At 36.0% G+C, this 121,327-nt stretch overlaps 5 protein-coding genes across 12 annotated transcripts in view; 3 read left to right on the plus strand and 2 right to left on the minus strand.

The window, feature by feature from the left end:
* LOC149844930 (laccase-15-like) overlaps nucleotides 1-783 on the plus strand; it is a 9,972-nt gene extending 9,189 nt beyond the window's left edge. The window contains exon 9 of the mRNA XM_089986541.1: nucleotides 505-783. Within this exon, the coding sequence (XP_089842667.1) occupies nucleotides 505-635 (131 nt within the window). The 3' untranslated portion in view covers nucleotides 636-783. The remainder of the gene's footprint in view (nucleotides 1-504) is intronic.
* A 30,396-nt stretch (nucleotides 784-31,179) lies between these two features.
* LOC149844931 (pumilio homolog 1-like) lies at nucleotides 31,180-57,620 on the plus strand. Of its 4 annotated transcripts, none has more exons than XR_016430153.1 (12): nucleotides 31,180-31,485; nucleotides 31,610-32,208; nucleotides 32,962-33,565; nucleotides 33,647-33,778; nucleotides 33,870-34,419; nucleotides 34,503-34,662; nucleotides 34,749-34,856; nucleotides 48,115-48,327; nucleotides 48,409-48,519; nucleotides 56,001-56,200; nucleotides 56,888-57,062; nucleotides 57,143-57,620. XR_016430153.1 is itself a non-coding variant. In XM_089995381.1 (12 exons), the coding sequence occupies exons 2-12, from the start codon at nucleotides 31,621-31,623 to the stop codon at nucleotides 57,178-57,180; spliced, it is 2,874 nt and encodes a 957-aa protein (XP_089851507.1). In that variant the 5' UTR covers nucleotides 31,180-31,485; nucleotides 31,610-31,620; the 3' UTR covers nucleotides 57,181-57,620. The 4 variants fall into 4 exon arrangements, 2 of the variants coding, with proteins under 2 accessions (XP_089851507.1, XP_089851508.1); XR_016430154.1 differs by having other exon boundaries at nucleotides 34,521-34,662; XM_089995381.1 differs by having other exon boundaries at nucleotides 56,001-56,195.
* Nucleotides 57,621-61,174: 3,554 nt separating this feature from the next.
* LOC149844932 (ruBisCO large subunit-binding protein subunit alpha) lies at nucleotides 61,175-65,626 on the minus strand. Its single transcript, XM_089995383.1, has 8 exons — nucleotides 65,362-65,626; nucleotides 65,009-65,192; nucleotides 64,244-64,365; nucleotides 63,806-64,013; nucleotides 63,581-63,726; nucleotides 63,155-63,461; nucleotides 61,727-62,178; nucleotides 61,175-61,644 (listed from the first exon to the last, which is right to left on the minus strand). Exons 1-8 carry the CDS (start codon nucleotides 65,413-65,415, stop codon nucleotides 61,357-61,359), a joined length of 1,761 nt encoding a protein of 586 aa, XP_089851509.1. The 5' UTR covers nucleotides 65,416-65,626; the 3' UTR covers nucleotides 61,175-61,356.
* Nucleotides 65,627-85,518: 19,892 nt separating this feature from the next.
* LOC149844933 (uncharacterized) lies at nucleotides 85,519-86,285 on the plus strand. Its single transcript, XM_089997390.1, has one exon. The coding sequence runs from the start codon at nucleotides 85,665-85,667 to the stop codon at nucleotides 86,259-86,261; it is 597 nt and encodes a 198-aa protein (XP_089853516.1). The 5' UTR covers nucleotides 85,519-85,664; the 3' UTR covers nucleotides 86,262-86,285.
* Nucleotides 86,286-89,280: 2,995 nt separating this feature from the next.
* LOC149844934 (OVARIAN TUMOR DOMAIN-containing deubiquitinating enzyme 9-like) lies at nucleotides 89,281-107,890 on the minus strand. Of its 5 annotated transcripts, none has more exons than XM_089995385.1 (11): nucleotides 107,734-107,890; nucleotides 105,481-105,792; nucleotides 105,207-105,370; nucleotides 103,331-103,404; nucleotides 102,567-102,621; nucleotides 96,506-96,580; nucleotides 96,265-96,338; nucleotides 96,106-96,154; nucleotides 91,382-91,466; nucleotides 89,890-89,946; nucleotides 89,281-89,761 (listed from the first exon to the last, which is right to left on the minus strand). In XM_089995385.1, the coding sequence occupies exons 2-11, from the start codon at nucleotides 105,782-105,784 to the stop codon at nucleotides 89,751-89,753; spliced, it is 948 nt and encodes a 315-aa protein (XP_089851511.1). In that variant the 5' UTR covers nucleotides 105,785-105,792; nucleotides 107,734-107,890; the 3' UTR covers nucleotides 89,281-89,750. The 5 variants fall into 5 exon arrangements, with proteins under 5 accessions (XP_089851511.1, XP_089851510.1, XP_089851514.1 ...); XM_089995384.1 differs by having other exon boundaries at nucleotides 105,454-105,792; XM_089995388.1 differs by having other exon boundaries at nucleotides 105,454-105,702; nucleotides 107,734-107,868.
* Between the last annotated feature and the right edge of the window lie 13,437 nt (nucleotides 107,891-121,327).

The following is a 121,327-nucleotide window of genomic DNA, read 5'->3' on the forward strand; positions in this document are numbered from 1 at the left end:
GGCAAACAATACCATGTATCAGGATTCGAAGCAAAATCATCCCGGATCCAACCATATTGATCCATCAGACAACAATAGAAGGGTTTTGGTCTATTCTGGAATGTCAACCACAGTTCTGGCATTGTTTTTGCAGAACTATAAGACCATTTTTATCATGTCTGTGTCTGGACATATGGAATCTAACATGGGATGTTTTTACCCGAGCCAACTCGTGTTCGGCTAGCCGAGCTTGAGCTTGGCTCGGCTAGACACGAACATGAGCCAAGCCACGAGCTCAATCCACTGGTAAATGAGCCGAGTCTGAACATGCCCTGTTCGGTTTGTTTGGCTCATTTTCCAGCCCTAACTATAAGAACGTTCCTATCATGTCTGCATCTGGACATATGGGATCCAACTGGATCTGCATCTGTTTTTATTACTTCTCTCTATAGATTCAGCTGGATCCTGCCTATTTATAGACCCAGATCCATGTAGGCTAACTTAACTGATTTTGGATCTCCTCAGGTGTGTGGTACATGCATTGCCACTTGGAACGTCACCTAACTTGGGGAATGGATACGGTTTTCATTGTAAGAAATGGTGCAAGCCCTAATGAGTGCCTTCTGCCTCGTCCACCATACATGCCGAAATGCTGAACAGAGCAAAAATCATCCTCATGCATGCAAATGCTTGCCTTCGTGATCTAGACAACCTTTGGATATTGCTATGCAGAATAAAGTGGTTTGGATTGTATTATCGATCATCGATCGTTAATGTGATCGAATTAAACATTACTTTTTATAATTTTCGCTCTTGATTTTCCGGCATTAATGAAACTGTGTTCTATCATACAATTTGATTTACTAGCAAATACTGCGTTTACAAATTGGATATCTAACTTTATGACTTGTTCACCTAGATCAGCAAATCAAGCTCAGTGCACACACAGGTGTGGAAAGAGTATGAACTTGATGAGCATTCCATGGTAGTATAAACACCCCAATTTTGGCCAATCAAAGTTGAATGATAAGCTAAGAAAGATGATCTATCTTCTTATGGCATCCCTCAAAGTTATCAAGGTATCTCTATAGCTAAAGTCATCTCATGATAAATGTTTCATAAATTTAAACGTCAAATGCATGAAAATCAAGATAAATTGTCCCGATGACACAAAATCAGGTTCATTTCACAATGAATAATCAAGATAGCTTGAAGTCTCTAACTCTTTATCTCTTGAAACCCTAATTTACAATCAAATATCTCATTTGAAAGCCAGTTAAGTTTGTAATTTATAGCTTTTTTGCAAAACTTAAATGTGATCTATCAATCTCATGTTATTAGAAAATCATGCAAAGTTGAAAGAAATGTAGTAGTCTTTTGGTCAAAAATCAATTTTGTTCAAGTGATATCTTCATGTCAAAATCTGTCAATTTATGTATCTCGTTGAAAAGTTCTTAGTTGAGAATCCAAGTCATTTTAAAATCTTCATTCTGGCTTCAGACTTTAAAGTTACGGCCAAGTTATTATAACAAAAAAACTTTCCCTAAAAATAGATCATTATAATCAAAAGATGCTTATGCTAATTTAAGTTGGTGTTTCTAATCCTAGCATCTGAGTTACATATTTTGAAACAATAACAAACGTAAATCAAGCCTAACATTTCTGTAAACAACAACTACGCCTTCATCCCAAAACAATTGGGGTCGGCGATATGAACCAACAAAGAAAATCATTATGGGTCTTCCACATGAATCCTTATCCTCCATTCATTTCTATCCAATGCCATGTCCTCGGTGAGGTTCAAAGCATTCATATCCTTTCTTATCACCTCCATCCATGTCTTCCTAGGCCTACCCCGACCTCTTTTAACTAATATATTTTCCCATTTCTCCATCCTTCTAACTGGAGCATCATTAGGCCTTCGTCGAATATGTCCAAACCACCGTAAACGATTCTCTCTCATCTTATTTTCAATGGGTACAACGCCTACCTTCTTAGGTATCTCCTCGTTCCGAATCTTAGCTTTTATTGTATTTCCATACATCCATCTCAGCATACGCATCTCAGCTACACTCATTTTTTGAATATGATGTCTCTTGGCAGCCCAACATTTCGTACTATATAGTAAAGCGGGCCTAATAGTCGTCCTATAAAACTTTCCCTTCAACCGCAATGGCATTCTATGATCGCACAACACTCCAGTTGCACTCTTCCATTTCATCCACCCAACCTTTATCCTATGATTTACATCTCCATCAATTTCTCCATACTTTTGAATGATAGATCCCAAATATTTGAAAGAATCATCCACCGGTATTTCGTGCTCAACAAGCTTCACTACACTCCCATCACTACTTCGTTGCTTACTAAATCGACATTCCATGTATTCTGTCTTACTCTTACTCAACTTAAAACCTCTCGAATAAGCCTAACATTTATGTATTAAAAAAAAAAAGAAAACATTTTTTAATAAGCTAGCATTTCAACAATTAAAAGAAATATTCTGAAGCAACTCGAAATTTTTATAATTAAAAGAAATTTTTTTTAAGCAATTTAGCATTTCTACATAAAAATGGTAACCAACTAGATATTTCTAGTTGAGCGTAGAGCTGGTTATAAATGACCAAGCAGCTTGGGGCTTGGCTCAGATCGGCTTATTAAGAGCTTGTTCAAACTTAACAAGCAGATTCATCACAAGCCGAGCCATGAGCTGGCTCATTTAGGTTACGGAGCCAAGAACAAACAAGGGGTGGTTGGCCCATGTAGGTGAGGTAGAAATTGAGCCAACTGTGAAAGGTACAGGAATTGCTTAATGTACCTGGCTTTCAAAGCGGACATTAAATCCTACTGTTAATATAAAAATTAACAATTAAAAAAAATTGTAAACAAGCTTAGCTTAAGCTCCGATCATCTGACTCGCTCGTTAAGAACTTAGGCTCAGTATGGCCCACCATGAGCTGAAGCCTATTTCGAGCTGAGGTTTAAGCCTAAACGAGCCAGGCTCGAATAAGCCTAAATTTGACAAGTTCCATCGCATAGAATCCTATAAGTAGAGTTCAAACCTGTCTTTTTGACATATTCAGTGACATCATAAATTCATAACAATCTTTGGAAGAATCAAAGTAGTTTTGAGAAGCTTTTGAAATAAGGAGTGAAAACGCTCTGTATCCTCTACCCAGGCATTTTGTAATAGCTTGATTGCATCTTTAAAATGACTGCACATGCAGACATCCATCTTCTTGTTAGGGGTGTAAATATCTTGACCATGGTTCAGATTCAGGTTAGTCTAGGTCCGAAAAGTCTTTCTATTTGGTCAAAATATGATAGGATATGGATCTGACTCGAAATAAATCTAGTTCTTTCATAAGTTGACATGTAAGGCTGGCCATGGATCAGGTTGGGTTGGGTTTGGTTCAGTGCAACCCAATGGGACTTGGGTCATATATAAGGTCAACCTGCTGGATCACGGGTCAGGTTGAAAATATAGGAGATAAGTTTGGGTTAGCCCTGTTATGGCTTTCCCCATTTCCTAACTTTCACTTTCTTTCATGTGTGGCCATTTTTTGCTGTTTTCTAACCTTTTTCTTCATGTGTTGATGCTTTGGCTCTTTTTTAAATCTTAGACCATTGTCACCTGAACTTATGACCAGGTGATATCCTCCACAAAAGTCATCAATCTTAGGGGTATAATAATGTCTTTTCTCACATTTCACACATATGATCCTTTTTTACTCTTTTCACCTCTCAGTTTGGTTTGGCTATTGGTGAAGTTCACCAAGGCTGATGATTCGGGATTTCTTGAGACCATCTATAGACACCCCAATTTTAACCAATTATTGCCTCATGAATTTTAGTCAAATGTTTGTTTTTTCAAAACACTTATTGCTTGCCAAAACCTATTTGATCTTCTTCAAATATATTTTTGGCATATAAAATGATATTTTCAAGTTTTTATTTAAAAGAATAATTGAAGAGGAAACTAAAACTCACCTCAAAGAGACATTAGTATCAAAAGTTATCACTAAAACAAGGGTTTTAGCCAGTTTGGATATGGTTTTGGATCTAGCTCCATTCTAGGTTGTCACCCAAGCCCAATTGTCGTTCATACATTATCATGTAATTATTTGGATTTGGATCTTACTTTTTGTTTCAAGTTTGGATATGTACCCAAATTACCATTTGAACTAAATGGATATGGATTAGATCCAATCAGAGTTGGTGCATGTGCAGTCTAAGTTGTCGCTCAAGGTGTGGATCCAGATTTAATCCAAACACATTTTGTTCAAACAACAACATGGCTTAAACGACAAGTTAGGTTGTTGCCTAAGCAACCAAAGTGGCACCCAAGCTAGAACTTGCTATTTTGGGCCTAGTTGTCACTTGAAAGTAAATTTTGACCCAAAAACTTGTCAAAAACCTTAAAAACTAGTTTAATACCTTCCTAAATTTTACAACTTAGCCTATAAAACTTAAAAAATCTGATTTCTTAGCTCTTAAGCTAGATCAACATTCAATAGAAGTTTGTCACATCATTCTTCTAGCCGATTAGATTGAAGCTTCCTGGATCGATTGGCATAGGTCCCCTAGACCTAGTCTAGGATCTAGTCTTACACCTATAAATAGGTGACCTAAGCCCTAGTATTGCATCTATAATCTTTAGGTCTTTGACACCCACACTTTGTTAAATCCATCCTATCTCAGTGCACTCGTGCTTGGAGCTTGGACCCATAACCCCTTAGTTCTTGATCCCTTTTTCACATGTCGCTGAAACCTCTAGCTAGCCAAAGCTCTGCTTGTTTGTCATTGTGCTCATCATCATTATAGAAAGGGTTACCTAAGCCTGAGGTGAGACTCATATCCACATATTTTCTTTTATTTATTTTCTATTTTATTCAAAAATCGCAAATAGAACATATATATTGTTTACTAAAAGAGTGTGTTGTGTATACTCTAAATAAATAAACAAGTTGTCACTAACTTGCTTTGCAATTGTGATTTTTAAGTAATCATAACAACAAACTTGATAGTTAATAATGACTTGTGCCATCATTAAAGTACAACAAAACTGCCACTATAGCCTAAAGTGATGGCTTAAAATTCAAAGCAAAGAAGATGGTTCCTTGGACTAGCGAAATATGAAAAAGATTTATGCATTGTATGCTGCTCTCTTCTTTAGATGAGTTGGATTTGCCACACAAGATTGGGAAAGGTTCACTCGGTTTCACTTGCTTTACTTATGTGATATTTTTTTGTTTATGTGAGTTTATTTTACAAAACATCTCAGCCATTAGCTTCTCTTTAAATCTTAATTGAGCATTAACCCATAAACTAATACATAATCACAAACACAAATTCGTACTATACAAAAACTTCTTAACAATTGGCAAATAAGTAATGAAAGTTTTGCCAAGAACATATATATGAAAGGGAGACCGTCCAACCAAAGGGAGGTCCAAAATCTACAGTCGATGATAATCAATGACATTCCTTCTTTAACGATCTAGTTTGTCATCGATTGGACACTACATATTGGATTTTTATCATTCATTTAATGAGTGACATGTTTTGGATTATGAATTTTCGATGTTTAGATGCATTTTGGAAGCGGTAAAAATCAACAGCCCACAATACTTTGTATTATAAAATTTCAAATGTATTGTGAGCTGTTGATTTTTCATGTTTCAAAAACCATGTTTATATGTAGTAAAGTCTTCATCTAAGCATTTTTGTTACTAAATAAATTATAAAGAACAAATATATGAGGTCCAATAGATGAGATGCTCAAACATTGGAGAAGGGGAATTGTCTAATCATTGTTAGTTGTAGATATTGGACGTTCCTATGGTTGGACGGTTTCCCTTCCTTTTATATATATATATATATATATATATATATATATATATATATATATATATATATATATTTGCAGTTTTTTGTAAATACATATAGAAAAAGTGGTATATCGCAACCCTTAGGTGCACAGCTACCAGCTCAAATAGCAGAGCCATCTATAGCAGCCTTGATGGATGACCTGTGAAAAAACGTGCAAAATCTTTTTGCTTTTAGCACAATTTTTGACCGCCGCTAAAGGTCCCAGCGAAAATTGGGACCTTTAGTGATGGCCAAAAATATATCATTAAAGGCCCTAGTTTCCACTGGAGCCTTTATAATGATAGATGTTTGACCGCCGCTAAAGGTCCTAGTTTCTTCTATGACCTTTAGCGGCAGTCAAAAACTGCCGCTAATTGTAAAAAGGTGAAAAAATGTGCATTTTTTGCTTCTTTTTTGTGGTCGTCCATCACACTTGCAATGGACGGCCAAACGAGTTCCACTCGTAGCTGCACAGCTATGCATCACTCAATACATATATACACATGTTGGAAACTTATAAATTTAAATAAATTAAACAAATCATAGACAAGTAATCTCATCTCTCATTAAATTCTAACTCTGGGTGGCAATAAAATTTATGTAATAAATATCTATTTCCATATTCAGGAAAAAAATAAATTTATTTTAATATTTATGTTAACAAAATAGCCTTCAACTAGTCTTGAACCCTCTCTCCAATTTCTACACAAAAATGCCACACAAATGTTAAATTAAAAGTTTAACACAATCCACTTATAAAACTTACAAAAAATTGAGAACCAAACCAGGAGATGGACGCAATGGAATCACCTTTTGTATCTTTACTAGAATTTTGGGATCCTCTTGTTAATAAGGATTCTTTTTGCCTATCTCATCATCTCTCTTATATTGCTTTATTGTTCAATAAAATAACCTTTATGATCAGTATGTTTGCCATATGTTTACGAGGTTGTGAACAAGAAAAAATTTGAGACCAAATCACAAAACAACTTTATGAATAACACGATAGTCAGTAAAATATTTCCTCTTTTTTTGAAAAACCAGGAAAAAAAAACTCATTAAATATGTGAAAAATTAAGCATATAGGGATCTAAGACAAGGTGGTGAAAAATCACCTTATTTGGGCAAAAAGAAAAGTAAACAGTGAACAAACTGAGAACTTGTCCAAATTTAAAAAATTCGCCCAAAGATTGGCTATGTTCATATCATTAAAATTCCTTCAGCTATAATATTTTCAAAGAAATCAGTGACATATTTACTAATCACTATCTAAGGAATTTCATATTTATGTAGGCTAAGAGAAAATTATTCAATGTAATTATGACCTGACATCTGCCCTTAAAAGGAAAAAATGTTCTTATGAGATACCAAGATGGGCCTTGAAGACAAAATTCTCATAAACTTTATTGGTATATTTTAAAATATAAATCCTAATTATTAAATACCTATAATATATTTAGATCTTACAAAATGAATAGAGAGTGAATGAACACCGTACTAAATTAACAACAAAAAAAAGTTGAACTTTCCAATTTAGGTAATATTAAATATACAATGTATTCACAATGCCATGATAAAATCAAGCACCGAAAAGTATGTCAACAATATTGTCCAACTTCTAATTAGGCACATATAGAGGGTGGAGCCTTTGATTTCTTCCTTAAACTACCTCATAAGACCAAAGATATATCACAATATGACAATTATCTATTAGTGCTTGAATCATAACTCTTATAATTCAAAGTTAATATGTAAACTTATATTATGATATTGTAAAAAGTACAAATAAGATTAAAAGTGACCTACTTTCAAAGTACAAAAGCCCAACCTAAGTATGGTTTTGAATAAATTATATATTGCATGACTACATCATATAAATATATTTTGAGTATCTTTTATTTTGCGTAGCATAAGCCTATTGTTGCTTAGATTGAACAAATTATATGCCAATATTATTTCCTTTATGCAATGACTCGATATTTCTCAGGCCAACATATTTCATTTTATTGATAATGCTTAATTGGTTTCTTTCTTATGTGAAATGTAATGTAGTTGTGGTTGTCAACTCTTTCCAAAAAATATTAATTATCTTTGACATGATTTGTTACCTTGGTGATGAAAAAAGATGTTTTAGAAAAGTGGGCAGGAGACCTCATGTCATTTGAAAATTTCTTACTCTGCCCAGTGTTTTTTTTTTATTTAGTACATTGTTTCTCCTAAAAAAAAGTGGGCAAGAGTTTGCTACTCATATATATACACGTTTCCCGATCTTTTATATATGCATGTGGTAATTTGATAAAATATACTTGAAATGTTCTTTGATGTTAGTACTTGAGTAAATTAATGTTCAATTATGAGATGATTTTCATAGAGCAGCTTATAATTAATGGTGTATCATCACTAATTCATGTAGACATTGGTATGAAACTTTATTTAATATAAAAGACATTTCTGATTTTCATGGCTAGTTTTTATTTATCAAAAGTATCAAGCATGTAAACTTATATTTACATAATAAGGGTAAATATTAAAGTTCTTGTCTTAGAATCACTTTGTTATGCTTAATTCTTCTTATATTAATAAATTTTCTCTAAAAAAGGAGTATAGCCAAACTCATTTTACTTTTTTCAACAAAAAGATCATTATATCTTTTATATATTCTGAATTTATTGAACTCAAGATGTTTCAAATCATATACAAATGTGACTACTGTGAAAAAGAAATCCAAATACTAAAAATTAATGTTATGAAGTTAAAAACAGAGCTAGGAATAGAGAGTAGCAATATGCATCTATTTTCTCGCATAAAAATAGGTCACAATGAAAACATGTGCAAAAACAATTTTTTATAAAATTCAAATGATAGATTTGTTAGTATGTTTGATCATGTCTCATGTGATTCCAAATCACAAGGTAGAATATGTGTATAACACATGTGAATTTTGTTGATTTAATTTTTTGAGAATTTTTCATAATATTTTGATAAATAAAGATGAAAATTGATCTCAAATGTGGTTTGAATTTTAAATTGTATTTGAATTTTTACTTGGGATTTAAATTCAAATTTTGGTTTGAATTCCCATTTGGAATTAATTTGGATCAAGTGGGACCCATGTGTGGGATGCCTCAATTGGATTTGGATTTTTGATCCACTTGAAATGAGAATCCAAGTGGGGATGGACTTAAGTGGGAAGTCATGGGAAGTGGGACCCACTCCTAGGGCAACCCTAAAAGGTTGGAGGTGGATCTTGCATGAAAGCATCATTCTCCCTCTCTAGCTGCCCCTCTCAATCTCTCCCACTCTTTCATGTCCCACTCTCTATTTATCTACCACTCTCTACCTCTCTCTCATTCTCTCTTTCACGACCTTGGAGGAGACACCATTGATGTCTTGGAGGTGCAAACCTGGAAGAGAGATCTACTCCAACGTTTTAGAGAGAGCTCTATTCCAACATTTTTTTGAGGGAAATCTATTTGAACATTTTTAAGTTGCTTGATTTCAATGATTTTTGTGGAGATAGGGTACACTCTAACCTTGAGTGTAAGTATAGTTCTAGGACACCCAAATCTGGTTTCATAATGTGCTTGTGCTTGGATTTGGGATTTACGTAAAATCTGAAAATGTGTTTGTACTTGGACTTGGGATTTACGTAAATCTGAAAATGTGTTTGTGCTTGGATTTGAGATATATGTAAATTTGAATTTGTCATTGTGTTGGAATTAGGTTCGTAAATCTGGAATTTATGTTTATGATGGAGTTGGTGTAATATCTCATATTTTTTCATGATTTTTAAAGTTGAAAAATATAACTTTTTTAAATTTTATATTTTTATTTAATTAATAAAATCATGGGAAAATAACTAGATTAAAGGTGATGTTAGTAGGGTTTGGGCATAGCCTAGAACCCACTGACAAGAGCTATTCGAGTTAGTTATAATTTAAAAAAATAATAATTTTTAACCTTTAAATTCAAGCAAATTTTAGGTTAAATTCATGCAAAATTTGAAAGAAATTTAGGTATGGCCACTGTTAGATCCACCTCAGAGTGTAGATTTCGTAGGAGATCTGTCTTTTTGAAATTGGATTACGGTTGGCCTAGAAAATGCATTTTTCAAAAGTGATCGGCCTCTATTTTGAAACTTTTTTTGGATTGGATCTGCATTGTTTGATCCAAGTTAATATGGATCTAGATCCAGTTCAAGATCCATATTGACTAGAATCTAGTCTAGAATGGATCCATTTGGATTTGGATCTTGAATTCAAATCTAGATTCATAATCCATCTATGGTAATTTTAAAACTGAATTGAATTTAAAGTTTTAAATTTAATAAACTTTTAAATTAAAGTAAGGATGAGGTAGAGTTCTACCTGGAGTAGAACACTACCCGATGAGGATTTTCAAAGGGGGCATCCCCTATTGGAATATTCTTTTGAAATATTAATTATAAAATAAAATAAAATAATAAATAAATAAATTTTAGAAGATAAGGGAGTAGAGTTCTACATTTAGTAGAACTCTGCCCACTTAGAAGGACCATCTAAGGGGGGATGTCACCCCCTCTCTAGAAAGTTTAGACAATATATAAAAGGGCCTTAAGCCTCTCCCTCTCTAGAACTCGTGTTTTAGAGAGATAAAGAGAGAGAGAAGAGTTGAGAAAAAGTGAAACCCGTGTGAGAGGAAAAAAGGAAAAAAAGGAAAAAGAAAAGAGAGAAGGAAGGAAAAAAAAAGGAAAAGGCAAAGAGGAAAAGAAAAATAATCCAACATCCATCAATTTTCTAGTTTTCTTTCAATTTATGAATCAAGGTATGGGTTTCTCTCTTAATTCGCTCAAAAAAGAGAATTATATAAATCGATCATGAGTTTAGTGGGGAAAAGGGAAAATCTGATTATATATATTCAATTTTGCTGATTTTCCTTTCTGTTCATACAATCTGAATATATACACATATATATTTCAGGTTTGAAGAGTTTCCTTGCTCGTGTATCTGAATATATATATGTATATATATTACTGGTTGGTTAATTTTTTTTATAAATTTCAATACATTTTTCTTGTTTTAGACTTGTCGAGCTTGACATCCATGCATCTGAATATATTTTTTTTGTTTCAGACTTGTTGAGCTTGACATCCATGCATCTGAATATATTTTTGTTTTAGATTTATCGAGTTAGTACTCATGCACCTAAATAAAAAATTTGTGTTTTAGATTTATCATGTTTGGTACTCATGCATCTGAATAATATGTTGTGTATGGTATTCATGCATATGTGTTTCTAAATTTGTTGATTTCATGATCATGCGTGTGAATCTGAATTCTCGATTTCATATTCATATGTGTTTTGATTTATTTATTTATTTAGTTTAATGCTCCAAGAATATGCATATGAACATTCAGTTTTTTATCATAATAATTCCAGCATGTTGTATATGTATTTATACAGGTCTAGCTGACCCATGTACGTGATTATGATCATGTACATGGATCAGCCAGCATGTTGTATATGCGTGTGTACAGGTTTGGCTAACCCATGTATATGATTATGATCATGTACATAGATCAGCCAGTATGTTGTATATATGTGTGTACTGGTCTGGCCGACCCATGTACATGATTATGATCATATACAAGGATCAGCCAGCAGGTTGGCGCATGTTTATTTTTTGTCTGGTCAACCCATGCATATGATTTTGATCATGTACATTAATCAGCCAACACGTTGTTACGTGTTTATGTTATGTTTGTTTGACTTATGTACATAAATATAATCATGTACATGGATCAGACCAACTATTATTAAGTCATGCCTAGCTGATCCATGTACATGAACTTGTTCATGTACATGAATTAGCCCAAATGAAGATATTTGTGGTTGGTTGATACATTTATATGATTCTGATCATGTATATGATTCTGATCATGTATATGAATCGGACCAGCTGTGAATGGTTTTTGTGATGGTTGATACATATACATGAAGATGAACATGTACATGAATCGGACCAGCACAATGATATTTTCTGTTTTACAGCTTTGTGTATATGATTTGAGTATGTACATAAATATGATCGGCACTTGAAAATTTTTTGCATAGATAATTTGCGTACATGAAGAAGGTCATGTACATGATTATGATTGGAATATATATTTTCTGAGTTGATTTATCTGCAATTGTGCATATCATACGCATATATCTAAAAATAATTTGATGTTTGCATGACTATGATCATATGCATGTTTGGTTAATCATATGCATAAAATTGATCATGAATGGTGTGGTCTACAAGCATTCATTTTCATGCGTATGTACTTGGCTTAATGTGCATTCATGTTGTGTTTTGAATGTACATTGTTAACATGTTTGAAAACTACGTGTGTTGCATGTTCACTGAAATTTTGTAATTTTGCATAAATCACTTTTGAGATATGTTAGTGGTCAGATGTGAACCACTACAGGCTATGTAGGCCAGAAGTATGTGTTGCTCTAAATGTTATTGATTTTATTTATGCATTGCAAAATATATTTTTAAAAATTTATTGATTTTATAAATTTAATTAAATTGTTAAATCGTGAGGGCTAGGGTCTGAAATTGTTTGTTTTGCATGTGGATTTGCAAAATGGTTCTTGCATAAAAAACTTGATATTGTTTTGAAATGGTAAAAGAGACTGAATAGTGTAATTATTTTTTTTATTGATGTTCCTTTTACAGTGTGAGAATCTTGGATGGCAATCATAGGGAACAATGAGGATACTAAAACTCTGTGTATGATTATTTCTCAGAACTTCATATGGTAGTTCATCTTTCGGCCATAGTTTTAAGGAGATTCAACCACTTTGATCAGGTATGGTGTTGTTGACTTAGTTGTAGTATACTAAGAAAGCAACGTCAATGGTTGAAGATTTTTATTGATGTCCCAACATTAGGTGAGGATTCTTAATATTCTTATGGAAGGTTAGGATTCTTTATATCGGTCGAGAAACAAGTGTGGAACCCAGTAATAAAATATAAATTGTGTGTTAAGCTACAATTGGAAACTTAACTTGAATTTCAGGAATTATGTCTGCTTTGACTATTCATGGGTTTTAGAAAAAGTGAAAATTAAATTTGTGTACATTTAAATAGGGATATGCATTCAAAAGCAACTCTAATAAATAACTTAATAAGTTATTCGTGCATGTACATTGAATCATGCATATTTTATTGTTCAGCATTAGTTCATGCATTTATGCATATTTGATTTTATATAATATTTGGTTTTATATGATATTTGGTTAAATGCTTAAATGATAAAGTATTTGTGGTAAATGATTGCTTATGATATTCCTCTGAAATTTATGCATGAATTTGTTTATAATATTTTCTTTACTATTTAGATTTTTAGAGGAATTCGTACGAGGACTTTGGTTCTTACCTGTTTTTTTAAAACTATTTTACAGGCACAGATGCTCAGTGATGTCTTGAACTGGCTAGCTAGAGACTGCGAGACTTATGACTGGTGTCTGAGTTTTGACAGATAGCATGGATTATGATATAGTCGACTTTGATATTCTAGATTTTTTTGACTTTTAATAAATTGATAAAGTTTGATTTATTATTTCTAGTTGATTCAATGCATAGAATGGTTTGTGGTTTGGTATATTAAATTTGTGATGTGCCCTTGATTCTTGGAAGAGTTTTTGCAAATACTTTAAAAATAAAATAAAATAAAATCTTTACTATTTTTATGAGGGTCATTTGAGGTTATTACAGTTGGGTTTACTCATATCTAGAATGTGTTTTGGTGAGGGGTCCTTGTGCATAGAAAATATGTTTTGGTGGTATATTTATGTGCACAAGAAATATATTTTTATAATGTGTTTTGGTAATGGGTTCTTATGCACAGAAAATTTGTTTTGGTAGTATATCTATGTGCACAAAAAATATGTTTTTATCATGTGTTTTTGTCGTGTATTTTTTTGCACAAAAGACCTGTTTTTGTGGTGTATTTATGTGTACAAAAAAAATGTTTTTATCATGTGTTTTGGTGATGGGTTTGGTGTAAGTTTTATGAAATAGTTTTTTAAAAGATAATTTTGATGCAAATGTTTTATGCAAGCCAGACACCAAATAATAAAAACTGGCTCGCACGAGTGGTGGAGTCTAGGTCGATATCAGGGAACAGGATAAGTACTTTTGTACCCCACAGAGAACTACTTTTATTGCCTTGAAAAGAAAAAATAATTAACTAAATAAAAGAATGAGTGTTGCCCTATGCGAAGGACTTACAAAGAATAATTAATGGTTTTATTACAGACCCAATGAATTAAATAAAGAAAATAAAATAAATCCTAAGCTAAAAAAATAAAAGAAAATGTTTTCGGTGCTCTGAGCTTTTAGTCCCTTTCTTGCATTTGGTTTTTAGTCTTTTGGGGTTGTTTGAGGGGCTCTCTGAGGGTGTGAGAGGCCTTTTGAGTGAACCTTTTTGGGGCCTCGGAGGGCTCTTCAGAGGTACTTTCGAGGGTTCACCACACATCTGAACGTTTTCTTGCAACAAAACACAAAAAAAAAACTCACAAAAATTTAATGTTAGTTTTAGCCAAAAATCACAAAAACATGAAATAAACTATCATGAAACAACTCATAACATGTAACTATCCACTACACTAAAAGACAAAATAGTAAAACTAACTATTAACAAGAAACTAAGTAACTAAAGATCAAGAAAGTAATTAAACTAATATGAATAACTAATCACTAATCTAACATGAATAACTATAACTAACTACTTAGAAACTAATCAATGTAACAAACTACAACTAACTAATTCTTGAAACAGACTAAAATCGTGGATCTAAATTAGCTAAATTAACACTTAATTAAATCTAATTGAATATGCAATAAAATACACAAAGTGCTAATTTTAATTCAAGAAAACATTGAGTATGACATTAACTACTTTCTACGATCTAATGAAATCTATGTAATTATAACTCAACTAAGTTAATTTTGCATAAACAAAAACATTCATTAATTAGCATGAAGTCTTAATCTAACTATCTTGCAATGAAAACAACTAATTGATCTTAGAACAAGAACTGTGTGAAATTTAAAAAAAAAAATCTGTAGAACACGCTAGTTAATCTACCATGAACTCACTGATTAACGTCTAAACTACTAAACAGGTTGCAGTAAAATTAAACTATAAACTAGATAAAGACCTATCCTAACTAATTAATTAAAATTCCCTATTATAACCTAGACTAAGCAGGACTTGAAACTAACTAACAAGAATCAATGTCAATCACGTTGTTTGCATGTTTGCATGTTTGATGTTGATTACCCAATGTAAACACTGTCTAACACTATTTTTGACTAATGTGTGATATGCTAAAAAAAAATAGAACAATGGCTGGTGATCGTGCATCCCACAACTCGTGATGTAGGGAGGTTGATATGAACTTTTTGGGTTTGCACCAAAACAGTTGTGCTAAGAATAAAAAAGAATACAACTTTGTTGTAAAATAGGATTGTGTGACCAACAAATCACGCAGCTCCATTGTCTTGGCTACCGACGTGATTTCACGACCACACTGGTTTTGAAATCATGTCTTCGTGGTTGATGCTATGCTAGAACTCCCAATAATAAGCTATGAAATGTGTGATCACAACAATTTGTTTGATTGAAGAAATCACACAGCTTTCGTTTGGTTGGGGGCAACAAAAATTAACACTAAAAAAACTAATTTAACTATGCAGCTACTTCTATAAAAGATTAAGATTAACTAGAGTATCTTCGATGCAATATGTGCCTAATCTAATATGCTGAAAATAAAACAAAAATCACACTATCCTAAATGTGAATGCAGAAAATAAAATATTATGTATGCAATGATCCTAAATACTATGAAACAAAAGGGAGAAGAGGTTTACCTGAATGGCTCGCCTCCGACGGAGGGGTTGAGAAGAAGAAACAGCTTCTCCATTGTGATCATACGTACCTTCAATCTCTCCAACGATGAAGGCAAGAAGAACCAGCGACGACAAGGTTTAGAAGCAAGAACGAGAAAGAAGAACATGGAAGAAAATCGGTTTAAGAAGAGAAAAGAGAAAACAAGGAGGAAGAAGAGGTAGAGAGGAGAGAGAGAGAGGGGGGCACAGATTCCAAGAGAGAAAAATGCCCCCTCTAACCTCAAAAATCATTTTTATATTAAAAGTTCAGGTCTAATTAGGTTTTTGGATAATTTTTCAAAAAGAGTCTATAAAATTTTTTGATATTTCAAGACTTTTCTTTCTCAAAATTATTTTCTAAAAACCTAATTATTCTCCCCAAAATACTCCAAAGAGGCTCAATTTGCTCAAATTACACTTTGATGAAAAAACTATGAAAACCTTCGCAGACAAGCATTTTTAAACATTTATCGCACTTGATCATGCATAAAAATGTATAAAATTATGCATGATTAGGGTTCTTGTACACAAAAAATATGTTTTGATGGTATGTCTTTTTATATAGAAAATCTATTTTGGTAGTGTATTTATGTGCACAGAAAATCTTAATTTTATCATGGTATTTGTGAAAAGATTGTGTTCACAAAAAATCTGATTATATACATGTGTGTGCTATATTTTTGTGTATAAAATTATTGATTTTTTTTATATATATATATATATATATATATATATATATATATATATATATATATATGTGTGTGTGTGTGTGTGTGTGTGTGTGTGTGTGTGTGTGTTTGTGATGGGTTTTTGTGCACAAAAAAATGTAATTTTAGCTATGTGTTTGTGATGAGCTTTGTGCACAAAAAAATTTTGTTTTTAGCAATATGTTTGTGTTGAGTTTTTGTGCACAGAAAATCTGTTTTCAGCAATGTGTTTGTGTTGAGTTTTTGTGCACAGAAAATTTGTATTCATAAATGTGTTTGTGCTGAATTTAATATGCACAGAAAATCTGTTTTGGTGATAGGATTTTGTGCACAGAAAATCAGGTTATATACATGTGTTTCTACTATATTTTTGTGCACAAAAAATCTAATTTTAGCTATCTACTTTTTATGGTTTTTTGTGCACAGAAAATCTAATTTTAGCAAGATGTATGTGTAGAGATTATGTGTATAAAAAACTATTTTAAATATTATGTTTGTGCTGAATTTATGTGCATAGAAAATTTATTTTAAATATCATGTCTATGATGAATTAATGTGAAGTATGATGTTAATATCTTGTCATGATAATAAAATGCTTTCATGATATTAAGCATGGATTTGATATGTTGTCATGATGTTAATATACAACATGATGTTGATATGCAACATGATGATATAGAATGCAACAACATGTTATGAGATGTGACTTGTGTTTAAAATACCAATAAGAAGTATGTCATGTGTTATGGTGGTGCACAAATCATGATAAACATAATTGTATATAAACATGCTCATAAGAAAATAATTGAGTAACCAATTCAAAAAGAAAATCATGGAGATACTAAATTGAATAAGTTATTTATGTAAATATGCTATGTAACTACCAAGAATGGGTGGTTTGTTGATCTTGCCGAGGGAGACAAATGTTGGAGAGCTACCTTCGAAGGGGGTACTTGAGCTATGTGGCCATAAAAGGTCGATTGGTAAATGACACATGAATAAGCTAATTTGACCTATTATCCTTAATAAAGATAATGTTGATTTGTGGATTCTGGGTCTACCTTGGAAGGGTAGATGTTACCGGAATCCTTGGATTATGGGTCTATCATGGAAGATTGGATGTTACCGGATCTTTGGTCTACCTTAGAGAGTGAAGATGATACAAGCCCCGAGTGACCACGTTATATGTTTTTATTAGAGTGAGGCGTTTCACTTGGTCTTCAATCTTCGAGAGATAGGAGGTTCGGACTACCAATTAGTCCTAGGTGGTAGGTCTCACGACTTCTACAGTAGTCTAGGATGCATCGTATTTTTTAAGTTTTGGATATGATTCAGTAAGACACTCAAGTTATTAAAACATATAGCATAATAAACCCCCGAGTGGTCTCCTTTGTCTCGTTATCATATCCTGCGAGTACTCGATAGTATTTATAAGCAAGAGAAACAAAGACCTTATACTTGAGCAGATTTATTTTGTGTTAAACGTGTATTGAAAACACACCTTAATAATGCAAACACCCTATCATGAATATGTGCAAGTTTTGAAAGATATTGTATGATATTAAATGAAAATATAAAATTACTGAGAAAGCCACATGTGAGATTATGGACAAACTTTGATTAAAATTTGTCATAGTATGCATCTATATTGCACTTATATTTTGAAAGCATGCTATTGACGATTTGTATGCTTAATCATGGATATGTTTTTATTTTGCAAACTGATGCATAAATTATCTGTTATAATTGCTCAACTAATGCATTATGATTATTATCTTTATATGCATATGTTGTGAATGAAAGTATTATTACTTGCATTCTTAGTTTTATACAACCATGCAATGTTATTTTATTCATACTGAGACTCGATGAGTCTGATACCTATATTATAAATATATAGGTACAAAGTAAACAAGCTGGAGCTATGGCAGGATGCTACAGGCGGTGCCAAGAACCAATCATTTTTTGTTCCTAGGATTTGTTTTAGAAATTAGCTACATTATTAAGACTGACAATTTTATTTTGAAGATGTTGTAGGCTTTTGAGTCTAATGTTTTTATACAGTTATACTTGCTTAATGAATGGTTTAAAATATAGTTCATGAACTGTATGATATCTTTATGTTTTGGATTCATATTCTTAATTTGAAATCAAATTACAAATTGGACTTGGATCCAAGTTCAAAACATGATTCGGATCTAGTTTCATGTTATGTTTAAATACCTGTAACCTGCCCAAAATTTCTAACCAAACCAAAATAAATGTTTCTGTTGTATTTTAGTTTTCTTTGATAAAATAGTTATTATCCTTAGTTGTCTCTTTCTCGAACTTAGTTATACTAGGATATTAAATGATAGCACTTATGCACAAGCTAACCCCTTAATGTTTAATTGGGTTAGAGAAATGTCATAGATAAGGCCTTGCATAAAAAAATATTTTAAGTATTTTCAAGTTATGATTTTGAGGCATTACAATATGATTTGAAATCAAGAGTATATTCACCCCATTGTTTCTCATGGCTCATTTTTTTATGTTTGGTTAGTCTTACAAATGAGATTCATTCTCTTATTTGCTTGAAAGTTTGTATCACATCAGATGTTACCATACTTAGCGTACATTTGGTTGTGTTTTTGAAATGTGAAAATATTGTTCAAAAGAGATTAACTTTCAAAATCTCATGAGACCTTGTGAGAAAGTAAATCTCACACAAATGAGATTCACTTTCTAAATCTCACTTTTAAGTTATGTGCTAACTCACTTTTTATTAGGCTTATTTTGTAGAGTTTCTATGCCAAAAAAGTTTTATGTTTGATTGCTTTTGAGGTATTGTTCAAATGAGATTTACTTTATAAAGTTTATTAGGAAGTGAATCTCATGTGATCGAACCAAATGTATCCTTAGTATCCTTAAATCATCCCAATCTTAGGAACAATTCTCTCATTCATTTTCATAAGAACAAATTGACACTTTTTTGCTTTGATAAAAAAGTAAAAAATTTTAGATAATAAAAAATAGAGGAATGAAAACATGCCAAACCTAACCTCTAAAACATGGACAATCCAATCATTTATGATCAGATGATCTAGCCTCTTCCTCTCTCTCTTTTTCTTATTGTCTCTCTCACCCCTCCCTCTCTCTTTCCCTGTCCCTCTCCTTGCGTCGGAGGGAGGGGGCGGGGTGCTGCTTTGACGATGGTGTCAGAAATCAGGCAATGGGCACCGACCAGAGCAAGGCCATTAGATACCCTCCTACGTCCGGCCAGTATCTTCAGGGATACCCACCACCTCAGGTGAGATCGAGGACATATTTTAAAGGGTTAAAGGACCCTCTGACACGCCCACCTCCTCTTCCTCCAAGCCTCGCAATGGCTGCCTTGCCAAATCTGCCTCCAATTTTGTCCCACAACAGATGCCGCCATCATCCAACTTTGGCCCAAGCCCCCTACAAATCCTCTAGCCCCCTGCTCGGGCTCTGACTCTCTGGTCCTCCACACGACTGACCTCATCATCTCTTGCCCAATCTCCTCTGGTTATAGAGATAGGAGATTGCAGTTGTGAGGCTCCTCCACCGGCACAACGTCATTGATGTCGGCTCTGTCATCGACAACCCCACTTTGGCCCCCACCGCCTGAGTTTCGGTGCCACGATCGAAGCTGGTGAATGAAAAAGCCCCCTAGCTCTGACACAAAGAGAGGGACGAGGAGAGAGAGGGAGGGGCGAGAAAGAAGAAGAGAGAGGGAGGGAGGACAATCTAATCATAATTTGAATACTTTAAGAACATATTTCTCCACATCTTAGAGAGGATGGAAAAAAATACTATAGAACCCAAAATTGGTGCACACTTTACTTGAGTTGGTTTCCATCAGCCCAAACATTGTTTGAGTTAACATTTTACCATTCCAAACCCACATATCTGAGTTTGGTTTAAGTCAAGCATTCAACAAATACCAACTCATAGGGGCACATAGAAATGCAAATAGGTTGCATTAGGATAATCATGATGTTCACCCTCCTTGCCTCCTTGGGTCCATGTGAAAAAAGGATCAAAGTCAAGTTTGTCTCTGATGGAACATCTTCTAATCAAACCTCATCGAGAAAAAAATTTCTAAACCGAGTTATGTTTTTATCGTAAAGTTAAGCATATGGCTCAACCTTGAGTCCAAGTAACAATGTAGTTACATTTCATAATCACAACTTATCACCAAGCCCAACTCCAATATGTATTTGGGTTTAGTCTATATCACAGGGACACACCATTTTGGTGGCGTGTCCCTACTCCTTAGTGACACAAGCAGACATTCTTGGACATGTGAACACTTACATGTATAGACAATATTTAAATATTATTTTAATGTTTGGAGGTATTATTTCAAATAAAATTTATATTTTTAACATTAAAAGTATCAAAATTTAGTTATTTATTTATTTAAAATTATAAATTTTGTATCATATTTTCTAAAAAAATTGAACTTGCAAGTTGAATTTGCATCACACATCCTCATGTCCATGTGTCTTTGTAACATAGGGCTTGGTGAGCTTATTGAACATGAAGAATGGTTGAGTTCAATGGGGTATCCGACCCAAATGGCAAGCATTTTACATTCCTAATGTGACCAAGAGCATCTTGCTCAAGCAAGGGTGTAATGCCTCAAGTTTTTTAACCTTTGAAAAACTTATGAAAACTAAAAAAAATCTTTTATTAAATAATCACCAGCGAAAACCTTTTTAAACTTGAGTTCAAAACCTCAGGCGGGTTACGTTTCACACAAAAATGGTTATACTGAATTCAAATGCAAATAACATGACTCATTTAAGGTAAGAGTATTACAAATCCAAAACAATAGTACTATGTATCTGAATTCAGTGCCCGAGAAAGAAAAATAATTGGTTCATTGACGTCATTGCAACATCCTTCATCCGCTCCACAGCTAAACTTGTAATCATCTATATGCCCATAAAATAGGTCAGACTCATGAAAGCTTGATAATACGTGGTGAGTGTACAATGCTAATACAAGTAGCATGTTAATGATAATATAATTCATTCAATTAGATATCCATGATACACTTCAATCGTGATACATATGTGTGATATATATCCATTAGGAGAATATAGTGCATTCATTCGCAAAGTAACTAAGTAGGTGTGATGTGTCATTTACTAACATGTTCAATCATGATCGCATGTCATTCGACACTATCAGTGCAATTCACCAAGGCATGATACATTTCAATATGAGATATCATAGTTCATCAAGGCATGGTACATTTCAATATGAGATGTCATAGTTCATCAAGGCATGATAGAATTCCAATATAGTTTCTCAAGGCATGATACAATTTAGAAAATAGTTTAATAAGAACAATACAATATGTTTCAGAGTCATCAACTATGAAGAAACATGCAACTTTATTCAAAATATAATTATGTAGTATTAGGCTATATTTTTATTTCAAAATTATGTAAGTAAGAAGGTCTTTATTTCTCTTGATTACAGCCCCCTTGTGTACGCAAGGGAACAATCACCTTAAATAGTCACAATATTCTAGGGATATATTATTCATCAGTTATATTTTATATGAGTGTCAAACTAAGCAGGACCCAAAGCAGGCAGACTGTGACCAGTAGAAATGTGTGATGATATATACACGAAATATGATGCATTATGAATTAATTGTAGTAGTTTAGAATCTATCACCTAGGACACATTGATAGCTCTGATCTCTTATCTGCTGAGTGACTAGAGACCATTTGGGATGCCTTGCTCCTATAAAAATAATAGTCACTCGAGGTTTGTATCACTTACCACCTTCGGTAGTCCATAAATCTGAATGGGTGACAGGGTTCTTATTAGGAGATCTTGTCATTTCATATGTCTCACATCATTAGACAATTGAGGGTTCAGTAACCCAGTAGCTTTTTAAGGTAATCATGATTCATTCGTAGGTACCCAATCCATTCAGATATTGCATGGGCACTTTTAGCCCATATGTGTGCTTCACCTGTGAAGGCGAACCAACCAATTAAGTGTGTGTATGCATGTATCATTCATAGTACAGTGCATCTTTTGCACTTCCTGGGTTTATATCGACCCCAAACTTGTATACGAACAATAACAAGTAAACTCATACTTTTTATGTTTTACAGTACAACATAGTTCACATGCCATACACACCATTGTGCTTAATTGGCACCACAAGGGTTCCTTGAACCACATGTTATGATATGAGCCATCATTCATGTAAATCATGTTGTCATTTCATGTGGTGTAACAAAAAAACCATATAAGAATATGCTCCACATGTCCAGACAGGTTTCATGAACCCTAAGTTGCATCATGAGCCATAAACAGTTATCACATGCATCATATATTATTTTAACATCACATATATCACATGCTATACACACCACATGCCCAATGACACTATACAAGTTTTGTAAATCCTTGACTCCAACATGAGCCAACATATGTGCAAATCATGCATAATTATTGTGTCAAAAAGAAAAGACATAAATTCATGTTTTACTTGTCCTGACGAGTTTCATGAACCCCGAGCTCTATCAAGAGCCATGCATATATCAAACAACACAATTATTCAAAAAGTACATTCTCACGTGTATTGCAATATAGTTGTTCAACATTTCAACATGCGAGCATAGCTAATAAGACTCTCTGACCCATAACTCCAATATTTGAGTTTGAACACATGGCATTTCAAAAAGTATATTATCACATGTATTGTAATACAATTATTTAACACTAAAACATGCGAGCATAACTAACAAGACTTTGTGACCCATAGTTCTAATATTTGAGTTTGAACATTTATTGCATGCATATATGAACACGTGACATTTCAAAAAGTACATTATCATATGCATTAACATTATAGTCTTTCTTATAGAATGACGTGTGATTCCAGTCATAAAAAATATTATGCATGCATCATTAACACTCGTAAACATGTAAAAGTTTATAGACATAAGAAAGTTCATAATTATGCTAGAGAACGTAAATATGCGAAAAACTCAAAATCATTCAAAGAGCTCATAAAAAGCTAATAAATATTTCAAAGCTCATAACTATTTCAAAAGCTCGTAATTATTTCAAAAGGTCGTAACTATTTTTAAACTTTATGATTATTTTCAAAGCTCATAAAAATTTCAAAAGCTTTTAACATTTCAAAAGCTCATAAATATTTCTAAGGTTCATGAGTATTTTCAAAACTCGTAAAAAGCTCATAACTATTTCCAAAGTTCATAATTATTTCCAAAGTTCATAATTATTTCAAAGCTCATAAACATTTGAAGTGCTCATAAACATTTCCAAAGTTTGTGATTATGCAATAGTTCATAAATATTTCAAAAGCTCATAAATATTTCTTCAAAACATGAAAAAGTTTGTGAACATTTCAAAAGCTTGTAAAAGCTCATAATTTATTCAAAAAGCTCATAAATACATCTTCAAAATTTGCAAAAGTTCATAAACATTTCAAAAGCTTGTAAAAGCTCATAATTTATTCGAAAAACTCGTAAAAGCTCATAAATGTTTACTCCTTGTATTTTTTTAATAAAATAAACATATATATTTTCATAAATATACATACATATATTACTATATAAATATTGGTATGTACACACATGAAAATTGAATATAATTATATATTATATATTTATTCGAGAAGACCGGTGTATGGACCGTACACTTGCATGCATTAGAAACGAACAAACACCCCTATATTGAAATATGTGAAGCTCCATGATGTATAGTGCATGTCAATGCTCCTAATGTGGCAAAGACGTGCCAAGCAAAAAGTGATGATGATGCATGACGTAAGGCAATGTTTACGGTTCCTAAGGTGTGCACAGTGCATGAGGCATTGTATAATTCCCAAGATGTACAAATTTTGAGGTGTGTATATCCCAAGGACAATGCATTATGAGGTGTACGAATCCCGAGGGATGATCCACACCGCGGGCAGACTCAGCCCGATGGCAACAACATGGTGGACATGACTGCGGGGCCCACCAGACTCGATCGCAGTGGCGGTTCGCAGGTTGCCCAAACTCCCTCTTTTTTCTTTTCTTTCTTTCTTTCTATTCTTTTTTATTTGTCTTCTTTCTTCTTTCTTCTTTCTTCTTTCTTCTTTCTTCTTTCTTCTTTCTTCCTTTTCTTTCTTCTTTTTCTTCTTAATTCCTTTTCTTTTTCTTTTTTTTCTTCCTTTCTTTCTTTTCTTTTCTTGTTTTTCTTCTTTGTTCCTTTTCTTTTTGCTTCACCACACAGCAAGAGGTGTTGACCCTTCCATGGGGAGTTGACCCCGTATAGTGGTCCTCTGACCATCAGCATAGAGGAAGAGGGTACAAGAGAAGGGGATGCAGACGGAGGCTACAAGCACGCTTGCCTCCTGGCTGGCCAAAAAACATGAGGAAGGAGAAGAAGAATAGAAAGAGGGTGGAACCCTCTTTCGTCCAGCAAGGGTGAAAAGATTGGGTGGTCGTCCGGCCCCCTGGTCTAGGTAGAGAGCGGCGCAATAGTTGAAAGGGAGGTGGTTAGGCAAACCTTGCGAGTCAGGCTGGAGGGTAGGGCCTGTGGTGGTGATGATGGCGGTGATGTGTGCAGCTCGCAAGGAGGGTGTTGACGGGGAGTGTAATATTGTGTGTTTTCCTTCATGTTAAATTTTAAAATTTATGAAAATTTGGCTAAGTAATTTGTAAAGTTGTTAAAAACTTCAATTTTAGGTGGTGTTAGCTAAGTCTGGACGTGGCCCATGACCCATTGACAAGACCTAAATGAGGTAGATAAGATTTGGTAAAACTTTTTATTTTTTATCTTTAAAATCGAGCAAATTTTGGGTTAAATTCAGACAAAATTTAAATGCAAAAATCAGGTAATATATCATTAGATACATCTCAAAATTCAGAAAACATTGATATTTTGTTTTTCTGAATTCGGGTTTAATCCAAGTTGACATGGATCCAGACTCAGTCCAAAACTCATATTAATTAAGATTTGGTTCGGGCTGAGATCCATATGAATAATTAGATATGGATTTGGATCTTAGATCCAGATTCAAATATGAAATCCAAGTCCCACCAATTTAAAGTTTTAAATTCAATATAAAAGTTAAATTGAGTGAAATTCCATGTTAAAAAGACTCTCAGACGGAGGAGATACCCTATGGAACATTCTAAAAATTTATAATTTAATAAATAATTAATAATTAATAAATTATAAAATTTAATTATCTGGATAAGGGAAAAATTCCACATTTGATAGAACTTTACCTAGATAGGAGTTTTAGATAGATCCCAAATTAGTTAAAAAATAAATAAAATAAAATAAGAGATAAGAAAAAGATAAATAGTACTTAGAGAGAGATAGAGTTCTACATTTTGTAGAACTCTATCTTCTATAAAATGACTCTAGAAGGGACGTCACTCACTCTTTCTCTAGAAGACAAAAAAAATTATAAAAGGGTCTAACTCGCCCCTCTCTCTAGATTTTGTTTTCTAGAGAGAGAGAGAAGGAAGAAGGGAAAAGAAAGAAAAGAAAGAAGGAGAAAAAAAGAGAAATGAGGAAAAGGAAAGGAAATAATAAAAAGAAGAAGGAGAAGATGGAAAAGAGGATCCCTTTCCGTTCTGATCGTGCGACGAACACTTTTCTAGTTTTTTTCATCTTTAATCAAAGGTATGGGTTCCTCTATTGATTCAAATGGGGAGAAATAGCCTAGATCAAGTTTATATAATATTTTAGTGTTGAAAAAAAGAGAGAGATTTGATTTTATGTATATGTATAAATAGAAATACATGATTTCAAATATATATATATATATATATATATATGCAAATTTACTCTTTTATAACGATTTTCATCATATACCAAAAACTTGATTTATGCCTGTTAATCTCTTGAATTCATGTATTGATCATGTATAGTCTATTTCATGTTCAGATTTGATGAGTGTTAACCCAAGAATGGGCATGTCGATTTTTTGTTTTCTTGTATATACATAGCAAAAATATAAATAGATGCAATAAAATCAGATTTAGTGATCTTATTATTGTTCATGCCATGAAACATATATATATATATATATATATATATATGTATATATATATATATATTCAGTTCTGTCAACTTCCTTTTTATTCTCAAATCTGGACAAATCTGCCTACTTTCACAGGTAGACAGATCTACCACGTGTATGTGTGGGTAGATCTGGACAGATGAGCCGACTATACATGTGGACAGATCTGCTGAGTACATAAGCATGCATATCTGGTCCAGATTTGTTGATTTGTTTATGCATGCAAATCTGAACAAACTTGCTAATTTTACATACATGCAGACCTGGCCGGATTAGCCACGTTTAGGCACACCAATTCGAATCGAATCTACCGAGTGTATGAACTAGGCAGATCTAGTCTAGATCTATCAAATATATCATTTTTTCTAGATCTATTGATTTGTTTGTGCATGCAAATCTGACCAGACCTGCTAATTTTACATACATGCAGACCTGGCCAGATTAGCCATGTTTAGGCACACCAATTCGAATCAAATCTACCGAGTGTATGAACTAGGCAGATCTAGGTTGTGTTTTTATATGTGCAGAAAATCAGTGATTGTTAAAAATGATTTCAGAAATAACTATGTTTGAATAACTACATGTATGTATGTTATTTCTTCGCATAGATATACAAGAGCCATGTATTTTCCAGCATGATGTGCTCTGCATAATCATGCATCAGTAATGTATTTTCAGCATGTTGTTTCTTTATATAAATATGCATCAGTAATGTATTTTCTAGCATTTTGTTTTTCCTAATAATGCAGCCATGACATGCTGATGACAACATGTCGATGGACGTGATTTTACAGTTGTTTAAAGACCAGATTCACTACTTGTTACACATGTGCAATGAGGACCAGATTTGCCTCTTGTTACACATGTGAAATTGGAACCAGAATTTGCCAACGATTGCTTGTGTGCAAACCGATAATATTTTGTCATGGTACAAGATGATGCATGTATTGAATATTAATTGGGCATGGCATACATTTCATTGGTACATGGTGAATGTTATGTCATACGTATTGGAAACTCAAAAATATAATTCAATGTATGCATAAAAATGTTCATGTGCATATTTGACAGTTTATGTATAAAATGAATTATGAAATAATGCATATTGTAAGCATTTGTTCGTATGCATATGAAATTTATCTTGTATGTATATTCTTGTTGTGTATGAATGAATGTGCATTGTGGACATGTTTTAATAATTATGTGTTTGCATGTTCACTGACGATTTTGTATATGATGCATTAGTGCTTAGATGTGAACCATTGTAGGCTAAGTGGGCTAGGAGCATGTGTTGCTTCAAGATTTATGTTTATGCATTGCAAAATTCACTTTTTAAATGATTGGCTTTCTAATTTAATTGCATTGTTAAAATTATAGCAGGCCAATCCCGTGTTGGGTTTTGCATGTTGATTTGCAAAACAATTCCTGTGTAAAGAACTTGGCATTTATTAAAAAGATAAAAGAGATAAACACTCTAATTAATTTTCTTTATGGATGTCATTTCCATAGTGTAGAAATCCTGGATGGCGGTTTTAAGGAAACTGTGAGGATAGTAAAACTCTGTGTATGTTTGTGCTCCTGAACCCGATATGATAGTTCACCTCTCGATCACAGTTTTAGGAAGATTTTAACCACTTTGCCTAGGGGTGGTGTTGTGTCACCGTTGTTATTATTGATATACCAAGAAAGAGACATCACTGGATATTGATTTCCCTAGTGTCCCGACATTAGATGTTGATTTCTAATGTTTCAATAGATAGTGTTAATTCTTTATATCAGTCGATAAACAAGTGTAAAACCTAGTAATAAAATACAAATTATGTGTTAAGCTACAACTGGGAACTTATCTTGGACTTCAGAAATGTTGTGCCCGTTTTGAGTATTTGCGGGTTTAATGAAAAATAAAACTAAACTTGTGTGCATTCAATAGGGATATGTATGCAAAATAGAACTTTGATAATAACTTAATAAATTGTTTATTCATGTACATTGAATCATGCATCTTTATTGTTCAACACTAGTTTATGTATTCTTACTCGTTTTGTTTCATGTGAGATAATGTTATTGCATGATATTTGCTTTTATATGCTTAAATGGTAAACAAATGATGAGATTGTTATTCTTATATTCCTCTGAATGTCATGCATGAAATTGATTTATGCTCTTTCTTGCTTATTTGGATTTTTAAAGGAATTCATACAAAGATTTTTTTATTCTTACCCAGTATTTTTAATGTTTTTCTTAGGATTTGGATCTCAGTGATGGGAATGACTGTCATAGGGAGCCTCCGAGATCGTGTGACTTACTTCTGTTTTTTCTGGATAGTATGACTATGTGATTTCATACATTAATTTAATTCTATTCTCAGACATTGATTTATTGATTAATAAAGTTAGCTATTTGATTGGTTGGTTCAATGTAAAGATCACTTGTGGTTTGGAAGTTGTTAATTCCATGAAGCCTCAGGTCATTGGGTTTTGGTTTTCACAATTATTTTTTTTTTAATTCACTTTTCACAGGGATGAGTTGGGGTCATTACAGGGAGGCAAGAGACCTTTCTGGCAAGCCTCAGGCAGTGGTGAGGCATGCTGTGAGTGTGGTGATGTTGGCTGGGTATGGTGGTGACAGCGGTGGAGGTGGCTGCCGTGAACCACCATACGAGAGAGAGAGAGATAGAGAGATAGAGAGAGAGAGAGAGAGAGAGAGAGAGAGAGAGAGAGCTCTTTGAGCTCTCGTAAAAACAAGAGGAGGTTTGAGATAAATAACGAGAGGGGGGGTATAAAGTTTTAAATGAAAAACTTAGGGGAGTGGGTGAGTGATATGGGGTGTGATTTAAGGAAGGAGGGGACTTGCGGGTGTGGGGGAATGAGGTTTGGTGTGATGGGTGTGGATCTTTGGGTTTTGGGTTGGACCCGAATGAGATCCAATCCCAACCCATCCGTGTGAAATGATTGGATTTTGATTTTGGTGAGATCCAAAATCCAAATTCAATCTATTATCTATCTATCTATCTATCTATCTATCTATCTATATATATATATATATATATATATATATATATATATATATATATATATTCTATTAGGTTTATTTGGGTCCAAGTGGACCCAAATCTTATTTATTTAAGTAGGATTCATTTGGGTTTCTCAATAGGTCCACAAATTCTTCTATCCTTAATGGGATCCATTTGGGTTTCAAATGGATCCAAACCTAATTTACTTAATGGGATCTAATTAGGTCTTTGGTGGATCCAGACAAATTTTATAATACTAGTGAGATCTATTTGGATCTCAAGTGAATCCAAATCATATTTTCTTAAGTAGGATCTATTTGGGTCCCAAAATAGATCCAAAAATATATTTTACTTAGTAGGATCTAATTGGGTTTCCAAGTGGATCTAATATCTTGTTTTGCTTAGTAGGATCCATTTAAGTTTTCAAATGGATCCAAATTACCTTTTTTATTTTGTGAGATCCATTTGGATTTCTAAATGGATCTAAAACACTCCTTATTTATCAGGATCCATTTGGTTTTTTAAATGGATCTGAAAATACATTTTATTCAGTGAGATCTATTTTAGTTTTTAAATGGATCCAAAATGCTATCCACTTGGGTCTTGCACATGGATACAAATCTCTCTTTGGTCTACTTTAAACCCCGATATGGGTCTAAACCTTACCCAAATCTAATTGTGTTGACCCAACTAATTTGAATATCCAAATAGTGCATATCAGAGTCTTATAAACCAATACCGATATGTTTGAGTTCAAATCTTATCCATGGATCCAAAATATCTTTTTTATTTAGCGGGATCCATCTAGGTCTTCTAAACAAATCCTAAATTTATTCTATATGGTGAGATCCATTTGGGTTTCAAATGCATCCAAAACCCTTCAATGCCGGGTTTAAACCTTAATATGGGTCTAAACATTACCTAGACTCATTTAGGTTGATCTGAATCATACAAAGATCCACTCACAAAGGATTTGTTTGAGTTCGGATCCTTTCCCAGATCCAAACTCAATAATTCAACTTCAAATTGGATTCACCAACTAGATCCAATTTTGAACACTAGGGTCGATCAAAAGATCAAGATCCTAATACTTCATTCAAAATCTCTTGAATTTTCTAATTAAATGTTTAAATTGACATACTTGCCAAATATTTTAAATTCAATGTTTTCAATCAAATTAATGATCAAATAATTTTAATTAAATACTGAGACATTATCGATAATTATTCACCAATTAATTATCCAGAAAATACTCAAATAATTCTGGTTAAAATCTAAAAAAATTTGCAGGTATAACAAAGAGCTCGGGGTTTTAGAGACCGAGGTGGGTCCGAGTCATCACTAACCTTCCCCAAGAAACCAGATCGGTCGTTGGCTGACCATCTTGACTTTGACTTGGTTTCGATGGTCGGCCCCGTCCTTCTCACCAAGAAAGAAAGAAAAGACACTTTCCGGAAAAACATAAAAATCGCTCGTTCGCATTTAACAATTTATAACCGTCCGATTTCGATCGGACGGACAGGTCTGCTCGTCATTCCCTCCCCCCGATTGGACCGTCCAGGCACTTAAAAAACTTTGACGTTTAATTTTTGTTGAGATATTTTTGTTACCGTTTCTCTCTCTCTCTCTAAAAAAGAGGAACGGTTCGGTCATTATTCTGAACCCTCGAGACTCGAGAGGCTTCTCTCTCTCTGTGATCTCACCGTCTATTGACTCCTTCTTCTCCTTCGTCGAGGGATATTCTTCATTTCTAGAGACAGAAAGAGCGAGGTAACGAAAAAACGCGTTCTTTCTTGTCAGATATTCGGATTTCGACGCAAATCTTGGAAAATTTCGTGATTTGTTGAATGGATCTAAGGAACTGATGCCAGACGACGTAGATCTGTAAATATTTTCCAAGGTGGGTCTCATCTGCTCATAAAAATCTTGTTTTTTCTTTCTTTCGTTCTTTACTTCTTTGCGTTGCTTCAATTTATGGGGTGTTTCTTTCGGTGTTGATGGTGATATGGATGGATTCTCGTTAGGGTTTGGTCAAATGTTGACGGATCTGGGAATAAAACCGAATCGGGTGAACGTGGACGATGAATTGGGGAAGGAGCTCGATCTCATCTTACGAAACCATCACGAGATCGGCAATCGGGACTGGGATCGGGATTTGCTGCCTTACCGGAGTGGCAGTGCCCCGCCGACGGTCGAGGGTTCGTTTTCGGCGATCGATGGCCTCCTGGGCAATGCCAATTCCAGCGAAGATGGACTGCGGATGGATCCGGCGTATCTCTCGTACTATTACTCGAATGGAATTTTGAATCCGAGGCTCCCGCATCCCACGCTCTCGAAGGAGGATTGGCGTGTGGCACAGCGGTTTCAGGCAGGGAGCTCGTCCTTAGGCCGGATTGGGGATAGGAGGAAGGTGGGGGTGGTAGGTGAAGGGGGGAGCAAGTCATTATTTTCATTGCAGCCAGGGACGGCGGCACAGAAGGGGGATGAAAGCGCCAAGCTTGCACACAGGAGTCTGGCACGGCAACCTTCGGCAGAGTGGCTCGAGAGAGGAGCAGATGGTCTGATTGGGTTGTCGAGTGTGGGGCTGGGAGCTAGGAGGAAAAGCCTCGCTGATATCGTTCAGGTAATTTTTAGCTTTCCCTCGATCAATGGCTGCGTCGAAATTGTTTTCATCTTTGGATTATTTAAATGGTCATCTTCTCTTTCTTGTCGATTTAGTTGGTGTTGATGATTTTACTTTCTAATTAACTAGTGTTTTTTTTTATCAATTTCTGTTTAATTTCTTGTTATTTTTCCTCCATGATCATCTCAGACGCGGACACATTAAGTGGACCAATGATGACTAACTTTTCCCTCCTTGCTGTTTGACTGTTATATCGGCCTGGGACTAGGCTCAATAAGTGGTGAATTCTAAGGTTGGATGCAATACAATTGTTTCCAAGATCATCCATCCTGATAGTTGGACTCAATGGTGTCTGGTAATCCGAATATTCAGATGCTCAACATTAGCAACAAAGGCTGTGATTCATTTCTTCAAATAGGAATTGCACAATCCATATTTTAGGATGAAAATAAGGAAGCACTCTCCGGTAATGGTGCGCAAGGACCAAATTTATCTTGCACTGTGAAAAAAGGGCTGTATAAAAATCGTGTGGCACCTTTTGTTAGAATGACAGCTAGTTCTGTTGTGGTGCTAATGGTGGTTCTTATCGACATGTACTATTTGTAATTGTCATCTACTTTTTGCGTTGCATGTCCATCTTTATTTCTACTTTAGGAAGGTGCCTTTTATTGTCTTCTGACTTCTGAATGTTCTCATTTTTCTTTAAAAGGTGAATAAGTATGCCTGCTAAATGATGTTAAACCCAAATTGCAGGAGGAATTTTGCCAATCACCTTCTCTGTCTGGGCACATTTCTCGTCCTGTTAGACGCAACAGCTTTGATGATGGTGTGGATCATGCTGTTCTAACAGGAGGTCAACTTGCAAATGTACATAATGGTTTGGATAGTGTTGCTGGTCTCCATTCTGGAACAAATAACTTATGCCTGCCAAGAGTTCAGACCATGGGTTCATCCATTTCTCATTCATTTGCTTCTGCTGTGGGTTCCTCTCTGTCAAGAAGTACGACCCCTGATCCTCAGTTGATGGCCAGGGTTCCAAGCCCAGGTCTTCCGCCAGTGGGGGCAAGAGCTTCTTTGGATAAAAAGGTTCTGATGAGCTCAAACTCTTTCAATACTATTCCTTCATGTATGGATGAGCAAGCAGAGGTTACAGCATCTTTCTCTGGCCTAAATTTATCCAAGAATGGAGTAATTGATCAGCGAAGTAGTTTACATTCTCAGCTGCAACAGGAACTTTCTGATCATTGTACTTTTCTTCATGATCTGCCAAATGGTCACAATGAGTTTTTGCATCAGCAGCATACAAATAGATCTGATGCTGAAATGCTGCATATGTCCTCTCTGTCTAAGACAATCGGTAATGATTTGCTTAACAAAGATGATGTTATTGCTGACCTCAATTTTCTTAAGAGGGCTTCTGATAAATTACCCTCCTTAGGTGCTCCTGGAAATTCTGAAAGATCTAATGCTCATTATCAAGATGCAAATGCTTGCTTTCCAGGATTTGATTTGAACTTAAGCCCAAATCAAATGTTGCCTTCAATGATAAACAATAATCAATTTGGTGCAGGTGATTTGCTCCTTTGTGCTACTAGATCTGTGTTACAACATTTATGGATCTTTGTTTCTACTAAGTGTTTTAACGTGATTAACTTTGACAGGTACCAAAGATGTGCAAGATTTTAGATGTGGGAACCAAGTGGTAAATGGTCTTGAGAGGTCTGTGATGGACCAAATGCATCTGCAGTACCTGCAAAGCACTGCTGAATATGCAGCTCAGGCTGCTGCAAGTATGAGTGACCCTTCATTGAGAAGGAATTATGTAGATGCATATTTACTTGAGCTTCAGAAATCTTACTTTGAGACATTGCTTGCTCAGCAGAAATCACAGTATGGTATGACTTCATTAGGGAAGGCTGGAAACTTGAATCATGGGTATTATGGAAGTCCTGCTTTCGGTCGTGGCCTGCCATGCCCTGGAAGTCCATTGTCTGGTTCATTGAACCCTGCAAGTCCTAACAGGCAGATTGATAGAAATCCACACTTTCTTTCTTCGATGAGGGGCTCAAATGGGCTTATGGGATCTTGGCATTCTGAAAATGATGGAAATATGGAGGGCAATTTTGGATCCTCATTATTGGAAGAGTTCAAGAGTAACAAGACCAGATGTTTTGAACTTTCAGAGATTACAAATCATGTAGTTGAATTTAGGTACTTAGTGGGCACTTTCACCTTTGTCTTGTTATCTTTGATTCTTTATTGTATCCATATAACTTGATTAGTGTTTGACATAGGGTTTTGTCAATATGCAGTGCAGATCAGTATGGGAGTCGATTCATTCAACAGAAACTGGAAACGGCTACTGATGAAGAGAAAAACATGGTTTTCCATGAGATCATTCCTCATGCCCGTTCTCTGATGACTGATGTTTTTGGAAATTATGTCATTCAGAAGGTAATCATTCATTCCTTATTAGGCAATAGAATTTCTTTTTAAGCTTTTTGAACTTGTTGGTGACAAGTTCTAACATGTTTATGCAGTTTTTTGAACATGGTACTGAAAGCCAAAGGAAGAAACTTGCTGATCATCTTTCTGGGCATGTGCTGCCCCTCAGTCTACAAATGTATGGCTGTAGGGTTATCCAGAAGGTGCTTATTTTCTAACATTTTGCCCGTCATTGTTTATTTTTTCACTATAGTCTATCCCACAGGAACTGTTCATATTATTTATTCTTTTTTTAAAGGTTTTTAGCCCTACTCTTGATGCTATTTCTATGAAAGATTCTTTTACTTTCGTAGTGCTCTTTCTCAAAACTTGTTATATTCATGAATCATGATCCTTGGCTGGTTTGGCTGACTCAATCCAATTTGCCAAAATGAAGTCATATATGTTGTGGCGCGGGCTATGTCACAGGGGCTCGGCCAATAGACCGCCGCACCGGCATCGACGTGATGCGATGCAACGCGGGTGCGGGTGCCACACCAGGTGCGGTAAAAAACTCCTGGGTGTGGTCAACCTGCACCAAGGGTCATTTTTATTCCAAAAAAAAAATCAACCCATTTTTTTTCTTTGTTATGTCGGTGAAAGGCCGAAAGGAGGAGAAGAGAGAGAGAGAGAGAGAGAGAGAGAGAGAGAGAGAGAGAGAGAGAGAGAGAGAGAGAGAGGCATACCCGTATTATTCTTCTTTTTCTCGTAGAGAGAAAGTGAGAGAGAGGGAGGGGGGGTACCCCGTCTTCTTCTTTTTCTCTTACTTGTAGAGAGAGAGAGAGGAGTTTGGGTCTGCATTTATGTATTTATATATATAATATAGATAAAAAGTTGACTTGATTAGGGTTAACTGAATCTACTTTTGGATAGAAATGGACATCGGTGTGGTTGACTTCACCTAATACAAAGGAAGTTGTGTCCAAGTGTCGCACCTGCCTGGGTGCGACGCCGGTGCGGTGCCCTGTTAGAAGAGTCCGTGTGACATAGATTGACATACTAAATACACCCCCATGTTCAATTCAATCAACACCATCTGGATTTGAAGGCCACTGTAAGTTTTCATCAATATGATGCTGGAAATGCTTTTAGGGTACAAACCTCCCCTGTGTAATCACTACCTTCACCTCATCCCTCACTCCCACTGAAAAGCTCATCTTTCATATCCAACTGAACCATTTACTTAAAGACTATACTACAGAGGACACTCATCCTCCTTTTCTCATCATATGTGATGATTTTTCAGTTGTCCAGCGCAGCCATATTCTTGATGAGCTAACTGGCCTGTCAAAAGTCCAAGCTGGGCCAATGACATAAAAACCTAGCCAAAGTCCAACTTACATGGGCCAGGCTGCCTACCCCAATACAATGGATAATGACCTGGGTAGCCCCGTCTTTCAGCAGGGAGGACCTAAGGCCAGTTGGGGCTGGGTTGGAGCTCAAAATATCAGACTAGGCCAGGGGGCTTCTCTATTGATGCCCAGCCCTGTGATTATATGCCATCATTCTGGTTGGCTGCATCCTTATGGCATTCAGGTGCTTTTATCCCCTGTCCTCACATGTGTATTTCTATTCTTTCTACGGCTGGACCAATTTTCAACGATTCTTCATGTGGCTGAATGACATTTCAATCTATGACTAGATTTTATGGGTAGTTTCTTCCTATAGCTGATCCACCGATCTGTACTGCCTTTTTTTGCTTTGTCAATGCATGATCCACCGATCTGTACTGCCTTTTTTTGCTTTGTCAATGCATGATCCAGTACAAAAACTATTGTGCTGGCCACCTCACATTGTTTGGTTTCCTTTTCTATGTTTTGTGTGTGTGTGTGTCGGGGGGGGGTGTACATTCTTTGCACTTGTCATAATGATGCTGTAGCTGCTATGAATTTTCCATTAATCAGCTTCCCATGCTTGATCTTTACACTGTGCTCATTTATATTGTGTAAAATTTTTAACTCATATAACCATAATTTCACACATAATCATACTCATAAAGTTTTTTAAGTTTTTGTTTGCCCCAAAATGATAAAGAACATTAAATTATTATGATAAAATAAGCTCTAGAATAAAAATATCACACAGAATATGTGATATTGTTGCAATATTATCATGATATTTTGAAGTCATTGAGTTTGGATTTTTCTGAAAAATTTAAACTCCAGTATTTTACTTATTTTTTAAAATCCTGAGATTTTGGTAAAATAACACATAGATGGTGACTATGAAAAGCATCATAATTTCTCTGAAAAAAAAAGCAATCATTCTTGATAATGGAAAGCCTGGGCCAAGGTATGCTATTGTGACAATCTTGGAGCCTAAACTTTGGCATAATATTGCTAACACTATCCTGATCCACCAATCAAGTTCATACAAGAGTAGAAGAAGCATGTTGAGACCATAACATGCGACTAAGTTGGACTTCCTCTGCCCCAATCATGCATTTGTGTTGACCCAAGGTTTTCAAATGTGTGACATGCATTTTGAAAAAATGTAAACGAGGCATAATCCTTGGCACAAAGTTTTAAAATACTAAAAGTTTCTAACTGGAAAAAAGAATGTTTTTCTATCCTAAAACAATAAATTTACTTGTAAAACATAAATAAACTATAATAATTGGAAACAATCAGACGGACAACATTAGGCTTCTGTTTTGTTAATATTTTGGAAAATCAAATACTAGTAGGAAATTAGATTGCTTGCACTTGTCATATCAACATAATGATTGAATACCTGAAAATATTATTATTCTGAGAATTTTTCTACATGGAACTCTAACCCAAAATAGTGGATTCTTGTATGCTGTATAAAGGCATTTATGTGAGAATGAGATTAACACTGCAAGGGCTTGGAGGAAACCATAGTTGACAAACCCAGCGAGTTGACTTGCGAATTGCCCGAGTTAACCCGAATAAGACCCCAACTAGGTCACTGATTCAATGCACATGCCTCTTATGTGTTTTTTGTTATGCATATTTGTGGTTTCAATGCATAATGCACATAAGGATACTTGTCATAAAGAGTCATATGTTTTTAAATCATAAATATTAACAATTATGTATAGTTGAATACCTATATAGCTTAGTCATTGATGTCATGTGCTAAATTTAGTGATTATACAGTATGGAGTTTGATTTTTTCCATATCTTAACACTGGAAAATGCATAGTCGTAGCTCGTCTGAGTTACTGAGTTGACCCGCTGACTCGTGAGTCAAGGGTGAAGCGATCCGAATCCGAGTCATGAGTTTCCCAACTATGGCGGAAACTTGTTATTTATCATTTGTACACCTTTTGCATTTACTTAATCTCATCTTTCTTATTTGTTGTTCTGTAAATATTATTTCTTTATCTTTTTAACCTATGAGGGTATAAAGCTACATGGCTAATGGTGAAAATGCCGGGGGATTGTCTTTTGCCACTTGACAATACTTGATATGAAGTTGGTTATTGTTAGGACTATCTTTGATTATTTCCTTGTTCAATGTAGTTAGACATTGTAGTTGTGTAGCCTATTTTCTTACACAATGAGAGTTATCAGTGGTTGCAAGAGTTATCTATTCAAATGCAATGTAATCTAGCTTCCTTATTTTAGCTTAAATGTGTGAATCTCTTTTTTGTCCTCTTATATTTGCACTTAAAACAAAGTTGTTTATTTTCTTGTCCGACTTTATTTTCCCTTGAAAAGTAAACTTTGAAATTTCATAGATTACACCATGACTGCAAAAAGGAACACATTTGTGAAAGACTTAAGCCTTTTCATAGAGGCTTAAACCCAGAGTTACCGAAAGCTTCTTAGATAGATGGGAAGCCCACTTCCTGGAAACTCGCTTCGGAAGCGCGATACTCCTTGCTTCCAAAACTTGATGAGAATCTCGATTCTCCCATGCTTCTATGCTTTCCACATGCTTCATCTATTCCTTTTATATGTTTTCTCACTCTACTTCTCATGTTTTTATGTGTTTTCTCTCACACTTCACATTCACTTCCATGTGCTTTCTCTAAATTGGCAGTCATCTTTTTTAGATTTTGTTAAAAATTTAATTCTTACACTAAAAAATCATGAAATTTAAGAATAGTCAATTTTATTTTAGTTTTTATTTGCATTCCATTTTGATTCCCATTCAATGATTATATTGTTTTTTATTTCTCGCTTCCCGCTTCCTACACATTTTAAAATGTGTCGCTTCTCGCTTTCGCTTCGGGTATCGTTTTCCTCTTCCACTTCCTAGTTTGGCAACCTTGCTTAAATCCCGCATAGAGACTTAGGGCTCTTTACCTACCAAAGACACTTATGCCTCTAGGGCAGCTAGATCTATATGGAGCTAAAGGCTATAAGCCTTTAAAGCCCGAAGTATAGCTTTTTCGCTCACCACATCTTTTTCTTTTTCCCCTTTTTTGTTTAACGGGGTTGTCTGGAAGAGAACCAATCATTAATACAATATGAGAGAGCTTTCCTCCTCCATGGACTCCTGCTACTTCTCATTTGTTACCAGTGGTTGTTGATCCAAAAATGAGAGAGCTTTCCTCCGTATACTCTTGTTGCTTCTCATTTGTTACCAGTGGTTGTTGATCCATTGGCAAAGTATTTTTTGCGAGTTTTATATTTTGTCTTTGTGTCTCCATTACAGTTGGGATGGAAAATACAACTGGTAGTTAAAGGCGATGAAGCACCCTAAATGTTTATTCTCTAATATCGTTAGGATCATAGTCACAGATATCACCGATATTTTGAAAATATTGCGATAATTTGAAAATATTGCGATGGCAAAGTATTTTTTGCGAGTTTTATGTTTTGTCTTTGTGTCTCCATTACAGTTGGGATGGAAAATACAACTGGTAGTTAAAGGCGATGAAGCACCCTAAATGTTTATTCTCTAATATCGTTAGGATCATAGTCACATATATCACCGATATTTTGAAAATATTGCGATATTAATGCAGTACAATGGCAAAACAATATTAAAGGTAAAATATCGCAATAGTTTCAAATTATCGAGAATTTATATATATCGCGATATTATCGTGATAATATCGCAATAATATCATGATCGCAACACAACAATGGTGTTTTTTTAAATAGTTGTTGTAAGGGTATTTTTAGGAATTTTTAAAAATAAGGGATACATATGTCTTTCCTAAGTTTCGTAATAGGTTAGTTTGAGTATAAAGTTTATACCTTTTCGACTTTTGTGAGGGTTATGTACTTCCTGTCACCTTTTAAAAAAGAAAGAGACAAAAATAAATATAGAAAAAGAAAGCTGCGTTGTCTCCTTGTGTTCCAGTCTCCTCGAGTTCCATCCTGCTTCATCTCCTTGAGTTCTAGCCTCCTTTGTCGCCTCGAGTTCCAGCCTCCTCGAGTTCTAGTCAACGTGAACAGGGAAAGAAAGAAAGAAGAGAAAGAGGAAGGGAAGAAAGAAAGGAAGAGGAAGGGAGAGAAGAAAGAAAGAGGAAGGGAATGAAGAAAGGAAACAAGAAAGAAAAAATTATGTCATATTATAGCTCATGTGCTTTACATTTATTTTTTCTTATTTTTTCTTTTTTTTTTCAATTTTTTTCCCAAGATTTTCCCGAGATTTATTAGAAAACCGATAATATCTTGATATTATACCTCACCGAGATATAGCAGATACCGATGTCTGTGACTATGGTTAGGATGAATAAAATAACTACCAATTAAAGGTTAAAGGAGAAGCTTCCTAAATGTTTGCTGCCCATGGTTTTTTTGTATTTCTTTCACTTTCTTGATCTTTTTTAGTGTTTTAAATATTCATGTGCTGCTAAACTTTGGCTAAGGCCAGCTAGAGTGGTAAGAAGAAAAAGGATAGAGACTCTATGAGAATCTCCATTTTTCAAACTAACTAGACTTTTACCTTTAATGGGAATATGTCAAAAAAAGGAAATTCAAACTAGAGGAAATCCTTTTTTCTCCCTACTATTGAAAATCTTAGTTGTGTTCTATTCTCACATAGAAGGCTTTCCCACTGTATTTGTACTTTTAGGGTATGGTTGGTTGAACTACATGAGATTTGGATTCTCATTTGAATGAGAATCTAAATCTCATTTGACCCGGTAGCCAAACAAAAAAAATAATGATGTGATTTTGAATCGCACGATTTGAAATCACACCCCATGGCTGTCAAAAAGTAGATGTTGGGGCTGTGTGTGTTTTTTAGGGGTGTTACAGTGCAATGGAAGGCAGAGGAGGCTCTCTAGAGTAAGACCGACTTGCAACTTACCAGAAGAAATCGAGGTAGCGAGAAAATAAACCCCTACACTGGGCAGAGAAGGGGAGATGCATCATGAAACTCACTGAAAAGACAAGTTGGTTTTTTTTTTCTGCAATTGACAACGATGGGGGGAGGGTAGTTTCGTTCGGCGTTTGGTGAGCCCCCCCTGCCACACATAATGGTCGGTTGCAGACAAAAAAAGAGAGCAGAAAACCCATGTTTGGGTTTTGGATGACGGGCCCATCATTGTCGGTTATAGACATAGAAAACAAAAAAAAAACCCAAATAGGGGCTCTCCAATGAAGATCCCCTGTTTGGGTTTTGGATGAGTGGGGGGGGGGGGGGGGGGAGTTCGCTGGACGTCCGATGAGCTCCACCGTCCCTCATCCAAAACCCAAATAGGGGATCTCCGTCGAAGAGCCTTGTTTGGGGCATTTTCCTCTTTTTCTTGTCTACAATGAGCGATGATGGGGGGAGGAGGGGGGATTCTCACCGGGCGTCTTACAAGCTCCACCGTTCCTCATTTCAGACTCAAGTAGTGGCTGCCCTTGTTTGGAAATTTTCAGCTTTTTTTTACTGCAATTGGTGATGATCGTGAATCGATGTATATGCTTTAGTGAGCCACTTATGGGCAAGAGAACACTTTGATAATGTGACCTCTTAAGGATCAATACAAGAATACACCAGGATAAGCCACTTATGGGCTGAAACACATAAAAAAGGATATTGGGAAAATTTCCTTGAGAAAAGAATTCATGGAGAAGGGGGATCACCCCTAATATATACACCTTGAGAGGTCTCTATAGAGTCATTGGGACCTACCCAAAAGCTAAAAATATAGCCGTTGGGTAGGGTCCAATTACTCTATTAAGTATTCCCAAAAAGCCCTTGAGGCTTGGAATATTTACAAAACTCTATTGAGTATTCCCAAAAAGCCCTTGAGGCTTGGAATATTTACAAAAATAAATTAAAGAAAAATAAAAAGGAAAAATTAAAAAATACACTTATTGTGTTGTACATATAAAAAGACCAAAATATCCCTAAACTATAAATATACAAGGAATGTAAAAAAATGAATATGTAAACATATATATACATATATGTTTACATTTATTACATTTAACACTCCCTCTCAAACTGACGGTAGAATCACCAGAAGTTTGTTTAATATGAAATGAAACCTTGGAAAAGGCAATGATTTTGTAAAGAAGTCTGCAAGCTGATATTCTGAAGTCACATACAACAGTGAAATAGTCTTCTTAAAAAATTCTTCACGAATATAATGGCAGTCCTTCTCAATATGTTTAGTTTGCTCATTAAAAGTGTGATTTTTAGGAATGTAGATGACACTTATGTTATCACAACATAGTCTTGATGGCCTTGTCACAATTACTCCCATATCCTTCAGAAGACGCATCAACCATATAATTTCATTCATGGTAGTTGCCATGACTCTATATTCGGCTTATGTGGAGGATAAAAATACTTTTTGTTCCTTAATTGAATCTTATATAAAAACACAAAAACCATTTGGCTGAAAATAATCCTTTAGAAGCAGAATTTTTTAAATATCTAATAATACGCATCATAACACTTATGTGCACAGAGGTAGGAGAGTGTTGAAATTGATTGGTCGTATGAACTGTCTGGTCTGATAATAGTCAATTATGCAATGCTCCAATCATATGTCGCTATGGAGTAGGATCATTCAAAGGTTTTCCATTATCAACTTTCATCTTTGCATTTATCACTTTAGAGGTATCCACACTTTTGTCGTCAGTAATGCCAGACCTGTCAATAATTTCTGTTGCAAATTTGGATTGAGCCAATAAATATCCTTTAGGAGAATATGCAACCTCAATCCCTAAGAAAAATCTGAGAAAACCAAGGTCAGTCATTTCAAAACTTTGCTTAAGAATAAATTTAATTTGATCTACTCCCTGTTTGTCTGCTCTAGTAATGATCATATCATCAACATGAAGTAAAATAACAATACTTGCAGCAGAATTCTTAATAAAAAAAGCAGTGTTAGTATAATAGAAAATATATCCAAGCTTATACATAACAGAACTAAAACGATCATACTTGTTTAAGACCATACAAAGCTTTCTTAAGGCGCAAAACTTTGCTCTTAGGAACATTATATTCAGGGAGTGGATCGATATATACTTCTTTTTTCAAAACACCATTTAAAAAAGCATTTTTAACATCTATTTGATAAATTGGTCACTTCCTAATAGAGGCTATGGCTATGAGAATTCGAACAATAGTCATTCGTGCTACAAGGGCAAAGGTTTTATCATAATCAATTTCATATTCTTGTGCATATCCTTTGATGACTAACCTCGCTTTATGTCTTTCTAGAGACCCATCACTTTTAGTTTTAACTTTAAATACCCACCTACAACCTATTGATTTTTTATTGGTTGGTATGTTAGATAATTCCCAAGTTTGAGATTTCTTTAAGGCTCTAATTTCTTCATTCATAGCATTTTTCCATTAAGAATAGTCTTATGTAGTGTTATAAAAAATGCGCCTTGAGGCACAAAAGGCTTGCCTCGCCTTGAGGGGCGGCCCTCTGTGCCTCAAGGCGTAAGCCTGAGGCACAAAAAAAACATATATATATATATATATTTTACAAGACTTCTGAGACATAATAAAAAAAATTTGTGTAGGTTAATCTCATATATTTTCCAGTTATTTCAGTTATGTAATAAGTTTCTTAGTATATTACTATATTTTAACTTTTGTTGGTTAATCTCGTGTATTTTTCAGTTATTTCAGTCATGCAATTAGTTCTTAATATATTTTAACTTTTGTTGGTTAATTTCATATATTTTTCAGTTATGTAATCAGTTTTTTAGTTACTTTTATATGTTAATCTCATATTTTTTAGAATAATCTCATATATTTTAACTTTTGTTGGTTAATCTCATATATTTTCCAGTTACGTAAACATTTTCTTAGTATATTTTTTCTTTTATTGGTTAATCTCATATATTTTTCCAGTTATGTAATCATTTTTTTAGTTACTTTTATATGTTAATCTCATATATTTTAACTTTTGCAGGTTAATCTCATATATTTTCCAGTTATTTCAGTTATGTAATAAGTTTCTTAGTATATTTTAACTTTTTTTTGGTTAATCTCATATGTTTTCCAATTATATAATCAGTTTTTAGTTACTTTTATATGTTAATCTCATATTTTTTAGTACTTATTTGAGATTTTCTATTTCTTATTGGTTGTTATTTCATCATTAAAACATTTCTTTATTTATTTGTATTTTTAGATATTTTTTTATAATTTTTTAAAAGTTTTCAAAAAAAAAATTGAGGCTTACGCCTCGCCTCGGTTTTTGGTGGAGCGCCTCGCTATGCCTCAACGCTTTTCACAATACTGGTCTTATGCTTGATTATATATTGAAGGTTCAAAGTATGATTTTTTTTTGCTAAACAAGCTCTATAATGAGGTTCAAATGATTCATACATCCCAAATCTATCTAGAATTCTACGTGGTCTTTTCGAGTGCCTAGTTCTATTGTTTTTTTGTTCTTCTATGTTTGAATATTTTTCCAAAGCACTTAGTTGTTCATTATCTTTTCTTCTTTGATATTGAATAGCATTTGGATGATCTTGGGATTCATTATATTGAATATCATATTGAGATTCATTGCAAGTTATCGCATTAATGTCTTCAATTTGTGTGACATTATTTTTGAGGAAAATTTCTAAAAAAATGTATTCATTTTCATCTTTTGGTGTGGTAATGTCAACATTTTCTTGTTCTAACAATGTGACATTCTTAGAAATATATAACTTATTATTTTTAATATCATAACACCTAAACCCCTTTTGACTTTCTTTGTATCCTAAACATATACATGGGATAACTTTAGGAGATAATTTATCATTCTTATGGGTGAGTACAAAGCATCTGCAACCAAAGACCCTTAGTTTAGGATAATCAGGTGGGACATTATAATCTTTTTCATATGGTGAAAGATTTTTTATTTTTGAGGAGGGTAACCTATTTCTAAGGTATTTGCAGTAAGAGTTGTTTTTGCCTAGAAATATTTGGGAACACTCTTAGATATTAAAAGGGTTCTAGTGGTCTCTGATGCTTTCTTTTGGCTAAACTATTTTGTTGTGGTTTTTTAGCACATGACCTTTGATGAAGTATTTCATTTTCTCTTAGTCATTAGATATGTATTGTCCCCCTTAATAAGAACGAAAAGTAAATATATTGGTTTTCAAAAGATTTGTCACTAACTAATGAAAATTTTTAAAATTCTCAAATACTTCATATTTATGTTTGAGAAAATATATCCAAGTATGATTGGAGTAATCATCTACAAAAATAACATAATAAGTTTATCCTCCTTAAGAGGCAACAGGGGGGGGCATGATCCCAAACATCAAAATGGACTAATTCAAGAGGTTTAGAAGCAGAAACAGACCTCTCTTGATATGGAATAAATTCCATCTTAGGAAGAATACAATCAATACATGAATTTGTTCATTACAAAAAGTCATAGAATGCCTTAGTCTTGGATGCCACAAAATTTTATTCAATTTTTATAATACAAGTCTCATTTTCTATACCCTTCCTCAATTTGCTTCTTGGACTTGGATATCTTGTATTGAGCATTCGTTATAAGTGAAGGAGACTCTACATCCATGATCAATGATTTGAGAAACAAAAAACAAATTTAAATTTAGTTTTGGAACAAATCTTATTTGTGAATTATTAAAAGTAGGACATTTTTCAAAATTTCCAATTCCACCAATATTAAGAGAGGTTTCATTAACAGTAAAAACATTTATTTTACTAGTGGAGTTACTATATTTGGAAAGTACAAATTCATCATATGTCATATGAAATGACGCACCAGAGTCTAAAAGCCAAGGAGCCATATTTGGAGGAGAAGAGAAAGAGACGACGGCATCGGTCACGGATTGTCCTTTGAGAAGAGGTTGCAATGACATCACGAGTTGAGAAAGAGACGTGTTCGGAATTGATTTGCTTGACGAGTCTTGGTCAACTTGTGAAGTACCAACTGAATCAACATTTTTTTCATTTTTGTTCTTAAATTCTGAACAAATGTTTAATATATCCCGGTTCTCTGCAAAATACCTCCTCTTTTCCTTCCACCCCCTTTTCCCTCATACAAACGATTATTTCTATAGTTATTCTTATAAAAGTGTGGGGGTTTGTATGTATGAGTATTGACTCTTGGTTTTGAAACGGCCATACATTGTTCTTACTTTCTCTTGCTTCATTTTGAGACCTTAGTCTAGTTTCTTCCATGCAAACTTGAGCTAAAACCTCTTGGATAAGAGGAAACTCATCTTGTCTTCTATGAATAATATTGCTTCTCATTTGTTTAAACTTGAGCCTCAAACCTCTCATGAATTGAAAAAATTGTTCGTTATTTATTTTGCTTCTTTCTAAGTTGAGCATCATTGGGAGTTTCCCAAATGAGCTCTAACTTAGCCATGATCCTACAACTTCTTTAGTGAGCCAAAATACTCTCTAACACTCTTGTCCCCTTCTTTACAATTGTGAATCTTATCTTGAAGCTCCCGTCTAACTGCAATATCACATTGAGTATATGTTTGTTTAATAAAGAGCCATGCTTACTGTTTCAAATTTCAAAATAGTCTCACATGTATATTCATTCATGCTTCCCATGAATAGGGAAAGTACCTAAGCATGAGCAATTTTCCACTCTTTCAAGGCTTTCTTGTAACCCACAAGAGCCTTTTCTTTTTCTTCTCCTTTGAGAACTTCTTCTTTAATGGTTCATTCCTTTTCTTTAATGGATTTTGTGAGTGAGTTGTGGTTCAATTGCGGAACCATCAACATACTCCCACAATCCTTTTCTAACAAGAATTCTTTTAATGGTGGTAGCTCATAAATTGTACTTCTTTCCATCAAATTTGATTGGAACTACCATCACCACTTCTTTTTCGGCCATGGAACAAAAAAATATAAAGAGAGAAGAGAGAGGAAAAAGAAACATTCAATTCTTTTTGAAGCACCAATGTCTCTATGCATTCATGTGAAGTACAATCTTCAAGAACGTTGGTAGTCACACTTTTCAAGAAAACACCCAATCTTCAAAAATGCTTGTGAAGGAGTTGAATATCATCAAAGAGTCAGACCTTCCTCTGATACCATGTCACAAACCTCTTGAGAATGTGACCTCTTATGGGTCAATACAAGAACACACAAGGATAAACCACTTATGTGCCGAAACACACAAAAAAAGGATCTTGTACTGGGGAAATTCTCTTGAGAAAAGAATACATGGAGATGGGGAATCACCCCCTATATGTACACCTTGAGAGAGGGCTCTATAGAGCCATTGTGACCTACCCAATAGCTAGAAATATAGCCGTTGAGTAGGGTTCAACGACTCTATGGAGTATTCCCAAAAAGCCCTTGAGGCTGGGAATATTTACAAAGACAAATTAAAAAATAAGAAGAAAAAATATAAAATGCACTTATTGTGTTGTACATGTGAAAATACTAAAATACCCCTGAACTATAAATATACAGAAAATGTACAGAAATGAATATGTAAACATATATACATATGTGTTTACATTTATTACATTTAACATATGGGAGGGGGAAAGGCGAGAGCTTGTCGGATGTCCGATGAGCTTTTGAATCCTTTCCTCATAATAAACAAACATGAGAATTGGAATCACATGAGATTTCAAATCACATAATGTTAAATCTCATGTGATTCCATTTCACTTTTGTAAAACACAACCAAACATACCCTTAGTCTCTCTCCTCTCATGTTTTTTAGGCAAATGCAATATTTTGCAATTACTGTTTTACTAGGTGCATTTTTTTTTGTTTCTCTCATAAGGTGCAATTTAATGGAGTCTTGCTAAGTCTTACCTGGTTTTTCTGGTTTACTGCCTTATATGTAATTCTGTTGAGGTAATAAAATGTAGATTAGTTGCAAATTGTTTCTCATTTCTTTTGATTCACAGCCAGTGAATGGAATTATCTCAATACAAAGAAGACAGTTGAAACATAATAGTCATCCATAAAGTGTTCACCTTGATTTATTGTGCAGCGTATGTGCAGTCATATTTGAATCAGAAATTTCTGTTTGGATAGTTAGTCAACTTAGTTGTTTAATGTATTCTCTCTTTGACTTGGATCTTACAGGCTTTAGAGGTGGTGGATGTGGAGTACCAGACTCAAATGGTTTTAGAACTAGATGGTCATGTTATGCAATGTGTTCGTGATCAGAATGGCAACCATGTCGTCCAGAAGTGTATTGAGTGTGTCCCTCAAGAAAGGATTCAATTTATTATCTCATCCTTCTATGGGCAGGTTGTGACATTGTCCACTCACCCTTATGGTTGCCGGGTTATTCAGGTGCTGGAGCAGTCTTTTCCTATCCATTTTTCTACTCCTATACCGAGCTCTTCATTAACTTCAGTTTTTTTTTACTAACAGAGGGTTTTGGAACACTGTGATGATTCAAAAACTCAACAAGTAATGATGGAAGAAATCCTGCAATCTGTATGTACTTTAGCACAAGACCAATATGGAAATTATGTTGTACAGGTTTGTATTTTCCATTCTAAGATTTCCTGTATTATTGTTCTCCAGCTCAATATAAATATTTTGGCTCGTTTGGATACTCTCCACAAAGTTTGGCTGATTCTGTCCATTGTTTGGGTCTGAAGCAGATTATGGTTGAACCTATGCTGCTCTGATGAACACACTACTAGTTTTGTAATGATCATATGTCTTGAACCAAATCAATATGAATATATATGGTAGAATATGAATCCGTGAAGCAGCATTTTCTTTTGCCAAAAAAGAAAAAAAATCTTTGGTTTAAATTCTGGTTTTCTAATGCAACATTACCTGGTGACGCTATGTAAATAACTAAATATAAATGTATCATAATATTCTGATCTGATCATCAAGTTTTGTACTGCAGTCGGATCATAGGTCTTTAACATATATATGGTAGAATGTGAACCCGTGGATCAGCATTTTCTTGTGCCAAAAAAGACGAAAGAGTGCTTTGGTTGAAGTTCTGGTTTTCTAATGCAGTGAATAATCTGTACTGCAATATACATTGATTTAAATATGTATGTTCTGATGATGAAAACTCACTTAAATATTTTTGTTAGTCCTAAAATATCATGCACAGAAATGTGTCATTTCCTGCATTTTACGGACACTTAGACTGTCTGTCCTCCATCAACATGATGTGCCATTGGTATCATGTGTCCTGCATCAACATGGCATGAAACAGACACACCATGACACCTTGTGGACATGGTAAAACCTGTGTTGGACATGGTCAGCACCATATCTCACTTCGGCTTTTTTTTTTCCTCCTAAATGATCTTGGTTATTTATTTCACCCTTGCACATTTTCTTTTTAAGTCTTTCATTATTGACACGTTTCATTTTTAACCTGGATTTATTATTAATATTTATTACTACAATGGCTTAGAATTTCTGTTTAAAAATTTGCATTTAAGATGATGGTCATGATTTACCACTTTAGAGTAATTTGAACGCATCGTGTGTGTCCTGTCATGTAATGACCCCAACTGACCCTCGTAAAAATACTGTTTTTTTTTTTAAACAATTACGAAAACAAACCCAAGGATCCGGGGTCTCACAAATTTAATATACCAAACCACAAACTAAACTGTGCATTGAATCAAAAGAAGAATAACTCAAACTTTATTAATCAATAAATAAATGTCAAGTAGAATCAGAACAAAAATCATCTATCACATAAGAGCCATCCTGTCATAACACAGAAATCAGTCATAGGGCTCGCAGTCTTCATCCAGCAAGTCAAGACATCACTGAGCATCCATACCTGTAAAACAATTTTATAAAAACGTGTAATAACCAAAGTCCTTTGTACGAATTCCTCTAAAAATTCAAACAGTAAAGGAAATAGCATAAACTAAATCATGCTTAAATTTTAGAAAAATATCACAATAACAATCTACCATAGCCAACTTACCATTCAAGCTTTTAACAAAATGTTATGCAATAGCAAATAGCATGTGAAACTAGAGTTACCAGTCAAGGAAGCGGGAGCGGGAAGCGATACGGGAAGCGGGAGCGGGAAGCGAGGTACTTTCAAAAATTTAGGAAGCGGAGAAGCGTGGGACCACTTAGAAGAAAATTACGAACCGTCTCGGAAGCGACCTAGGAAGCGAACCAGAAGCGAGGGGGAAGCGAAAAAATGGGGAAGCGTGGGGGAAGCGTGCTTCCCATAAAAGGGAAGCGCGCTTTCCATAAAAGGGAAACACGCTTCCCATAAAAAGGAGACGCTTCCCCACACGTTTCGGAAGCGCGACGTTTCGCGCTTCCCCTTTTACCTAGGCGCTTCCGGTAACTCTATGCGAAATAAAATAAGCATGAACTAATGTAGAATAATAAATATGCATGATTAAATTCACATGCATGAATAACTTATTAAGTTATTTATCAGAGTTACTTTTGCATGCATGTCCTTATTAAATGCATACAAATTTAATTTTTATTTTTTCTTAAACTTGCGGATATTCAAAACGGGCACAAATTGTCGAAGTTCAAGTTAGGTTCTTGATTGTAACTTAACACACAATTTGTATTTTATTACTGGGTTCCACACTTACTCGTTCTTCATTCGATATCAGGAATCAACACCATCTATCAAAATATTAGAAATCAACATCTAATGTCGAGACATTATCAATAATTACAACTGAGTCAACAACAACACCCCCAGTCAAAGTGATTGAATCTTCCTAAAACCGTGGTCGGGAGGTAAACCACATATCGGGTTAAGGGGCACAATCGCACACGGAGTTTTATTATCCTCACGGTTTCTCAAAACCGTCATCTAAGATTTTCACACTGTGGAATAGATATCAAGGAAGAGATTAATTACATTGTTTGGTTTCTTTTACCTTTTTAAATACTTTCAAGTTCTTTACACAAGAACCGTTTTGCAAATAACATGCAAAACTAATTTTAGGCCCTGGCCCGTAAAATGTAACAGTGCAATTAATTTTGAAAAACCATTAACTTTCAAGAAATAAATTTTGCAATGCATAAATAAAATCAACAAATAGAACAACACATGCGCTTGGCCTACACGGCCCAGAGTGGTTTATATCTGACCACCAAAGCATCTCAAAAGTGATTTATGCATCTTTTGCAAAATTTTAGTGAACAACTGAACATACAACACACACCTTGTTTCAGAACATTGTTCACAATGCACATTCAAACACACAACATGAATGCACATAAAACCCAACGCATACGCTTGCAACATATATTATCATGAACAATTCCATGCATAAACACCCAAATATGCACATGATCATAGTTATGCAAACATCAGAATAAACTTCAGATTTCATGCGTATGATATGTAGAATTGGCATATGGTATTCGAATGCATAAGCATACATAACCAAATCAGAACATATAATCGGATACATAATCCTGTAGCCAACATGAATGTGAGCCTAAACATGGCAAAACTATTCAAGATTTACATGCCCACGAATCTCAGCAAATCATGTCAGCTTACATATATTTAGGATTTAGCAACCCTGCAAGTCTGATCAGATTGCATACACACAGTTCATTGGCAAATCTGATCAACTTGCTCACACAGCATACTAGCAAATTTAATCAGATTACAAACATAAAACACATTGGCAACTCTGATCAGATTGCACATAGACACACATTAGCAAATCTGATCAGATTGCTTACTCACAACACAGTGACAAATCTGATCAAATTGCAAGCATACTCTATCAATCTGATCAAATTGCTCACACAAGCAATTTGATCATATCGCGCATGCACAACATATCGGCAGACTGATCAGATTGCACATGCACATGTCTGCAGTCTGATGAGATTGCACATGCACACGTACATCGGCAGTTTGATCAGATTGCACATGCATAACACATTGACCGATCTCATTAGATTGCAGACACTCAACACAGTGACAAAACTTATCAGATTACACACACAAAATATAGTGGCAGACTTAATCAGAAGCACACACACAACTCAGTAGCAGATATGATCAGATTGCAAACACGCAACATCTTGAAAAGTCTAATTAGACTGCTCTCAAAAGTATATCGGCAGGTCTGATCATCCTGATCACAACATGATATCGACATATCTGATCAGACTACAAAAAACACAACATAATGACAGATCTGATTAGGTTTGCCTATATGCTGAAATCGGCAAAGCTGATTGGGTTGCACGTGCAAGAACATCGGCAAGCCTTATCAGATTTGCTTATACTCAGAAATCGGCAAATATGATCAGATCAAATATGATCCAATCAATATTTTTTCTAGAACATAAAAAAAAATCATCAAATACCAAGGTCGACAGGGGTATATATATTCAATATGAATGGTCAAAACAAAGGGAAATCGAAAAGCAAGTATATTTAGCTATATGAATACCAAATTCAACAGTCTAAAATTTCATGCATATTTTAAATACATCAACAATAAACCAACTAAATCTATGGCATGCATGAACACATTCTTGATGCATAAATCCTGAACATAGTAATATGCATGTACACCAATCAACAAAATCAATGGTCTGAATATATATTTTCAAACACATGGAGTAGGTAAAATCGACATCTATGCAAATACATGCACACATGCCTAAAAATCGACATTACATATATTTATATATATTATTTTGGAATCCGATTTCTATTTTCCTTCTTCCCTCTAATACCTATACATGAACCAGATTTAAACATATTTCTTCACGTAAGAATCTAGAGAGAAACCCGTACATTAATCGCAGCGTAGAAAAGATTTGAAAATCGACGGATGTATGGTTAAAACAGATTTTTTTTTTCTTTCTTTTTCCTTTCTTTCCTCTCTTCTCTTCTCTTTTCTCTCTTTTTTTCTCTCTTTCTTTCTTTTCCCTTTTTCCTTCTCTCTCTCTCTCCCCACACAAGTTTGGGTTCTCTCTCTCTAACTCTCTCCCTCTCTCTAGAATATGATTTTCTGGAGAGAGGGGGAGACTATCCCCTTTTATATTAGTTTATCCCTTTATTTTATTATTATATCATTTATTTATTTTTATTGGATTTATCTAGAGGGTGACGTCCCTTCTAGAGAAGACTTTGGAGAGTAGAGTTCTACTCAATGTAAAACTCTACCTCTTCTAGATAATTTTTCTTTTTATTTATTTTATTTAATATAATATTATGAGAATATTCCAGAGGGTGTCGCTCTCCTATGGAAGTCTCCCTAGAGTAGAGTTCTACCTCTACCTACTCTATTTAAATTTTAAATTGATTTCAAAGTTTTAAATTGGCCACGTATGGATTTCAGATCTATATCTGGATCCAAGATCCAAATCCATATAGATCCTATCTAGACCAGATCTTAGTTAATATGGGTACTAGACTGGGTCTAGATCCATATTAACTTGGATCAAACGAAGCAGATCCAGTTCGATCCAATCCAAAAAAGGCAGAAATAGAGGTGGGTCATTTTTGAAAAATGCGATTTTCGGGCCAATCGTAACCTGATTTCAGAAAAACAGGACACCAACATGCTCAAAATTACAAGGTGCATATCTAACGGTATACATACTTGATTTTCGCCTCTGAATTTTGCTTGAATTTAACCTTAATTTCACTCGATTTTTGCTCAAATTTAAAGGTTAAAAACAAAAAATTTCTTAAATAATAATTGGCTCATCTTGGTCTTGTCAGTGGGCTCTAGGCCACGCCCAGACCCAGCTGATGTCACCTGTTTTTACATATATATTTTCATGATTTTTATCAATTTTATTAAATACTTAATTTAAAAATCATGAAAAAATGCATGATATTACATGTCATTTTTCCATGTCCATATTTATGACATATGCCATAGGATATTCTTGTTGAAAGTTTGGCCTATTATTGTCTAAGCTCATTTTATTGCCTCGGAGTTACCAGAAGCTTCTTAGGTAGGTGGGAAGTGCGCTTCTCGGATACTCATTTTGGAAGCGTGATACTCCTCGCTTCTGAAACTTCATAGGAATCTTGATTCCCCCACACTTCTTCTAAGCTTCCCACACGCATTGTCCATGCTTCCTATATGTTCTTCTCACATTTTTTTTCATGTTTCCTCTCACGCTTTCATTCACTTCTCATGTGATTTCTCTAAATTGGTAGCCATCATTGTTAGATTTTAACAAAACTTTAATTCTTTTACTGAAAAATCATGAAATATAAGAATAATCAATTTATTTTAGTTTTTATTTGCTTCTTGTTCAACTCCTATTCAGTTCTCATATTGCTTCCTTTTTTATTCTTGTTTCGCTTTCAAATTGATACTTCGCTTCTCGCTTCCTATAAATTTTAAAATGCATCGCTTCTCGCTTCCGCTTCTGCTTTCGATATCATTTCCCACTTCTGCTTCCTAGTCTGGCAACCTTGGTCAGCACCATATCTCACTTCACCTTTTTTTTTTCTCCTAAATGATCTTGGTTATTTATTTTACAGTTACTTGGAGTGGCTTAGAATTGCTGTTCAAAAATTTGCATTTAAGATGATGTTCATGATTTACCACTTTGGAGTAATTTGAACGTACATAGTCACACACACACAGACACAAATGACATACAACTCTTTCACGGTGATCTAGTTTTGCATGTGGGTGTTTCATTCAAATCGTGTTTGTGTCCTGTCATGTATCCATGTCTATATGACATGCTATAGGACTTTCCTATTGAAAGTTTGGCCTATTATTGTCTAAGCTCATTTTATTGCCTCTTTTATACAAAAGCTAGATTGATTGGTTTTCCAACCACTTGTCATAAGATTCCAAGCAAACTGCAGTCTGGTGGTACTTGCCTCTAATAATATTTGTATATATGTCGAAATATTGTGGTTTTCATGCTTATATCTAGCATTTTTATTTCATCATTTATGCTGGTTTTTTCTTCACATTTTGTCCTCAAGCCTCTCTTTTTTAACTAATCAGGCTCTTAATATTTCAGTGCTTGGCATAATTGTAGAGGGAGTTTTTTTGTCTTTTTCTTTTTGTATTTGACGATTTGCAAGAAATGTATAACTATGAGTAGTCACATCATGTTGGGCCATTTGGCTGTGTCAGATATTTTCAATATATTAAAACACTAGACTGGATTGGAGAATTCAGAGCAATGCTTCGTGTAATTTCTTGAGCATATACGCTAAATAAAAACGGTATATATATTTTAGTTTGCATGCACTGAACAGTGATTTGCATTGGAAATTTCTTATCATCCTATATTTGCTTCAAATATCAAATTCTGCCTTTGACTCGATATTTTTTCATTTAAAATCAGATGATGAGATTACTGATGAATGTGGTTCAAAATGAGATTAGATTAATGGCTGCTCGTTTCCTAAGCCATGTTTATGAAGTGGAATTAAGTGTTGCTTGACTGCCCATCATGGGACCACCACACGGCAAGAGTTTGTGCAATTGTCTGAGCTCTCCCAGACGTCCCGAATTCAACTCCCCATGTTGGCGTCTGGGATAAATCCTGGTGGGGATCTTTTGTGGGCCAGGGTCTCCAAGGTTCACTGTCCAAGCAGGGGACCCCATTCAAAGGGGCTCAAAACCTTGGGCAGGTTTCTTGCCATAAAAAAAGAGCACTGCTGCTTGACTTTGTTCAACCTCTTGATGGATTGGTCCTAATAATTGATGCTGTCCAATTTGCTCTATGCTAACAAAGACATTCCTAAAACAATGGAAGGCATCATAATAGAATGAAAAAGATAGAAGCAAATATCCTTTGCTTTTAGTGTTTTGTCCTTGCATTTAGCAAACTTAAGACTGTTTTACATGCAGGGATGCCTTTCTGGCTCTGATGCATCTGTGCTGTAATAGAACATCTGAGAATGCTACAATTAAATATATCAAGTAGTTCAGATGCCATTTTTTGGTTATTCATGTTATGTTTTATCTCTTTTTGATAGTGGTTTTCTTGTCGCTGCTTACTGATCTTGTGAATTGAATTTACAGCATGTGATAGAGCACGGAAAATCTCACGAACGTTCTGCTATAATTAAAAAACTGGCTGGGCAGATAGTCCAGATGAGTCAACAGAAGTTTGCATCCAATGTTGTCGAAAAGTGCTTAACTTTTGGTGGTCCTGCAGAACGTCAGCTTCTGGTGAATGAGATGCTTGGGTCCACAGATGAAAATGAACCTTTACAGGTTAAGTAATTTTCAGTTGCCCCTTTGTAAAAGTGAATGTATGATATGGCTGTCTGTATGTTCAGAAGTTTATGGAACTTTGATGATGATGATGATGTTTGTGAGTGTGCATCCATTCTTGCTTGCTTGATTGCTTGCATACATGTGTGTGCACATGGGTTCATTCATTGCACAGTGGGGGTATATCCTCATATCTACAGCCATGCCCATGTCATGTAGCATGTATTTTTATGGTTGGACTTCCAGACTGAAACTCATGGAGGCACTTATTTGAGTGGGAAGAATGGCCAAACTGTACTAGTGAACTCTGATTTTGGCCACAACTTGACACAACCAATTTGCTTGGAAGCAATCTCAATACCCACCTCTAGTCTAAGTGGAGGGTGTGGGTCTGGATTGATTGATTGACAGCTCCTGAAGATCATTGTGTAAACTCTCCATGTGCAGCCTGCTAATTTTCATTCATATGGTGAAGGTCAAAGAAGGGTTTAAAACAAGAAGCTGCACTGAAAAACAGTTCTCAGGAAAAATCATTCCCTATTCTGCTGTTTCAGTTTAATATAGGTTGTTTGTTTAAATTGATGGAAAATCTTTCTGCAAAATGTGTACAAATTTTCAATTTATATTTGTGACAGCTACATTGATTGGTTAGTTGCAGGAATGTGGATATTGACATGTGCTTTATTTGACAGGCTATGATGAAAGATCAGTTTGCAAACTATGTGGTGCAGAAGGTAATTGATACCTGTGATGACCAACAACGTGAATTAATTCTCTCGCGAATCAAGGTACACTTAACCGCCTTAAAGAGGTACACTTACGGGAAACATATCGTTGCTCGTGTGGAGAAGCTCGTAGCTAATGGAGGTAAAGAAACCCTAAAATGTATGTGCTTGTTTCGGTTAAAATCTTAAAATCGTTGTTGACCTCATTCTACACATAAACAGAGAGGCGCATGGCAGCATCAACTTCCCAAGCACCCTGAATATCAACGAGGAACAGAAGACCTTGTACAGCTAATATGGTTGGTGCTATCCAGAACCAGCCTGGGTTTCTTATTTTCTCCCTTCTGTTTTATGTTTTTTGGTAGGTTGGAGATGAGAGGTAGTCAGAGGCGGTAGGTACAGCGCTAATTGTGTAAATGGTAGGCCTGCTTAAATAAGCTTTCCCATGTGTATATCTTGTAGTCTGTAATTCAGATATGATGGCCATGCTTAGGATCTGAAAGCACAGGGTGTTGATGCTCAAGGTCTGTTTCGTGAGATACATGTAAAAAACTTTTACAGGTTGTAAAGATAGTGTACGGTAACGTAACTGTAAAGAAAAATTTGAGCAAGGTGGCACCAGTAACAGGGTTAGGTTTTGCTGGTTTTATTCGAGTACTTATCATACTTTTACCAGATTATGAATAAAGTTTTGCCTCGACATATGCTGTTACTGATGAGTGCTATTGCTTGGTTCAATGCTAAAAGTGCTTGAGGGTGGGCCGTGCTTGCAAAATGAAAACAGAAAAATGCCAACTGATGGATGCATGTTTGCTATGATCGACTATATTTACCATTTAGTTCGAAAATTATCTATTCAATCTGACCTCATAAATATATTCGACATGATTTATTTTGCTAGGGATCACATTGTGAATCATGCTTTTTTCAATGTAAAAAATATGATTTTTTGAGTTACTAACTTCTTACACGCATCTCTAACACAATCCAAAACCTGATTTTTACTAAACATGGTTGTAGATTACATCTGTAAAGTTACATTCACAAAAAATTAAAAATGTGAAAAGAATATCATTGTTTGTTTGATTGCATGTACAGCCGACTGTAGCAAATACATATGTACTTAACTGACCGTTAATCGCTCTTCTCCAGCACTTGGAAGTACAAGCACACCGGATATAATTCTTACGTGCTGTTGCTGATCTTCATGTTTGAATTGTTTGTATTTTAATTCTTGCTGCCTTCATAATTCGATTTTCTTCTCATCACTGGTTGATGACTGGTGCATTGAGACTATTGTGGTTGACTGGAAAACACATAGTTTCTTCTTGTGTTTCTATTGTGGACCATATTCCCTTGGTGGGATTCAAACCTAAAAATGCTTTATAGGCTAAGATGGTGCAAACTGGAACTGGTCCAACGTATCTTATTCATCCCGTACATATGGTAGTATCTTACCCAACTTGTTAGAGCTGTGAAAATTAAGAGTATATATTCTGGGTGAAAATAAATACTTTAGAATTTTAGATTCATCCGAGGGAGCAAAAAACAATTAAAAATCGAAACAGTTACAAAACCATATGATACCATTGCTATTAACTTAGCTTTAACAATTTTTATTCGTTATAACTATACTATAGTAGTATAGATCATATTATTATTATAGTAATATAGTATACATAAAACAGAAATAAAACTTAAGAGAATCTATCAATTGCACAGATATACACAAAAAGTTGCCAGGATCCACGATCTTTTTTTCATGACAGAGAAAAGTGGGGTTAGTCCGACACCTACCAGTTATGCACAACCATATACCATTGAGATTCTAACTTGCAACGTCCCAACACAAGGTGACGTGCACCAACTACTACAAGCGGAGCCTCCGTTGTTTTTCTTTTTTTTTTATATGGAAAAACTATGTCCGAGATTGAAGACCTGGCCACGCGTCTTAGCATGCTAGATGGCTATGAATGCACACACACACATATTCCTTGAAGTTCTCCTTCATGGTCATGGAGGGATGGTCGGAGATCATCAGCAGGGATCTGACCGGCGTCGTTCTGATGGGCGGATTTGGCCGTCCGATGCCTCCCTTTTCTGCCAGAGTCGACGCCAACACCAAGGGGGTTGCATCCTTCACTGTCGGGTTGCAGCAGGCAGCCATCGGGCCCACCGCTGATGGGAACACCACCGGCCTCGGCCGTTGACACTCTTTGACCGACGGGGTGGCCGACCGCATGCCAGAGGCCCCTCCGTTTCTCCGACACAGTCGGTGTCAAGGGGGGGGAGGGGGTCTCTTGCCCTATCGTGGGGGAGGAACCAGTTTGGGATTGAACTGATCCCTCCATCCGTCTCACCTGTGTGGGGCGGTTCCAGACCTCTAGTCTCGGTTCAAGCTTCCATTTAGCATTTTAAAGCGGGTCAGCTTCCTCGTCGGGCCAGGTCGAAGGTTGTGCACATGGACTTGGGCCTTCAAACCCTGATTTGTTATTCAGTTGACTTGAGTTTCTTGATTTTTTCAAGTTTTTAGGTCCGAGGAGTTGACGAAGCATGTGGTTAAAATCTTATATTTAGTGATTTCTTTAAGTTGGATCAAGCTTATACCGGAGCTATTTGATCCAAATCAGTGTAGGCATTTGTATGATTATAGATGGTTAGGAAGAATGTTCAAGGGTTTCAGATACACATTAGACTAGATCCAGCTCGGTCAATTTATTTTGTGATGTGGTACACATCCAGTTTCGTATTGTAGAGCTATAACCTACAAGGTAGAACTTGAAAAAAGTGCAAATGAGATCTAGACTTGAGAGCAAGTCTTTTCCAACCTGGGAAGAATGATTAAGCAGAAAACCGGGTTCATAAAGATCCATTTGAATCCAATTTTGTTTAGAAATTTTATTTAAATTTTGTTAAAATTGAATTTTTTTATCTAATGGATCTATCTCAGATCCAAAGTAGACTTTGGGTTTTTCATGTTTTCCTATAAATACTCGTTATATGAATTTTATGCATTACTTTTCTTGACTTCTCATTGTTATTGCTTTTATAACATAAATTCAGTAAGAATATCCTAACCCTTGGTTTACATGAAATTTGAACATTGGAATCATAGGGCTGCAAGAAACTCAAGAACCGATATAATCTAATAAAAAGATATTTTCAAATACAACCTATTTTGACAATATCATTTTTAGCAAATATTATATAGGGGTGTCAATGGAACGTGTTTGGTTCAGACCCAGGTGGAACCAGACTTGGCCCCAATTTTTGGATATAGTATGGGGTCCAGACTAGAGTCTAATATAAACCACTATAAGAGAAACCATACACGGACCCCATAAGAACTACATGAACCAGACCTAAGCCATACCCAGTAAAATAATAATTTTTATCATTTTTACGTTGAAAATTTGTGGGTCTGGTATAAAATTTCACAAACTATACCATCTCCATGTATTAATCAGACCTTGAATCTGGACCCGGGTCTTCTTATTTATCACCATACCTAGACCCTATAGGGTTTGGTATGGGTCTGGTCCAGGTAAACCCTTGACACCCCTAATATTATCATGTTATTAATGCAAAATTTATATATTTATATGTATTTTTAATATTTTCATATATTTTAAAAATTTTAAATATATCAATATTTTCCCAAATTTGTCCTGAGAAACAATTTTTTTTAATTTATTGCAAGATTTTCCTTTGCCTCACAAAATCCCCATAAGAAGACCAATGATATTATGTGGTCTCTTGTTTTAAAGATATCATAGATATTTTTGCAATGGATTTAATTTCTGAAACATGCATCATTAAGTTTGGTCAGTCATTTAGATATTATAGACAATTTCAAAACTAAATATAATATTTGTAGGGCCTTTGGGGACTTAAATAATGTATCTGGATCAATTCAAGGTACATTAGCAAAGTTGGTCAGTCCCCTCTCGTCTTTTGAGAGAGAGAGAGAGGTCTGAATTTGGAACCCGCTGCATTCAAACGAGTGAGTATGATGGAAATCTATATTATAGCTCTTTGAGCGGGGATTTCATGTTTGCAGCACCCATGATTTAGGAACTGACAAGTCTGCTGAGACTCCAACTTACCATTCTAATCATGGTCTTGACTTTGTCAGAAATAATGCACCACAAACTCCAACATTTCTAACAGATCAAGAGAATGCAAAACCTTTCAAATTTTAGGATGCTACTAAGTTCGCTGCAATTCATGTGCAGCCAAATTCAAAGGAAGTCCTTTTTGGCTGAAAACTTCATTTGCACTAAAACATTGAAAGGAAACTACAAAATCCCGCTTGCCCACAACACTGGCAACAAAGATGGGTGTTACCCCAGTGCTCATCCAATAGCCCTCTCGATCTCCTTATGTCTTCCACCCCCAAATTAAGGATAAGCTGAAAAACAACATATACCTCTAATTTAAATAGCTAGACCTTGTGGTGCAGCTGGTGCTGGTGTCTTGGGCTTGGACTTCTCGACCACGATCGCTTGAGTGGTAAGAACCATTCCAGCTACAGATGCTGCATTTTGCAGTGCACAGCGTGCGACCTTGGTTGGATCAATGACTCCGGATTCAACCAGGTTTTCATACCTATCGGTCATCGCATTGTAGCCGACCTCCCACTCACCTCCTTTTATCTTCTCCACCACCACCTCGCCTTCGACTCCAGCATTGTGTGCTATCAATGCCGCTGGTGCCACCAGTGCCTGAAGAGGAGCAACCCATGAATTCGAATAATAAATCAACCAAATGTTCACCTCAGATCAGGATGATGGTGGTTAGTCATACCTTCTGCACGATGTCCGCACCAAGCCGTTCATCAGAATCTTCCATTTTCTCCTTGATGGCTGGAACACAAGATGACAGGTGAACAAACGCAGTCCCTCCACCAGGGACAATTCCCTCTTCAATTGCAGCGAAGGTTGCATTTTTTGCATCCTCAATCCTGAGCTTCCTGTCTTCTAGCTCTGTTTCGGTGGCAGCGCCTACCTTGATCACAGCAACACCACCTGAAAGCTTAGCAATTCTTTCGGCCAGCTTCTCACTGTCATAGACAGAGTCAGTTTCTGCTAACTCTTTCTTGATCTGTGCAATCCTGGCCTGGATCTCGTCTTTACTGGCAGCATCAGCAATTATGGTTGTAGAGTCCTTGGTGATAGTCACCTTTCTTGCTGTACCAAGCTGCTCAACCGTGCAATTCTCCACAAGTAGACCCAAATCACTAGCTTGGTACTCCGCACCTAAAAAGAAGGAAAAAAATACAAGCATAATTCAACGACAACCCAGGAAAGAAATAATACAAGCAGCAGCAGCAATCTTCAGCTCTCTGTGGATAAGACCATATACTTGAGAAATCTGTTGGACACAAATTAATCTCTTACAACTTACAAAACGTGCTACTATAGGAGCAGCAGTCCATTGTTTTTTATCTACAAATTAATCTCTTACAACTTACAAAACGTGCAACTATAGGAGCAGCAGTCCATTATTTTTTTATCTAAACTCCAATATCTAACACCATTTTTGCCCTGAATACTAGAGCAATGGTACAAATAGATTATTCTCTCAAGCTCTATGAAGTTTACCACAGTTTTGCAATGCTAAAGATGTTGTCTGAGGCAGGTTGGTAAATGGAATCGATCATCCTCTCCAGAAGTTTATAGTACTCATTGGCCAAAAGGCAGCAAAAAACAGACTTATCTAAATCAGCACTAAAGGGATGATTTTTCGCTTCCAGAAAAGGACAAGCCCCACAATCTAAACAATCCTTCTATTGCTTTTTTCTCCACTCTGTAGTATACAATCCATAATTTAGTAACCAATGATAATAAAACCTCCAATAAATAGATCCATAGCCAAGAGAGGGGAATGTTCAGTCTGCAAACACCTAATGGTACAAACAGGCAGGACAGCCTGACCGCCCAATCCAAAGCTGACTGGATGGACAGGCTTCATTTTATCTTAAAAATACAGAAGAACAAGGAGAACATCTAACAACTGCAGGAATAAGAACATTGACGTCTATCTCCAACAGTTTAATAAATCACATAAACACATACACTAGAATTTCCCATCAATACTAAGGTAATAAAACATGCCTCAAATGTGATATTTGTGTGAAATGCTAATCAATCACTACAAGATATAGGCATTACCAAATGTAAGAAAGTGTTGCAACACAACTAAAAAATTGCTAGGCGTGCTGAAAAAAAATACCTGTAACAATGGCAATATCTTGGAGGAGAGCCTTTCTTCTCTCACCAAAACCAGGTGCTTTGATTGCGGCAACATTGAGTATGCCACGCAACTTATTCACAACCAATGTTGCCAAAGCCTCTCCTGTAACATCTTCAGCAATGATAAGCAAGGGGGCACTCAACTGAGTGGTTTTCTCCAACAAAGGAATGATTTCCTTTATGGTTGAGATCTTCTGATCAGTTACCAACACCCTAACATTTTCAAATTCTACTATTAACTTCTCAGGATTTGTAACAAACTGGGGAGAGACATAACCCCTGTCAATCTGCAACCACAGCACATAAACCATAGGATATCATACTCAAGTAAACCAAATAGATGAACAAACAGAATTAGTGAAAAAAAAAACATAACAAGCACAAATCCTAGGGTAGTTAACAGCACCTGCATTCCTTCTTCTACATCAACAGTTGTCTCAAATGATGATGAGGATTCTATAGACAGAACACCATCTGGGCCAACCTTATCAATAGCATCAGCAATCATGGTCCCCACAAACTCATCGTTTCCAGCAGAGATGGTTGCGACCGCTTCAAACAAAAACACAGATTACTAGTCAGAAAACCAGAAAGGAACCTGGAAATGTGACATCCGGAATTTCAGAGGTACCTTTTATATCCTCACGTCCCTTGATTGGTCTAGCTTTCTTTTCTAGCTCCTCTACCAATCCTTGCACAGTTTTATCGATACCTTTCTTTATAGAAACTGGATTTGCTCCAGAGGTTACACTCAAAAGGCCTAATTTTATGATTTCTCTTGCTAATACAGAAGCTGTTGTAGTGCCATCACCAGCAGAATCATTCGTCTTACTAGCGACCTTTAAAAGTAATATTAAAAAGGATTAACCTTATATTCTGCTAAAAAACATTTTAACGCAGACAAAATGTTCATCTGTTATAAGTATGAAATAGCTGAAACTGAATTCTGTTTACCCAAACTCAAACCAATCTTCAATAAATACATATTGCTTTGTACATTCAAGAAATCAGGATACATAACGGAATGGACATCAGATAGAGATGTCGAGAGAAGAAAAAAGATATGTACCTCCCTAATCAACGCAGCACCTGCATTTTCCATGGCATCTGCAAGCTCAATAGCCCTAGCAATTGTGACGCCATCGTTCACCACTTTCGGGTTGCCATACTCATCCAGAACAACATTTCTCCCTGCATTTTGATAAACAAATTTATCTCAAACTTCGCCACCATATTCATTTGTAAGGCACCACATGTGCACGCAATAGTTTTCCTGACAATATAAAAAACTAGGGTAAAGCAAGCTCATAACGAGGATTTCCAGGAAGTAAAACTAACATAAAATAAAGAAGTAAAAGATAACCAGCCCCTAAGAACCTTTACTCGCAACACAACTCCGCGAGCTAGAAAACCTGTAACCAGGCGTGTCTGTAGATCCGGGCAGATGCTGTAGTCTGATTTCTCCGGTTGGGGAAGGACAAAAACGAGTTTCAAACGAGAGGAAGCACTTTCCAAGGACACTATAATTAAACATGGCCAATGAGTTCCATGACTCCTGCCTCCTTGGAAAAAGGAGCAGATTAAGTAAACCAAATGAAGGCATCAGACATCCCAATCAGAGTAAACATAATGAAGAAATTGATACAAGACAGTGATAAGATTTTAAAAAAATCAATTTAGCATGAATCTAAGAATCCAGAACTTTGAAAGAGTAATTCCCAAATTATGCTAAACTCTGAGTTTACAAACTGTCGATTAGACATATCATCCGTGAAACCAAGAAGACCATGTTGATGTTCATAACCCAAAAGAAGGAGGATGAGGAGGAAATCACCTCTGGGGCCGAGAGTAACCGCGACGGCGTCCGTGAGCTTATCGATGCCGGCCTGCAGCGCCGAGCGAGATCTCTGGTCGAAGGCAATCTCCTTGGCCGCGGCGCGAACCTTCAACCTCCTCCCTCCGTTCGGCCTGTTGAAATTCAGCCTCTGCTTCTGGCTCGCCCTGCTCTTCAAGCCCTCCTTCACAACATAACCGCATACCCACCAACCACCAAAAGACAAAAGAACCAAACCATCTCAACTGAAGAAGAATTAACAAGAAAAAAACTCTCCCCGAAAACAAAACATCAAAGAACCAACTTCCATAGGAAGGAGAAGAAGCCAAATTCCGTGGGTTTTATGGGCTTACCTGTTGAGGGTAACGCAGATTTAGCGTGGAAGAAAGAGCGTTTGCAGAAGCCATTGGAGAAATACACACACACACACACCTCCCTCTCTTTCTGGAGAACGCTCGTGTGGGTGGAAGATAGAACGAGGGGGGCTAGAGAGCGGCTCCTTAGGGTTTTCAAGTGAGAGTGGGGTGGGCTTTGGTTCCAGAAGCTTCTCGGCTTTGGATAGTTCGAGGACCGGAGTCCCCATCCACTACACGTGCATGCCGTCCTCTCTCTTCGTTCGCACGTGCCAGTGATATAAGGGATGGTTATTAGTTTTTTTTTCTTTTTCAAAGCTGAAGGCCCTGTTTAGATTTGTGAAATACGTTTATGTTTATTGTAAACTCGTAAAATGTATGTATAAAGTGCATATAAAAATCACAAGTCATGTGACAAAGACACGTAAACACAGGACGCGTGATACGAGTTCGTTTTCAGAAGTTGAAAATTGTTTTGGAAAAGAAGACAGGGACACAGAATTTTTAAAAAATTTAATCAATAAAAAACTAAATTTTATGTCTTAATATTAAAATAATATGTTTTATTAAAATAATATTTAAAACATTAAAATTTATTAAAATATTACCACTACTTGTATTGTATGTCCGTGTTCATGTGTTCAGGCTTGTCCACTTGTGCCACCAGAAACACACTACCAAAATAACGTGTCCCTGTGACAGATTACAAGAAAGAGAAGTGGTTCACTAAAATTGGTTAAAAGGATAAAAAATAAGATAAAAAGAGGGCATTCATTAAATTAAAACTAGGGTGTCAATCGGTTCGGGTTTGGTCAAGACCGGAGTCTAATCGGACTCATCATAAGAGAAACCATAACCAGTCCTGATAAAAACTACATGAACCGACCTGGGTCATAACTGGTAAAACTATATATTTTTTTTCATTTTTACATTGAAAATTTGCGGGTCTTAATGGAAACTTGGGTCGAGCCCGGGTCTGGAATAAATTTTCACAAACTATACCTGGGTTCATGTATTAATCGGACCTTCGGGTCTGAACCCGGGTCTTAATTGGGTCTTCTTATTTATAACCCTATAGGGTTGGGTTCGGGTAAACCCGACCCGTGGACACCCCTAAATAAATCACTAGATAAAGAAAAAGTTATTAGGGGTGGACATTGGGTCGGGCAGCCCACGGCCAATCGGGTATTCAGGCAGGCTCAGGCCCAACATTGAAGGTCCAGCCCAATTAATGTGGAGTCAGACTCGAGCACAGGGCTCGGCCCCGAGTTGGTCCAAACGTTTAGAAAAAATGATTTATGTCTTTTTGCATTTGTCATGCAGAAAATGTTGTAATAAATATTTCTTTTGTTGATTAATTATTCTCATTTTATTGTTGCAATTTTTTATTTTTCAAAAAAAAAAAAAGCTGATAGAAGGAGAAAGAAGTACTCGATTCAATAGCCACCCCACCCAATCCATCTGATTTTTGTCTTCCAACAAGTCAAACGGGTAACCATTATTTTTGTTATCAATTTGTGTATGATTTTTGTTTTTTGTTTCTCTTTTACATTAATTGTTTAAAGATTTTTTTGTTTTTTTTTTCAGCAGTTTGAGGGAGGGTTGAAGCCCTCTGCTATGGTTGCAGCCTGCAACTCCTTGCTCTGTTGCTCGCTTCTCCAGCTATGCAACTGCCCCTTCTGTTTCTTCTTCTTCTACACTTTGTACCTCCACTGGCTGGGGCTAGGGGTGGCAAAACCTGACACGACCCGCCAACCCGCCTCTTAGGCGGGTTCGGGTTTGAAAAAAATGAACCCGTTTAATAAATGGGTCGACCCACGTGATCCATTTAATAAACGGGTTAAGCGGGTGGGTCAACCCGCCAACTAGTCTGCCAACCCGCCAACCCGACCCGTCAACCCGCGGACCTGAGAACCCGTTTACCCGACCCAACCCATTTATTAAATGGGTTGGCGGGTCGTGTCGGGTTACCCGTTTATTAAACCGGTCGGGTTCGTGTTTGCCACAGCCGACCCGTTTAATAAACGGGTCGGGTTCGGGTTGAGGTATGCTGAACCCGCCAACCCGACCCGATTGCCACCCCTAGCTGGGGCTGCTATAGCCTGCAGGTCGCCGCTCCTCTATGTGTATTTTGTGTGATTTGATTATGTGTGTTATATAATTATGTAACTTTCTATGACTTGGTTATATCATATTCATATATGATTTTATTTTGTTCTGTTTTCTTTTTCTAAATGTTTACATGAAACATAGTTGAAGTTGTATGTTATGTACCAACCGGGCTCCGGTTGTCAGGCAGGAGCAGTTAGTGCACGTCACCTTGTGTTGGGACGTTGTAAGTTCGAACCCCAATTGGTATGGTTGTATAACTGGTAGGGGTCTGCCTAATTCTAGCTTTCTCTGTCAAAAAAAAAAGAAAAAAAGTTGTATGGTATATATTAACGGGGGCACTTCTTGTCTGATAGGAGCAGCTAGTCCATGTTGGGAGGTTGCAAGTTCGAATCCCAATGATATCGTTGTATAACTGGTACGGGTAAAAAAAAAGTAAGTTTTATGTTATGCACTTATGCTGGGCCATGATTTGAATAATTGAATCTAAAACCTTGACTATGCTCTCTGATGCACTTATGCTATAATCTGATCGTTTTGGGCCTGACTCATGACTTTATCTTTGGTCACGACTCATTCTAGTTTCTAAGATGTAAACATTGAATGTTTTGCTATTGCATATTTTAAAATGTTATTTTTTTGGTAGGGATACAAATTTCTTTTCGTCTCTGTGGTGAGAAACGAGTTTTACCATGTATCTCTATCTATTAATTTGGTTGGATTACATTGCACATAATTTAAACTTTTTATTTTACTCTCTTTTTAATGTGTTGATTTTTTATTTTTTGAATTCTTATTTTGAACTTAATATTGACATTTTTAATACATTGATATATTGGTTTTAGAACTATCATTATTTCAAACATGTCTAATGTTGAAGAGGTTGAGCAACCAGATTAATGAAGAAATGGAAAAAAGAAATTTGAATGTGTGGAATACTTTTAAGTTATTTATGGTTGGAAGGGTAGTAAAAGCACAATACCGATATTGTGAAGAATTTCTTGTAGGAGATGGAAAAAATGGAACAAATCATTAGGAGTGCCATAAAGAAGGTTGCAGTTTATCTACTTTTAGATTTGACATGGAGCGTGTTCCAAAACCAATGGCAAGAGTAATTGTGATGCATGAATACTCATTCAAAATGGTTGAACATAAATACCTCATCAAGTCATATCAAACATGCAACCCAAAAATTATTTCTTTTTCAAAGAAAATAATTAAAAGGAAGATTAGGAAAATGTATAGAGTGAAATAAGATTAAGAACATATCAATGAAAGTGTGCAAAGGATTTCATTGACATTAGATATGTGGACTTAGTTACATACATTGAGTTTTTTATGTGTGATTGAACATTGCATTGATAAGCATTGGCAAATGCATAGTTATATTGAGCTTCATCCATGTTCTACCACCACATTTTATATGTGAAGGCATTTTGGGAAGCACTTCTTCTTGGAATATTCAATCAAAATTGTTTATAATCACAATAGATAATTATTCTACTAATGATTGTGTAGTTAGCAGCTTGAGAGTAAGGGGTTTCATTCCTTCAAGGATTTTTTTTTTCTATGTTCGTTGTAGTGCATATAACTTAAATGTCATTGTGCATGTTGGTTTGAAAGAAATCAAAGAAGCAATTCATAAAATTTGTGAAAGTATGAAATTTGTGAAAGAATCTCCTAAGTGGTTGAAAAGTTTTATCTATAATGCCAAAAGAGTAGGGTTGGTTACTAATAAGAGCTTATATGATGTGAAAACTTGATAGAACTTGATATTTCTTATGTTGAAAAATGAGTTGCATTATAGAGATGCATTTGCTCAATTAAGTATTGTAGATGCCACTTATAATGATTTTTCATTTAATGATGAATAAAGTTTTGCATATTTTTTGTAGCTTTTTAGAGTTGTTTTATAAAGCAACTAAAGTATTTTCAACATATAAGCATGCAGCTGCCAATTTGTTTTTTATCAAGTATATAAGATTTATATGAATTTACCTACAAAAAATAAGTCTTCTATTTTTTATATGAGAGAAATGACATAAATGATTCAAAAATTTGAGAAGTATTGGAAAGATTGGAACGTGATATTGGCAATTGTAGTGGTTTTGAATCCAAGAAAAAAACTTCTTATTTCTGAAATTTTTACTTAACAAAGTGTAAGGATTATGCATTTACAATCGATGAACAATTCAATAATATTGAGAGTAGGCTTCATAAGTTATATTCTGAGTATGTTGTAAACATAAGCCATGTTTCTGATGGTGGAGCTTCAAATAGTAATGGTGAGTGCAATTGAGATTGTAGAGTTGGCAGGATTTAATAAATAATACAAAGATACTCAAGCAACTCAAGCTTCACAATCTAATTTAAAAATATATAAGGATGAGAGATTGATGAAAACAAAAATAAGAAGTTTGATATTTTTGGGTGGTGGAAGAACAATGAAGATAAGTATCCCACTATTTCTAAAATGGCTCGTGATGTATTAGCATTTACAATTTCTATAGTAGCATCTGAGAATGCATTTAACACAAGTGGGTGCATGATTAACAAACATTGATATTCATTGTCTCCATCAACAATTGAAGCATTTATGTGCATGTAGAGTTAGATTCAAGATGAATTAGTTGACCATTTATTTGGGAGATAATGTATTAATTTTTTTAAGTTTATGTTGTAGATGTTCTTAACATGTTCTAAATGTTGCAAGTAGGGGTGGCAATCGGGTCGGGTTGGCGGGTTGGCGTGTCAGCATACCTCAACCTAAACCCGACCTGTTTATTAAACGGGTCAGCTGTGGCAAACACTAACCCGACCCATTTAATAAACGGGTAACCCGACATGACCCGCCAATCCGTTTAATAAATGGGTTGGGTCGGGAAAACGGGTTGGCGGGTAGCAGGTCGGGTTGGTGGGCGGGTTGGCGGGTGGGCGGGTGGGCGGGTTGGCGGGTCGACGGGTTGGCGGGTCGACGGGTCAGGTTATCGGGTTGGAGGGTTGACCCGCCCGCCTAACCCGTTTATTAAACGGGTCAGCCGGGTTGGCGGGTTGGCATACCCCCAACTTGAACCCGCCCCGTTTAATAAACGGGTTAGGCAGGTCGACCCATTTATTAAACGGGTTGGCTTATGCCCAACCCGAACCCGCCTAAGAGGCGGGTTGGCGGGTCGTGTCAGGTTTTGCCACCCCTAGTTGCAAGTGTTATTTATTATATATTAGCAACATGTTACTTGTAACTAGGGGTGGCAATCGGGTCGGGTTGGCGGGTCAGCATACCTCAACCCGAACCCGACCCGTTTATTAAACGGGTCAGTTGTGGCAAACACTAACCCGACCCATTTAATAAACGGGTAACCCGACATGACCCGCCAACCCGTTTAATAAATGGGTTGGTTCGGGAAAACGGGTTGGCGGGTAGCAGGCGGGTTGGCAGGTTGGTGGGTCAGGTTGGCGGGTTGGCGGACGGGTTGGCAGGTCGATGGGTCGGGTTATCGGGTTGACCCGCCCGCCTAACCCGTTTATTAAACGGGTTGGCTTAAGCCCAACCCGAATCCGCCTAAGAGGCAGGTTGGCGGGTCGTGTCAGGTTTTGCCAGCCCTACTTGTAACTTATATTTATTCTATAGCATGACAAGGGTCTTAGGGTCATCTAACAGTAATTCAGAAATGGATGAGTAGTTTGCTCACATTATTGGTAAAACTCATTTATTTTATTTTTGTTCATTTAATATGCTAATTTGACATTTTTATCTTGTTTATCATGTTTGATGATGTTTTATGTTCATTATAGGTTGAATACATTGATTTGAAGAAATGAAGAGGTGCAGAGACATGCATGTGGATGTGGAAAATGATTTCATGTTTTTAAATTTTAGAGCTCTTTTGTATAAGAGAAAATTATACCATTTTATTATGGTGTAATCATGCTACCAAAATGGTATATGGTTGCTTTATATTGAATTGTGGTTTGTACCTTTTTATTATAGTGTTATTATGCAACCAATCTGTTACATGGTTGCTTTATATTGAATTTTGGTTTGTGATTATTTTTGTTAGGATTCATTTGAGTTGCATATCTGGATTTTCTTGATTTTTCTATTTTTGATGCATAATTATTTAGTGCTTGATTGCTTTTATATATATATTCATATTTCATGTTTAATGATGTGTTAAATTGATGTTTTCTTTGTTATATTGAAATATATTCGGCCATGGTTTCACAAGAATCATAATGTATATGTTATACATCTTTGCTTTCATACACAATTAAATGCATTCAGCTGTATATTCATGTTTATTCCGAAATATGGTGGTTGTAGATCATAGTAATAATAAAATGAGAAAGAAAAGAGTGGTTCAAGTTCTCTCATTTATGTTTCAATTTTTAACTATTTATGTAGCAAATAGGAAGAAAAGAGTGTTTATGTCAATAACAACTTCTTGATTGTTTGCCTTTGTTGATAGCCACTAGAATTATTCATAATCATTAAGTCTTTCATTAAATAGCTGCCCACACAACTGAATTGTCTTCACATCAATGATTGTCAATTGCTCTTCATTGAAAGAGAATCCATTGATTGAGAACCTAGTAAAACTTAAACATTAGCGTTAAAACATAAAATAATTCTACTACTTAATAAATTAATAAATGCTCATATAACTTATACAACATACCAAGGTTTTCGGTTTCTCATATGTCATTAGTGTATCATTTTTAGCAATAATTATTTGTCCAATTTTATTAGTGTCTTGGTCACCTATCATTTCTAAGTCTGACTCAATTGAGATGGTATAGTCATCATCAATGTTACTGCCTCTATTTACATCATCACTACTATCATCATATTCTCTACCATCTACGTCATCACTACTGTTACTAATTGATTGTTTAGTTGCATAAAATAAATCAAAATTCATTGTCTTATCCTTTGCTTTCATGCATACAACACAATCTTGCATTTAAAACTTTCAAGATTAACCATAAAAATACTACATTACTTTCACATTGCTGCGATGGCAATCACTAGCACTAGGTTACCCACGTGGTTCCATATCCTCTATAGTGATCTTCTGATCATGTACACCATCAATTGTTTGTAGAAGTTATTTATTGCCTGTATGTCCAACATCTATATTTATAATCGGTTTGGGCAATTGCATGCCCTCCACATATACAACATTACTATCGTTTATTGTTTGGGATGGTTGCATGTACGAGACATTAACATTGTTTACTGTTTGGGATAGTTTGATGCTCAACAACATACTAAGCTCGATAGATTGTGCGTGAGATAGATGCACATTCTTCACATGATTGTCATCATTGAATTTATCAAAAACTTCTTCTACATCCTTTCTAATTGCTTCTTGTTGCACTATATGAACCATTACAAAAATGTCATAAAAAAAAATAACATCGCTTTTATATCATCATTGTCAAAAACATTTACCCATGAATTTCTTGAAGCTAATATTTTTATGGAACACTAAAGATCTTCAATTATTATCATCAGCGAGACAGTAGTGTAATTTAATAAATACTGAAGCCATCATTAACTACTTAAGTAAAAAACAAATACTCATTACAGCAAGAGAATCAACCCTAGCCCCATTACACCAACACAGAAATATAAAAAATTAAATAAAAGATAAGCAAATACACATAAATAATCTATAACACACACACACACACACACACACACACACACACACACACACATATATATATATATATATATATATATATATATATATATATATATATAACACTAAACATAGTAAACCCTAAACTATAAATCATATAAAAAATATTAAATAAAATACAAGACAAGCAAGCAACTATACACAAATATGCATGGGCTTAGATTATGCTCATTTCTACAAAAAAAAAGTTTGGAATGAAAATAAAACAATATATATATAATATATGAAACACACATTTCAACGTAACCAGGGAAGACAATGAGAAGGATGTTGCAACCTCTTCAGAATGCAACAATGAAGTGTCGCTGATGAATCATTGAAAAAGAATGACTAAAAATAGTTGCTGAAAAAGACATCAAGTTTTTTTGTAAAAGATCAAGCAAGTTAAAGACTACAAAGAAACCCTAAAACTATGAAAATAGACTTGAGATGCGGACAATCACTTTTTATATCATAAAAAATCACAAACATGAAATAACATCCCATTCTATAGGTACTATATATATGCATAGTTAGTAACATATTTGCATTTCTTTGCACAATTAGATATGAGCTCTTCTTATAAAATATACAATTTTATTCCATTATTTGAGAAGTTATAATTAAAGAAGGTTTGCATAAGTTATATTTACGTGCTTCATGAGGATTGTAAAAAACAAGTTGTGAATATACATTTAAGTGAGAGTTACAGAAAGGAGAAAGAAAGGAGGTTCACACGGTTTTCAATGATTTTGGTATAAAATATGTGATTTTACTAAGGTATTTGTGAAGTTACGATTATAAAAAGGTTAACAAAACATGTTTTTATGCACTTCGTGAAGACTATAAAAAAACAGGTGCAAACATACATTTAAGTAACAGTTAAAGAAAAAAGAAGAAGGTTCAAATGATTTCTCATGACTTTAGTATAAAATATACAATTTTACTAAGGTATTTACGATTTTATGATTAACAGAAAAGACCATATAAATAACATAAATTTTTATGCATTTTTTTAGGACCACAAAAAAATATGTGTGAATATACATTTAAGTAAGGTTTTGCCTTAACCGATGGGCAAAACGATATATCGCTTGAATTTCATGGTGTTTGCTTGTGTGAAGAGTGAAAAAGTCCTAAAAAATTGGTTATTTACAGTTTTGGACACTGGGCGGATTTCAGAAATTGTAAGGCATTTGAAAAAGTATGTCATATTTTTTGTCTAGTATGGTTATTTCTTCGTAATAATAATGTGAATGTCTAAACCCAAAAAGTATTTTCATTTATGCATTGGATATTTGATAATAGCCTCTTACTTCTTGCATCATAATTTTGATACATGAGATTATTGCATTTTAGCTCAAAATTATATATAAAAAAAAACTAGCTTTTTCAACCCATCCTCTTCCTTCTAAGTTTGGTTTTGAAGGGAAAACACTGCCCCATGAAAATGTATAGCCTTATATCTACGAGTGTGAGTAATCTCCATAGGGTTTATGTTATGGGAGTTCTCTTTAGAGTGTAAGGCTCGTAGGGAGCTTGTTAATTAAACTTTGGATCTTATACTTGGCTTTGGCTTTGTTTCGGTTTGTCAATTTGATTAAGCTCAATTTTAATTGGTTCAGTTCGGCTGGCTTGGTCAGGTTAGGTCTAGTTTGACCTAACCATTTTACTATCTCGGACAATTCTAACATTGTTTTGACCACCACCTTTGACCAAGTTCATTTTGGTTTTGTTGAATTGCTTTAACTAGGCCAAAAGCGGACCAATGGTTTTGGATCTGGTCCCAATAGTTCATTGCCCAACTCTTAATGCCATCTTTGTTTGATTGTTGACCATTGCCTTATATATAGACGGCTCTAGGTTTTTTAAGTCCTTTTAGATCTTAGTCTCTATCGCCTTCTACATTTGACCTCAATCACCACTTACCTACTTTAATGTTGGACAGTGGGCTTGAACGGATAAATATCAAAGTTTAGCACACTTTACAAGCTAAGAGCTCTTTCTCACTCCCTCTCTTCTTTAACCCTCTCTTTCTCTCTCTAGACATAGTGGTAGCACTGGTAGTGTGGGGGTTGCCCGCATGGCCAGCAGGGTGGTTGTGAGGGTGCTGAGATGAAGGCACCTGTCACACCCTGCTGGTACTCGGGTGTGTTCCTAGCTTTTAGAGGTGGGCCACAAAACAAGGTGGTTGTGGGGCTCCACCTGGGGGTTTCTTTGCTTCGGCAAGGGTTTCTCATTGTAAAAGAAGACATAGTGCTAGGGCTGCACATGAAGTCGAACTAGCTTGAATTTGGTTTGGGCTCATCCGAGTAAGTAAACAAGTCGAGCTTGATTAGCTTAATTAAGCTTGAGTAATATGACTAGTCCCATAACATCTAGTTCTAAGATATGTATAATTTTTTATTGAGCAAAAAGGCATAAAAAAGGTTTTACTCGAGTGGATAGAGTGTTAGACCTCTATGTATGAGGCCGTGGGTTTGAATCTCACCTTCTAGACAATCATTTCAAAGTTATTTTTTAATTAAATTAACTTGGCTCGAGCTCGAGCCATCCTTGAACATGTGTTTTGCAACGAGCCGAGCTTTCTCAGCCTAAGCTCTACTCGAGCTCAGCTTGTGTAGCCCTACATAGTGGACCTCTCTTTTAATGTCTTGATTTTGTATAAAGACTTGCTTACTAAGTCAAAAAGTTGTTCAAGGTGATTGTGTTGAGGCTTTGGCCTTGCGAGCATAAGGTGTGGACGACAAAAAATGGTTGTATCGTGTAAGCAAGGTTGCATGAAACCTACTGCACCAAGAAATTGATCCTAAGTGAAACAGGGTAGTGGGGTGAGGCCTTGGCTGTTAGACGAGCAGTCAGGTTCGATTCTCATGGGGTGTCGCCCCTTGCGCAAGCCAAGACCTAGCATAGGCCCAAGAGGCAGGGGTCTTAGCCTCGAATATGACAGGCAACCAACGTGACCAGCTCTTCGTGCCAGGGGCGGTTTCTTTGGGCTATAAAAAAAAAAGAGTAATAGTGAAAAAGACCTCTAGAATTCACAACTTCTAGGATGATTAGCTGCACAAAAATATGAACCCATATCACTAGAACTGTTTTTCTTTTCAGTATAACACAAAGGGAAAAAGTGGGTTAAGGAGATAGCTGAGACCATATTTTTTGTAATGAAAGATAATTTCAATATATATATATATATATAGAGAGAGAGAGAGAGAGTTGTTTTGTGATTTGTGGTGGATGATATCTCATCACTACCACTTCTCTGATGTATGTTTTTACATGCTTTGTATTCTGACTGGTTCCATAATGAAATATTTTTTCTGTCAAATATAATATATATATGAGAGAGAGAGAGAGAGTTTTGTGAATAAGACCCACGAAAGCCACAACAGAGAGGATAATTAGATGCATAAAAATGCCAACATGGCTAGTGTAATAATCATAATTTTTAGGCATTTATTTAGAAAAATTATATACAAATTTCGTAATATTGTGATTTGGGCCTGGGATCCAAGTTTCGGATCCAGGACCCATAAAGGAATCTTTACGTATATATTTATCACGTATAAACTTATATGTATATATAAGTGTAATAATTTTAACTAATTAAATTATTCAAGTGATAACTATCTAAAATAGTGCGTAGATGGGTCTGGGATCCCCTTTCTGGATCCATATATCCATATATATTTTAATATATATAAAATCATAATAAAATAAATAAAACAGTAAATAGTTTTAGGCGGATCCACATTCATAACCGGACCCGGATTCACGCTCCTTGTGGACCCAACACTAGAGAACCAGCCTGGATCCAAATTGGGATTTAGATCCCGAGTCGCAGGTCACAGAGTTTGGACCCGGCCCCATGTTAATAAAACCTCGATTACAAGAATCGTACTTAGAGCACGATTCTTGCCAAACTCAAGATGAGGGAAAGGTTACGGAGGGTCGTAATCGACTCCCTCTGCCTTTTGCGGAGGGAGGGAGGGCCTTCGTTTGATAAAAGGGGGTTGGAGAGGGTCTCGCCCTCTTCACTCTTCACTCGTCTCCCTCTCGGCTTCACTCCCTCTGCCGCTCGCCTCCCTCTCTATCATTCTTGCGCACGCTGACGGGAGCTCCGTCGCCAGCAAGCCTCCCGACCACTTGCTGCCGCCGCCATCGCCTGCAACCAAAAATCGCCAACGACCTCCTCAACCGCGACCACCACTTTCTCTTAGCAATAACATGTAGGTTTTTCTGTTTTTCTTCCTTTTAGGTATTTCGTGGGTCGAGCATGGGGATTGGGTTACCGGATTCCAAGGAAAGAAGGGGGGGGGGGGGGAATCTGGATTCTGCGTGGTGGTTGTTCGGGAACCCCAAAATCCATCGAGTTTGGGGATTTCGACTGCTACTAAGGGGGTTTGCATATGGACATAAAGGATTTTGGTATGCTTGTAGTAAGGGAGGGGGTCAATTTGCAATAAAAAGGGGGTTTCTGATTAAAGGGGTTCGGTAGATGTGATCTATTGAGAATCTTGGTTACATAGAACTTGAAGTTACATCATTTTCTTTTTGGGCTTCTAATTAAGGCCTTCTATTGAGAGATGAGGATTCTTGCGGGTTCTTTATAGCCATCATTAAAGTAGTATGAAGAAACCTTTTAACATAACTTCCATCAGCATTCTGATCGCATGACTGTATTGTTTTTGTTGTTCTATAAAGGAGGCTAAGTATGGACTGGACATTTGTGCATTCATATGTATTTTGTTAGTTCTGGTTAGATTTTTAAACTATATGTTGGTTTATCGTAAAATGGTGTATACTATGACACAGGTAAATTGTGGGACGTGTGAATGAAGATTACATCACTAGGTGTTAGTAACATCATACTTTTGTGTATTAATAACATCGTGTTAATCAATAATCTGTTACTAAGTGTTAATTATATCAATAGGTGTTAATAATCTTATGGGTTCCATGAAAACAAGTTATATGTACCAGTTTTTGTATACCTTCATAAGTTTGGAAAGGTTATTCACTGACATGTTAAATACCAGCCACACCGAATGGTTTCAATATATACATTATTTTTTTACATTCTGTAAGTGCATTCTTTTTATGCTCAAGGCTACATAATTTGGAAAGTAACACCCAGTAAATTCTTTGATCAGATTGTATTGACATTATAACAATAAGAGTGCAGTTCGAGATGCACAATATTATAATTGATATTTTTCAGTTGTCACTCTATAATAAGTGATAAAACCATTACAGTGCTGGCTGCATGTATGAATCCCATCGCATCGGCTGGTGGGGGTCACCATGTGGTAAATGATGAAATTCTTGGTTTAAGTATCACGCATTTATGAATGGGTTTCAAGTGCATGTGCATACATGAAATCTATGTGTGTTTGGCATGTACAATTTTGCATAAATGTTCTCATGTACTTATGAATCATGAATGAATGCATGTGTATTAGGTGATTACATGAAAGCAATTTTACATGGATGGTGAACACATGTATATGATTGTGGTAGCTCATGCACATTGTTAAATTGGTATGAATGAATGTGCATTTGGAATCATGTTGGTATCATTGCATATTGTTATGATTTTTTTATACGATGCATCAATGGTCTAAATGAATCATCACAGGCCTAGAGAGCCTTGAGCTTTGGTTTGCTCTTTCTTTAATTACATCGCATAAATCACATTTATACCATGGTTTTAATTGTACTATTTTATTGTTGTCATGGGTGGTAGACCGTGAAGAGCTGCGCATGCTGATTTGCGAGCTTATGGTTGCATGTTGATTTGCAAGCCTATGTTATTAATTTTGCATGTTGATTTGCAAATGTAATTCTAGTGCTCTATATTACACTGTTCTATGTGGTTCCACATGCGGGAGTCCCGTGATGGTTCTTGCAAGGGTAGATGTCAGCTTTTGCATTGTTTTTGTATGTTGAATTGCAAAACTCAATAATTGGCTTTTAATAAAAAGATAGTGAATAAGAACAGTATAATATACATTTTGGGATCTCTCATCTGGAGAATGAGAATCTTAGAGTTTCGATCTTGGGGAGACTGTGAAGATACAAAAACTTCGTGTGCTTTATTTTGTCTCCTAAACCCGATATTGAGGTTCCTTCTCCTGGTCACGGTTTTAGGGAGAGTCCGCCACTTGACCTAGGGGTGGTGTGTTTGACACAACTGTTGTTGTTTTGGTATACCAAGGAAGTGACACTTGTGGGTGTAGGGTGTCCTCGACATTAGATGTGGAGGTCTAATGTTCCGATGGATGATGTTGTTTCCTGATATTGGTCGAAGGCTAAGTTTGGAACCTAGTAAATAAATTACAACTTGTGTGCTAAGCTACCCTGGGAACCTAACTTGACCTCGAGGACTGTACCCGTTTGGTGTATCCGTGGACAATGGTAATTAAAAAGAGAAACTTAAAGTTGTATCCATTTAATAGGGTATACATATGGACAAGGGAACTTAATGAAAGATAATAAGAGGATTCATGCATTACACATAAGTCATGCATTTTTCTGCTATGCATTAGATCATGCATATTTCAATTGTTCCCTCAATCATTACATGATAATGAGTGTATGATGTTTACTTCTTAATGTCTGTTAAAGGTTTGTTACTTGTTTATGCTTTAATGTTTCTATACGCTTAGCACTTATAACTGTTGCATGAAAATTTTTTTAAATGCTATAAATTGTTGGCTACGTTTTATACATGTTATTGTTGTTGTGTAGTTTCTGTATATGCTGAAAATCATACATGACACCCACATCACATACTTGACACATGATATACCGGCAAAAAAAATTACAGCAATTCCTACTTAGACAGATATAGTCTAATTTCTATAAATATATCATTTTTCAGGTGAAGAGTAGAGCGTATGAGCGACTGCGGGATGAGGCATCGGATCGAGATTTTGGATTTACTGTTATAGGGATAGTTTGAGAAACTCTGATGTTATTATTCATTGATAATGAAATGAAATAAATGTTTTTGTCTTGCTCCCCACTGTAATGTTCCAGAATACTTAACTTTATAGTATTTCTTGTTTACGCCGTTTCAAAAAAAAAATCCTTAAAATTTGGGTTAAGATTTCAGGGCGTTACAGCTAGAGTTACTTTTGCTTTAACCAGGCATTGTAGAATAAGAGAGGAAATAAATTGAAAACATGGTGAAAGAGACATCAAAATCTAGATATGTTAAGGTGCATCAATGTGCCTAATGCGTGCCTTTGAGACAAATGGTTTTTGAGCGCTTGGCCACTTAGTTGCCTTGTTGTGTGACTAGGATTGATAAACGAACCGAATTGTACACAGGTTGTTTGGGCTCGGCTTGTTTACCACTGAACTCAGTTCTAGGCGAGCCAAACTCAAGTGCTGACCACCAAGCCAAATACGCTTTTCATAACACGTTACATGTATTTTTTTTAGAAGATTAGACTAGCCGAACTGAGATGAACAACAATTGTTCATACTCGTTAAATCTACACTATACGAGTTGCTCGTAGCTTGTCTTGCCGAGCTCATTTGATGACCTTGAACGAGCTTCAGGCGAGCCGAGCTGCAGCCCTATGTGTGACCAATATTTTTTTTCTAGCTTCACTTGCTACAAAGTCTAAGATGGGTGTGATCTTTGGTTGATGGCAAGGGGCGTCAAGGTTTTTTTTTTGTTGTTGAAAGGCAAGTTTGGGTTAGGCAGACCCCTACCAGTTACTATTCAACTTATCACATGGGTTTGAACCTGCAACGTCACACCACAAATAAGGATGGCAGTGGACCGGGGGAAAATAGTTCCCCGCCCCGTTTGGACCGGGGATGGAGGACATGAGGTGAGGATGGAGATTTAAATCAAAACCCGTGCGGGGATGAACTTATACTTTCTCCCGCCGCGCCCCATCCCCAATCCTTCTTTAGAAATGATAATGGACAAAGGGAAATTGGGGCCCCGGCCTGCCTCGCCCCGTTTGGACCGGGGATGGAGGACATGAGGCGGGGATGAGGGTTAAAATCATTACCCGTGCAAGATGGAGGGCAGGATTTTAAGACATGGCGGGAGTGGAGACCTTGTCCACCTGCCCCCGCCCCGCCCCAGTCCACGGCCATCCCTAACCACAAAGAGATGTGCACTAACAGCTCCTACCAACCAGGCTGAGCCCCCCCCCCCCCCCCCGTTGGTGGCATCAAGGGTTTTTACCAGCCAATGTCCGACTGCCGAGAGAAAAAAAAAGAGATTTAATGCTTGCGTTGGAAAAAGGTTGAATAAATCCAATGTGAACTTAATGTACAAGATTTGATGGTTGTCTTGAAAAAAAAAAAGTTGACTAAATTAAATGTTGAACTTAAAAAATTTGTTTTCAAAACAAACGATATTTTCAAGATATCTGAATTTTCACGTAGGGCTGTCAACTTAACGGTGATATTCGTGACCATGCTTTTCAATAGCGTAATGCATCTAGACTCTAGTGAAGTCAAGAGGGAAAAGCATTGGCTATTTGATTGAAGAAATATAAGAACTGCAAAACCCTATGATGTGACAAAAAGTTTTGAGAAATAAACCACAAAAACAGCACAAGAATGAGATAAAACAATATTTTAGCAATCCTTTTATTTGGAAATGGTTTTTTTAGTGTTGTTTAAAGTTCGATAGATTGTTAAAAGAAAAAAAAAAGAAAAAGGTTTCACCGATGTGGTATCCCATGCGGTAAGAGGGGTTCTGTGCCAAGCTGAAGGCCCAGGTTCGAATCCCTATGCCACATGAGGTTCCTAACCCGAGAGTACCTTTAAAAATATATATATAATAATAATATATGCACGCTGATATAATATTATAATACCAGCAATCCTAAGGGATGGACGGCAACCAAGTTGCAAACATTGGAATTTGTAAACGAGATTTTTTAAGCTATTCTCGCCGTACCAAAATCTATCTGTAACCATATTTCAGGGGCAATGTAAGGAAAACCTCAGTATCTTTTGAAAAGTTTGTTTTTTTCTTCAAGAAAATATTAAATTAAACAGGGTAAGGAGCTACCACCTTCTATCTCTGCCTACCAGTCAGGCAGCCTACAGTGATGAGCATCCAGTAAAGCGCCCCTAAAGGCTCAAGCACCTTTAGCTGCGCTTATGTGTGCCGCTAATGGATCTTTTGACCTTTGATGTGCGTGTCACCCATTGCACACACCATCAATGGCATGAGCATGTCTGCGAGGTTAGCCAGAAAGTGGGCAGGCAGCTACCACTTTCTGTAGACTACATATGTATATAGAGAGAGCAAGAGAGAAAAAGTGATAGCTGCCGAACACTTTTCTGGTTTATTGCAAGCGAACATGTTTTTTCAGGTTGTTTTTTCGCAAATCTAACCGTACATATATGTTCGACATCAATTTGCATATTTTTTTTTGGACAAAAAATATGATTTTTAAGATTTGAATATTTATAAAAAATTTAAACTATCGTTTTTTAAAACTTATAAAAATTTACCTCTGTAAATCAGACGATTGAAAAGTCAATTCATGTAAAACACATCTATACGGTCAGATCTATGAAAAAAAAACCCTTCAAAAGTCTAATAGGCTGGCATTAAGCCAAAATAGTGGTAGGCAGCTACCACTAAATTTCCCTCAGACCTTTAGCGCTTCAAAAGCATCACTAAAGGTCATTTTTTAACATGGGTGCGCTGAGTGTCCATCACGTACTCATGATGGACGCTATATATGATCTTAAACAGCAACAACCTCTGCCTAGCCGTTGCACCTAGGGGTGGCAATCGGGTCCGGTTGGCGGGTCAGCATACCTCAACCCGAACCCGACCCGTTTATTAAACGGGTCGGCTGTGTCAAACACGAACCCGACCCATTTATTAAACTGGTAACCCGACACGACCCGCCAACCCGCTTAATAAACTGGTTGGGTTGGGTAAACAGGTTGGCGGGTTGGCATACCCCCTAACACGAACCCGACCCGTTTAATAAACGGGTTAGGCGGGTTGACCCATTTATTAAACAGGTTCATTTTTGCCAAATCCGAACCCGCCTAAGAGGCGGGTTGGAGGGTCTTGTCAGGTTTTGCCACCCCTAGTTGCACCCATGAAAAGGTTAAAAAGAAACAAAAAATAAAAGAAATAAACATGGCCACAACATTTTTATTGTTTAATCCTGTATGTACTTTCTTTTTGCGATATTTTAAAAGAGCCAATTGAACCAAGAGGCGTCAAGATCAACACTAATTGGTTAGAGCCTCAAGTGGGACCGAACCCAACTTACTCTCAAGAAAGTGTTTCAGAAAATTGAGGACATGCATCTAATTGTCTTAGAACATTTTTTTTTAATGGCAAGCTGAGCAGATCCCTACCAGTGCTATACCATTGGGTTTTGAACCTGCAACGTCCCCCACACAAGGTGACGTGCACTAGCTGCTCTACCAGACAAGCAGAGAGCTAGAACATATTAAAGTAACAAAATGACTTATTGCATAGCAGGCCTACTTGTCTTTTCGAGTTTATTGGTGTAAAACACCGAACCGATGTCCCCTTTTGCTCAGTAGGGAGTAAACTCAGTTTAGGTCCTTAGGCCTTGCGGCAAAAGATCTGCACCTAGTGGATTTCGAACTCGTGACCTCTAGCTCCAATTGGGTGACCTTCACAACCCCAAAGGGTTATTGTAGTTGGATCAGGCCTCAGCTATCAGACGGGCAGTCGGAATTTGATTCCTTTGGGTGCTACTACTCCCTTGTGTAAGCCGAAACTCAACATAGGCGATGGGGGTGAGGGTCCTACCCTTGGCGTTTTACGCTGCCGGAACGACGATGACTTAGTCACAAATGTGATTTTCCTAAGCAAAATACGTGAGAAAATCTTGGTGACCTTCATGATGCCGCCCTACCAAATGATCACTCCCAACACTTTGCCATCAGATTTTAAATTCCAAAACTCTTAGACCACAAAACCAATCAGACAAACATTGGATTGATGTTTAGATTCAATCACTGCTACTTAACCCTAGCAAAGTTGCTTTTATGCAGAACACTATGCCCTGGTCAAGTAAATTAAGTTACAATTACATCATAAGCTAACTATGGCATATCAATAAAGTGCATTAGTTGCATCTAAGTGCAAAATCTTGAAATATTTGCCAAGCTGTACAAACAAAATCACTTGGTCATGCAGGTCACAGTATGGTCAACCTACACAGTCTTTCTGACCCACGTTTTCATTCATATAAGTGACCCTTATCCCTTGTCCCTTTTAACAAAGTAGGACACCTCTTATGCCATGGACTCATTTAAGTCCAAAGGATCATGTGACATAGCCCTTCATTTAATACCTTATCATTAGAAGCCATAAGCAAGCAGGTCAGCAGTATCACTACTTCTAGTACCCATATGAGTCACCAAATTGTTCACCACATTAAATAACTATAAACAAGTACCAAGAGGCAGAGACATTAGCAGATAAGCAGGGCAACTTGGCCATAGTCCTGCAAGGACAAAACAATCCTCAAAACTGCTCAAATAAGAAGGGCATTGCCCTACCACATTAGTCTCCTTTCTCCTCTACAGACTCGTCAAGGTTGCATTCCTTGGGGTACGTTCGGCCCCTCGACTCACTGATTTGAAATCATGAACAAACCATGATTTAGAATCAGAATTCTGTTTGAAAAATGCTATGTTGAACATGAGATTTCAGGCTTCTTTTAGAATCACTTTCTCAGGTGATTTTAAAGGAGCGTTTGCATGTCAGGGAAGGGAAAAAGAAGTTTGGCGGTACTCCCTTCCGTGAAAATGAAATCAGACTCCCATGGGAATCGTTTTCATGAAAAACCCACATCCACATGTATTTTAGTACGCCCATCCAAGTTTTTTCACGAAAACGATAGATTTCACTGTTTGTGTTGTCACTGTAAGCCCGGCAAAAACGCACGCCCGCCTATGCATTTCCGTGGAAAACAGCACAGTTTCCGTGACACACAAACAAGCGGATGCAACAGAACATGACTTGGTGTGAGGAAACATTTAGAAAATTTTGAAAATTCTGGGAATTGACCAAGACACCCTTCCTACTTCCCTTAAGGGACAGCCCTTTCCCCGTTAAGAGATCCACCACTCTCTCTCTCTCTCTCAAACCCTAAAAGGAGAAACTCCCAAAGACCCCACCACCCAAAAGGAATCCTGCAACACCCCAAATAGCCACAACAAGACAACCAACCTTCTTTCTGAAAACTCCCATCTCCATCTCTCTCTCTCTCTCTAACCCCATCTGGAGTAAAAGCAAGGGAAACCCTCCTCCCAATGGCTTAAACGTCACAGCTTTACATATATAACTATAGAGAAAATAGTGCAGAAGCATAAAGAGATACAGAGGAACACATACAGGAAGAGAGAGAGAGAGAGGAAGGGTTAGGAAGTAAAGGAACTGTCTCTGCATCAGCCTTCCCTTTCCCCTTTTTGCCCCCATCTCGGTCGGTGGAGGAACGAACCGTCGGCGAGAGGTCGAGCATGGGAACGGAGCTGGTCCTGCACCAGTCGCAGCAGCACCCCGAGGCGACGCCGCCGCCTCCGTCGGGCGGCGGAGTGGGGGACGACCCGAAGACGAGGGCTATCATCGTCGCCCGGAAGGGTTCGGCGAGGGACCGACACACCAAGGTGAACGGGCGCGGCCGGAGGGTCCGGATGCCGGCCCTCTGCGCGGCCCGCATCTTCCAGCTGACCAGGGAACTCGGCCATAAGTCCGACGGCGAGACCATCGAGTGGCTCCTTCGCAAGGCTGAGCCCGCCATCGTCGCCGCCACCGGCACCGGAACCCTCCCCGCCTTCTCCTCCGCTGTCTCAGGTTCGATCATTCCTCCCCCACCCACAACCACCACCACCTCCTCTGCCTCTGCTGCTTCTTCCACCTCCAAATCCATGCAGGCATTGCCCACGGCTCCCCCGCCCCCGCCGGCCGGGATCTACGCCGTCTCTGGCTATGATGCCGCGGCGATCTGCCGGATGGGCATGGAGTTCCCCGGCGGGCCCTTCCGGCAGATGCCTTATATGGCCATGCTGCTTCAGCCAGTCACAGAGGAGGCAGACGAGCAGAGGTTCGAGGAATAAGAAGGAAAGAAAGAGACTGTGTGTGTGTGTTTTGCATTCAAATTGGGGTCTCTCTCTCTCTCTCTCTCGAATCCCCTTCTCTTTTGGTGTTGAGAAGTTCCGGTTTCTGATGCATCGGAGTTGGGTTTTTGTAGAGTTCTTCTTTTTCCTTTTTTTTGGTCTCCCTCTCTCTCCCCTATAAATTATAATGTTTGAAATATTAAGAGGAATAATCGGGTGCATATTATGCTTCTTGTGTTGTTCATTGGTTCTGCATGGTGGTTTTTCTGGTGGATCTTGATGGCAACACAAAATCTAGAAATTGCTGGATTTTCGGAATTCCTGGATATGAGTAGGGTTTTGGTGCAATCGAAGTGTGCGCCTATTTGGACAAGATAGCACGGAGCGTGACTGATTAAAGTTCTGTCAAGGTCGAGCCCAAGGCTTTAAGCCATTTTACGTGAACCTTGGTGTTGTTTGGCATGTTGGCCCAAAACGTGCTTTTCATTGATGGGGGTTCAGGATCTCGTGTACGATGATGCAGTTCATGAACTTTGTTGTTATCGACAGCCCTGTTGCACCTTTTTGTTAGGGTTTTACAAAACTTGGTCAAAGTTTATAACTTGATTTCGAAGCACATAAACTTGTTGGTGTTTTAGTGGCAGGTTTTCTGAAATTCGATCAAGTTCTCGATTATTCCAGATAAAGTAGCTGTGGGACCAAAGTTTGGGAAATGGACAGATACAGGTTTTCACGTGTACTCTGGGTGTGTCCTGGACCTAAGTGATGCTACTTGTTGTGAATATGCTAGGGCCTTTACATGTGGGTCAGCACGAACGAGCCTACCCTGACTTGGATCCATTGCACGAGTTGGTCTGGTTCGTGTGCTGCAGCATGAAAGACAATGACCAATCCATCAAGCTTATCATGCTTCCTGACCATACTACAACTCTGTATTCAAGAACTTGGTCATGTCCCACGCCCAAAAGTACCTTTAGCACTGTGCATGTAATCAATTGGAGACTGAACTTATATGTGTTAGGGATGAGCCAAAGGAACGGAATAGAGGGTGTTCACCCTCAGCTCGTTTCTTGTGTCGAGCCGAGCCGAGCTTGAGCTCATGAAAAGCCCAAGTTGAATGAATCGAGCACAAGCTTAGCTCATTTACAAAAAATATATATTTCTTCAGAATAAAAAACAATAGAATTAAGTCCTTAAACTTATTAAGCTCGAATCGATTCATTTATATACGATAAATAATTGTTTCAAACTTGTGAGCAGTAGTATCTGAGCTTTAATCTTATTGCTTCCTAACCAAACACTACAACCATCTTCACTCGATACAAAATATTATGTAAGATATATTTATTATTAATTAAAGAGCCTATACCAGGCAAGTTGAGCCATACATTCGTGGTTCATGCTCGAGTTTGCCAAGTCTATTTCATGAGTTCGGACGAGCTCTTTATGAGCCAAACACGATTCAGGTTATAAACAATTCATCTCGTTTCTCAGCCCTAATGATGATTAACTCTGAATCAGAGGGGCCTGCCTCCTCTTGGTGATATGGTTGTGGTGGTGGATGGGAATATACAAGAATTTCCAGAACTTTTCTTAGAATCTGAATGATGCCAAACACGTTCTATGTATTTGGGCTATGCAACTTCAACGTGAAACATACCATGACATTTTATGAGTGTAGTTAAACTTGTGGCAGACAGTCAATCATCGAGTCCATCACATTTCAAATTTTAAACTCGGATTTATTATTTGAAGTTTTTACTCGTGATGATTTAGAAGTTTTGTTCACTTAAACTGTTGATGTTTTACGGCTTTAGATTAAGTGTGCCCACGTAAATGTGTGCATGTGTATGTCTCTACTGTTTTAGTTTTAGAAAATTGTTGTATAACACATATTGCCCTATAATTTTGAAAATCCTGTGATTTTATCACGAGATAGTAAGAAAAACCAATTCAATCTAAAAAAAACGCTATATTTTAACAAATATCACATTTTTATCATGATATTATCATGTTATCATTGTGATATTTACATTTTTTATATATTCTGTAATATATTTTAAAATTTAAGTACACCAATATTTTTCTGATTTTTTCCCCAGAAAACAAAGTTTTAATTTATTGCAAGATTTTCCTTTGCTAATAAAATCCTATAACGAGTTTTGTGACTATGGCTGTACCAAATTATGTCATGCTTTGTACTAATCTCCTGCTTATGTGATATAAGGCTGCTATTTGTGTTTGAATAGAAATTAGTTAAAACAAATTACCCGCATAAGAACTGCACTATGATGATGTCCTGGTGTCATAGAGGATATCAGATTCTGTGAGTAACCTATGTACAAGTGGACAACATATTCAGGTCTCAGCAACGCTTGAGCACGACTGATGGCGGTTGCCTGTAGTGTAGGACCAGACTTGGGGCACAAAAAGCTCAAAGGGCATACTTCACTAATACAAAAAGCAATGTGTCTCCCTCAGTCTCCACCATATTTTGAAAATCTCTCTCTCTCTCTCTCTCTCTCTCTCTCTCTCTCTCTCTATATATATATATATATATATATATATATATATATATATATATATATATACACAGGTCAATCTAACAATAAACCATTAGTACCTGATTGGAATGATCAAATGACCCTCCTAAGCATGGCATTTTTTAAAATGTCTAGATACTTTTTAAGAATAAGTTATGCTTTTTGTTTTGGAGAAAAAAAACAAAACTATCAAAAAGTATGGTACATTAGTAATTTAGTAACCTTTTTAGGATAGAGAAGAAACCTGTGCGGGGTAGATTCTCCATAGGGAGATGTTTAGTTCTGAGCGGAGGAGGTTAAGAGCTATGATTAAGTACTTGTGTACCGCTCCCACACAAAGATGTCATTACATTTAAAAACATAATATTACTTTTAAGGGTGTTTTGATCATTTCAATCTGTCGCATTATGCTAATATAAATATAAAAGATTAACCAACACACATGCGTGCACACAGAAGGAAAAGAGTCAGATGTGCCATTCATTTAAGCATGGAATTTTTTTTACTAATGTTTGTCAATCCACATAAGAAAATATATAATGATAACGACTATATATCCATAATAAATCTGGACCCAAGAAACAAGGAGATGAATAAGCAGGTGAAGCCCTATATGTAGACATCTCTAACATTTCAATGCTTCTTAGCAAAGTGCCGCCACCTTACTTTCTTTGTGGTTTCCCACGCCTGCAGATCTGCCTTTTCTGAGCCCAACAAAACTTTACAAACTGCTCTGTATATTCTATACATATTGTTTTTATCCTTCTCACATGTATAAAGTGAAATATTGTTTGATACAGCTCGTCTTTTTTCTTTTCAATTCGATTGCCGTTACAACCCAGTATAAGAAATTATGGATCCTTTGACTGGCTATCTGTTAACCATCATTTTCAAAGAAACAGGTGATTCTTCCTGTGCACATGGCTTCTATCAAATAGTAGTAGTTTCAAGGCAGTTCTGGTTGGAAATTCATGGGGATTAGATCACATTTCATAAAGAAAAATTGAAGATATAACAAAGCAGGCTATGGAATTATAACAATGATGAATTGCAAGGTATATACATATCGTGGACCATGAACGTACCTCCCTCTGGATTGATTGAGTTGTAATGCACCTCAGCCCAGAAGCTCAAGAATATAACTGCAGGCCATTATAGTATATTTCGGTCAAACACAAAATGAAGGCAACAGATACAAAGTAAATCAACTATAATAACTGATATCCGTTTTCTTTCTGAAAGGATGAAGCCAGCAATGACATAAGTAGGCAAAAGCACAGCTCATCCAAGAGAACAAAAACACATCAAGAATTAAATAAAATTGCATAAAAAAGTGTGCTCACGTCCACTGGAGAGAGAGAGAGAGAATTGCCTACTGACATTATGTTTTATATCTTAGCTTTTCTCTTTGCATGATTGTACTTGAAATGTTTTATGAATGATTCCTTTATATGGGTACTTAAAATGTTTTATGAATGATTCATTTATATGGTGCACCCAACTAGTAAAAGATAACGAGGGCCATGCAAGATGCAAGAGTTCTTAAGATTTACATACATGTTTGGCTTTCAAACTCAACAAGAAAATTGAAATCCTCAAGGTAGATGAAATAGTGAAGTACAACCTTCTATAAAGAGAAATTAGGACTATGCCTGAACTTCCACAGTTTCATAAAACTTCAAACGTGGTTAAATGACAAACAATATATGTCCCTATCAGCAGTGCATAAAATAGTGCATTCTCATAACAAACAAGCTTAACGTGGTGCACCATAACTGACAAAACATTTCACAGTGAATGAAATCAAAAGTGGATTGGTGTGGTAGTCAATAGCGGATCAATGGTTTGGTTTACAAAAATATCTGCGACGTACATATGTGATAAGTTCACAATATCTCAAATGATATTTGAAGGTCAAATGTCAGGATAACTTGCTCAACCCATGAAGCAGATTTAACTGAATGAGCAGTTGGGTCTCAGCTCCATTGGCTTCACACCTAGCTGCATACCAAATCTCATTGAGGAAGTACAGGATTTGGCTATCCAGGCTCCAGACCTAACTGTCGAATGTAGTTTGGGAACATCAGCTAAGAGGTGGATGTTCATCCTTTCCAGTCAAGACTACCGTAGAAATGGGTAGCACAATAGCAGGGTTCAGGATGATTGCATCCCTGCTGGTTTCCCCAGTGCCGGAAAGCCAGAAGATGGTGGGCCATGCATGTCAGTTCAGGTGATCAGAGCACCTGATTATAGCTCTGTTCAAGAAAAAAGTTTTGACTATAACCATAACATAAACATCACAGGCCAGTGAAAAGAAAGGTACAAAGGGCAGAAAAATTTAAATAAACTTTAAATCAAGATCTTTAGACTTGATAAATTCAAACCATGTGTCTCAAACACAATAGATACCTTGCTTTGATCTCTGTTAAAAAATTTGATTGGAACCACAGTATAAATGTCACAATCCAGCAAAACAAAGTTCAAAAGGTAAAAAAAAAAATTTAACTTTCAAGTTAAAGTTTCAACATCTTTAGGCTTGATAAATTCAAACAGAACATTCCAAAATGCAATATATACCTCGCTTTGATTTCTGAACATTTGGCAATATTTCGATGAAGCAGGTGTCCTTGAAAGATGTAACCACGCATATCTGTACTCCATACTGCAACAAAGCACAAAGATAATATGCTCAGACTAGGATATGTCACCAGAAACAACCACTCTGTTAATGCTTCACATATCCTAGTAACATTTACAAGAACAGAAATATATTCTCATTCAGGGGAAAACGGTCTCAAGTTAGAGAACGGTCATTGACATACTCATCATGAATAATTGTGGTTAGATTAAATTATATTTATAGGATGGTATAAAGTGCAAGTGATTATCTTCGACAATCCAAATAAAAAATATGCTAAACCCGAGGAAGTACAACCATAAACACCCAATTATTGATTATTCATATACATTTAACACTACAAGAGTGGCATTGAAGTACATAACAATAAAACTATCCATTCTTGGTGAACATCAATAGATTAACACTAAAAACTGGTTAAACTAATGATTTTATTTAAGTATGTATGAGAATTACGGTGATACTGGAGCATTAATGGGCCAATCAAATAATAAATATATGACAGGTCAATCAAGTAATAAACATATGAAATGCATCCCCGAAACTGCTACTGTTGATACTGAAAACAATTAGGGTGATATTGAAACATCACAGTGAAAGTAAAATGCATGGAAATTTTTTTAAAAAGTTTTGCTTTTATTGCACAGGGACACCAAGAAAATGTATCATAAACAACCAAGTTTCTTTAGCAAAGAACCATGAGAAAATGGCTTCAAGACATGCCCGTGGATGGGACCTTGCGAAATAGATTCTAGATCAGAGGTTAAAAATCATGTACACTATCATCAAGGTTTCCTAGCATAAGAAAAGATCAAGAAAAATGCAATATGGGACAGGAAACATCCACTTTTCACAGTACTCTCAAGTGAAATGAAGCAACTTCCAAAAGTTTTTGTGAACTATAAAATATTCAAAACTTTCAGAAAGCCTAGTGGACCATCAACATGACAGATGGATACTTGCAACAACCAAAACAAAACATGAAACTGATTGTCGGATAATCATCATCATTATCATCAGGCTTATCCCAACTACATGAGTCGGCTTTATGAGTCCTGTTTTTCTATTCCTTCCTATCTAAAGCAACAATTTGGTCACTTTAAAATCCCTCATATGACCATTGACTTCCTCCTTCCAAGTTTTCAATGATCTTGATTTTCCCTGATTCTTTTCACTTGTATTATCCAACCTTCCTTACTGGTGCTGTAATAGGTCTCCGTGCAACATGTCCAAACCATCTCAAAAATGATATTCTCTATGTTTTTATTGAGAGGACTTAGAGGCATTCTGGTACATTCATTTCTAATCCTATCTTAGCATTCTGGTACATTCATTTCTAATCCTATCCTTTTTCATAAATCCAGACATCCATCTTAACATACACATTTCCGCAACATGCATTCTATGTTATTGTTGCTTCTTGGTTGCTCAACATTCAACATCATATAATAGTGTTGATCTGATCATCTGATAGCAATCTCACAGAAACAAATATGTGGTTAATCAGATAAGTGGATGTAAAAATATTAACATTAAAGAAAATATGGAGGGATTATTCTTAAAGAGACGCCTCTGCTGAAGTATATGTGGCTGGTGGATCCAGTACATTTTGTGGTTCATTAGTCATTGATGGCTAAAAGAATGTAATAAGCTGACAATCCTACACATGCATGTCATGAAAAATGACATGCCTAATCAGATTTTTTCTAGTTCTCAGATTAAAATTTTCAATATCCCTTGCATAATCAAATGATTCAAATTTACAGTTTCATGTCTTTTGGGTCAAGCTGACTGGTCACATATGTGGAAACTCTGGCTGTTATTGAGACTTTTATTGGAGGCATCAGGGCTGGTTATCAATGAAAGCAAAAGCTCAATTTTGCTTTTCGATGATGATGAACAATTGAAACAAGCTGGGTTAGGCATTTTTTGTTGTAACCAGGACAATTTGCCTATGGACAGGCTGGATGTGTTATTAATCAATGGCATTTCAAGAGCCTTATTATGGAACAAGATGGAGGAAAACATGAAAGAAATTGCCTAGGTAAAAGGCAAGCTACTTATCCATGGCAGGTAGGTTAGTTCTCCTTAAGCACATGTTGGAAACACGCTATCGACCCAGGAAAACAGAAAAGAAGTTAAGCAGGTTGATGAGGGGCTTCTTTTGGAAGGGCAGGAAAGAGTCAGGTGTTGCCACTTATCCCATGGAGACTGGTACCTCTCCCATGTAATAGAGGTGGGTTAGGGATACCAGATCTTCGCAGAAGGAACATTTCCCTTTTACTAAAGTACCTGCATCTATTTGTTGACAGAGTTAAAGCTGCTTAGGGAATGGAAACACTTTATTGTTTTGGCTGGATCACTGGTTGTTTAAGTCCAGCCTAACAGCAAAATACCAGCCCTTATTCAGTCCAGGCTTGTCAGCAATTGTTGGGTCAAGAACAATTGGAAGATGATAATTAGAAGACAACCTAATGAAGTAATGGTGACACCAACGAGTAAAATATGGTGCTTTTGTACCCCTTGGAGTTCTTATTTCTCACACTAGAAGAATCCGTTTTAGAAAAGAAAGGAATTAGCAGGTCCGCACCTGCTTGCGCAAGTGCTTCACTCTAAGGCAGAATGTTACCCTACTGATGCATCTTTCTGAATGATTTTAACACCCTAATGCCTTAAGGGAGGTCAGATTGAAAAATAACCAGGATAGACTAATCTGAAATGTCCTACCCCAGGTTTGTTCACTGTTGTTTCATGCTATTTTCTCTTTTCCCCCCTGGGACTGACCCCTTATCTTGAAAAACAATTTTGATGACAAGGCGAGTTTCTTTGACTGGCAGATCTTTATGGAGGGCATCCCCACTTAATATTTTCTCAGCATGAGGGGTTTTCAGATGGCTAGCATCTGTCCCTTATGCAGGAGTGCAGAAGAGAATGTAGCACATGTTCATTAGATGTTTTTTCTTAAGAGGATGGTGCAACTTGCTTGGTCAGACTGGAGCTTATCAGGTTGGCAAAATATAATGATAAGAAGACCATCTTAGCTGAGTGAGCTAACAAAAGGGACAAATGATGGTACCACATGTGGTATGCCTCCTTGTTTCAGACCTAGTGGTTGATCTGGAAAGAGAGGAACTCCAGGATTTTTGAAAAAAATTGTTGCGAACCAGTAGCCTTACATAGAGAAGTACAGCATTTCATTCATCTACTTGCAAGAGACTGACAGGGATGTGATGGGATCTCTTGGATAAGTCGCTTAAGATTGGTACTGGATGATAATTGTTAATCTTCTTGGTGATCTTTTGTTTTGCTTTCAAGGGATGCCTTGTCACTGATCATCTTGTTTTACTTTTATTTCTCCCTTGATATTAATAAAGATTTTTCAAAAAAAAAAACAGATTTGTGTCTTTAAAGGAAACTTTTTATATAAGGAATCAATCCACACAGGCGAAGCACTTTAAGTTCTTCACTAACATATATATATATATATATATATATATATATATATATATATATATATATATATATATATATATATATATATATAATGAATTTAAGAGAACCATTATGCCATCTAAACCTATGAAAAATACCACGAAGATAACTGCAATATGGAGATAATAAATTTTGTTATGTTAATGAACTTTGAACTTCATGATGTTAGTTACGGTTGATGTCAATGTGACATAAGAGCATAATCAGTAGAAACACAATATTCTTTTTTATCAACTAGATGAAAATAAAACCAACAAATGAATGACCAGAAATGCAAAAGAAGTTGCACAACGTCTTGTCAAGTTGGTAGCATGAAACAGCCCGTAGCAACATCTTCATTCAAAAACATACAAGACCACAATACAATGCAATATTGAAAGAGAATCAAAATTTCTGTATATAGCAGGCCAGGTTAACACTTGGGAGAACAAATGTTAAGAGAAAAGCAACACAAGTTAATTGCTTTCAGCTTAAGAACCAGAGAGACTGTAGGTCAGAAAATTCACTACAGAAAATCAGACAAGTAAAAGATGGGAAAATGTATTCCAATTCAAAGAGCAGAGAAACTTTCTCATGGACATGAACATGCATATACCACATGACATGGTTATAACCTTAACAAGAGAACTTTTAAAGCTAGGATGCTGGAATAAGTTCACGTGCATGTCATATATGTTTATGTGTTTGTGCACTCATGCATGTATGTGTTAAAAATTTGGAGCATAAGTTTCCATCTTAAAGAGAGTAGTAATATACTGGCTCTGAAAAATACACAAAAGGTCAAGACAGCACATTGTGTCTCAGACTCTCAGCTATTTGTGTGGTCAAAGGGACAGTGAGATCAACAACAAGATTGAGGTCGTTTCTGGAAAAAATGCATTAAGAAACTCCACCATGGCAATGAGAATTGCAGCATTTTTTTCTCAAAATATGTAGTCAGCCATTCATTTTCCTCCAATAAATCTAACATATTGGGAAATATAAATCTGTCCTAGGTTCTGGGAGAATAAAGTTACTGGTGATTCATAGCCTAATAGAGTTTTGAGCTAAATTGCAGCTTCTAAACAAAATCAGAACTGGTTTTGCTAATTTCTCCATGTTAAACAAATCTTAGCTCCATGATCAAGCATAAATATCAAGAAAGACGGAGAGTAGAAATATCACATATTACCCAATCCGCAGCTGCCTGCAGTGTGACATGGTCACCCCATTCCCCATCCCTGTTCTCATAAAAAAAAAGGAATAACATAAATTCTATGAATGGGTGATCAATACAAATTAAGTTCCCAAGTGGAAATAAGTTTCTACAGAGGAATAAGGAATATCATACTTGGACATTTTCCTTATATATTCATGATAAGCCATAGGCACGTATCCAGCATAAATTTCTGGATGAGCATTAAGCTGAAAAATAAAAGTATACAGAAAAGAAGCATCTTCAGATAAGAAACCACACAAGACAGACACTTGGATAGCACAATATTAATCCAGTAGTCAAAGTAGAACTCAGAAAGAATGAATTATGAAGAACTTGGTTATCTTATCAACAATAAGAATCAAGGATAATCAACCTGATTTACAACTTCTTGTCTGACAAACTTGTGATGCTCAGGAGTGTGATAAAACTGATAAGAGAGTGCTCGAAACTGAATAAAAATACAAAACAAAAAATGATCACTTTCTCTTAAAATAAAATGAGGCAGCATGAGTATAAGAAACATAAAACTGCTTGCAACTATGATATGCAAGAAAATGTAGTCAAATGTCAACAATGGTTCAATCATCAGCCAGTCGATTCAATATTTTTATGGTAGGTTCACAAGTAGTAAGTTTGGAAGGGTTAGTCACTTCTTGCTCTATCCATCTACTTAAACAACTAAGATCTAAAGGTGCAAACAACAAATAGAAACAAAGTGCTAAGAATAAAACAAGAGAACCAAATATAAAGGATAGGAAGGGGGTAATGAGAAAGAAAGATAGTACGAAGGGTAGTGGAAGAACTCCAACAAAGTCAACATGTTGAGGAACTCCCTTAGCACTAGTTTTGGCAGATAGAAATCCTTTTAAATGGAATAACCATAATGGAGGAGGCTGAAGTGGCTTCCATTATATTAATACATGTTCAACAATGCCACTATTGGAGAGAATGACCACATGCTGTGAGACAAAAGGAAGCCAAAAAGACAGAACACAAAACTGCTCTTTTTTTTTCGATAATCAGAATTCAAAACCACTCTTGGGTTGTAACATATAACAAATAATATAAGTGTTCTTAAATACATGAAATGATATGAAGCAAAACAGAAAGGAGCAATTTTGATTCATGAAAGATGCACATTAACTAAGAAACCATGAATAAAAAAATTTAGTAAGATGAAAACATTTTCAAGACAGCACAGAACCATACATTTTTTAATGAATAAGACAAATATGTACAAGAGAATTTCAGTGCAATGCACAACCAAAAAATATTTAGTGGGAGTATCTTGATATGAGCAAGATTACTCAATAAATAAATAACAGAAATGTCAAAACAGAAGTATGTGCAGATGCATGCTTGAAACTGCCAAATTTGGACAAATCAATTCTACTTTACAAGAGGCATCTAAAATATGAGAAACAACCAACAAAAGAATTATCAGATAAATGTATGTCCTTTTGAAGTGGCAAAGATGCAACATAGGCATTAATCAAAAAGAAAAACACATGCCAGAAAGATGAATCAATGAGCAGAAAGAACAAAGCAAGGAGCCAGTAAAATGTTAGGGAGGTACAGAGGGTATAGTAGTCATAAGTCACCACTTTTAAGGTTCAGGTATATTTATGTCTTTTTATAACTTTTGTACACATAGGTCATTGAGCGTATCATTGTTGCAAATCTCGCCCATTTTTTAATATCTCATGAAAAGAAACAAGAGATATTCACAAAATGAGATATATTTGATAAAATGAGGTATATTGAAAATACCGTTTAAATATAATATATCACATATTTATTGCGATTTTTCAAAAAATCATGATAAACATGCTATGGAAATGAAATTTCTTTGGCCTCATTTTTTAGGAATGAGGCATTAAAAAAACTGCCAACCCCAACAGATGTGGGACATATTTGAGGTGAAGGGAAAGTTGCCTAAGTCAAAAGTTGTAGCGAACGTAGACGATGTCATTGAGCCTTTTGTGCTCCAATCTTCCATAGGGTAGGGGCTACTTGCTTAAGTAGGGGGCTTTGCCCGCCCGCCTACCTCACTAACGAGGCGTGGATTTAAAAAGGTCTGGTCTGCTCGGGAGTGAGAAAAAAGAAGGCTTGAGGTGCCTTGGAAAGACCGAGCTCATATGACCAACTGAGATATCAGAGCTTGAGTTTAGAGTCCCTAAGATATGAGATATGGCATTGGAAGGTATACTGTTGGAGAGCACACTTTTCACAGCGGTACTTGGGAAAGAGTCACCCGCTTAGAGGCTCGAGTGGAGGAAATCGAGTCTTCGGATTAGTGATGGCTTGGGAGCAAGAATGGATGCTTCTGAGAAGGCTATCCAAGACTTGGCAAACGAATTCCGTTGGGCAGCAACACGAAGAGCGCCCATTGAGGAAGACCCATATCAAAAAGATTGTAGCTGAGTGTTACTTACCCTTTTAAAAAGGGTAAGCACAACAAGAAAGCACTTTTTATTAACCTACGGTTCTTCTTTTTGTATGGATTTGCTCAAAGATACTTCATTTTTTCTCGCATCCACTTGGAGTACACGTTTGGCTAAGAATGCGAATGATAAAAAGTCTCAAATTTGGAACATCACTTTCAAACTTGGCTCACCATATGTCTGGAAAAAAAAACAAGAAAATGAGAAATCTATAAGACAATAACAGATACAATCGTACAAAACATCATAATTAAATAACATGAAATTAAAATTAAAATAGACAAAATAAATTACTTGGATGCATCGTGGCATGGTTTCGCACTACCGCAGGTCTTCCCATATCATACAATGTATTATCATAAGTTTTTATTTCCTTATGAATTTGATCTTGAATGCTATACTCAGGGTTCAACCTTTCGATTTAATCCAAAAGTCCCTTGTTGACTTCCCTGTCCATTTTAAACGTAGGAGAGTATCTAAATGCATGATTTAAATGATATGTTGTAGCATGAAGAGGTTGATGAGGTAGCTCAGTCCACCTATGATCAATGACATTTCATATAGGTATGGAAAATTTTTTCTTCCCCTTCAAATTATCTTTAATGGTCTCTTTTGCCTTATTTATGGCCTAATAAAGATAACTCATAGCTGGTCTGTCTTCACTGTCAACCAATCAAAATACCTTCACCAAAAGTATAGTTATTCTCAACAACTTTACGCTGAATCCCAGAATTCACTTCTTAATACAATATCTACAATTTCTCTGGGCTTTTTTTTGTGCATGGAGATGTGCATTTTACTCATCTGATGAAAACATTTTTTTAGTGCAACTCTATTATTTACTAGACTTTGCACTGTCAAAAAATTCATAGCAAATCTAGTAACTGCATTATGAATCAACTCAACACTACCAGTGTACCTTCTCCTTGGGCTCAAAACCCATGCACGATTGTAAATAAATTTAATAATTTCTTGGCAGCATTCAAGTGTCCGCTTTATCTCATCAATGTTGTCGATGTCCTCAAGCATGAGGTCTATGCAATAAGCAATACACAAGGTCTAAAAAAATAATTCAAATTTTTTTGCCAATTCTTTACCTACTGTCTTATAATTTGCTGCAATATTAGTAATAAATTGCACAATATTTTGAGGTTCAACCGCTTGCACAACCTCTGAGCAATACATTTGCTATATTGGGCGTATCAAACAGATCAATTGACTTCAAAAACATAATTTCTTTGGAGCAATAGACAAGAAAATTTATCAAAGTTCTTGACTTTCTGTCAGTTCATCCATCTGCCAGGATGCTACACCCAGTTTCTCTCCACGATGGACTCATCTCATCACAATATGCCTTCACTTATTTCACATTAGTATCTAAAATTTTCTCCCAAAGCATAATATGAAGGCATTTTATATCCAAGCCTCATACTGATTATGGCATCTGCTATAGCCTGAAAATGAAAAGAATTTGTCGCATTAAAAGGAATGCATGCATCATAGAACCATCTCCCAACCGCGACATTCATCTACTCAACTAAATGTTGAGGAGTCACAGCAGTACGAATGTCGGGTTACATCCCAAGGGAAATCCTAGGAAGGAAAAAACTCTTAATAGAGCCTCTAGCTCTACCTCCTCTCGAAGAACTCCCTCCTCTTCTTTTTATGCCCGTGACAACACTACTGGCACCAGCCACACCTTTTTCCTTTGCTTCTGAACTTCATATTTTTTATCAAATGCTAGGAGTTGTAGGATCAGAAGTATGGGGCTCATCTTCGTCATACATGTCTTCCCATATATCTACATACCTCATTTCTACCTCATTTATCTCTTTTTCTTGTCTTTTTTTAATCAAATCATCAAGTAATTGTTAGCATTATCATTTCACGACATCCAACAATTTTCTTGACGTGCATGCAGTAACATCAAGATATGTCTCGGCTAAATGATGCTTCAACCAAGAGATACCACCCAAAAAAGTATTTTGGCAATAGTTGCACTTGATTTTTAATCAGTTTTCACTTTTCACCCACTACTTGAGTACCCTGTTGCCATGCTGAATCCTTTGATGGCAGCTTCCCTAAAAAAAACTCAATAAGAAGCAAAAAAAATAGGGATTTTTTACCTTAACCCACTTTCTTGAGTGAAAAAATAGTGGAAATGCACTCTTGAGAAAATCGCAAAAGTTCTCTCCCTAGCACACGAATCGGCCCCCAAATCACTCTCACGGCTCCTAGGGTGTGTGGGTTCCCTTCTAATGGCATCTAGACAAATGGAGAAGTCGGGCCCCAAAAGGTATTTAAAACCCAAAATGAAAAAAGTGTCTTTCAGCCTTTTAAAGTGCACTGATACAATATCGTACGATATGCCTTGTGTCGTACGATACAGGTCGATTAAGGGGTGTATTGTACGATACACCCGATATGGGTACGATACACACTTGTATCGTATCATGATACAAGTGTACATCGTATCGCAAAACCCAAAAGTAACGATACGTATCGTACCGTATCGCGATACTTACAACACTACTTTACATATTCCAAAAAACTGCCACCAATGTTCCTTAGGGGCAGAATGCATTTGAATCGAATGGGTGGGCCATCCTTTTAAAAGGATGCGGGACGGCCTTCCATCCCTTTTCTTTTTGATGTGGGACTATTCCACATCCACACACTTTATAAAACGCTCTTAAATTCTTACCTATTTCCTTCTCCCCTTATCTCACCCAAAATAATCACTCTTTCTTGCTTTTTTTCAAATACATATATTTTATTTTATTAACTTACCAAGATTTCCCTGAAATTTTCCCAAGAAAATCTTATTTTTTGAAAATCTCTCAAGAAATTCCTTTGCAGAAAATCCTGAGAACAGGATTTGTGACTACATCTCATATTATGCAGAGGGCTGCTTCTTTCTCAGAGAATACATGTCATACATGTTCTTTGAATGAGTGCAAATGAAGAATTATCATGTCAGATTCAATTCGATGTAGGCATTACTGAATCCGAGCTGATCGCATCTTCATTATCTGGATTTGAATTCAGAATCAGATGGGTGGGAAAAGCTAATACCTAATCAAGATCCTACTAGTTAATTGGAAATGTCCTGTGTGTGTGTGTATATATTTATCTATTTATGTATATATAATCAATTAGGATTATTCATTGGATTGGATTCAGTTGACTCAGATTCATATTTGGATGTAATCCGAATCTGATTAACTGGATGACACCAGATCTACTGAATCTGACTAAACAGATGCAGATTTGGTCAGATATCCGACCCAAATCAGATCCATTGACATCCCTAGAAACAGTAAAAATATAATTTTCACAAAAGTGCTTGTGCAAAATTTCAAAAAATAGTTATAATTGAGATTTTGAAAATACTAATCAAGAAAAAGGAAACCATTGAACTTGAACATGAAAGAATGGAAGGCGTGCATGAAATACTTAAAGAAGCCTTCAAAGACATCAAAAAAGTTGTTTTATGAACATGTGAATGTTTCGAGAAAATGCATAAATACAAGATAAAAATGTATTTAAATGCAAGATAAGAATCCCTTGTTATAATCAGCTAGAGACTTTAAGCTTTGAAATAATTCCTCATAATAAGCTGAAACCATCATGATGCTATCTGATATATGAAATGAAGAGCTTCCTAGTTATGGACTACTGCGAGCAATAAAACATTAACAGATCGGAAGCACTTTTATCCATTTTCACTAAATTTTATTCCATTTAAAAAAGAGATAAAATTTCATATAAACTTCATCTTTGGGAAATAGAATACACTAGAGAGGAAGTCAGAAAATGCATAACAATATTACTTGGACAGCAATAAGAAAAAACAAATATTGCCATTTGAGAAAGTGAGAAAGATACTGCCATGCAGAAAAAGAAAAAGAACATTCTACTTATACTATCAAAGCATAAAGAAATCAAAGTAAAGAATGTTTAAGTCATGAAAAATCCCAGTCTACTGACCTGGCAGTTTCCATCACCTTGAACCTTAAGTTCAATCAAATCATACAGCTGCAATCTGTGAAATATGGCATACTGTCAATTAGCATAAACATGACATTTTCAAACTGGGTTGTCTCTTGAATGCCAGAAGACATGAAATACTATGGCAGCAATGTTTGAATAGCAATTTATCCTTGACCACAATATGCCTAATTCATTAAGCATCGTGGCAGTGATAAGAAAAAGGCCTCAACAAACTCGCCTAAAAAGTAATTTAAGCATGTTTATATGCCAAACACACATGAGCTGAGCCAAGCCCAAACTTGAGATGCTCAAGCTTGCCATGAGCTCAAGCTGAGCTTGAATGTTCAAGTTACTGCCAAATTCAGGATCGGCTTAGCTAAGCTTTAGCTGGAATGTTTAATAAAAATTTAAAAAAAAAATAATGAGAAAAGAGAGGGTATTTAAACCTGACACCTACTTTATGAAAGGAAGATACAGTTAGGAAAGGCATTTTTTGTGTCAAGTGAACCATAAAACACAGATATTCAGCATTTATAGAACAAGACTTAAACCAGATCACCAAACTCTTAATAAGCCTAAGCTTAGGCTCAATCTTAACAAAAGGAGCCTGAAATTGATCTCAAGCTCAGCTTGTCTATTAAAGAAGTGAGCTTTTAGCAGGCCAAGAAGCTCCACTCACTTCCCTGCCCTAGCCACAAAAGACACATTTAGATCTTATATAAATAGACCCCAGGTTTTGCAAAGAAACTATTGTTTAATACCTGTCTAGCAGCCTCTGATGGTCTGACGTAGCCTCGTCCACCGAAGGAATTTCCCCATTAATTCTAGGAACATGCTGGGAAACAAAAGATGAAATGGGATTGGATAAGTCTGTCACTTGGAGCATAGACAGGAAGTCCACAAGTGAAAAGAAAACAGAGGCACAATAGAAAGAATGCATAACACCATGTAAGCAAGAAAGCAATAGCATAGCAATAGGAGATAGTTTAATAGAGTATTTAAGGGATAAATTAAGATTTATTAAGTAGCTGAAACAGGCTTTTTATGATAAGTTCCAATGCTTTTACAAATTTTATCATTCAACTGTCACATACATTAAAAATTAAGACAAATACATAAACTTGAGCTGAATGTTCAGCATATTCACCGATGTTATTGAATGCACCCTTTTTTTGAGTTGCTTTTCATATGAGTCTACTTAGAGCTAAAGAATTTTCATGAGAAAAATGAAATCAAAGGAATACCTCAAGTAGGGCAATCAAGGGTATCAGAGCAGTGACCAGCTAGACACAGATCTTAATCACCACATTTTTGGATTGCAAAATGTGGCCCATACAAAAATTGGGCCTGACATGGATCTAGTCACAAAACTTCAGATTCACATCTATATTCAAGCTTATCACAAGATCAGATCAAGTAGTCAGATTTGCAAATGCAATGATCTGGCCCATATTTTAACCCACTACATTGGAATTCAGTTCCATATATGATCAATTTAGGGTTGAGCCTGACCCGTTTTCCGTAGTAACCTCAAGAATAGTTGCAAGAGACAAATACAAAGAAATTGATAAAAATGTTTCCTCTTTTGCCCGCAATAAGTACTATTGGTGCATCAAAGCAGAAGCAAAAATTCTATGATTAATGCATTTTCTGAAAATATTTAGCAATTTATTACTCATAAAACATTGTTCAAACTCATTAAAACCCATCTGGATTTAGGGCTGTCAACGGATCGGGTCTTGAATGTATCAGCCAATGTTAAAGGAAATGCCCAAATTTTGGTCTCTCTTGGACTGTTCCTTCTAGAATTGGGGTTCATATTCTATAACTGAATAGACCTTAATTGGTGATTTCTTGTCTCACTGTAATTTACTTTATTTTGGAAAACAAAAAGATAAACACCTCTACCTTTTCCAAATACTCTTATTTACTGTGTTTTAAATTTGCGATATTGTTTAGATTGCTTTATCATGCCACAGGTTCACAACTAAGTACCATTTCATGACAATTGATTATGGAATTGAATAGTTTATACACAGTAATAGTCAGTTGATTGTGATGCTTGATGTAAGTGCAGTGACTCGTGAATATGGTGAATACACTTTCTACAACTTATATTCTTGACAATCTACTAGGTATGTCATCAAATGTAAGTTAAATGTTGACATTTTGATGTAATGGACATTTCTGCCATTATACCTTATTCCATATAGTAACACATTTCCATTATATTTATATAAATCATGGTCGAGTGACTGAGATAATCTGGACAAGTCCAATGTCGAAACAGGAATGAGTTGCATCACAAGTCATTGGATTTCCAATGAGTTTTTGCCTTTAGAGAGGATAATTGATGCTATGACAACAAAACACTACTGCAAAATATAAACTTATTAAATCAAGAAATAAATGAAAAAGGGCACTTATTGCATAAATCCTGGATGCAGAAAGGGTTACAGTCCTGATAGAATTGGTTTCAATGAATGTACAATTTCATGGTAGAATCAAAATGCAATAAAGTGATTTACAAGCTAAGCTAGCTTTTAACATGACAGTACATTATTCAAGCAGCTTCCCAGCTTGACATGCAGAAAAGAAGAGAGGGGAAAATGTTATGGCACTTTTTGGAGTACTTACCGGAACAGATATCATCTGACTCAACCTCTTTCTGACTTCACCATCCAATGTTGAGAATTCATATGTTGTCTCAAGAGAACCATAATAATCTTCCCCATCACATGATTTGGTTTCAGGGCTCCAACATGAAGTAGGTGGCTCAGACCTTTGGTCATGAGCAGGTCCTGCAGATGATGGTATATCACTCAAAATTTTTATTGGGCTCTCGAACAAACCATGATGCAGTGAACTAGCCCTGCCTAAGTACCTGGACTAGAATGCCTCATAGATTTACCAAGCCAATCTTGTGAAAGAACAGATGACTGTTGATGCACTCCGCCAGAATACCCAGACCCAGAAGCCTCAGCAACTGCAAGTTGGCTTAACTCTTCTGGAAGGGTATATGCAATTACTTCATCATTCTCTACATTGCCATGATGATTGTTAAACTGACCCTCCCTGGTAAGATGCCCATTATAGAGGGTTGGTTCATTTTGAGTAGAACTGGGAAGATATCCTGAATTATGAAAAGGACAACCGTCACCAAAGAGATGGAAACTCCACCAAACAACATCAGGGTCTGGCTCACAGGTATCCATCAGTTCTCCTAAACATTAAGCCAAAAAATAACTTTATATGGTTCCTTAGATGATTGGTTTCACTGCACGCAACTAACATAAACAACCAAGAAGAAAAACTGCCGTTCACAGTTCTCCACATTATCTTATTCAATAATGCAGTCATCAACCTTCCAGAGAGAAATCAGTGGTGTTTTCCAGCATTATCTAGCAACGGAATAACTCTATTTTAGGAAAGTAGAGGAATCAAGGAAATGTTGAAAAAGATGCAACTCTTGCCAAAACATATACTCAAAAGTCAAAAAGTAGCTTTATCAAGCAGATTCATTGAGTTGCTGTGCATTGAATAACCATGGAATTTGGACAAACTGACATGAAGAAAGCTAAAGAAAGAAAAATAGTCAATTCATTATAATCCAAGCCCAAGCCAAATCTACTTCCACTGTCAAACCTCCAATATTGCCTCATAGAGTTTCAATGCTCCACTAAGTTCAGGGGATGTCCAATATAACATTTTCCTCCTCAAGGGCTTCCCCCTCTTTGCTTCACCAACTTCAGAGAGGTCATAACATTTTTTTTCTTAGAAAGGCCTTAACATTATTGACTCCTCTAACAAAGAAACTTTGGTTACTGCAATATTCATTTTCGACATGGGAAAGGTCAGGGGTTACCACGAAGTCACAAGTCATAAAAAACACATCTTTGACAAGCGCATTATTGATCCTAGGCTCCTATACGACCTCTAGTAACTACTTGTCAAGTACCTGCGACTCAAATTCTCTTTCTCTGGCAGTTTCTATTCTAACCACACGGTATCGATTACTGGGTTCAATACGTTTAGTCCATAGAGGGCCAGAAACTAGACAATAAGCAAAGAACAGTGTGGAAATACACAAACTAGACAAATCCATTTGCAAACTGGGGCACATTCAGCTCCAACTGATCATTACCAAGCACCACTAAAGATCCTGTTCCATCAGCTTCCATCAAATTTATCAAAGCATTCCTTTCACTGCTTTTATTCAAAGCAGTAGTAGCCAATGTCTTCCACTTAAACAATCTCACACGAAAAATCGGTAATAAACATGCTAAGAAATAACATTGCAGAAGAACAATTCGAACTGAAAATAAAAAGTTCCTAATTCAAGATAACATGCAGAAATACACAGCAGAAGACTCCACAGGAAACTCATCCAAACCAAACCAACGACAACACAGTCTTCCAATAAACTGAAATACCCACGTAGCAAAATCCCATAAACTAAGAGAATTTAGTAATCCAACAACCAAATAAATCAAGAAAGACTAACACCACATATCAAAAGAGATCATCAACAATATCTTCAAATGTTGTAATCACATACCAACATCACAAAATCTCCAAAAACACAACAAAAATCAAGAATTCAAAGACCAGAATTACTCAAAAAGAAAAACAACCATGTAGCAAAAGGCACTAAAAAAGACAAAAAACTTACAATTCTATACACAAGGATCAAAAGCCATCAAGAAACAAAACTTTGAAAAGAATGGATCGAACTCGAGATAAATTCATTGGGGAGGTACAGATAGCAGAAAAAGTAATCAGAAGAGACGTAACCGTCATCCAAACCAAAACCAACAACAACACAGTCTTCCAACAAACTGAAATACCCGCGTAGCAAAATCCCATAAACTAAGAGAATTTAGTAATCCAACAACCAAATGAATCAAGAAAGACCAACACCACATATCAAAAGAGATCATCAACAATACAAAAACATCTATACCAAAGAAAAAGCAACATAACATTCCACACACGCTCCTAAAACCAAACAAACAAGTTCCACACAACCTTCAAATGATGTAATCACATACCAACATCACAAAATCTCCAAAAGCGCAACAAAAACCAAGAATTCAAAGATCAAAATTACTCAAAAAGAAAAACAACCATGTAACAAAAGGCACTAAAAAAACAAAGAACTTACAATTTTACACACAAGGATCAAAAGCCAGCAAGAAACAAAACTTTGAAAAGAATGGATCAAACTCGAGATAAATTCACTGGGGTCCGGGGAGGTACAGATAGCAGAAAAAGTAACCAAAGAGAGAGAGAGAGAGAGAGAGAGAGAGAGAGACGTAACCGCCTGTGCCTTAACGTGACCGCATCTTTACCGTGATGGACAGACCACAACAGGTGCATTTTCTCGTCAGTCGTCCAGGACCGTCCGATTTGTTGGTCCCTTCAGATTAGAGTCAGGCTGACCTCCTTTGAAGACGGTTCAAATCCCGGGGCAAGGTTCGGACGGCGGATAGAGGTTTACGGGACACGTGGGAGACTTTAGACGGTGGGATTTATAGGGGTGTCGAAGCGTGACGTCGCGAAGCACGCGGCGTTATGTGACAAGAAAGTCTTCACGAGGATGATGCCCGTGACCCATATAGGTTGATAATGGATCGGATTCCGTTGAAACCTCGATCCGAATAGGAGACATTAGTCTTGGATTTGGATCTTAAAATAAGATCTGGATGTATTTTTTGGGTCGACATTGGATTTACATGAGCAGAAATCCCTTGTTTTCAGCCTCGTTTGTTGATCTATAATTATTATATCGATTTTAATTCTAGTACATTGGATTGAGTTTAGATTCGGATACGGATTCAAACTTGTTCTGCAATGTTCAAATTCAGATTCAGATCTTCCATGATCCATCATGCATCGATCCCAAGCCCAGCACAGATTGGATGAACCCCGTGCCGTCTAATTTGTGCATCCCTTCTCTTTTGGTTGAACCTAGACCAATAAAGGTGTGGATGTGGATCAATGCCCTAACCCCGACCCATCTCGATCTGGTTGTGGGTCCAAATGGTCTTATAAAGGGTCAGTCCTTTGCATGCTATAAATCATCCGTACAAATTAAATAATGAGCAAGATTATATTGCTGATAATCATGTTAGTACAGTTTCAATTCTGGCAACTAAGAAAAATCTTGGTGTTAAAGAGATTAGCACAAAGGTCAAGATCCAGCCTTAAAACAATAACTAAATCTTACCCAAAATTTTCAACTCTAAATCATTGTAAATTTTTAACCATTTTTTTTAAAATATAATTCAACTCAAATAAGAGGATTAGTACACATCATAAATAGTTTTGGTTTTTTAATTGGACAACCCTGGGCGAATTACAAAACTAACAACTCAAAACTGGACTGGATTCAATTTCTATTTTGATATGGATTCAAGTATGCACAATAAAAGATTTTATCAAAAATCTGATTCCACGTGAATTGAAATAAAATGCAATATCATTTTAAGTTAAATTATAATGTAACAACATTCACTTAAACAATAACATGTTCGTATACAAAAGTTAGAATCATCTCGGTCCAACTGAGATCAAAAAAGATAAAACATCCAAGGATTAATAAGGGATAGAAACATGGTTCATTGGCATCGCCACTGCATTGCGACACCACACTATAGATCATTCATCACTTGTATTCTCCATGAAATAAAGACAGACTTATGAAAGTCGGTAAGTTGAAAACAATAACATTAAGATTACATATGTTAGAACATTCACCACAATCATGATATCATAGTTCAACAATTAACATAATCATGATATAGTTGAAACAGAATAAAGAGCAAACATATATCTCAGCATCAATGCAAATAGCAAATATATATCTCTGCATCAATGCAAATAACAAACATATATCTCAACATTAGAGAATAATTAACAATCATTGTGTCAATGCAAGTCTTGTTTTTCTTAATTAACATCCCTGGGTACATGGGTATATCTTCGTATCTGATGAGGTCATGACAGGTGTTTATTATCCTATATGAATCATTTTTTCGAAGTGCTTAATAGACCAGATATCTAAAGCGGGTGGCTCATGGCCGAGAGAAACTCTCGCAGTGGCATAAACGTTCAGTAATGATGCATCTAGGAATAACTGCAGTAGTTTGGGGTATATCACTTTACTAAGGAGGTTTCAACCATGTTAATGGGTCACACTAGGGTAAGATGTCCCACCCTAGGGTGGTCTTCTTGCTTAAATGAATAATTTTAGAAAATGTTTAAGTTTAGGTATTATGATAGTTTCTAAATTTTATTTAGGAAGCCAAACAAAATCTCCTAAGTTTCATAATTTGGAATGTAGAGATCCAACCATCAAGGAGGGTCCACTCAGGTGGGACATTCCACCCTAGGGAGGTCTTTTTCCTAAAACCTAACTTGAAAAAATATCTAAGTTTATACCTAACTAGTCTCCTATGTTTTATATTAAGAAGTTCTTAAATTGTATTGAATCGAGAAAAAAAGTTTCTAAATAAAAATTTCAAGATTTTATTTTTGTTTTTTCCAATATAGGATGCCCATTAGGCTGAGCCCACATAGGAGGACGTTCATCCCATTGGGCTCCTACATTTTATATATTGTAGTTTGTTTAAATTTTTCATTCCACTAGCTTTCCAATTTAAGATCCTAAGAGCTTTTTTAATTTAGATTCCAACTCAATCAAGATTCATACTCATTTAAGTAAACCCAAACCCAATCTATACCACATACAAATCCATGCCCTATTACCAAAATCCCTATCCAAATAAAAATCCAAATTCACTTTAAATTTCTCCCGAATAAAAACTAAATTCAACATATATTTTAAAATCCAATTTAGTCTTTGAATTTAATTTCAATGTCAACCCTTGATTGAATTTTGATTATTTTTAATACATAATTAAATCTTAAGTTAGTATTAACTAAATTTCTAATTTTTCAACTAAATTGAATATAAAATTCATATTTTAATTATTTATTAAAATAATTAAAATTCACAGTTAAAAATCCAAATTCAAATAAGATTTAAATCATCGTATAATTCAAATTCAAATCAATTATAATATCCAAAACTTATTTATTAATCCAAATTTTAAATCGAAATCCAAATTTGATAAAACTCTAAATTCAAATTAAATTCAACTATCTCTCTATTTAACATGTAAATTCAACTTCAAGTTAGTCTTAATTGAATTTTTCATTTTTCATCTAATTAAATTAAATAATTCATAATTCTAGCATTAAATAAATTCTAAAAAATTATAAATGTTATATCCTCTCCTTAAAGAATTTTTGTCTGAGAAATTTGGTTAGGGTTACCGAATAAATTTTGGGTATTTTGCTTTTATATTTTATTTATTTAATAGCTTAAAAAAATTACAAGTATTACATTCATTCGCTAAAAAAAATCCATCCTCTAAATTCAATACCAAATTATTGAATCTGAGAATTACAAAAATATAAATCATCACACTTTTACTACATACTCTTATCAATAAATTTAACCTAAAAAATCAATATTTATCAAAAAAATAAATTTTTGTATAAGTTTTAGACCTTGTCTGTCATGTGATGTCCCTAGCATTTTTTTTCTAGGTTCTCACTTGCATAAGCAAATTTTTATCCAACAATTACTCTATAATTTCATCAAATAAATTAAAAAAAACTTGCTCACCAAGCAATGTTGGTTTGTTGGACGAGTCTTAAGCCAAAATTTAAGTAAACCCAAATCCAATCTATACCAAAACCCCTATCCAAATAAAAATCCAAATTCCCTTTAAATTTCTCCCAAATAAAAATTAAATCATACATATATTTTAAAATTCAATTTAGTTTTTGAATTTAATTTCAATGTCAACCCTTGATTGAATTTTGATTCTTTTTAATGCATAATTAAATCTTAAGTTAGCATTAACTAAATTTCTAATGTTTACCTAAATTAATATAATATTTATATTTTAATTATTTATTAAAATAATTAAAATTCATGCTTAAAAAATCCAAATTCAAATAAGATTCAAATCATCGTATAATAAAAATTTGAATAAAATCTGAATCAATTATAATATCTGAAACCTGTTTATTAATATGAATTTAAATTTTCAAATCAAAATCCAAATTTGATAAAACTTCAAATTCAAACTAAATTCAACTATGTCTCTATTTAACATGTAAACTCAACCTCAAGTTAGTCTTAATTGAATTTCTTATTTTTCATCTAATTAAATTAAAGAATTCATATTTTTAGCATTAAAAAAATTTCAAAAAATCACAGATGTTACACACCATCACGGTTTAGATTTGAACATGCACACACATATGCACAGTTCAGTTGGAGCTAAGCACGCACATGCATGCACACCTGTGGTTCAATGGACTGAATACCCGATTCAGTTGAACTGAACCCACATGCGCACAGTTCAGATCTTGTTCCAAACACACATGCATATGGGCATAAATCATAGACATGTATATTCTTTTGCAAAAACTGCATATGTATATATATGTTCAAAACCATATATATATATATATATATATATATATATATATATATATATATATATATATATATATATATATATATATTGAATCGATAATGCTTTTCTCTCTTTTTTAAAGTGAATAGGCATGGTTCAAGTGGTGTGAACCACCTACATGTGCAAAGAGTTCAGCTGGGCTGAACCACACATGCAGCCTTCCAATCATAGCTGCATGCATTGCATGGTGCATATGTATGGTGCATATGCATGGTGCATATGCATGGTGCACACACACATACATATGCCTATGCATGTTACACGCCTGCATACACATGCACATATATTTAAAGTTTGCCTTCATGTTTTAGATTTTAGAACACACGCTCAATTTCACATTTGAAATCCACACACGGTTCATCCTCGAATTGAAATATATGTATATATATATATTGAACTTTTCTTTTTTTTAAACAACTTACAAACTGATTTTTTATAGAATAATAATCCACATGACAAACTGATGTACTTTTTTTGAAAAACTGATTTTTGTGAAAGACATTAACCCTTATGAAATGTATCTAGATATATAAACTACTTTTATAAAATGATAATCTCTAATCACATATGACAAACCAATTTATTTTTTTAAAGAACCAATTTTTGTGAAAGACATCAACACTTATGAAATGCATCCAGAAATATAAACTACTTTCATAAAATGATAATTTCTAATCACACATGACAAACTGAATTAGTTTTTTGAAGAACCATTTTTTTGTGAAAGACATCAATACTTATGAAATGCATCTAGATAAAACAAATCTCTACAAATGCATCTACAGAAAAATGAATCTTTACATATTCATTTACATATAAACAAATCTCTACATATGCATCTACATAAAAATGAATCTCTACATATGAATCTAGATAGAAACAAATCTCTACATATGTATGCATCTACATAGAAACAAAATGTGCATATGCATAGAAACAAATCTCTATATATGCATCTACATAAAAATGAATTTCTACATATGCATCTACATGTAAACAAATATTTACATATGCATATACATAAAAATAAATCTTTACATAAAAATGAATCTCTACATATACCTCTACAAAAAAAAAATCTCTACATATGCATTAGATAAAACAACAACCACATGTGCATTACGATTTAAGGAAAGACACAAAATGACGAAATGAACCACTAACAAGCATATGCCTCATAACTTGTACCAAAAGTGTTCATTACAAGCATTAAAAAAGATTGTATGAGCTTCCCATTTATACACACCCTCATATTCATATGCATATGGAAAAATACATATGAACATGAGAAGATGAATGTCTTAGCATCTATATTCTAAATTAAGATGATTTTACTTATTTTGATAAGAGGAAAAACACCCACAATGAGAGAACTCGCCCTTCTAAAATGTGTAGAATGGAGTTCTAAGAGGCACCCCACCCTACACACTAGAAGAAAGAGGGAAGGAGGTTGTGTCACAACCTAAACCAAGCAACCGGTTGGAGGTAGAGCTTGAGGAAGCTCCAAGGTATCCAAGAAATTTTGGTGGAGAGGGAGAGAGAACAAGAGCAAGAGACAGAGTAAAAAAGAAAAACCAAAATGAGAATGAGAGGGGTTGGCTTGACTTCTCTCAAAAATCATGAAATAGAAAAAAAGGTGGGTAGGTGGAGATGTGTGGTTGAAATAAATTGAGGAAAGATGGAGGGCACTCTAAAAAAAATGCATTCCAAGTTATCTCCTTTTTTCCATATTACAAAACATATTTTTCATACTTTCACCAAATTAGAAACAAGCTAAAAGTATTTGAAAAGTAATTTGCACACTTTGAGAATTTTTTATGAAAATGTGAAGATACCCTTAGAAACATAGGAATTCGTATGAAGGAGGAAAAATCCCTTGGGTGAAGGGAAATGTGAGGGGCTCTCATCGTGTGGGCCCCACCTCCTTCATGTGAAATCCAAGGAGACCCCCCCCCCTCACATGCGCATGGGGGGGGGGGGGGGGGTCCAACCTTGGATCTGACCCAACCCATTGGGAATGGGTTGATCCAAATCCAAACCCAAGTTCAACAAAATATTTTTAATATTATTTCTTTATTTAATTTTTTTATTGTATATATATATATATATATATATATATATATATATATATATTAATCTCTCACCACTAAGTCAACTCACATTGGATCCTCAATTGGGTCCAATCCAAACCAATAAGACTAAATAATTTGATTTGTACACTCACTTAGCATTTATTTTCTACTTACCAATATTTAATTAACTTACATAGTTAATATTGTAGTTAGCCCCCTAACTAAATTAATTCAACCAAATAATTAATAAATTAATTTAGTTGATAATCAATCACAAATTCTTAATTTATCTATCAGTAACGAGTAATTGTCAATTGTACCAAAATTAACTAGGAAAATAGCATGTTAACACAAATCAATCACATGTTGATTTAACAGAGAATCATAAATTTTGCATTGATCACAAAAAATCTCATTTAAATTCTTGGAATTTTTTGTGTCATACAATACAAGATAAGAGAGCTCACCTACCTTGACAAAATCTAAGATCCTTTCCAGTATAGCAAGATAACCTCTATACAATAACCTACCTAATATATGCCTTAATTATTGGAGATTTGGAGGATGGTGGGATCCCTTCCTTTTGTACATGTTTTCTATCTCTGTATATAGTGAAAACTCACCCAGAACAACCCTATTATGGAGTGAGATCTCTCGTGGATGTAGGTGGTAACCATCAAACCACGTTAGATCGCTTTTTTGTGCCTTCTCTTGAATGTCTAGTATAATTGCCCTTTGCTAGATCATCCTTTTTTTCTACTGAAGCCTATTGTTTAACCCTCTACAGACGTGATCATGTGTTCTCTACAGACTTGGTCCACACCGCATTAATTGGGTGGTGTAGAACTGGTGGCCCATTCAAGTATGATTGCAGTCTCTATTATGTTGACTATAGTCTTTTTTTTTTGTGCCTGCAGACCTATGTACTCATAGTACCCCAACACTTTCGGGTGGTGCAGATCTCGTGACTGAAATTTGTCTCCTGGCTGCTTATATTATCTTTGCACTATTGGGAGGTGCAGAAATGGTGTCCTCTTGTTGCAATCATTACTTTTGGTAATTGCAGTCCACTTTTTGCAAAACCATACCATGTTATTGTCGTAAGTCTACACAAGTCATGTGTAGATCTACTACCTTGGTGTGATATCTCCCTGCAATCATCCTTCATGGCATCCACTAATAGATCTCAATCATCCACACAGATAAGTGCATCGTCCTCCTTGCCTTTGTTGCTTGCTCCCACTACCTTACAATACTTTCTCTTCACAAAACTTTTAGCTGATAATTACCTATTGTGGGAGTCTCAAATAACTCCCTTGCTTCTGTCTTATGATTTATATGGGTACAAAGATGGATCTAAGCCCTGTCTTGATAAATTCGTTCTTTGATAGAAAGAATCAAGGACCCAATCCTGAATATCTGATATGGTTAAGACATAATCAAATTTTACTAAGTTGGATCATATCATCCCTCACATAATATGTTCATGCCCAAGTTGTAGGGTTGAAATCATCTTATGAAGTTTGGAACTCCTTGAAATAAACATATGCTACACACTCACGTTCTTGAGTTATGCAACTTAAAGAGCAGGTGCAGACCCTTAAGAAAGGGACCAAAACTATTGAGGAATATTTTCAGAAATCTCGTATGGTTGCTCATCATTTGGCCATGGACTCCAAGCCGCTTGATGATGAGAACCTTGTGCTTCACATTCTAAGAGGGTTGCCGGTAGAGTATGATGGTTTTAGGACTTCTATATCTACCTGGTCTGACCTTGTGACTCTGGATCAACTTCATGAGCTCCTATTGACCCATGAGTCCCAACTTGCCGTTCAAGATGATGTTCAAGCAAGTACTAATAGTCTAGCTGCAAATTATGTCCAACATCAGAATACTAATAATCAAAATAAAGGATACAATAATTGAGATCAAGGTGGTAAAATTTTTGGTCACTACCAAAATAGGGGCAGATCTCGTGGGAGACAATATGGTCAATCTGATCAAGGAAGAAAGGTTGTTTGTCAATTTTGTGATAAACCTAATCACACATCCAAGAATTGCTACCAAGTTACTTGACCTAGTCATGGAAGCAATGCCAAGATCGAAAATACTTTCCAACCATAAGCTTATCACGCTGCACCATATGCCATTGACGATGGAAACTAGTACCCAAACTCTGGTGCATCTCACCATATTTTCAATGATCTGAATGCTCTGTTTTTACACACTCCATACAGAGGCAAGGATTCAGCTAAAATTGGTGATGGTACAGGTCTGAAAATTCATAATATTGGCTCATCTCAATTTCATATTGTTGGCTCTAAACTTCTTCTTAAAGATATTCTGCATGTGCCATCTATTACCCACATTTTACTTTCAGTCAATAAATTCACTAGAGAAAATCATGTTTTTGTTGAATTTCATCCTAACCGATGTTGTGTGAAAGATCAGGTCACAGGGAAAAAGGTAATTCATGAAACCGGTGAACATGGGTTCTATCATCTTCAACTCCCTACTCCAAAGAATCAAAAGAAATTTGGTGTTTAGAAGCCTTGATTGGAGAGAGGGCTTCTCTTACTCAATGGCATCAACATCTTGGACATCCTACCATTCGTATAGTGCAGCAAATCATGCATCAGTTTGCTTTACCTTTCTTTAATAGTTTGTACAATAAAGTTTGTGAAGTTTGTCAACAAGGCAAAAGTCATGATTTGCCCTTTGCTCCTTCTATGCACAATATCGCTACTATGTGTACTTTATGGATGTTTTTTCTAAGTACACATGGATTTATATGATTGTACTAAGTTTGATGTTACAAAGGTTTTTTGTGATTTTAAATCCCATGTTGAAAATGTATTTGAAAGAAAAATCAAATATTTGCAAACAAATGGAGGAGAATGTCAGGCTTTAGACCCATTTCACCACCCTTGTGGGATTGGACATAGAGTTTCATGCACACACACATGAACAAAATGGTGTCGAAGAACGAAAGCACCAACACATTATTGACACGGGTCTGTGTCTTTTGAGCCGGTCTAGAGTTCCTACCAAATATTGGACCTTTGCCTTTAGCACTGCCTTATCTCATTAATCGTCTTTCAACACTAGTTACTAAAAGTAAAACTCCCTTTGATATTTTGTATAAAAAAAAACTGATTATAATTTTCTTTGGGTGTTTGGTTGTGCCTACTACCCATGCCTTCGACCTTATCATACCCAAAACTCGACTTTAAATCTGAATGTCATGTTTTCGTTGGATATAGTTTTGTGCATCATGGCTATCAATGCTTGAACATTAAAATAGGCAAAATTTTGATTTATCAAAATGTTGTTTTGATGAGACAAAGTTTCCTTTTCAAGAGCCTAATCCTGTATCCAACCCGTCCAATGTGTCCACCGCCATGCTCTTATTTCCTTACCCTCTTCAGGACCTATCATAGATACTCCAAATGGTCCTTTGATGTCACCTCAATCATATCTAATAGAACCCAATGATCCCCTTATTTCAGAGTCAGAACCCACTCCCATATCAATTCCTCCTTCTAACCCTACCCTGCCAACCTCTAGTTCAACTACTAATGACCATTTTAGTGCAGACTCTAATGCCCCTTCGTCATCACCAAACACCAACCTTTCTTCCCTTTCTAGCCCTCTCCACACCCATCACATGGTGTCTCATTCTTAACATGGAACCCGAATTCTCAAGATTTAATTGTCCACTCTTCACCCATTACCGATAGCTTTACTTGTGGGACACACCCAAGACTTTGAACTCAAAACCTTTAGGCAAGCCCAACAACACTATCACTGGCGTGTGGCTATGAAAAAATAACTCACTGCTCTTATCCATAATGTCACATGGACTCTTGAATCACCCCAACATTCTCGTCTCAAAGGCAAATAAATATTTAAGATAAAGAGAGACTAACAACACCTTGGATTGGTATAATGCTCGCCTCATGGACAAAGGGTACAACCAAGAACAAGGCATTGATTACTTTGAAACATTCAGTTCCATTGTCAACCCCACCATTGTCCGGCTCATGTTGTCTATTGTCGTAGGACATCAGTGGCCCATCCGTTAGTTGGATGTTCACAATACTTTTTTACATAGTGATTTAAATAAAGTTTTTATGAAACAACTACTGGGTTTTAAAGACTCTCAACATCCCAACTATGTTTGTTAGCTATGGAAAGCTCTTTATTAACTTAAGCAAGCACAACGAGCTTGGTATCAATGTCTCTACAATGCTCTTATGACCATAGGATTTGTTGGCTCCTCTACTGACACATCATTATTTATTTTGTATAAGGCTAATTTGGTATTGTTTGTTTCTAGTGTATGTTGATGATATTCTTTTGACAGACAATTGTCCTCAGAAGATTCAACATATGATCTTTGAGTTAGGCTGCACCTTTTCTGTTTAGGATCTTGGAGCCCTTCATTTTTTTCTTGGCATCGAAGCTCTTTGGAATACTCAAGGATTAATGTTGTCCCAAAAGAAGTATATTATAGATCTTCTTCAATGTTCTGACTTGGCTGGTGCTAAACCTGTTGACACTCCATTATCTAGTTCAATCACATTATCAGTTGGATCCGGTGCCAAGTTCTATGGTCTAACTTTGTATTGTTGTATTGTCGAAGCTCTCCAGTACCTCACATTGACAAGACCTGATTCATCTTTTTCAGTTAACAAAGTGTGTCAATTTCTGCAACACCCCACTATAGATCATTGGATTGTGGTTAAACGGGTCATCCGTTACATCAAGCATACCATCTATTTTGGCTTGCTCATTCGACCCTCTACCAACTTATCCTTGAGTGTATTTTTTGATGCAAACTAGGCTGGGTGCCCTATTGATCAGAAATTCATAAGTGGTTATGCTGTGTTCCTGGGTCCAAATATCTTATCATGGAGTTCCAAAAAGCAACATACGGTAGCCCACTCCAATAGTGAAGCTGAATACTCATATGTTGCCAACATAGTTGCAGGATTAACTTGGGTCCAATTCATATTACAAGAACTCGGATACAAGTCACGGGTCCCACCAGTTTTATGATGTGATAATGTCAGTGCAACTTATATGGTTGCTCACCCTGTATTTCATAATTGTAGTAAACATGTGGAGATCGATGTGTTTGTGACCGCATTGCTAAGAGGCAGCTTGTTGTTCGTCACATTCCCTCCCGTGAACAGATGGCCAACATTCTCACTAAACCATTGCCATGTCTAAGATTTTGTGAACTCAAATCTAAACTCAATGTCCATCCTAGACCGTTTATTATAAGAGGATGTCAGAGAGATGAGCACGAATAAGTCAAGATCTGATTTGCATGAAGATCCAGCCTTAAAACAACAATTAAATCTTAACCAATACAAGATGAGAGAGCCCACCTACCTTGATAAAATGAAGGATCCTTTCATGTATAGCAAAATGACCTCTATACAACAACCTACCTAATGTATGGCTTGATTATTGAAGATTTGAACGATGATGGAATGCCCTCCTTTTTGTTCAATCTCCTTCTTTTTGTACATGCTTTTTATCTCTTCATATAGTGGAAACTCACTCGGAACAATCCTATTCTGGAGTGAGATCTTTCATGGATGTAGATGGTAATTACTGAACCACATTACATGGCTTTTCTGTGCCTCTGTGTTCTGTGCTTTGTCACTTGGTTTGTCTCATGACATGGGATGACCACGGTTTGAAACCCACTAAGAGTGACACTACAATGTTGAAGCTATGTATGCTCCTTTGATGAAGTAGGGCCTCAAGGGTTTGGACCCTAGTTACTAGGAAATGAAATGGATATAAGAAGTGATGCCTGAAGCAGAAGCTTGGGAGGTAAGTGTTGTTAAATAGTAGTATGAAACTAAAAGCAGGATATGCAATTGTGCAAGCACATGAAAAATGAAAATAACACATAGAAAGCAATATGAAGTGCTTGCCAAAGCAAATAAGAAATGATGTGAATACAAAATATAAAAGGCACAAAACCAACATGCAAGCTTTTGTTATAAAAAACATATAATTTTCTAGTATGAAAAGCATAGAAAGTGAGAGAAGCGAGTGAGAATTGATCATACACAAAACAGAAATGTGAAGAAAATGAAAGGGAATCAATTTAGGAAAATGAGGAGGAAGCTGGCTTCTCACTAAAAGTTATCGAAAGCAAGTTTCGAAAAGATTTTACTGCTTTTGAGGAAGTGAGGAGTTTCCTGCTTCCAAAGGGAGCTTAAGGAGAAGCCGCTTCATGTAACTATGATTTTACCAACTGGAGGTCTGCCAATAAGCGATATGGAGTTTTCAGGGTTTTTTCTTTGGCAGTATATATGAAGAGCAGCAACCTACCGGTTGGAGATGATCTACAAAATCTTTGGTGTCCAAGAGATGAGACAGTGGCTTTCCATGAATATGTTCAATCTTTACCACCAAACTTGGTGGCACTCAGTATAAAATATAAATATTCACAATTGAACAATTGAACTTGGCCCTGCATTAATGTCTTACATTTATGTCAAATGGAGTGTATTGTTTTATCAAGTGATGCAAATGGATCGGGGTTCCAACTCAGGTTTGAACTGGATCCGAACCATATTATCAATTCTAAATAATATATGTCTAAATCTGGATACAATCTGAAACAAATATATTGTGGTCTATTAGAATCCGGGTTATAATCAGATAAGCATAGGCGGTTGGGTTTGTGTCAGAATAAGGTCATCATGATCCATTTTTCTTTTTGAATTGAAAATCAAAAGGTTTGGCTCGTTTTCACCGGATCCAGTATCAAAGAATCCCATTTTAGAGCTTTAGGATGTCATTGCGAGATCTTGATCTGAATCTAAAACTGGATCCACACTTTAAAAATCAGATCCCAATCGCATGGCCTGACCTGACCAATATCCGACCCACTTGCGTCCTAGTTTTGGCTACACTACCTACTATTTTTCAATGACTTATTAGTCCATACCTTAATTTGAAAGGTTACTTGGAGAAAATCATGAGTTCTGATAAAGTTGACGGGACACCAACTTTTTTTAATTTTTGCATCTAAAACAAAAAATCGCCATAATTTTTAATTTTTGGATAAAGAAAGCTCACCTTTTGTCATAAACTTGAG

This window comes from Nuphar pumila, chromosome 2, assembly GCF_984573655.1.
Source record: "Nuphar pumila chromosome 2, dmNupPumi1.hap1.1, whole genome shotgun sequence".
Classification (NCBI taxonomy): domain Eukaryota; kingdom Viridiplantae; phylum Streptophyta; class Magnoliopsida; order Nymphaeales; family Nymphaeaceae; genus Nuphar; species Nuphar pumila.

What these genes read in the sequence shown, in the direction of transcription:
- LOC149844931 (XM_089995381.1), top strand. Translation starts at nt 31,621, where the DNA reads ATGTTGACGGATCTGGGAATAAAACCGAATCGGGTGAACGTGGACGAT. An exon ending in AATCATGTAGTTGAATTTAG is followed by an intron (nt 34,420 to 34,502) that starts GTACTTAGTGGG and finishes TGTTTGACATAG; the next exon opens with GGTTTTGTCAATATGCAGTG. An exon ending in GAAGCTCGTAGCTAATGGAG is followed by an intron (nt 57,063 to 57,142) that starts GTAAAGAAACCC and finishes ACACATAAACAG; the next exon opens with AGAGGCGCATGGCAGCATCA.
- LOC149844933 (XM_089997390.1), top strand. Translation starts at nt 85,665, where the DNA reads ATGGGAACGGAGCTGGTCCTGCACCAGTCGCAGCAGCACCCCGAGGCG.
- LOC149844932 (XM_089995383.1), bottom strand. Translation starts at nt 65,415, where the DNA reads ATGGCTTCTGCAAACGCTCTTTCTTCCACGCTAAATCTGCGTTACCCT. An exon ending in ATCTGCGTTACCCTCAACAG is followed by an intron (nt 65,193 to 65,361) that starts GTAAGCCCATAA and finishes TATGTTGTGAAG; the next exon opens with GAGGGCTTGAAGAGCAGGGC. An exon ending in GTGCGGACATCGTGCAGAAG is followed by an intron (nt 61,645 to 61,726) that starts GTATGACTAACC and finishes GCTCCTCTTCAG; the next exon opens with GCACTGGTGGCACCAGCGGC.
- LOC149844934 (XM_089995384.1), bottom strand. Translation starts at nt 105,784, where the DNA reads ATGGATACCTGTGAGCCAGACCCTGATGTTGTTTGGTGGAGTTTCCAT. An exon ending in AAGGTGATGGAAACTGCCAG is followed by an intron (nt 96,581 to 102,566) that starts GTCAGTAGACTG and finishes ATTTTTATTCAG; the next exon opens with TTTCGAGCACTCTCTTATCA. An exon ending in TATATAAGGAAAATGTCCAA is followed by an intron (nt 96,155 to 96,264) that starts GTATGATATTCC and finishes TTATGAGAACAG; the next exon opens with GGATGGGGAATGGGGTGACC.